The sequence below is a fragment of the Haliotis rubra genome, unplaced genomic scaffold (assembly GCF_003918875.1).
Source record: "Haliotis rubra isolate DU_JTF1 unplaced genomic scaffold, ASM391887v1 Scf208, whole genome shotgun sequence".
NCBI lineage: Eukaryota > Metazoa > Mollusca > Gastropoda > Lepetellida > Haliotidae > Haliotis > Haliotis rubra.
Genome location: NW_025766092.1, coordinates 158,235 through 302,413, shown reverse-complemented (window position 1 = coordinate 302,413; position 144,179 = coordinate 158,235). Strand labels below are relative to the sequence as shown.

The window sequence follows — 144,179 nt, the reverse complement described above, 5'->3', positions numbered from 1 at the left end:
CTTAGGTTGGACAAAGGCAGAATGTACGGTAATATAGTAAGTTAAGCGCAATGTTTTTATTCATTGCAGAAATTTACATTCTAAAGACGATGACACCTTCAACTGGGACCAACTAGATACTTTGTTGGGACAAAACAAATATACACCAACCATTCTATACTGGATATTCAGGAAAGCGGCATCCTTCTTGTACCTCTCAAACAACGACTGGTCAAGACCTAGGCTGGCAGCATGCGAACACTTTACAATGGGCCTCAGCTGGCGGTGGTCGCCTATCAGCACGACTTGTTGTGCCTTGGTTGCGATGATGGGGATCATGCTCTGGGGTTCTGTGCACATACCAGACTCGTCAATAATACATTGGTTGATGTTGGCTACTTCCGTCAGCTTCTTGCCGCCAGCTACTACGCATGTGCAAAGGATGACGTCACAATGAGCAAGCTCGTGCTTCTCGGCTCGCGCTATCAGTTTGTCGTACGCCTTCAAATCTTCCAAAGTAATGTTCTCCTGTAAACAGTTTATATGATTTTCAGCATGCATTTCCCATGGGAATTACATATCGAGAATGAAAGCAAGACCCATTTCCCACGTCATCAGGTTGTCATGGCACTAATAAATCGCGGTCACCCAAAGAATACGAGCCTATTTCAGTCATCTCATTCACCCGGACGTGAATCGGTTAATGACTTAATAACAAGCAATTAAACAAATCAAAACTACCACTGCTAAAATATTTCAATGAAATTAACTTTACCTTTTGGGGATCATCAAAGTAGGTTTGGAACCTTTCATCGTACGTCCTTATTTCTTCAGCATGTGGTCTCCCGTCTTGTCTGATGACGAAGTGAAGAGTAACTTTTCTGATTTCAGGATCAGATTTCAAATATTTGTTGTTTCTGTCAGCGATGACAATCTTCTTTGGAACAGGTTTATCATTCTCTTCAATGGTTTTGCCATACAGTCGTATGATCCTTGGACACATCTTCCCCAGTTTCTTTATCATGTAACCTGTAATGAAACAAGGTGAGTGAGTGAGTTTAGTTTTATGCAACCTTTAGCAATATTCCAGCAATATCACTAGATATGGGTTTCACACATGTGGGGAATCAAACTCGGGTCTTCCGCATGATGTGCGAACGCTTTAACCACTAAGCTATCCCACCGCCCCAATAAAACAAAGAAATGTGTATGTTTGTATGAATGCATAACGGTATAAGTTTTGTAGGTATTATTCTCTATCTGCCAAACTTCACTTTGTGATCACAGTGTTTAGCATGTCACACATGTTCTTATTTTGAATTGATGCAGGTACAAAATATCAGTGTGTCATCCAAATATGATTATGGTCAGAATATTTCCCACCGAGGTTCTAACTATGCCAGGATCACCCGGACCCTCTCGGCTGCTTATACCTCTTGCTGAATGATATTATTATGATGAACAGAATATTAAAAATCCTATCAACGAGCCACCCTTCGTAAAAAACATTCAAATAAATAGTTCCAAGCGTCCAGTCAACCGGAGACCCCTTAGATGTTATAAAGTATATGTTATATTTATCTAAAAGATTTCGGATTTCTCTAAGATTTACCAGCAACAAGATCCACTGATTTGTTGGAGGGCCCACAATAGAGAACTTGTCGTTTGCCTTCATCAGAGTTTGTTCTATTGATCTTGTTGAACAAATACACCAGTTTCACACCAATAGTGGTCTTCCCTGTTCCTGCAACAAGCAATATCCAGATGTATAAAGAAGCTGATATATGCTATATAGTAGGTTTTTAATAACAGAACCATATTGTTTTGAAATATGCTACTGATTCACTTCTTGCGACAGTTGTTAGGTTTGAAAACATATTTCGCACATTTAGGAATAATGGCCAAAATAGATTTGCACCTTACAAGTATGTTCTTATTACTATAAAGCCTAACGCCGCGTGAAGGCTGAAATATTGCCGACAGCCGTGTTTCAAAAACATTCACTCACTAACTCCGTTAAACTGTGAATACATAATGCCATTTAGAAGGTGGTCAAATGTAACATATGTTACAGTGTTATATTACACTTTCTGTAAGTTAATACTCAGTCACTACATGTGCTTGCTTAGCTAGATAAAGATTAAAGTATTGATGCTAGTATTTTATTACATTCAGTCCCATCGATTCGATCCCACACCCTCAGCGTCAGACACCTAATCGCAAAGACATAAAGACAGCCATCTAACCCACTCAGCCAGCGCAACTTTAAACTGCTAGGGTATTGATATCGCAAGAAGAATAACCTGATGAAAGACTTGTAGCAAATATTACACCTGGAAGCAGATACTATTGCTGTGATATTCAGGTTTTATTTTTGGTTTTGGTGTTAACGGCATTATTGCAATTCCGTGACGGTTAAACGTCAAGGCAGGACCAGACAAACAAGTGATTAACATCCCTCGCTATCCGTTAACCATGACAACCAAATGTGGTGTCCAGTTGCTCACATATAACCTACCCGGTGGCCCCTGTATCAGACTAAATGGCTGATCAAGAGCTCTCTGAATGGCTATTCCCTGATTGAAATTGTTGATGATCATTGTGGAGCAGAGTTTTCGCTCTTCGTCTGTTAAATCAGTAGAGCTCAGCTGCGCAGAACCTGTTTGAACAAAGGCCACACATACAACACATATTTTACTTTTCATTCAAAGATCATTTTCATGATGTCCATCACTGAACATACACTTCGGCATGTTCTGTGTCCATTGTTAAACATGGCATAACATGAAGCTGGTATGTTTATTACAGAGCGAATTTTATCCTGAAAATAATGCAGAACACACGCTATCATACCATCATCAGTTCAGGATACACCACTGTAAGTTAATACTCAGTAACTACATGTGCTTGCTTAGCTAGATAAAGATGGAGACTGGTTATGGTTTCTTAACACCACTTCTATTTAAACTTGACTAAACTATAAAATATAATTTAATATAATCATCAATCCCTTTGTAAAATATCGATACACTTCACTTGTCCAGAATTATGGATACCTTAGTGATGGAAAATTCAACTGGATTAAAATAACGTCCAAAAGGGTAAAGAATTTTCGTGTAGAAGCTGTTGATCGTATTTACAAAATCAGTATGGTTTCAGATTTGTATGTTATATAGTACCCTGGAACAAACAGTTGCCCCAGTGGGCAAACTGGCTAGAACTGCAAAGTTGCATCAAGAATTTGAAATATGCAGTGAAAATATAGTGTTGGTGTTCCTCCTAGTTGGTGGACTTTAATGATGGCAGAATTAAATCGGTGACAGCAAAACATACATAAACCGTGATCGCTCACTTTGACAGAGTTAATCTGCTTACGTAATCTTGTTGTCAGTAGGCTTCCGCCTTTTAATGCTATATTTCGGGCCAATTCAGATCCTTCTGTGTCCAGTATCTCCAACATCTGTTCTGTTCGCCTTTATAAATAAAACAAATGAGATAAACAGCAGCGTAGAAGGGGCATGCAGAACTATTTTAAGAAAATATACGTATTGATAAATTTGCTTATACCAGACGACAAACGTCTGCTTGCTTCTATTTTTAGTCTGTCATATATATATATATCCCATTACCTACCTGTCAATTTGCGATTTCAAAATGATCTCAGCCGCAGCCTGGAATTCTTGGTCTATCAAATTTGGTGGAGGTGGTATCGTATTCGGTCTCATTTCAAAGGCTATAACAACAGTTCCTGCATGAGGATCACTGCCTGCAATGCTGCCTTTTGGCTTTCTCAACTTCACTTTCTTGATTAGAGCATGACCTACCCAAACACTGGCTGAACTGAACATTGAACTTGGATCATAATCCCTTGGAGTATGCCTGAGACACAGATAGTCCAAGGATGCATCGTTGCAAGGCATTTTGAAAGGACTTTCACCTGCTTTCATTTTAGCCATTCTGTCTACCCCTTTGCCACCGATTTCAATCTGTCGAAAATCGCAAAACTTAGCGTCAAGTATCAATCGTCCAATAAGTCTTTGATTGCAGTTTCGTATCAACGTGTTCACGTTATCGATGACAATGGTATATTTGCTGCCAACGGAGTTTAAAGCACTTTCCATTCGAACAACAGGCAGCCATGTTTCCTGGTATTCCTCAATGATTCTGAAGTGGCGATTCCTGAAGGGCTGCATCACATACTCAGCAAACGTATGGACGGGATCCTCCAGATGAGTCAGACAGAGGTCATAATTAGCACAGACATGAAACAGTTGAACATATGGAGTAAGCATCCCCATCTCTGGTTCCGCATGCACCTGAACCTTGAGAACCTGGCCTGAGTAGAAAATCAGTCTGAAGCCATAGAAATGGCAAACTGACATGTCCCCATATTTCTCATCAGCCAGCATCTTTACTCCTCGCCTATGGGAAACAGACGTGTCTTTGATATTGGGCACAACTTCCTTTGTTCCTGATGCATTAAAAATCTCCTTCAATGCTTTGGCAAAGTCTGGAAGTGGCATCTCTTCAGTATGCATATTTTCATCAAGCAAAATGTTAAATTGTTCTGGTTTTTTAATTTGGTTCAAATTTGTTTGATCTCTTCTGTCCCTTTCTGGTCGTTCTTCATATCTGTAAAGACGCTTCCTCCAGAAACACAGAACTTGTTCCCGTCCTGACGGGGAAATTTCTACAACTGGTTTTCTACAACAGTCTAGCAGATTTAAGGGCAATTCTAATCGTCTGTACGATGTGCCTCTTAGAGAGGGAATAAATAATGCCACACTGCTGTCACTGACCCTTTCAACAACAGCATTGAAGGTCAGAGGTTTCTTGGAAAGCATTTCACTCTTTCTTATTGTTCGGCAAGTATTCTTGAGTTTGATTTCTCTTTGACATGCTTCCGTCATTTGTTCACATGCTTTTTCCATCTCTGCTTGGGTGTATGGGGCCTCTTGCCCATCTAACACAGCGTGGACGAGTCTATGAACAATCAGATCCACATATCTTCTCATCGGAGACGTGAAATGAGTGTACGGGAACATGTTCAATGAAAAGTGACCTGTGTATTTTTTCCCTTTTGAAGAGCATTTGTATGTTGCGGACTCCAACATATGCACCCAACGATGATTTGCAAGGCACTGTAATGGATGCAGTGCATCACAGCAGAGAAGATCCCTTGCTTTTGCAAAGTCATTCACTTCACCGGCTTCTTTCAGTTCCTCCCATACTCCTTTCTGTACTGAAATATGTTCATGTGTTTCTTCTCTGTTCTGGAAACAATGTTTTGCTACACAGCATTCTCTGTCATCGAGAACATGAAAACTCTGTAGTTTGACAAGGAGATCAATGATGTTTCCTTCCCTGTTAACCCAATGAACACGTGTATCTACAGGAGGAGCTGACTGACATCGTAAAGGGACACAGTGTTGCCAGGATTCCATCAGCCATTCTCCAATGAAACCATTAGTTCTAATCATGAATTCCTCTATGAGGTTGTGTGCATCAATAGCTCCTTGTTTGTTCTCAATTTTACAAATCTAGGATCTTCAAATCGTACTTCAAATCTTGAATTTCCAAGTCGCTCTTTTCGAAATTTCTTAGCTAATACATGTAGGACCCGTATGCTACTTTTCAGTGACTGTTTACATTTGAAGCTAACTGCCTGACCATCGATGATGTTTTGAACTTCCTTATATGAAAACTTTCTGTCAGATCTAATTATGCTTCGGGCCACTGATGGCTTTCCAATAATGTTTCCTCGTTTGTCAATCTTAAAGAGCACAGAAATTGCAAATCTATCACAGTTTGGCAGGAGACTCAGAAGGTCTTGACTAAGGTTTTCTGGAATCATATGATGACCTCTGTCATCTGTAGGAAAGAAGGTTGTGGCTCTTTGCTCAGCTGTCTTGTCAATGTCATCCCCTTTCTTCACAAAAGTGGTCACATCAGTGATGTGAACTCCAACCAAAAGGACGTCCTCTTGCTTTACCTTCCAGACACTGAGAGCATCATCCAAATCCTTAGAATTAGAATTATCAACTGTAAATACAGACAGATGTTGATACTTTTCTCGCTTTGTATCTTCAGCTTGGAGAATCCCTGATTCAATCTTTCCAGCAAGGGAAACAGTTGCCTGTACAGTGTTTCTTGGATAATATCTAGGAACTTTGAACTGTGGGATTAAAGCATTTAGACCACTTTCAAACGTTGTCCCACATTCCAGGACTTTAACAACTGCTCCCACAGGATAGGGAAATTGTTTACTCCACGACAAAAGAACAACAAGAAGAACATACTGTCCTTTCTTACTGTCTATTATTTCACGACAAGATTGAAACTTCAGTTGTTTACCCTTCTCATAAGTGTGCACATCTATAAAGTGTTTGTTATTTTGCGTTATCCCAGAATTGGAATTTGAGTTGTTGAAGTCCTGTATTCTTTGTGTAGAAAAATGAGACCAGATGCGAATTCTGGGTATACTATTACACATTGGAATGACTATACTCTTTTCCTTGCTGTTGACAGTACATGCCAAGACGGGGAATCTTGTCTCCCGAAATTTGCTTCGTAACACCCCTACCACTTTACCATACAGTTTATCATCAACACTAGCATTTTCTGTATCTTCATCCACGTTATTGTTCAAAATTTCAACTGCAACTTCATCATTATTGAATGTGTTCCCAATTTTTCCTCTTCCATGAATTTCTATTTCTTGAAAGTTGTTTCCATCGTCTTGGATTTTACACACAGCAAAATGAGGTCCTTTCAGGTTAATGATGCATCTCTTGTACGTTTGCGGTTCCTGTTGTAACTTTGTATGGAGTTCCTCGTTTACGCGAAGCTGGAGAATATCCTGATGTGGTTCCTTTGGGTAGTAAACTATATCAAGACTTTCTCCGACCACAATATCATCAGTGTCTTGTCCGTCAAATCTCCCCTGACTTTTTTCGAACCATGTTCTTGGTGACAAGTCTGATGTAGTAGAGGTATCGACTTCTGGTTCACTTGCTCCAGAATCTTCAGAAGTAGATGAAGTGTTGCCGATTCCGGATGAGATATCAGCTTCTGATTCACTCTCTTGTGAATTCTCAGAATCATCCGAATGTTCTCGTCCTTGATCATCAATTCCATAGTACACTGTGTTGCGACGCATCTTCTGAAACTAATGCTTTCAAATATTACATGTGTACAGAGCAGGTATCTTGTACGTCGAATTGCCAATGTGATACACCACAAAAAAATGATTTAGTTGATGCTTTTCAAGACAAGCCAATGAGCCTAACTTTTAATTTATCAATCTTCCAAACATTTATCGATGTTAACAAAGAAAGTGAGTTTAGTTTACGCCGCTTTTAGCAATATTCCAGCAATATCACGGCGGGACACCAGAAATGGGCTTCACACATTGTACCAAGCGCGGGTCTTCTGCGTGACGAGCGAACGCTATGACCACTACCTCACCTTCCCAATTTGTAAAAAAAATGTTATCACCCCGCCAACGCAATGGAAGTATGTATTACCCCGCTGGTGAAACCTAGTTCACCAGTAAAGGGAAGGCGTTATCAATCTGATAGGTCATCCTGATAAACGGGGGCGGTGGGGTAGCCTAGTGGTTAAAGCGTTGGCTCGTCACGCCGAAGACCCGGGTTCGATTCCCCACATGGGCACAATGTGTTAAGCCTATTTCTGGTGTCCCCCGCCGTGATATTGCTGGAATATTGCTAAAAAGCGGCGTAAAACTAAACTCAGTCAGTCAGTCAGTACTGATAAACGTATACTCTTGATGCAATATAATACGCTGTTGAAATCTCCTTGAAAGAAATTTTGTATCAGGAGATGCTAAGTTTACTTTCTCAAGAAACTATCGCCTAACGTTTCAAACAGGCACATGGCCCTTCTCCATGTGTATGTATGCGTATATGTATGTCTGAGAGTGTTTGTATGTGTGCATGTTGATGACCTGGTTGATGCGTGTCATTGTCTCCGAGTGGATCGATGCTCATGATGCCAATCACAGGATTGATTGGTCCAGGCTGGATTATTGACATGTCCATATCCATATAACTGCCAAATTTCTGAGTTGAACAACAAACAAAACTCACACGCAGTTACTACGGTAACTAGGAGCACGTGCTTCTTCAGCATCGGTTATTTGGAGTGAGATAGTGAGTATACTTTTACACCGCACTCAGCAATATCCTAGTGCCGGCCTGTATAATCGAGTATGGACTAGACAATCCAGTGATCAGCATGAGCATCGATCTACGCAACTGGGATACGATGACATGTATCAGTCCAGTCAGCTAACCTGGCCACCCGATCCCGTTAGTCGCCTCTTACGACATTCATGGGTTACTGAAGATCAATGCAAAATCGGATCTTACGAGTGGTTATTTGGAGATTTACAAGTACCCTAGTTTGTTTCCGCATAACGATAATGTCCTTATGCAGTGTGATTTTATGATGTGATTTAACTGTACGGTATTATTACCCTGGTTATTTTCATTGGACGTGGATCTACATAACTTCTTTGAGTGTCATTAAGAAGTTGGCGTGATGAAGAGCGAGGAGAATTCTATGGATATACAACTTCTTTAATATTATGTGAGCGACGTTTCAGTGTACCTATTAATACCGTTATCACTTGCTTGATAACCGTGTTAGAAGCTGCACCGAAACGTCGCCCATATTATATTAAAGAAGTTGTATATACATAGAACTCTCCTCGTTGTTCGTGGATGTACATGTATGGACGCAAGTTCAGACAAGAATGCGTAAAAATATTTCCAAAAACGGGTTTTAACATATTTCACAATAAAACAATACAATCCAAAGAGCTATTTTCCAGATTCAAGTAGTTTTCTTAAACATTATAACAGTTAAAAGTGAACTTACACTTAAATTTAGTGAATATGGTTGTATGTTTGAGGCTATTTTCCAGCAATATCGTGAGACACCAGAAATGGGCTGCACACATTGTACCCATGTAGGGAATCGAACCCGGGCCTTCGGCGTGACGAGCCATCGCTTTAACCACTAGGCTACCACCCCCACCCAACCACCCATGGGTACAATGTGTGAAGCCCATTTCTGGTGTCCCCTGCCGTAATATTGCTGGAATTTTGCAAAAAGGGGAGTAAAATTAAACTCACTCACTGTTAACGTCGCTGCAAGCAATATTCTACTCAGTTGCTACACATCGGCTGTCCGGAATAACTTGAGACCAGACCACACAATACTGTGACTGACATCATCAACATATATCTAACGCAAACGTTATGCATCAACCAAATAAGCCAGCCTGGCCACCCTACCCCGGCAGTCGCCTCTCACCACAACCATCGCGCGTTGTCTAATCCGGATATTAAACAGGGTGAGTGCACGAAAAGAATCACGCTTTTCCTATGTGAAACAAAATGGAAGACTTGAAACTATATCCTCATTTTTCTTACAATGGAAGTGTAACCTCAATATAAGTACCAAAATGTTATGCCTTAAAGTATGGCAATATATACCTTCTGAATCACTGTAACGATATTTACAGCAACGCTATTTATAGTGTCAATGCAGCCTGTCTACAATCTACAGACCTTGTCGTCAATGTGAAGTGGGTCATATCTGTAATCACTCACTTACATGTATGTTAAGGAGAACGCTCAACTGCAAAGCTGCGATAAGTGCGACAGAAGCATGTATACAGATCCTGGTCGCGTTGACAACAGAACAGGAAGTGAATTCCTGTTTCGTCATGACTACACTCCCTGCACTAGATTTCCTGAGCTGCAGCGATACACGTTAGCTCAATATTCACGTAATAATACAATGGCTTAATATATCAAAGCAAAACAACGTCACCCTGTTATTTGATAAGATCACAGTATCGAGATATCATGGGCGTGTATGTCAGGTTGGCTGTCTGTTGACATAGCTTGCATGTCCATTCATTACAATGGCAGGAGTTATGGAGTTACAAATGCCTAACACTGAAGTGGGAGCAATTAGCATGGGCTGTTGAGAGCATAGGAGTAATACTTACATTGCTTCCAGACTGCCTGTACCTGTATATGTGTCCAGACTGCAGGTGCTCCTGGCGTTGTACTTTGTGCTTTCAACGTGATCGGTTGACGTGTATGCTCGCTATATCGATATTATCAACCAGGATATCATTTTCAAACAACTGGGCCAAAGACGGCGTTAGGTCACAGACGCCCATGTGACTGCTCTAATGAATGTATTGCTTTGTGTGCGTTATTGGCTGAAGCGCAACATGCATGTAAGGGCTTGTCAGGGTATTGACGAGCATGTGAAAATTCAGGCTTTAGCAAATAGCAATTTGTCAGGGTATTGACGAGCATGTGAAAATTCAGGCTATAGCAAATAGCAATGCTCATGGTAAGTAGAGATCATAAACTTCTGGGTTCGAACACACAAAGATCGCTTCCTGGCTTCTACTGAGCATCTTGAGCCCTTAAGCCCACAGACAAATTGAGTGAGTGAGTGAGTGAGTGAATGATTGAGTTTAGTTTCACGCCGCTTTTAGCAATATTCCAGCCATATCACGGCGGGGGACACCATGCATGGGCTTCACACATTGTACCATGCTGGAATCGAAGGCTTTAACTACTGGGATACCCCACTGCCCCCCCTCTATTTACTATGACGAAAGCCACAACATTATTGTTGCGTTCTACGGTGTGAACCCTTGTTCTTAAACTAACATGTTCCTTATTGGACTGTCAGTGAATGTCCCATCGTATATTATAAGTCCGTGATTTGAGGGTGACCCAGTGGTAGAACTATGGTTTATGTCTATTGAGATTCCTTATGTTTTTGCTTGTCAGCTGGTCATTCCAGCAACATTTGTATGTCCGTGATTTGAGGGTGACCTAATGGTAGAACTATGGTTTATGTCTATTGAGATTCCTAATGTTTTTGCTTGTCAGCTGGTCATTCCAGCAACATTTGTCTGTTACGGTAGTCTGTAAATGACCGAGGCTGGACAAGACAATCCGGTGATAACATCATTTGACATATTGGCCTTCATTGACTGGCCTGTACTAAATTTGAAAGCATTACTCTTTTTTCAATAGTCCCGATATACTGCCGTCGAGGTCTTAATTTTTGTCTCACTCATTCATAAACATAACTTGAACATGTTCATGCTTGAGGATTCGGACTCGTTTTGTCTTTAATGTGTGTCTCAATAGAAGTGCACTTTTGAAGTGTTATGGGGCGGAAGTAAACTCTGGGAATTTCTACTGGCGCTAGGCATTAACGGGAATCCCGTTCAAAACCCATGCTTCTTTTGAGAGGCAACTAATTAACGGGATCGGGTGGCCAGCCTCGTTGACTTGTTGAACACATATCATTGTATATGCGCAGATCGATGCTCATGATGTTGATCACTGGATTGATTGGTCAGGACTCCAATATTTACAAACCGCCCCTATATTGATGGAATACTGCCGAGTGCGGCGTAAAGGAACAACCAATCAATCAACCTTCGGTCCAAGGTCTCTAGGTTATGGCGATGAACACATTTAAAATCGTGTAGCTGCATTTGCCCTGACGGAACTTATATCGTCGTACCATCGTGTATGTTTGTCCTGATAGTAGTCAAGCGGACTATGCATATCGTTGTATCCAAGTAACGTAGACCCGCTTGTCCAGACTTGATTATTTCCAGACCGCCGTCTTAAAGCTGGGGTATTACCGTACGTGGCATTAAACATCTAATATTTATTTGCTGGCATGGTAAAGTGATAGCAATTTAAGTGTCTACATAATGGGATTAGATTCAAAGCTTTCTCATAAGCCTTTCTCCTTAACAAATAAAGCAACATTCTGTAGAAACCTAACATAACGGCTCAACTATTATTCACAATAACCCTTCATTTTTACAGTTATAGTTTACACTGACACAGTTATCAATACACCGATTGCAAAACACACTTGAAATGTTCGCTTTGGTTTGTGAAGTACCCCATTTAACTGTATGAGAGCAAGTATAGTATGAGCCTACAGCTACCCACTGACAAAGACTATAGCAGGCAGACAAGCGGACCGTTACTCTTACTCTGTTACTATTACATCAGCTGTCCAACAACGTGAGGTATGACCCAATAGGTGGCTTGAAGGGACATTGATCCAGAGCAATTCCCCGGGACTGGTTGTTGCTTTTGTTATTGTAATTGGATGATATCCTAGAATTCTTGACTGGGTTGCGAGCTCTGCTGCGCCACCCGCAAGCGCAAAAGGTAGCATAAATATGATATGTATATCCTAATCAAAAACATGAAATCATTGATCAACAAATATGAAATCATATTTGCTCATTAATATGTCCATCTTGATTATTATGATAACAAATTAACACATTTTGAAGTTTGACTTCATCTGCCAGTGGTAAAAGGGGTTAGGACTGAAAATAACGAAGTCAATTTGCGCCTTTATATTTTTGTCCTATTATTCTAATTAATTATTTATCAAATGTTTATGCATTTCGGAAGTTCATAACAAGTACACGAGCTGGATCCGATTTTAGTGAATTTATAACAAGACTGTAATATCTAGACATGTTGCATACGTGAATCACATTTGACACACACGCCCTAAAGAGGAATGTATCTATCAATATCCACATAAAGGAACCCTATGCCATTCATCTGCAGCCGACAAAGAAACCTGTTTCGTGTCATATGTGTTTCAACAGTATAATATGCAAACAATGTATAAATCGTTGTAACTAGTGATGAACAGGAAAGCTTTTTTATAGATAGACAACTTCTAAATTTATTGCAATTGATACGACGATTGTATTGATTGCAATAAAGAAGTGTAGACACCTAGCATCTACACCGAAACGTCGCACCGATTGCAATAGCAAGATATTGCTGCAACTATTTCAAGCAGTGATTTGGTCTACGAATGTGATCTAATCCTCCTACACTGGCCTGAAAATAATAGATTTTGTTTGTTTGTTTGTTATTTAACACCGCAATATCCCAGTTATCCAGGAAACCCTGTCATATGTCAATGCAATACATTTTCATAACGTTTTGAAGACATTGTCGGAGAGAGCAGGTGGTGCACTAAGGGAAAGAACTCTGATTTCCACAACCGGTGAGCATCGTCCATTCAAAATGCATTGTCAAGCCAGATCAACCTGGCAGGTGTAATTCTGGGTGCCGTTGTACAAAACAACCTTAGCGCTAAGACAACCTTAAGTCTATGTTAAGATATGGGAGTTACGGTGACCATAACACTAAGATCGCTTTGTACAACGGCACCCTGGGTGCCGTTCCACTAACCGATCTTAGCCCTATGCCAATCGTAAACCCCAAAAACCCCAATCTTAGCGTGACGTTACGATCGGCATACCGTTCCACTAACCAATCTTACCTAAGTCAATCGTAAAGTTAAGATTCAAAGTCTAAGTTGCTCATGACCAACTTAGGATAGCTAAAATCAATCGTAGAGAAACCAAAATGGTGACTTTCCTATTCTTTGTGAAAAATAAGAGCGAGCATTTCACCGTAAGCGTCCCCTAAAGTCCCCCATGAAATGAATTTGTATATTTCTGTGATGTAAACAAACACTGCACTGAAGCCTTACAAATGTCAGGCCAGTCTGACCACTGTCGTCATGGGAACACAACCGAGCGAGTCGGTGTAACACATTTGTACAACAATATTGCAACGTCATGGTTAAGAATAGGGACAGCCGTAAAGTGAACAATGTTCTGAAGCAAAAAGATACAAATATGTTTGATTTCACTGCGCATATTTGGTGGGGGGATTCTAAAGGCAGGCCGCGTGTTATTCAAGACCACTGACAGATTCTACATACGTTATATATAGCCTCGTCACGCCTTGTTTATTCTGATTGACAAGGTTCAGGCACATATTAAAAGCTCTGACACAATGACATTTTTAAAGTCCAGACTTAAAACCTGTTCTCAGTATATTACTTATAATCTCGGCTGTAAATATTCTCGAGTAAATTATGTGTACACAGCGCTTTGAGCATGCCCAAGGATGTGGAATAGGCGCACTATAAATATGCATTTATTATTATTATATTATGCTTGATACCCAGCGTTCTCACGCACTTGCACCTGAAACCAAGGTGCTCACTACCCTAATATTTTGCTCTAGGTTTTTTCTCCACGTTTACACTTGGTTGGAAAAATACCCATGAAGGCCCGGGTGAGAATATTGAACTTCCATTACCCATGCCTGTCGTAAGAGGCCACTAACGGGATCGGGTGGTCAGACTCGCTGACTTGGTTGACACATGTCATCGGTTCCCAACTGCGCAGATCGATGCGCATACTGTTGATCACTGGATTGTCTGGTTGAGACTCGATTATTTATAGCTAAGATACATAGCGTTCACTAACATGAACGCTCATGCTAGTGAACGCTATGCATCTTAGCTAGATTATTTACAGACCGCCGCCATATAGCTGGACTATTGCTGAGGGCAGCGTAAATCTAAACTCACTCACTCACTCAGTTGGTTCGTAAACATCATTTGCTAGACTATGCAAAGGGAGATAACTCGTGCCTCGCATTCCTGTATCTCTCGCACGAAAGAGTCTCGATCTAAGCTTGGATCGGATCGTAAGATCGGGACCGGCTACGATCGGCCTAAGATCGGTTAGTGGAACGGGTGTAACTTTTAGCTAAGACGATTGTAAAATTGGCGTAACTTGCTAAGATTGATCTTAGTTAAGATCGGTTAGTGGAACGGCACCCTGGGCCTAGATTTTCGAAGCTCTCTTAGCGCTAAGATAGTCGTAAGTTAATGTTAATGTATGGCACTTACGACTATCTTAGCGCTAAGAGAGCTTCGAAAATCTAAGCCCTGGGTGCCGTTGTACAAAACAACCTTAGCGCTAAGGCTACCTTAAGTCTATGTTAAAGTATGGGAGTTACGGTCACCTTAGCGCTAAGATCACTTTGTACAACGGCACCCTGGTCTTTAGACCTGGTCTGAGCACTGGAATCGTATCGGCACGTTATGCGCGTACCCTCTCTTGCGTTTTTTAAAAAAAGAAATGTCTTTATATTTTGTTTTAAATGTGTTTTTGTGACTTGGATCGGAATTGATGTCAGTGCACTGCTGAGAACTATTCGTGCTATGTGTGCGCATGTGAACACTGAGAGAGTCAACGAGACCTGCGAAGGTCCGGGTTAGAATTTACCTTCAGCAACCCATGCTTGTCGTAAGAGGTGACTAACGGTATCGGGTGGTCAGGCTCGCTGACTTGGTTGACATATGTCATCGTATTTCAGTTGCGTAGATTGATGCTCTTGCTGTTGATCACTGGATTGTCTGGTCTAGACTCGATTATTTTCAGAGCGCCTCCATATAGCTGGAATATTGCCGAGTACGGCATAAAACTAAATCCCCTCACTCGATACAGGGTGAACGAAATCTGCTGAGTTGTCTGGATTACGTCTGAGGCGAAGATAGACAAAGGACTTTCGTCCTGTAATGACTTAGATTTAGGTCTGGAATGAAAACCCGACAAGAAGCGACTTTTTAAAACTCATTTATTTTCTATCAAGCAAAGAAATTAAGCACCAAACTTACATGTAGTGACACGTAGACGTCATCGCTAATTTTTGAACCCCTATTCAAGAACATCTGAATTATGCTAAAACAACAAATGGTTTGATACAACAATGGAGCAATAGTAACTAATATGTATAAGTAAAGCCGAGCAACATAAAGTTACAGTTCAACATGAGTTTTATAGCCATTGTTTGTTACAAGATGAGTCAGTAAACAGAGTCAATTGAACATCCTGCAACCTAAGATGGAACACTTTGAAACTTTCAAAGATCGCGTGACCTTTTCCCAACCATTGGGCTTCACGCAATGTAACCTTGTGGAAAAACCTGCTAAAACTTCAACAGCTAGGCCACCCCTGTAAATAACAGCATGAATTATGTTCAAAACCATATGGACGGCGATCTTGTAATCGTTTCTCACTCGTGACGAGTGTCAAGTTAGACTTGTACATATTGTTCACATCAAATGGGTGTCTATGTAAGTTATAGACCTTTGGTAACAGAAGAAAGCTACTTCATCGTCCCTAAAAGTAAAGGAACTAGGCTAATGTTCCCTTTTCTCTTGATCACAACTAACTATAGTTTCTACTTCATCTTAATTACACTCTACTACAAAACAAATGCATGACAAAAAATGCCAAACTATATTAAACAAGAGGAAGAAGTATTATATATTGGCAACTTCCTTATTGCAACGGATGCTAACTAAATGCTATTATAAAGCATCTATTGCAATAAGGAAATTGTCAATCGATAGGAGTTGTTCCTCTTCATTATAGTAGCACCTAAATACCACTAAAGGAGTTGTATCATAAAAATCATCGTATAACAAATAACGAACATGAGTATGTTTCATAGCAGTAAAATGAGTGAACGTCCTTGTTGGGATATCAGACTACCGGGGCGATGGGGTAGCATAGTGGTTAAAGCGTTCGCTTGTTTCGCCAAAGGCCCGGGTTCGATACCCCACATGGGCACAATGTTTGAAGCCCATTTCTGGTGTGCCCCGCCGTGATATTGCTGGAATATTGCTTAAAGCGGCGTAAAACCTAAACTCACTTTCTCAACACTATCAGACAACCAGAGTGCAGAGGAACCTATGTGATCTGATTCTGTTTCTCCAAACCCACGTAAAAAGGAATCTACTTAATCTGAATCAACCCATCTACATTTTAATCCATTTAATCAGTATGTTCAGTTCTTCCAAACAATCCATCTACAGTGGAACCTAATAATCAGGATTCCGTTACTTTAAGCAACACATCTACAATCTCTCCTGTGGAATTGCCATACATTTTGTTGTAGTTAATATTTAATTAACAATGAGCATGAATTGCCTCTTATGATATAAATATAAATTCCAAAATATAATTATAAACTTTAAAAGAAGTCAACGAAATAAAAATAGGCAAATGAAACTTAACAAAGTTAAAACTGATTGAATTATAATGAAAGCTAAAGGAAATTTTCAGGAGAAAGGGAAAAAAACACTAAAGTATTTTCTCTCACTTGAAAAACAAACATTTCTAAATACGGCTATAACCAGACTTTAAGCAATAATAAAAATAAATGACCGATTTCATAGAAGTTATTGATCACATTATATACACATCCAGACTCCTTAACCACATTATGGATTATACAGACAAACAGACAGACAGTTTATTCAGTAAGGAGGCCACTGGCCCATAATACATACAGATAATAGGGTTTTTTTAACTTTCACGTGCGCATGCTTTAAGAAGGTATACGTAGCACTCATTTGTTTCTAGAATTTACAATATTGTTAACAAAAACAAGCAGATTTTGTACATAACATCCTAACTTTCATTTTGAAACAGATTTATCATAGTGTGTACAGTGTAGGGTTCTTGTATATATCTAGCAATGTATTTGACTTTTAAATCTTTATAACAACCACACACAAATATGACATGCCATTCATTTTCAATATAATCCAGACCTTTTGATTTGCAGTACATAGAAAGTCTTTCTCTTAGTTCAATATTGCCATATCTTCCAGTTTCTTCTTCTATGTTAAAGTTGCTAGAACTAAATCTTGATAAAGACATCCTTAGATACACTGGAATGTCAGAACGCAAGTATTTTTCAACATTCAACAAAGACTTATATTGCTTATAATAAAAGCATTTTGAAGAATCCTGTATTGATGAATACCATGGCTGTTGTAGATTATCCTTTAGTCTTTGTTTAAAAAGAGAAATGAACATACCAACATTTCCAATTTCTTGATAAAACCAAGCATAACCAAAGCCATACCTGAGTAATATTTCTTTAACCTTTGAAACCCATGTGGTGTGTTCAGCTTCATCTAAAGATCTTAACATAATGTAACATTGACGAGGCAACCTATTTTCAGGTAGATGTATGAGACCACACCAGTATTTAATAACACGCAAGAGATAAACATATTGGAGAGGGAGTCTGCCACACTCGCCTTGCACCATACCATTAAACGTAGATTTGTTTACTCTTAAATACTGTTTACAGAACTTAAGTTGTACGGCCTCAACGGCCTCAATTCAGTGCCCCAAATTTCTGCGCCATAGCAGAGTATAGGTGCAATCATTGAGTCAAATATTCTAAATAAATCACAGCCATCTATGTTACCCATTTTTCTTTGAAAACTGAATAATGATAAAATTGCTTTGTTAGCCTGAGATGATAAACATAGCTGTGCTTTGTTCCACACAAGCTTGGGTGTGAAGACAATACCCAGATATCTATAAAAAAGAGACACATTCATTATGGATTATACAGAAGATATGAATATACATTGTACTTGAATATACCAGGTTTGCTTCTATTGATCTTTTTGGTTAAATTAACATTTAAGAAGAATGGTCATACCTAAAATCAGAAATCCCTTTTAGAAAGATGTTTATGAATCGAAAATCCAGTCACAACAAACAAACTGTATAAACCCTGTATATATTTGCAAACGCTAGTATCCAGATTTGACTTGAACCATGTACTTACTAGCATTACTTAAAAGCAAACATAAAATTCATCAATGATCTGTCAAAACTGATGGTACATTCTTTACATTCAGACCAAATGTTTTTTGGACAGGTAGGTTCTATCAACTCTAAAAAAACATATTAACAAATGATAAAGTTTATATTCCATAATGGAATAATAAACTTTATAATTTGATAGGAAAGTTGAAGAACCATTTATTCAATGTAAATTCCATGCAACTTTATACAGAGAGGAAAACGGATACAGACTAATCAATGCCACTTTATCAAACGAATATGATTTACAAGAAAACGAACAGAGTCAATTAAACTAGGAAATGACAATAATACAGAAATATCGGAAGGTATTTGGAAGACTTTGCTATTTTCCATTTAAAACAACAAAAAACACAAATCTCAGATGGTTCCAATACCGTATTATGCATAGAAGCCTGACAAAAATCAGACTTATTCAAGTACTAAATTGTAACTTCTTCATCATGGTCTTTTTGTTATGCTGAAAAAAACCAACTGATACGACAGTAAGTGCAGATAAGAATCACTTTTACTTATTTTTGATTTGTAGGAAAACGTAATAGCATTTTGAATTTTATTTACATTGCAGTAAAACATTACATCTATACAAACAATGCTCAAATTCCCCCACGAGTACTACCGAAGTAAAAACAAAAATACCTCATTTAATCACATCACTAATAAAAATATGTCTCAAAATGTGAATCCCACAAAGTTGTGACCTTCTTCACTGTTATGCTGTATTTACCACGTATCACAATAAATCAACTTCAAATATCAATATTGTCCAGTAAAATGTAATATATAATATATGGCTGCAATAACATGTCCCTAAGCAAAAATGACGTGATAATGTATACATAATATGTAAATAGATTTAGCTGAATGTAAGAAAACAAAATCCTGAAAAAGGCAGGATATTTGTTCAGTGTTTGTGCAATCTCAAAGTGAATGCCCCTGAGTATAGAAACACGTGCTGATCAGCTACAAAAGAATGCCAGGCACAATACTGGTTGAAACAGGCCGCACAAAAGGCCAGGCAGTAGTTAAAATCATGGCTCCGATATCAAGTGTTGACAAATGTGATTCAGAAGGTCAAACTAAAAAAACAAACAAGAGTCATTGATATGCATGAATGCTGACATGGAAAATGCATAGTTATTATATATATTATAATATATATAACATAAAGGAAATGTGAACTCAACATTCCATTCTACAGTACAAACACTTTTCAAAATCAATATTTGTACAATTTTACATTTGTATAACAACAGATTGAAAGACACCTACATTCACTAAAGTATGGTGGCTGATTAGGGCCATCGCTTTCTCGCCTTAAAATTCGGAAGCGAGGCATCTGTACTCAAAATACATTATTCTGGATGGCGTTAACACATTTTACTCAAATGATGATATACCTCTAATCAAGCCATTGTGTTATGATGAGAAAAGCCCCTTTCTCTAAGTCGGGGCTTCGAAACCTTGTTTGGGTAAACACATAAAGTCCTGTCTGTTGATTACACAAATATCACAGTACCCATTAATTCTAAAATGGACTTGAATAGCTGATTGAATAGCACTTGCACGTTGTAGACAATAGTGTCTGTTCATTCCTCATCAAAATAGGCACGTGGCCTGTCAGTTTTTGTAAATAAGGACTTCATCTTTCAAGAGTAAACGTAAAATAGTTTAGGAGATGTTCTTCACATTTACTTATCGAAAGTGGAAGATTTAAAAATCACGAAAATAGAAATTGCAAACTTTGTGATCTTAACCAAATAGTAGATTCAAATAATTTTCTTTTTATTTGCCCTTCTTATAATTCCCTGAGAAGGTTGTATATGAAGAAATATTATTTTGTCCATCCAAACCTTTAACAACTCTCAGCATTGTTAAATAACAGAATATATCTCAGAGCACAATATAAGCTACCCTTGATTACTTTCTCTTCTTCATGTATATTACATGTGCGTGTAAATATTGCTTTGCGTGTGCGTGTAAATGTATTTCACTACAGGCCTGTGACCTTTCAGTATCGGAAATAAAGAGAGAATAAAAACTTGACCACTCGATTTTAGGGGAACAAATCTCCATAAGGTCAATCTTTGTATTAGGGTGATCGAAGATCATTCACTTGTCTTTGTAATAGGGTGAACAGATAACCCTCAATTGAATCAATGTATTAGGGTGATCAAATCATCTTCACTTCATTTTTTGTGATACGGTAAACTAATCACTAATAATGGTCAACTGTATTAAGATGATGAAATCGCCCCTCCACCTCAGTTTTTGTACAAGGGTGAGCTGATCACCATAAATCAATTCTTTTTAGGGTGAACAACTAAACTTAACCTCAGTCATTTTATAATGGTGAACTGATCACCTTAACTTCGATCTTTGTACAAGGGTGAACTGATCACCTTAACTTCAATCTTTGTACAAGGGTGAACTGATCACCTTAACTTCGATCTTTGTACAAGGGAGAACTGATCACCTTAACCTCGATCTTTGTACAAGGGTGAACTGATCGCCTTAAACTCGATCTTTGTACAAGGGTGAACTGATAATCTAAACCTCAGTCTTCGTACAAGGCTGAACTAATCGCCTAAACCTCAGTCTTTGTACAAGGGTGAACTGATGACCTAAACCTCAGTCTTCGTACAAGGGTGAACTGATCACCTAAACCCCAGTCTTTGTACAAGGGTGAACTGATGACCTAAACCTCAGTCTTCGTACAAGGGTGAACTAATCGCCTAAACCTCAGTCTTCGTACAAGGGTGAACTGATCACCTAAACCCCAGTCTTTGTACAAGGGTGAACTGATGACCTAAACCTCAGTCTTTGTACAAGGGTGAACTGATCGCCTTAAACTCGATCTTTGTACAAGGGTGAACTGATAATCTAAACCTCAGTCTTCGTACAAGGCTGAACTAATCGCCTAAACCTCAGTCTTTGTACAAGGGTGAACTGATCACCTAAACCCCAGTCTTTGTACAAGGGTGAACTGATGACCTAAACCTCAGTCTTCGTACAAGGGTGAACTAATCGCCTAAACCTCAGTCTTCGTACAAGGGTGAACTGATCACCTAAACCCCAGTCTTTGTACAAGGGTGAATTGATGACCTAAACCTCAGTCTTCGTACAAGGGTGAACTAATCGCCTAAACCTCAGTCTTCGTACAAGGGTGAACTGATGACCTAAACCTCAGTCTTCGTACAAGGGTGAACTGATGACCTAAACTTCAGTCTTCGTACAAGGGTGAACTGATGACCTAAACCTCAGTCTTCGTACAAGGGTGAACTGAGCATCTTAATCTCGATCTTTGTATTAGGGTCCAGTCTTTGTATAAGGGTGAACTTATCACCATCGATCCAGTCTTTGTATATTGGTGAACTGATCACCATGGATCCGATCTTTGTATAATGGTGAACTGATCACCCTTGATCCAGTCTTTGCATAAGGGTGAATTGATCACCATCGATCCAGTCTTTGTATATTGGTGAACTGATCACCATCGATCCAGTCTTTGTATATTGGTGAACTGATCACCATCGATCCAGTCTTTGTATAAGGATGAACTGATCACCATCGATCCAGTCTTTGTATAAGGATGAACTGATCACCATCGATCCAGTCTTTGTATAAGGATGAACTGATCACCATCGATCCAGTCTTTGTATAAGGATGAACTGATCACCATCGATCCAGTCTTTTGTTTTAGGGTGAACTTATCACCTTAAGTTTGAACTAAGATGGCCTTATTGCCTGTATCTTCAATTCTGTGTTAGCTTGATTTGTTTGGCCAAAATGTTGATGTTACAAAACATCCTTCTTTGCGATACATAGCTATCAGTTGTTTCAAGACTTTGTCACACTGAAGAAGATTTGAATTTCCTGAAATGATCAAGTTGGCAATTATTAGTGCAGTTGTATGTTATTGTCAGATTTTAATTCTTTAATTAAGTTTCTTACTCTAAATTACAATGATCCCAATGATCTTCCACTCCTTACACAACATACAATAAGACAGACAACAATCCAGAGCTGCTGAGGGTGGCCAACATACAAAACGGTTAAACAGACAGTATCACATTTATCAAATATGTCCACTACAGGCCAGGTAATCAATATGTTATGGCGTACTGCAAATCGGGAAATATGTTTGTATGCACCTGATAAAGTTCTATGATACCTGTTGATTACCAAAGATCGTCAAAAGCACTTTGGCAGGTGATATTTCTTGAGAACCAGAAGCAGTATGATCACAATGAGGCTGTGTATGTGTCTATTACATGGAAGGTTGGAGCAGTGTATCTGTTAAACACTAAGTTTATAAGTCAGTGACTTAGTGTGGTTTTGCGCCGCTTTTGGCAATATCCCTTCAAAGTGATGGACGCCATAAATGGGCTTTTCACATTGTAACCTTGTGAGGTTTGTTTTGTGTTAAACACCGCACTCAACATTATTCCAGCTATATGGTCTGTATATTTATTCGCGTCTGGGCCAGACAGCATGAGCATCAATCTACGCAATTGGGATACGATGACATGTGTCAACCAGGTCAGCGAGCCTGACCACCCGATGCCGTTAGTCGCCTCTTACAGACAAGCATGGGTTGGTAAAGACCAATTCTAACCGGGATCTTCACGGGTCCCCATGTGAGGAGTTCGCCCCATGTCTTTGGCGCGCTGAGCAAACGTGTCTGGATGATGAGCATACTCTGACAAGTGGAAATCGACCATGCTGCCATGGTCAAAAGCTATGAACACACAATGCATTTTAAGAAGTGGTCAAATGTAACATTAGCTAGTTTCTTGCTCACAAAACTTTCAAGATTCACAGTGTCCAGGTGAGAATCATAAGATTTTGACTTCATCTCAGTGATCTCACCAATAATGATTAATCCTTTTCTAGCCCGAGTGATCGCCACGTTGATCTGGTTAGCATCTGTGATGAAGCCAAGGTTGTGTTTGCACCAGCCAAACGTTGGGTTACTCTCTATCTTGTAGTGGGGCAGGGACCGCACAGTGCTGAATATCACGTAGTCCCACTCGCTTCCTGACAATCCAATAAAATCATCGCTGATTACCACAAAACAAGTTGCTTTCAGAAACTTTATAATGGAAAGCTCCAAACAAACTTGGTAAGTTGCAAAAAGCAATAAACTATCCAATACTCACTTCTGCAGACGATTAACGCTTTAATTAAGGACAAATTTTCATTCATATTATTCCACCCATATATTGGAATTACAGTCAAAATACTATGCTCTCATTGACGCCAGAAGGTACTCGTGCGGAAAACGACAAGTAAAGGCGTCTGTCTTATTGGGACCAACCTTCTAAGTACAATCAAACACGGTTGTATCGAAGTCAAAGAGACCTACGTAATACTATGCTTATGCTTGGTTTGACACAACTGCGAAATGATGACTAAACGCAGGGATAGAGCTGTCCCAGTTAACAATTTCACGTTGTCATGTCATTTTTACGTCGCCACAAGGTAAAGTTATTTGATGCTAACGTATTTTGCCTTGTCTTAATGTTCTACTTAACGTTAATAGTTTAATAGTTTTCCCAGTAGTGAACAGACTCACCACAGGGAGACAAGCATGGGGCATTTGGGATCTACTCTACTCCAGACTGACCACAGGGAGACAAGCACGGGCCATTGGGGATCTACTCTACTCCAGACTCGCCGCAGGGAGACAAGCATGGGGCATTGGGGATCTACTCTACTCCAGACTCACCACAGGGAGACAAGCATGTGGCATTGGGGATCTACTCTACTCCAGACTCACCACAGGGAGACAAGCATGTGGCATTGGGGATCTACTCCAGACTCACCACAGGGAGACAAGCATGGGGCATTGGGGATCTACACTACTCCAGACTCACCACAGGGAGACAAGCATGGGGCATTGGGGATCTACACTACTCCAGACTCACCACAGGGAGACAAGCATGGGGCATTGGGGATCTACTCTACTCCAGACTCACCACAGGGAGACAAGCATAGGGCATTGGGGATCTACACTACTCCAGACTCACCACAGGGAGACAAGCATGGGGCATTGGGGATCTACACTACTCCAGACTCACCACAGGGAGACAAGCATGGGGCATTGGGGATCTTCTCTACTCCAGACTCACCACAGGGAGACAAGCATGTGCCATTGGGGATCTACTCTACTCCAGACTCACCACAGGGAGACAAGCATGTGGCATTGGGGATCTACTCCAGACTCACCACAGGGAGACAAGCATGGGGCATTGGGGATCTACTCTACTCCAGACTACTCCAGACTCACAGGACCACAGGGAGACAAGCATGGGATATTGGGGATCTACTCTACTCCAGACTCACCACAGGGAGACAAGCACGGGCCATTGGGGATCTACTCCAGACTCACCACAGGGAGACAAGCATGGGGCATTGGGGATCTACTCTACTCCAGACTCACCACAGGGAGACAAGCATGGGGCATTGGGGATCTACTCCAGACTCACCACAGGGAGACAAGCATGTGGCATTGGGGATCTACTCCAGACTCACCACAGGGAGACAAGCATGGGGCATTGGGGATCTACTCTACTCCAGACTCACCACAGGGAGACAAGCATGGGATATTGGGGATCTACACTACTCCAGACTCACCACAGGGAGACAAACATGGGGCATTGGGGATCTACTCTACTCCAGACTCACCACAGGGAGACAAGCATGGGGCATTGGGGATCTACTCCAGACTCACCACAGGGAGACAAGCATGGGGCATTGGGGATCTACTCTACTCCAGACTCACCACAGGGAGACAAGCATGAGGCATTGGGGATCTACTCTACTCCAGACTCACCACAGGGAGACAAGCATGGGGCATTGGGGATCTACTCTACTCCAGACTCACCACAGGGAGACAAGCATGGGATATTGGGGATCTACACTACTCCAGACTCACCACAGGGAGACAAGCATGGGGCATTGGGGATCTACTCTACTCCAGACTCACCACAGGGAGACAAGCATGGGGCATTGGGGATCAACTCTACTCCAGACTCGCCACAGGGAGACAAGCATGGGGCATTGGGGATCTACTCTACTCCAGACTCACCACAGGGAGACAAGCATGTGGCATTGGGGATCTACTCTACTCCAGACTCGCCACAGGGAGACAAGCATGGGGCATTGGGGATCTACTCTACTCCAGACTCACCACAGGGAGACAAGCATGGGGCATTGGGGATCTACTCTACTCCAGACTCACCACAGGGAGACAAGCATGTGGCATTGGGGATCTACTCCAGACTCACCACAGGGAGACAAGCATGTGGCATTGGGGATCTACTCCAGACTCACCACAGGGAGACAAGCATGGGGCATTGGGGATCTACTCTTCTCCAGACTCGCCACAGGGAGACAAGCATGGGATATTGGGGATCTACACTACTCCAGACTCACCACAGGGAGACAAGCATGGGGCATTGGGGATCTACTCTACTCCAGACTCACCACAGGGAGACAAGCATGTGGCATTGGGGATCTACTCTACTCCAGACTCACCACAGGGAGACAAGCATGGGATATTGGGGATCTACTCTACTCCAGACTCACCACAGGGAGACAAGCATGGGGCATTGGGGATCTACTCTACTCCAGACTCACCACAGGGAGACAAGCATGGGATATTGGGGATCTACACTACTCCAGACTCACCACAGGGAGACAAGCATGGGGCATTGGGGATCTACTCCAGACTCACCACAGGGAGACAAGCTTGGGGCACTAGGGACATATTCTATTCCAGAACCAAGAGAAGGAGACGTGTTCTACTCAGTAAGACGGTTAGTGGTGTTAGCGATAGCATTAACACCCATGCACTCCTTATGTCTACCTTGACTAGCTACAACAGTTTGAACAGTCAGGTCCTCCAGCTGTGTGGAAAGATGAGGATCTTTAGCTAATTTGTCCTCCAGTTTTCCTTTAATGAGACTCCTCTGTGCATTGTACTGAGACATCAAGTTGATGTCCTTCACAGGGATCTGTTTCACCTGAACAAGGTACATGAACACCTCAGCCTGAAAATAGCAATATATATTCACATATCTTTAAGGTCAACACAGATTTATATTTTTATGAACGTGAAAACAACATTTTCTTATCATGTCAGACTTTTCTTGACTCTCTAAGCAAAAAGAAATACTACCTGAATGTGTTCCGAATGTCAGATTTCGGTCGTCTCGAAGGCCCCGGAAGTTATTATTACTCACCTGAGATGCCACAATTTACCGTAAACAGATGCGTCCAGTGGGTACGTTACAAACCAGTATTTTGAATTCCAGTCTTTCCCCAATATGTTTCTGGTTTTGTCAGGATCATGCCCTTTCTTCAAAGTAGTAACCATCTGATACCGATATATCTGTAGAGGGTAATGTCCGAGTAACTCTCCATTCCTTAAAAAAATTAAGGAATGGAGTGTTACGAGGATATTACCCTACTTAAATTACATTTGAAGTATTGGGAATATTTCTGTTATCAAAATTAAATGTCAAAATGACAAAATGAAGGTTTTATTTTGAAACTGGTACACATCGCTCCATTCCTGAAAAGTAATGGAGCGAACAGACAATGGAATGACGTCACAAATGTAATTTAATCAGGGTTTCTCCCATATGAACATGTCGTGCCAGGATATAACGCAAACACTGTTCAAAGTGACATTAAACCCAAATGATCCCTCTGGTAGTCACACACGACTTCCGTGATAATGAATAGCCTCATCTAGCACATATATAATAACCAAGGTTAATTACTAGATAAACCTACTCTGTTTTCGATTTGTCGTGGTTGCTATGTTGGCCAAATTGAACTGAAACCGAACGTGCAGATATATGTTTCTGCCCAAACTTAGAAGAATGAAAACTTACACCACCCTCAACCTACTGATACAATGTTGAATGAGGGAAGAAGGAAGAAATAAACAACCCCAAACCTATCATTACCATGTCGAAGGAGAGAAGACAAAATGATTAATCGCCCCACCCTACCGATACGATGTTGAAGGATTAAGAACTAGATCCAAGATAAGATCTTGAAGAAGAGGAGAAAAAATAAATGCACCAGCCTCTATATTCCATTTTCTAATCGTATAAGTCTGCAAAATCATGGCTTTCTTAAAACATACATGTAGTTTGCTTTCTGTAAGGCCATGGCTCAAATGTTTCATTTGTTGTACATGGAATATGCTAAAGGTGGTTGATTAATATGAATCTCAAACTGAATACGGCATGGGGACAATGAAGAATTCCTTTTAAAACAATCACGAACTATCTTTGCAAATGTTCTCCGTGAAAATATGTCAAAACTTTGAAATAAATATTCATTAACCTTTTTGAATGACGCGTTCAGTCTATCCATGATGTTAAACACTACAACATATTGCCTCAATCTCAATTACTATGAATCACTGACCAGTTTATCGGCTTCTTTCACGTTGGACTTTGACATTTCATTGCCGTCCTGTGTAGTGACAGTAAAAGTCTCCTCCTCCCCTTCTATATGGCAGAACACCTTGGGGTTGGTGCTCACTGGCCAGATGGACAGCTCCTTCCCTGGGGCGATGTACCAGTCGGCCTCCTCTGGATTGGACGGGCCGGTCTCCAGTTTACCAAGATAAAACTGGTTCTTTGGAAATTTGCAGATTTCCGGATGCTAGAGATTTAAATGTTTATATCACCTTAACTGTCACAATTCAACTGAGAAGAGTTAACCTTACAAAAGTTCCTAATGTGTTTTAGGCTGATGTGTGATATATAAATTGCAAAATATAAACAGGGACCGTCTAGATAATTCCATCCTGTTATCTGGGTTCTGCCAGTGAGTGAGTGAGTTTAAGATCTTTGAACAGTCTTTATGTTGCATCGTCACATATCAGTTGAATGTGACGACATGATGTCAACAGTTTATGTCATAAGAAACTAAGGTCTCTTTGATGGATAATGAAAGTGATGATCTTACAATCTGGTATTGTCACCAGGTGATACCCTTTGGACCAGACCATCCAGTTATCAACAGCATGAGCATCAATCTAAACAGTTAGGATACGATGGCATGTGTCAACTAAGTCAGCGAGCCTGACCACTCGATCATCAGTAACCCATGCTTGTCGTAAGAGGCGACTAACGGGACCGGGTGGTCAGGCTCGCTGAGTTAGTTGACATATGCCATCGGTTCCCAATTGGGCAGATCGATGCTCATGCTGTTGATCACTGGATTGTCTGGTCTAGACTTCATTATTTACAGACCGCCCCCATATAGCTGGAATATTGCGGAGTGCGGCGTCAAACTAAACTTACTCACTCACCCGCCCACTCACTGGAACTAATCACTACTCTGTACAGAACAGTACTGGAACTACCCACCACCCTGTGCTGAACACCATGTGCATCACTAGAACTACTCAACATCTTGTACTGAACTGTGCTTTGACTACTCACCATCCTGTACTGCATATTTAGAAAAGCAATATTGGCCCTGTATCTCTCAAACAGGGACTGGTCAAGGCCAAGTTCGGCTGCTGCTTGGCATTGTATGATTGGCCGCAACTGCCTATGGTCGCCTATCAGAACAACCTGTTCTGGATGATTGGCGATGATGGGGATCATGCTCTGGGGCTCTGTGCACATGCCACTCTCGTCGATGATGACCTGGTGAACAGTTACTGTCTTGCGGATACTCCAGCGTCCAGCCACAATGCACGTACACAGAATAACATCATACTTCTCCAGTTCCTCTTTCTCAGCATCATTTATCAGTTTATCATAAGCTTTCACATCTTCCAAGGTAATGTTTTCCTGCAAACAAATATTTTGTATATGACATCTAAAATAATTGTTTTTTTCAGTTTTGGGACATCTGCAGTAGGTAAAAATATATGGTGGGTATTGAGAAATATAAATGTAATATTGGACCTGTTTAAAATGAGCAATGGTTGATTAGTTGATAAAACGCCATGTCATTATTTGCTATAACTGTTAGTACGGCCCAAATGCTTGCAATGCTAAGGCCAGAAATACAAAAACCTATTTCCATGTTGGAATAGGTTTTGGAAAATTCGGATATGATTATTGTTGTGCTTGTTTGTTTGTTGTATACTCTTAAAAACGTAGGGGAACTTCATTTAGGGGATAACTGTACTGTGTTTGACGAATTGGGGACGTATACCGGTGGTTATATAGCCGCAAATTTAGTTATATCGGCGACGCGTAAGCGGAGCCGATATAACGTTAAATTTGCGGCTATATAACCACCGGTATACGTCCCCAATTCGTCAAACACAGTACAGTTATCCCCATTCTAATTCAACTCGTTTTACGCTGTTTTTTCGTGAAAGAAATTCATTATTTAAACCAGGTCAAAGTTCCTCTAGGTCAAAGGTTAATCATATCACTCCTTCAACTTACACCATCGCCAGAGAAAGTAGTTCCCTGTTCAAACTACACACGTTTATTATGTGCGAACAGACTAAATTTGACAATGATGAATAGATCATAGTATTATAGATAAAATGGACTGTATTATGATGAAACCGCCCTCTAGTTACAGAAATGAGCGGCCCGCTGATTCCTCAACTACGGGCCATTATCAGTTCTGTTGTCAAATGACGTCATAGCAGGTGACGTCACGCTCCATAATGACGTCATAAACTTTGTTTCATGATCTAACAGTGTTGGGTCAACAGCCCGTTGCGAGTAAGTTGTTTGAACTTAAAATTAAATTTATGATACTGTTTTGTCTTTTTTAACACAAATTCCACCCATTTTAGCTGGATAGGGAAGTTAATTGACCAATGGCTTCTGCAAATGACAATGTCCTGCGAAACAGCGTTACCCCAATAGTGTAGGGATACATTCAAAGGTTTCGGTGAATCGGTTTTCAAATTGCGACCGTATATGCTGATTATACGGTCGGAAATTTATGGCATTGACCAATCAGAACTCGTGTTACATACTAAGTTGAATTAGAATTCTAATTAACGATTGAAAACAGTGGGAGATATATCGGAGTCAGTCAATGTTGATATGATGGTAAAAATGAATGTTTTGCGAGTGCATCACCACTCCTTATGACCATAGTTGTTTGTAAAGTAATCGCTCTTAAGAAATGATTGATGTATGACGTGAAATCTTGCATGTGTACGATTTTAATTTTCAAACAACCCCCCCAAAAAAACCCGGCAAGCAACAAACACTAACAACAGTGTGACGCAGATGATTGTTAAACATATATGGTCTACATTGATTTATCGACCTTCTTAAAAAACCTAAAAATGAAGAATGACACCCCATGCACGTGTATTGGGCTACTGCGTTGTGCACGTGCATCCCATGCGTTGTGTTTAGGGTTGGTGATAAAGAGAAATGGTGATGCGTTCAGAAGATGTCTGTCTTTGAAAAGTTTCTTAACGCTTATACATTTTGTACTTCCTATCCAAATTGACACTTCCGGTTCCCCTACTTTTTTAAAGAGTATATAACGCCATACGAAACAATGATACAGCTTAACCATGGCAACCTCTAAATATCAGTAATAGAGTGTGGAAGATTATACACTGATTGGCATTGGGAACAACTATTTATGTCGTCAGAGTGAGATGACACGCCATCTACCCATTCACAGATTCTGACCACCAATCCTTTTCATGGCACCCGTGAAGGTCCGGGTTAGAACGAACCTTCAGTAACCCATGCTTGTCGTAAGAGGCGACTAACGGGATCGGGTGGTCAGGCTCGCTGGCTTGGCTGACACATGTCATCGGTTTCCAGTTGCGCAGATCGATGCTCATGCTGTTGATCACTGGATTGTCTGGTCCAGACTCGATTATTTACAGACCGCCACCATATAGCTGGAATATTGCTGAGTGCGGCGTAAAAGTAAACTCACTCACTCCCTTTTCATGGCCTGTAAGGTTGCTTGGGTGAAACTAATCAATTAGTTTGTTCCTTATTTATTCGTCATATGTTAGTTGTTAATGGCAAACAACAATGGAGTACATGACAGTGTTGGAATACTCTGAAAGCTGTGTGAAATCAAAGACATTCAGGCATATTCGGGATTGCCTGATTTCAGTAAGACCAGTTACAACAAAAGGCAACAATCTCCACCTTGCAACCTACCCGCTTAGTCGTACTGGAATTGAGGTACCTGCGGAACCTTTCATCATAGTCCCTGATTTTTGGAGCATGGGGTTTATCAGTTTGTCTGATGACATGGTGTAGTGTAACTTCTTTGAGTTCTGGATCTGACTTTTGGATTTTTCTCCTCTTATTAGAAGCATAAATCCTTACAGGAACTGGGAAATCTGCTTGTTCAACACTCTTTCCATAAACACGGAGAAATTTTGGACATATGTCCTTTCCCAGTTTCTTCAAAAGGGAGCCTGTCAAAAAAGGAAATATGAACTATATGTACTGTAATTATGAAGCCATACAATCTCCCATGAACGGTTAGTTAGAAAACATTATGTAGAGAAGAAACTGTAGAGAATATTTTGCTTGAGGTAAAACCACAGGAACCACCATCAGAGTCTGGCAAATGAAGTAAGCGGTTTGTATGTCAAAAACTTTCGGAAGAAATCAAGTCACGAAACACCTCGGACATACAAGGGGGTGGTAACCAAGGTTTAAATTAGTTTCAGAGATTGTGAGCAGATGCAAATAGTCTTCCTAGGTCCAAAGGCACAAAGAAACTTTAATGCACATTTTAATCATAACAAAAGTAACAGTATTAAACATGGGACCTTTGTAACATGTTGAACATTTATGTGCCGGAGGTATGTTGCAATATTCTCAACCGTTGCTAAAGTGTTGCTAGTTTCTATACGTGCCATCCACATACTGTGGGCCCGATACCATCAACCACACAGCGCTGATGATCGACAATACTCTTTCGATGCCCCCAAAACACTAGCCAAGGATTAGTCAGAACAATGGCAGTGGGAAATTGATTGCTAACTGTTCTCAGATCAGGTACTGAGTGCAACAGTACATGCAGATACAGAGTGCAGTCATCTGCACAGTTGGCAGTTGTGTGCATGAAGTTCTTTCATCATCCTTCAATTAAATACAGGTGATTTAAATTAGAGGCAGGTGTGGAAAACGTCAACAGTGGGGTAATCGACTTTGGACTAATGTTATGTTTTAGGACAATACGAGGGTCAGTCTTGACCTCCATGACTGAAGGAATCGAGTTTGGAGACGTCCCACTGAGCAATCTATGACTGACTGACTGAGTTTGGTTTTACGCCGCTTTTAGCAATATTCCAGCAACATCACGGCAGGGGACATCAGAAATGGGCTGAGCATTCTATGAACGTTAACGTCCCACTGCATAATTATTTTGGAGATGGATCATATGCGTGGTCTCACAATGACTGGCCAAACTGCGCTCCATGTCCAAACTGGGGTGGATCATATGGTTGTTCTCACAATGACTGGCCAAACTGGGGTGGATCATATGGTTGGTCTCACAATGACTGACCAAACTGGGGTGGATCATATGGTTGGTCTCACAATGACTGGCCAAACAGGGGTGGATCATATGGTTGGTCTCACAATGACTGGCCAAACTGGGGTGGATCATATGGTTGGTCTCACAATGACTGGCCAAACTGGGTGGGATCATATAGTTGGCCTCACAATGACTGGCCAAACTGGGGTGAATCATATGGTTGGTCTCACAATGACTGGCCAAACTGGGGTGGATCATATGGTTGGTCTCAAAATGACTGGCCAAACAGGGGTGGATCATATGGTTGTTCTCACAATGACTGGCCAAACTGGGGTGGATCATATGGTTGGTCTCACAATGACTGGCCAAACTGGGGTGGATCATATAGTTGGCCTCACAATGACTGGCCAAACTGGGGTGGATCATATGGTTGTCTCTCACAATGACTGGCCAAACTGGGGTGGATCATATGGTTGGTCTCACAATGACTGGCCAAACTGGGGTGGATCATATGGTTGTTCTCACAATGACTGGCCAAACTGGGGTGGATCATATGGTTGGTCTCACAATGACTGGCCAAACTGGGGTGGATCATTTAGTTGGTCTCACAATGACTGGCCAAACAGGGGTGGATCATATGGTTGGTCTCACAATGACTGGCCAAACTGGGGTGGATCATATGGTTGTTCTCACAATGACTGGCCAAACTGGGGTGGATCATATGGTTGTTCTCACAATGAATGGCCAAACTGGGGTGGATCATATAGTTGGCCTCACAATGACTGGCCAAACTGGGGTGGATCATATGGTTGGTCTCACAATGACTGGCCAAACTGGGGTGGATCATATGGTTGGTCTCACAATGACTGGCCAAACAGGGGTGGATCATATGGTTGGTCTCACAATGACTGGCCAAACTGGGGTGGATCATATAGTTGGCCTCACAATGACTGGCCAAACAGGGTCGGATCATATGGTTGGTCTCACAATGACTGGCCAAACAGGGGTGGATCATATAGTTGGCCTCACAATGACTGGCCAAACTGGGGTGAATCATATGGTTGGTCTCACAATGACTGGCCAAACTGGGGTTGATCATATGGTTGGTCTCACAATGACTGGCCAAACTGGTTCGATCATATGGTTGGTCTCACAATGACTGGCCAAACTGGGGTGGTTCATATGGTTGGTCTCACAATGACTGGCCAAACTGCACTCCATATCGTCAGTGGCAGAGTCACAGGTCATCGGAATATCATTGCGACATTATAGCCTACATAATCCCATCAGATGGACGGACAGACAAATGAACAGGTGGATGGGCTGATGGATTCAACCGATGGATCCACTGATGAATGGGCAGACGGCGGCAAAGGCTGATAATACACATGAATGCAAGACACTGATGGACTGATTGAGGCAACAAATGTATATACTGATGAATGATTGATGGATAGATGGATGGATAGGCTGATGCATCTGATGAACATATTAATGGACTGATGGATGTAACAGTTGATTGAGTGATGAATGGAAGATATGGATTGATTAATGGACAACAGGATGAATGCATATTCAGAATGATGACTGATTGACTGATGCACATGATGGAACACAGGACATATCTGGATGGGTAAAGATTGTTTGACTGTTCACTTCCTTCATTTGGTATGAGATATAAAAGTTTAAACGTGATGAGAATTGTAAATGAACATAAGAAGTTTTCGTTTCCTTACGTGCAACCAGATCCACAGACTTGTTGGATGGTCCACAAAAAAGGACCTGCTTCCGTTTTTGGTCATGGCCCTCTGAAAACATCTGCTTGTTAATTCTGTCAAAGAGAAACACCAACTTCACTCCAATGGTGGTCTTTCCAGTGCCTGTGTAAACAAAAAACACACAATAACTATGCAGTATCCTAGGAGACCATTTGCAGAACATGTTTTGCAGTATCCCATGTAAAGAATACCTTAGCAAGATGCTGGCAACAATAAAAACATGACATTGTGGATCTGTTTTCCCTATCATTACGTAATCCTGCCATGGTAAATCAATGTTACTAGATTGTTAGTGTTTACAAAATGAAAAACCCAATCATATACAAAACAGCTACTTATACTGTACGAGACTATACATCAAGCGTAAGGCCAATGGGGATGTATAAACTTGTCAAATTGCTTTATCAAATTGTTTTATCGCTCAGGGAAGCACACAGCCAAAGCTCCCATTCATTTTTTATTCCGGTTGTCATATCAGAGTACCCGTTAACTGCTGGGTCAACAAAAGTATTTGCAGGAGACTTTATCTATGACCTGTATACAAGCACAGGAATCCCTCGGGGTCGAGGAACTACAGAGCATTACCGATCTGTATCAACCCCTGTAATGCTATACTTCGCTTGTCGGACTCGTGAAGATCCGGGTTCGAATTGATCTACTAACGGGATCGGGTTGTCAGGATCGCCGACACAAGTCATCCTATCCCAGTTGCGTAGATCGATATTCATGCTGTTGATCACTGGATTGTCTGGTCCAGACTCGATTATTTCCAGAACGCCGCCATATAGCCGGAATATTGCTGAGTGCGGCGTAACACCTAACTCACCAACTCCCTCATACTGTGTATCAGTGGGTGAGTTGACAGTCTCACTGCTTTAGTTACCAGGAGGTCCCTGTATCAAGCTGAAAGGATACTCCAAAGCTCTCCTTATTGCCTTCGTCTGACTTTCATTGTTGATTGTCGTAGTTGAACAGCGTCTCTCTTCATCTGTCAGGTCTGTTGGGCTTTTCATGCACAAGGCAAGCCGCTGACACCCTACACCAGATCAACAATAGTATGACATTAGTTCATTTAGCATTAGAAGACCACAAAGTATGTATGATGAAAATTAAATAATTGTTCAAATACCATTAGCATGGTTAGGTGTTGCTCCGTCACTTGAAAACCATGTCACGGTACAGTTGAAAGGCTGGTAAATATTATATGTGATCATGAATATTATCTTAACTTCATTTGAGGTGAGGGGAGGTGAAATTGGGTTTAACGTCGTGCTGGAGAATATTTGCTCATATGACGTCGTGCATGCGTGTGTGTGTGTAGGTGCAGCTGCTTGTACTAGCCCAGACTGAAGCTGGTTTTAAAGTGCAAGCCCACTGAGATACCATGCCGCAGTGAAGCATGAATACCCCACTCAGACTCATTATACTGACTCCGAGCCGACCAGTCCTTTACCCATTAATGCTGAGCGCCAGGCAGGGACCAACAAGTACCATATTTTAACGTCTTTTGGTATGACGCGGTCGGAGATCGAACCCGCGACCTTCCGCTCTCCGGGCGGACGCTCTAACCACTACACCACGGAGGCGGTCCTTACCATCATGTAAAATACTTTAATTTCATTTGTCAATGAGGCTTTAACAAGTTTCCGTGTCACCCCTCCCAGGAGGGTGACAACTAGAAAAAATATTACCCGCTGCCACGGTAACCGCCCAACTCTCCGCCGAGAAGCTGTATCGCTAACAATCGTATGACGTCATAATATGATGCATGCAGTACACAAAGTTCGAAAACCGATCGATAAGCTGTTTTTGAGTTCACTTTGTAGTCATTTATTTTACCGACTTTCACTGCTTAATATAAACTATTTATACTTTGCATCGTTTGCATACTCAACTTAAACATAATTAACCATTTTTATAGCAGTTTTAAGCTTGTCAGAATATGTTTCACTGATATTAAAAATACAGTCGAGAGCCAGGCGCCATTTTGTTTACACGTCAAAGAGTCGGTAGCGAGCTTATCGATCTTCAAAATAAAATAAAATGACATTTTATACATTTAACATAGCGGTAAGATGAATATGTTGTAAACGTCTCCCTCGTGTAATACGGTCTGATGTACGCATCTTTGTATCAGTGACATGCCTCGCCTACCGGCTCGGGTAACGCTGCTACAAAAATGCGTACATCAGACCGTATTGCCCTCGAGAGAAGCGTACAACTTATACTATCAATGAGACTAGGTTTGGATTGGAAAAGGTGAAAGAACCAACACATGCTATGCTATATTTCTGTGACTACTATTATCCAATAATGACTCAGTCAATAATTCATTCATAATGGTTATACTCACATTCCCGTGTGTTCAGCAGGTCAAAACGACTGAGGGCTATGTTTTTGGCCAAGTAGTCACCCTGTGGCTCGAGAGCAACTATCATTTGCTCGGTTCTCCTGTAAACAATATAACATAAAAGATCCACATCACAGTAATGATAAAAATATACCAACATTATTTATATTTTCACATGTCACTCAATGCTCAATCTATTTTGACATCAGTCTAATGGCAATGGCCTCTGGGAGAAGAATCATGGAACCAATGCTGGTATTAAGGAGTGAGTACATGGGGACTTAGATGCTTGGGTTTCCTCATGTCCTGTCAACGTGGATGGGTGTCGTCAGTGTTGGCCCCTGAACAATTCACTAATTAATGGCGGGGTGGGGGTGCTTCTCATCAGGTTTGAGCAGACTTGGGGTTAAGAGCTCAGTAAAAGTAGTCGCAGAATTACAACTTCTCCCATATTTTTCAGAGCATTAGTATTATATGCAGATATCACCTCTATTACAATGACCAATAAATCTGGACAAGATAACCAATGACTAAAATCATTAGTAACAATCAATCAAGGTAGTCACAACACCTGAGCAAACAATCCATTTCAGTCGACTCTGATGACGAGAGGTTCCACCACCAAATGTACGATAGTTATGGTATCTGTCAGCATGTTCATCTTTCATCAAGACGGACGAAATATACATGAATTTACAATTTAGCAAGATGAAAATGACATATTTACATAATAAATGCTGATTAAATGCTCATATATATCTTTATCATAACAAAAGATATCTTTCCGTATGAATGGTCGGCAATCATACTTCCATGATGGTCTAGCCTGTAAAGTTTAGTTTTCATTCTTTACTTGTTCTAATATGGAATTTGAAAATCAATGGTTGCGGGTTGCATTTTTACGGCGTACCAAACTTTAAAAATTAGAATACAGTATTCAGAACATTTAATCAATGTCATCGATGAATCAATCTGTAACCCTGCATTACTCAACATACACGGGGCGGTGGGGTAGCCTAGTGGTTAAAGCGTTCGCTTGTCACGCCGAAGACCCGGGTTCGATTCCCCACATGGGTACAATGTGTGAAGCCCATTTCTGGTGTCCCCCGCCGTGATATTGCTGGAATATTGCTAAAAAGCGGCGTAAAACCATACTCACTCACTAACTAAACATACACAAAATATATCTCTGGCTAGAACTTTAATTTGACCATCATTCACTCACATCCACTCGCTATCTTCACTCATTTGACTCCCCTGGGTTTCTGAAAAGACCACAAGTATCGTTTTGACATGCTCACTGGCTTGCATGCCATTGTATTCCAATTGCTTAGCTCGATACTAGGATGTTAGTCACTAGACTGCCTGGTCCAGACTTACTGCCGTCATATAGCTGGGATTTACACAAGCAAAATGTTACTGGATGGATGTTTAAAACATTGATCATGTAAGGAAGTGGGTACGTCATCTAAACATTTGTGAAATACGTGAAATTTTACCTGTCAGCTTGGGATTTTGGGATGATTTCTACCGTGGCCCCAAACGGTTTACCCATCAACATGCTTGGTGGTTGTGGTGAATTCCGTCTCAGTTCAAAGGTAACGATCACTGTTCCAGCATCAGGGTCAATGTCCACATAGCGACCTACAGGTTTCTTCAGCTTAACCTTCCTGACAATGGCATGACCTACCCAGACACTTGAGTCCTTGTCTACCGCGTGCCGTATACACAGATAGTCAAGAGAGGCATAGTTCAAATTACTGAAGCTGCTTTCTCCCAGCTTCATTTTTTCTAGCATCTCTACACTTTTCCCACCAATCTCAATCTGGCGACTATCACAAAATTTTGGATCCAGACCTATGGTACCGACATATATTATATTTCCTTTGAGATTTTTCTTAACAATTGTAACTTCAGCATCATCAATGACAATTGTTTGTTCACTACCAACTGAACTTGTTGCACTCTCCATCTCAAGAACAGGCAGCCATCCATTTTGGTATTCCTCAATGCAGCGAAATTTCCTATCTTTCACTGGCACAGACACATACTTCGCAAATATAGCCACTGGATCGTCCATGTGGGTGAGACACAGATCAAAGTTGTCACAAATATGAAACAGCTGCACATATGGAGCTGGTAGACCTCTGTCTGGTGCGGCATGGATTTGAACCCGGACTACTTGGCCAGGTGAGAATGAGAGACTGAATTCGATGTAGTGCCAAGCCAAGCCGCTTCCACTAGAAACCAGTCTTCGTGTCCCTTCCTCGGAGTGTTTTGCAGATGGGACTAAGGACCTTAATCCAGGAACCAGTCTTTGTAGGCCTTCAGTGGAGGATATTGCTGTATCTTCTTCTTCCTCGGAGTGTTTTGCAGATGGGATTAATCCAGGAACCAGTTTTTGTAGGCCTTCAGTGGAGGATATTGCTGTATATTCTTCTTCTTCTGACATTTTGAACACTCCTTTGAGGAACTGAGCAAACTGGAATGAAGGTATGTCCGTTGTGTGCAAGTTTGAGTCTATGAGACTTCGTCGAGATTCCGATGCTTCTGCATCAAATCTCTCTCCAGATTTGTCATCTGCATGTTTTTCGCGGAAATCAGTCCTTCTATAAACCATATCCTGCTCCTGTCCAGCATGCTCCTCTTCAGCAAGTTCAAATGTTTCCCGCTGCATGTCTTCTGTCGCCCGTTGTTTGCTCCTCGCATGTGTAGAAACGCTTGTTCCAGAAACAAAGAACCTCTTTCTTGCCTTCAGGTAGTGTTCTTAATTTGGGATTCCTGGAACAGTCTAATAGGTTGAATGGCAATTCCAATCGCCCAAATGATATGCCTCTAAGAGATGGAATAAACAATGTTACCTGCCAGGTATTTACATTGTCAACAATGGCATTAAATGTACGTGGAGATTTGGCGAACTTCTTGCACTCTCTTGTAACTCTGTAAGAACGGTCAAATTCCTTTTTTCTCTGGTGCTTTTCTGTCATCCGGGCACATATGTTTGAAACTTCTCCTTGTGTGTATGGAGCTTCCTTCTCATCTAACACGGCACTAACGAGTCTGTGCGCAATTAGGTCTGTGTATCTTCTCAGCGGAGATGTGAAGTGAGTATATGGGAACATGTTGAGTGAAAAGTGTGTTGTGTTTTCTTTCCTTCTGATGAGCACCTGTACGCTGCCGTTTCCTCTATATTCATCAAGTGTTCAATGGCCAGACCCTGGAGTGGATGCAGTACGTCACAGCACATCCCATATCTCACTTTCTTGAGATCTTGTAAAGCTACAGCTTTCAGTATTTCATCCCATACAACCTTCTGTACTGAAATATACTTTGTCTCTGTATTATCATTTTTCTCCACCTGATTGTCAATGCTACAAGTGCTACCAAGGATAGGTCTATCTTGTAGTTTTACAAGAAAGTCCTTAACATATCCTTCTCTTCTAACCCAAAGTTGAAGCTTGTCTTCAGGTGGATCTGCTTGACACCTCAGAGGCACACAGTGTCTGAAAGCATCCATCAAATATGATGCTATGAATGTATTTGTTTTTATCATAAATTCCCCAACAAGACGACGAGCATCAGTATCCCTATTTTCGTTTTCAATACCAATACATTTCGTATCTTCAAGAGAAGCTTCAAATCTTGAGTTCTTCAATCGTTGTTTCCGTAAGTGCCGTGCCAGTATGTGAAGGGTTAGAACACTACTTTTTAGTGTCAGTGTCTCTGTTTCGTGAACCCGCAGGGTCGTCAATAATTGCCTGAACTTCTTGATATGAGAACATTCGACATGATCTGATGAACCTCCTTTTTACATCAGGATTTCCAAGTTGCTTCCCCTCCTTGTCAAACAGAAAGAAAACAGAGATAACAAATCTACCCGAGTTCGGGAGCAGGCTCAAAATGTTTTGGCTCAGAGGTTCTGGCATCATATGGTTGCCTCTCCTTTCTGAAGCCAAGTAACTTGTGGCTCTTTTCTCCGCCTCTTTGTCAACTGCACTTCCTTTCGTCACCACTGATGTGACGTCTGTTATATGGACGCCAACCAGCAAGACGTCAACTCCTTCCCTTTCCGTCTTCCAGACACTCAGAGCATCATCCAATACCCTTGAATCGGCACTATCAATTGTAAAGACCGTCATGTGGCGTATATCTTCTTCATCGGTTGGTGTCCGAATAGCAGGACTTCCTGTCAACTCAGAGACATGTGACACCGTTTTCTTTCCATAGTAACGAGGCACTTGGAAATGCGTGTTCAGAACATCAAGGCAACCTTGAAAGTTTTTTTTACAGTCAAGCACTTGAACAACAGCACCCTGAGGGTAAGTGCATTCAGGACGCCATAACAAATACACAACAAGAAAAAGGTAACGTCTTCGTTTCTCAGGGACAATTTCAAAATGGTTACTAAAAAAAAGTCGTCCATCATCTCCTACTTTGTACACATCAATATTATACTTCTTCTCCTTTTCCCTGGAAAAATGCCGCCAGACACTAATTTTAGGTACACTGTTGCATATTGGATTCATTAAATGTACTTCCTTGCTGTTGGAAGTGCAAGCCATTACAGTGAAGTCAGTTTCTTTAAACTTGCTATACAAAATACCTGCAACTCGGCCGTACATTTTATCATTGTCTACCTCTTTATCATCTTTCCCATTTGATCCCCTTTGTAAAATTTCAACCACAACTTCATCTCCATTGAATGTCCTCCCACATTTTCCTCTGCCGTGAATCTCAATTTCCTCATGAGTATGTCTCTCTTCGAGGACTTTACAAATAGCCAAGTGTGGTCCTTCAAGCTTTATCTGGCATCTCTTGTACTTGCCAGGTTGGTTCTTTAACAGTTCCTGAAGCTCTTCTATACTACTTTCCTCCTTTACAGAACTCACTGACTCGTTCGGTCTGTATATGATATCAAGGCTTTCTCCAACAATGATATCAGTTATGTCCTCATTATTCTCATATCTCTCCTTACTTGCATCAAACCAGGAAACAGGTGAAGTATCGTTCTCTTCTTCCATATCAGATGGGTCTGATCCATCACCTGCGCTATCAACCTCTGTATCCTCAACGCCATATGTATCCCAAAATGATGGATGTTCTTCAGCATCTTTTGTCTTCGCTTTAGGATGTCTCTCAAGATTTTCATATAACCTACCCCAAAAAGAATTGTCCAGATCAAATGCTGGTTTAAATTTGATCTTCTTTGATTTTTTCTTTTTCCTCTTTAGGTTTGTCGTCTTATGTTCTTCTGGTACCGATTCATCAGCTATGTGTAAAAAGTGGAAAAACGTAATAAGAAATTTGACATGCCAATCTAATGTTTGAAATTGCTTAACAGTATATAGAAAACAGATTCACCAAACCAATCAATAATGAATCTGGAAAAGTAAAAGTAATTGACTTTTGCAAAGTAATTGACTGACTGGCTGCCCCACAATTTTACACGTGTCACCAAGTGCAGCATGCCACATTCAAGATATTTGTACTGAAGGTTTCAAATATTGGTAAAATAGTTCATTTCAAGTTAATGCATTCAGTTAATGACTGGTTACTTTCATTATCCAACCAAAGATTGAACAATCATGTAATTAATGACTGATCATTTCCTTCATGGCATCCTCCGTCAACTTTGACCATCTGGACTACGTGCATTATCGCTTATAGCTTCAAAGCGGGAGTAAACGACGTGAAAGGTACTGTATTCATCTGGTGTGTGTGTCAAGTGTTGGAAAAACAATAATAACTGACAGGTAGATAAAAGATGAAAGTAAATTGAGTTTAATGTTGCTTTTAATGGTATTCCTGTTGTAATGATGATGAAATTATCTCAGATTTTACCACTAAGGTGAAACCTACAAAACCATCATAGGACAAACTAGAATTGTAACCCCAGGCTTCCGGCAGGTCAAAGGGATGCAGCTCTGCTTAATCAATGAGACACGAATGCCCATTGATACATAGGGACAGGTTATGCAGAACAACCCACGTCAAGGTTTTCCAGTGAAATCACTCCAGATTTTGAAACTTTCCCACATGTTGAGGTCAAAATATATTCCAGATCTCTGGCAGAATGTCAATCAACATGTCATGTTCTTTTTTACCTTGTTTGAGAGTAGGGTCATAAAATCTATATTGTTAATTTTATCATGAAAATGTTTAAAACACTGCACATGATTCCATGTCTTTGGATTGGCTAATCAAACATTTTCCTTTGCATCCATGTCTCTATAAACTGGAAATAAACTATCAGGTCCCATGTTTCCCAATTGGGCCTATGCTGATACACCTGGGTCTGGCTTTGCAAAAGACAAAGAGTGAGTAAGTATCGTTGGACACCACTTTTAGCAATATGGTAACAGCGGGGGACACCAGAAAGAGGCTTCACACAGTGTACCCATGTGGGGAATGGAACCCGGGCCTTTAGTGTGAAGAGCCAAAGCTTAAACCTCTAAGTTACCCCTTCGCTCCTTGCTGTATGCTAGGAGATCGGAAAATATCCATACGATGAACATACATTCATACAGCTAATGATTCTCCTGGAATAGTCTCTAGTTATATTACTGTTCTCTCGTTTTAACGTGGACACATAGTATTCTCGTTGCCATTACCTATTGCTGAAGCTTGCCCTGGTTCCTCCGACTCTTCTGTAGAACAGTTTCTGCTGCTTGTACCTACGGCTCGCTCCATCCTGCTAGCCACTCTCTCATACCCTACAGAACAAATACATAAAGGAGTCACACTATAAACTAGACTGATTTGGCAAGTGTAGATTGGCTCAGCTCAAGCCTGAAATAAAAACATTGCTCATTGCTCCTTTTGGAGTTTATGGTATGTTAAATGAGAAAAGTATATTCCCGGGACTAGATGTCAGCCTATCATCGTGTCAGCCTATCATCTTTCTTCAGAATCTGTCTGGAAAACCAAATTCCAAATAATGACAATAATGACAGCGGTACAAGAAACTGTCTCTAAAACGTTGCACTTCATTACTTCCCAACTCTTTAAAAGGCCACTCAAATTCCAAATGGCTCTCTCTTTCCTGATGTCATAGACCGCCTTCGTGGTGTAGTGGCTAGAGCGTCCGACCGGAGAGCGAAAGGTTCGGGTTCAATCCCCGGCCGCGCCATACCAAATAAAACGTTAAAATATGGTACTTGTTGGTCCCTTCCTGGCGCTCGGTACAAGGAGTGGTCGGCTCGGAGTCAGTATAATGTGTCTGAGTGGGGTATTCATGCTTAGGGATCGCCAGGCAGGGACCAACAAGTACCATATTTTAATGTCTTTGGTGTGACGCGGCCGGGGATCGACCATCGCGACCATCGGCTCTCCAGGCCACTACACCACGGAGTCGGACCTTTATCTCTTAGGTTATCTATGAGGATGGAAAATGAAACCGGAAACAACTGCAACTACAAACTTTAACCAACATCAAAGGTAGAATGAAACTGACATTAGAATGAACATTATTGGTTACATGTTAGCACAAGAAAGCAAAAACAGCTTTTAGGTCTGTTAAGACACGACGCAATAAAGTCAGATAAATAGTTTTAGAAATATATGTGTTGTCTATTGATGGCAATTTTGCTTTGAAACCCTTCATCTACAGGGTTATAGATTTTTTGGGTCAGCTTCATTTGCTTTTTCATATTATGATACCTTAATACCTAGCCTCCATTCATGGGATTATATGCAAGGTGATAATATTTGATTAAACAATGATCTTAAATAAGATGAAAACAGTCAGTGACTTTACCAAGTGATAACATTAAATTGTTCAAAATATTTTGCTATGAGGTTCAGCGTAGTAGACTCAAACTAAATGACATCGATATGAAACATCGTCATCTGAATCTATACAATTATTGGAATCGATGGATAGGTTTAACACGGGGTGGTACGGGGTGATGTGAGCTGCTCCTTTGAGGTTGATTAAAGCCGTTGTGATATAAAAATATATTTATTAAGATAATTTGATAAAATGATTGTGATAAATGTCTTTGTGTTGTGATATAGAGTTGACTGTATAATAATAAAGTATGGTTGATATACGCAATGTTAGTAAAAATCAATAGATATAATGGTCATTACTCATTAGTGTGAAGACGTTTCGGAAACTCCATAGGCTTAACATACGGGGTAATGTGAGGTGCTATGCTACTAACGCATCCCAAATGTATGGATCAATGCTCATGATGTTGATCACTGGATTATCTGGTCCCGACTTTTTTATTTACAGAACACCGCCATATATATGAAATATTGCTATGTGTGCGTTAAAGAAACAAACACACACACACACACGCACGCACGCACGCGCGCGCGCACACACAGACAAACACACGCGCGCGCGTCACGCTTGTAGTATCACCACACTGGAGACTTATGTCATGTCTGTGTATGTGTGGTAACAGATATGCCACAGTGACGCATCTTATCAGGGAACGTATAACTTCATAATGACAATGTGTTGCACGGTATGGGTTGAGCGTCTCAATAAATATACATGTTCTTGGCTAGATATTGGAAGTGAAGGACTCCTTCAAGGTGAGTAGTTGCAAAACACCACTATGAAGCATAAATGTGATATCCTACCTGATGACCAAGTTCTGATCCACAAGCGTTCGTAACGTTACATAGGTTTACGAATGTCCTAGAGCTACGAACGTTGCAATCAGGATGTGAGAGGATGAAAATCAACTGAACATTGTACAGAGGATTATTGATCATCATTGATGGACCATTTCGAAACCCATTGTTGCATGCCTATTAGTATAGCACATTTTGATCCCCGCCTATATCATGCCTAAGCATGCTCAAAGCGAACAGCTACTATCTGATTATTATTACCACGGAAAAGCTGCCTATGAGGAGCTAGAAGATTAATAGTCACCACCGGGTACCCATTTTCTGCTGGTCGAACAGAGGCAATTTTGAACAAATTCACTTGTCTACGGTGAGACCATATATATCACATGTGCTTCGTTGTGGGGAAGGTCTGAAGTTCTTGAGTTAAGGATCAAGCTGTGAAACACGGACCACCACCCAAGGACTCTCCACGTCCAACGTTAACTTCACCTGATGAGTGGCCTGGGCTCTATGCATAGGACCACACACAACCACGCTGTTAACTCTCTCCATTCCAAGGACTAGATATTACGTCCGAAGAGTCACAAACTTCAATACGAGTCTATATTTAGCAACGTGATACGAGGGACGTGATGTCACGTCTCCATGGTTCCAACGGAGAAAAAATTAGGTCGTCTTTAGCACAAAAACATTTGAAATACAGTTTAATTTCTAAAAGGAGAAACATAACTGAACTAACACAGCATTGTGATAATTTCATTCAATCCAGTGACCTACACCGCGGTGGAAGAACAACCACCATTTAGTAGATTTTAATAGAGTCAAAACATCCAGAGCAGATATTTGTGTTCGTCAAATTCATATCATCAATGTCATTTGAACCAAATAATCCCATACAAAATAGGTCAGAGTCCAAATGTCAAATCTGACTGGAGTTATCTCAGTGTACCTGTGTGCATGGTTCTGTGTTGTGTCAAGAAAATAGAGGTCATAAAGGCATTGGCATCGTTTCAGCCATGTAGCGTCTACAGATCATTACTGGAGTTATGTCAGCGTACCTGTGTGCATGGTTCTGTGTTGTGTCAAGAAAATAGAGGTCATAAAGGCATTGGCATCGTTTCAGCCATGTAGCGTCTACAGATCATTACTGGAGTTATGTCAGCGTACCTGTGTGCATGGTTCTGTGTTGTGTCAAGAAAATAGAGGTCATAAAGGCATTGGCATCGTTTCAGCCATGTAGCGTCTACAGATCATTACTGGAGTTGTCAGTGTACCTGTGTGCATGGTTCTGTGTTGTGTCAAGAAAATAGAGATCATAAAGGCATTGGCATCGTTTCAGCCATGTAGCGTCTACAGATCATTACTGGAGTTATGTCAGTGTACCTGTGTGCATGGTTCTGTGTTGTGTCAAGAAAATAGAGATCATAAAGGCATTGGCATCGTTTCAGCCATGTAGCGTCTACAGATCATTACAAGTGTTTTGGGTGACTGGAAATGTAGCGAAATAGCACCTCCTGGCCATTCCTTGACACTTCAAATCTAAGGGTATACACGGCTATGATTACAACCACTTTGGGGGACAAAGATTACATTCAAAAGTGCATTTTACATTTTGCAATGAAGTTGTTTGTGTTCATAGAATTTATATGTGCATTTCATGACAGTAACTCATCACTGTTCACAGTAACTGATAATGGCAGGCAGTATGGTGGGAAGATTAGGAAAAGTCTCTCACATATCTGACATTGGCGGTAGAATTATATTGCGATTTGTACCTATGGTTCTGACAGCTAAATACTGTACACAATATACCGGTAGTGAATTAACGAACCCTGGGGCGAAATTGAAAGTCTTTAGTAATTTCTTTAAACAACATATACTGGTATCTTGCAGCAGTCGATTCTCAATAAATGATTTAAAAAAATGTTATTACTAAATTAAATACTTAAAAACTCAAAGACAGTCACTTAAACAAGAGCCTGCCAAACTTAGAGCAGGCGGCAAAGCTGTATTTCCAAATATTTCTGTTTTTAAAAAGTGTAATAGGACTTTAAAGAAAGGAAAACTGACACTAAGATGACGAAATGTGTTGTATGTTTATAGTTTTTGTAAATCTCAACGTGTGACCATTTTAGATATATTTTTTGTGCTCATTCAAACAAAAAGAAGTATTTTACTTTAGGTACTTGCAGAATTCAGCAAGTACAGTTGACAACTAATAACATTCAGACCTGGGCACAATAATTTCGTCGGACAAAGGTATAGGGGAAATAATCACATTGCAACTACAGACACATCTCTCTTTCAGTGTGATTCAAGAAACTCTGAAAAATTACTTTTTGTGAGGGAGGGAGGGAGCAAAATGTTTCGCTTTTGGTAAGTTTGACATTTTGCATTATCTTTCGTAAGGGTGACAATGCGACAATGTCCTGTCTAGACTTCCGTAGGAAACCGCCTCGACAAATCTGTCACTCAACTGCATGCATGATTTATAAAGCATTCAGTACACCGATCGCCCACGATAACCTCTACCTTCCAATGACTATACACAAAGAAACAAACATGCAGAAGCACATACAACACAAGCCACCACATAGTCAGCTCACAGTGGACATGTTTTACTACGCGTATCTGTGAGCCACATCAAACATTCTCAAACATTCTGGCGTTTCTATACAGGGAAGCATTTCACAAAGTGATCGTAGTGGGATTGCCTAAAGGCCACATATACGACAGTGATAGTATATAGTAATGGATTATTATGACTTGTGGCTAGGTGTGTATGTGTGCTTGTGTGTGTGCGTGCGTGCGTGCGTGCGTGTGTGTGTGTGCGTGTGCGTGTGTGTGTGTGTGTTCTACATATATATGTAGATGTAGATATATGTGTAGATTATATGGCTATCAGTGAACGAGTGTTGGACCAAGGACGTATCATTTTCAGCAATACAAGCCCCTGCTGGCAAAGACATGTATATGTAGATGGCTATCTGTGAATGTGTATTCGACGAAGGACGTATGGGTTTCAGCAATACAAGCCCCTGTGTTTTCTCAAGGTGATATGTTTTTTTTCACGGGATCTGAACCGGAAGATTAATTGCGTACTGTGTAACGAGGATACCTATCGTCGTGGTGATTTGTCGTTGGCAGGCCAGGAAAGGGTAACACAATCACGACCCGTCTCAAATAACACTAGAATGAGCTTGTTAAAACAACCCATTGCATACAGAAGCATTTCATCTATAAAAAGCAACCAAAATCTTTACATCTGCCATATTCTTTTAGAAATAAGCTCTTTGTGGGACCACGTGGTTAAGTCAGTTCCGGATCACCATAATATAGGGAGTAGACATTACTTCGTTTCTTTGATAACATGACAGATATATGGGGAAAAACTCACATACATAAACAGTTCAAACAACTCTTAATTAGCATGTATTAGTATTATTTAGAGTTAACAATGAGGTTTAATGTTGCTTTGATTAGTTTCGTTAGCTAACAAGATATGTGTATCCACTTCACTTTCAGTGACTGATGGTGTGAAGAGTTTTACATGTTTCATAATGACTGAATAAAGGGGTTAAGTTTCCGAAAAAATGTTTTTTTTTGTCTTGATAAATGTAATTTACAGGTTAAAGTCGCATCTCGATGACTCGTGAATATATCAAAATAGTACATTCGATTCACAAACAGCACGACCCTGTAGTAAGATTCAACTTCTGAATATGATTGAATTTCGATACTAAAGCGGTCAGCACCTTAAAGCACGTATGTATAAACCCCAAGAAAATGATACCTGGAATCCTGATAATGGAATATGTATGTGTTGTATTGAGCACCAAGAGTTAAAACTATCTACCACCTAGAAGACGCTGATATCAACTGCAATGTTCGTTATTCGTAATAGACACATCATAAAACAATATTTTTTACGCATCTGTTCAATTAAACACGTGTTACTGTAAGACACGCCCCTTGTTGTCCAAACCGTACATTAATTACCAAACACTGCCTCGTTTTGTCACGTGATCCGGAACAAATTATTCGCATCAGCCCTAATGGCGAGTGTTTCTTTTGCCAGTTTTCTATAACAAATCAAAATCCTATCGATTTCATATTCTGGTGTGAGTAACATAAAACATTGCTAAGACAGAAATTGTCCTTCGGCGTTTGAGACATCTTTTCGCGTCTACGCAGATGCTTGCAGTCGTTGTTTCGTTAGTGATCCGGAACTGCCTTATGCATAGCCTAATGACAGCCTCGTGATCAGCTAGCTCACCACCCACCTAAACACCAGATTTGGGGCGTGTTCTATTTTCGTTTTTAAAACACTCGACAACAATATATTTCGTACATATTACTGGGGTTAGTAACGTCTTCAATCATTGGCGGCTTACCTCGAATTTTAATCCTTTAGCTGCATGTCCGGTTATTATAAAACATGGGGCATGTCGCTCGGCGACAAGCTGCAAACTGCGCTACGCAACCCGCTCTCTCACATGTACATGCATGCAAGGTTGACGCATGACTAACAAGCCACGGTGGTTTCTATTGCGGAAGTTCATATCTAATCGCATACTGTCATGCACTACAGGGATATCCTTTTCGCGCCCAACACAAAAGATATTTATGAGGCCCGTTTTATGTCTCTTCTGATATCTATAATTTATCATCTGGGCATGTTTATTCACAACTAATTCGATTTTTATAAATACACATGGGAATTAATTACGCAACACCGAGGGGTTTTTTTTCTCAGACTGAACAACTTTAATGAAATGATGCATTAAATGTGTTAAAGAGTTCCATTCCATATCAATTTTGTAGTGAAAAGAAAGAGTTGAGGAGTAACAGCCAGGGATTACCATGAAATAATTTGGTTATTTGTAGATTCTATAATTTTGGAAAAAGACGTCCTTTCATGTCTGTTAAAACATTACGAATTTATCGTAATTTATGAAGGTATTGAAAATCAAAATGAAATTGTAGCTATGGTCAGGTAGATATGGTTTCGTCTTGAAAAAGTTGGGGCTAAGCTACCCCTGTTCCTACGCCCCTGCATACAGACGATAGATGACTTCCTGGCACACTTTATCACAAGAGTTTGTGAGTTCAGATTTACGCCGCACTAAGCAATATTCCAGATATATGGCGACGGTCTGTAAATATTCGTGTGTGGACCAGACAATCCAGTGGTCAACAGCGTGAGCATCGACCTGTGTAACTGGGAACCGATGACATGTGTCAACCAAGCCAGCCGGACCACCCGATCCCGTTAGTCACAAGAAGCGAAGTAACCTGACAGGGAGAAAATGCTGCGTCATGGTGCGTCATGGGGGTCATTCGCGCTCACCCAGCCCTATGTTACTTAATCCTATCTATTAGAGACTAGGATTAGCTTGGCCAGCCAAGGTGTAGAGGTAGTAAGTAAGACAAATTAAAACAGTTAACTATGAATATACTGTTTGTAAGAATTCATACTTAAGTATCTATATGAAAGCCTGTAAAACTGTAGCAGGTGAGATTATTGATAACAGTACAATTAATGAACAGCAATTAGTTTTGATAGGTGAACACTTAATCATCTTTGTGTGACTGCTTTCTTATATTGAGTATCAGTTCACGTAAATCATAAATCACTTTGTTTATTTAACAACAAATGAGAAAGAAACAGTATATAGATAATATCAAAAGAAGTACATGTCACTTAATCATGGCGAATGTTCAGATTGCAAACAGAACTCGTTTCATTCCAAATAGAAGAGGAGGACAATATTTGATTCACATGGGATACAGGTTTAGTATGATGCGTGACATGTGTGCTTCTAGTGTTTCTTGTTATGATTGGTCCTCAGGCTGTTTACCATTTTGTCAGTTGTAAAACATAATAACTTACGATATTAACATTACATGTCTATTTTCCAAATAAGAATTTGCCTTTAGCAGAATGTCCTTATATTGTATTCCTGAAAAATGTAGTCTTCAACAACTATTCCAAACACACGCCATTTAGGCATTCGTCACCACTCGTCCCGTTCTGTTACCTCCAAGAAGACCCGTCCCTTCTCGATGCTTGTTATGCGCGAAAATACGACAAACCAATCAGAACGCGCGTAATGGTTGCGGTGCTTTGATAAAAATAATTCTGAGTACTTAAATCGTTTATGGCATGTGATTGTTTTATCATGAAAAATATATCGTCATATTGAAAGAACAAAGAATATAGCTAACAGAATTTTGTTGCCAAATGTGAAGTTTTTAATACTATAATGCCATGGACGGTGAGAGATTGAAATACACGCACGTACGTTTGTTTAGATAACGGCTCTCTCATGGGTCGAATTGAGTGTATTTCTGACGATCTATCGGGCTTGTTTTGGAGATTTTACGTGCGCTTACAAACATTTTTAAGAAATATGATTAAAAATCGCTACGAGTTTCAAAACAATAATATATATTTCACATCTCTGGGGATCTTTTATTTTGTCTTTTTAGGGATCATTAATAGTGAATGTCTTCAACACACGAATTTAAAATATATTCTCTCGAGCACGGTGACAAAATCCTCAGGAGGGTTAGGTAAAGTGTTAAGAAAAGAACTAACTTAGAAAGAGCCAATGTCTTAACAACAGTAAGAGTTCATTAATAGTGAATATCTTCAATGTTTTCATTGGATAAAGCCGATGATATTGTCATAACACACACTAAAGAAATATTACAGACACTGACAATTCAACACTATTCAACACATAAACTCTTTTTAGATACGTTTTGAGAGTCGTGTTTCATATGTCAAAAGGTCGAATAAAGTGATCTGCTGAAAGTTAATAATATTATTTTTTACAATTGTATATATAATTTCATTCCTTCGTATTAATTACTTTTAGTTTTGGGGAAAATGTTTCTTGATTTTGATTGGTCTCATTGCAATACATTTCACTTAAAAGAATCCACACCTGTGACAAATATATGCACATATTCAATATATATTATAACTACAATATGACATTTAATTATGTAATAAACTTAGAAAACCGTTAACACATAAAATTTAGTAAAATTTAGTACCAAATGGATTTGTATGAGAATGCGATGCTTTGTACGCGTGGTTCACTGTATTCTTTGCAGATAACAGTAGTGACAGGTAATATACTTACTTTCAATCGACCAATCAATACCGTTAATAACGTCATGCTTTTCAGATTTTTTTCTTGCCATGTCCTTTTAGTATTGGTTACATCAGAGTTTTAACTGTCTCTCAAAAACATTTAATATCCCTTCTATTTTACTTAATGAAATAGTCGATATGCAAAATACTGGATGCAATTAGGTTCGGCCCACCATTACGTGGTTTTTCTTTTGTATCATAATATGTGTTGTTTCCTTATATCACTATCGACCCGTGAAGAACCGGATTAGAATGAACCTTCAGTAACCCAATCTTGTCGCTGGCTTGGTTGACACATGTCATCGGTTCCCAATTGCATAGATCGATGCTCAAGCTGTTGTCTGGTCCAGACTCGATTATTTACAGACCGCCGCCATATAGCTGGAATATTGCTGAGTGCGGGGTAAACCATTCTCTTCCCACAGAGGTTACTCCTGTCATATCTTCCTACGTAACCTCTGTTCTAGTCTGTCTCACAGTCCCTGAACCACATTATTTTCCATACTGCCAAGCCCTCTCTGCAGTGCTAAAGCCCTAAATAAAGCAAGTCTAGATTTCCTCAGGTTCAGGGTCTGTTAACATCTGCAAGAAAACTAACTCACTTTGGGGGTCGGGTTACAAAGTAAACATATCTAACTGCCATGGCTGGCCGGACCAACATCCTCACCAGTGGTCTGGAATCTTGCCTCACATTTTCATCTGTCAACTCTTAATTAACAAGCACATTGGGTGACATGAAGCTATAGTGGAGGCCTTGTGTACAGTTTCTGGTCTTAAAGAGACAAATCAAGCAAAATCTTGGGGAAAGGTTCCTCCTGAATGTTATGCTGTAAAAAGTATTGTTTCATTGTCTGACTTGGGTCCACACATAGCAGCCCAATTGTAAATGCGGTTAAGGTTTTAATTGTAATTAAAACAAGGGTTATTTTTCTTATTCCTGATATAAGATTATTGAGTGAAACACTGGTGTGTTTAGAGTATCTCTTTTTATTTAATTGCTTAACAGTAAAACATATGGCAGGGACCTAGCATTCATGAAGAGTGAGTGAGTGAGTGAGTTTGGGTTTACACCGCATTCAGTAATATTCCATATAGGGCGGCGGTCTGTAAATAAGTCGAATCTGGCCAGACAATCCAGTGGTCAACCGCATGAGCATCGAAGAATCAAATTCAAAAGGCACAGTGCAATTGGGATACGATGACATGTGTCAGCCAAGTCAGCAAGCCTGACCACCCGACCCCGTTAGTCGCCTTCTCACGAAGAATCAAATTCAAAAGGCACAGCATCTCGGAATTAAATCTGTGTACCTTCGTGATGTGATTGAGGCATGTAAGGTGAAATCTAGTGGGGATGATCTAGTATTTAGAAATACCCAGAACATCTTCAAGCGTAAGACAGACGCTGGCCTTTTCACTTCCATTGAACAGTTTGTTTAAAAAACCACCGTGTCTTGTTAAAAGAAACTCACCACTCACTCCACTTACCCATGTACATACTGTACAATGGGGAGCAGTATGTGAGACCAAAGAACAGTGAATATAGTTTAGCTTTTAAAGATGTCATAATGTCATAGTGTCTAGAATCTCTCTCTCTCTCTCTACAGAAATACAAAGTGGTTCCGGACATTCTAAAATTGCCACTGAGGTCTCTCTCATATTCCATATAATGGCATATGAGAGAAATCCTAAGAAATTCATACACATGCCTGTGTATCCTCATGTGTATCCTCATGCGAGTGAGTGAGTTTACGCCGCTTTTAGCAATATTCATAAAATCATATCATAATATCACTCTCCTCTCTCTCCCCCTCTTTCTCTCTCTCCCCTCCCTCTATCTCTCCCCTCTCCCTCTCTCTCTCTCCCTTCTCTCTCTCTCTCATGTTCCATTAATATGGAACGTGACAAGCGATTTGCACCCTGGTAGATCCGGATTAAATTGGTCTTTACCCGACCACGCAATCCCGTTAGTCTCCTCGAACGACAGGCATGAATATCATAATACATAAAACAAGCTATCATATGAGACCCTGTACTTCTTCTTTCTCGGCCTCATAACACCATTTACATTCAACTGAATAATTCTTGCCTCTACATAGGCCTGTTCTCTCTGCAAAATAGACAACTGACTGAGTTTGGTTTTACGCCGCTTCTAGCAATATTCCAGCAACATCACGGCGGGGGACACCAGAAATGGGCTTCACACACTGTACCCATGTGGGGATTCGAACCCGGGTCTTCGGCGTGACGTGCCAACGCTTTAACCACTAGGCTTCCCCACCGCCCCGCAAAATAGACAAAAGTTTGTACAAATTAGGGTTGGGATGGCCAACAATCTTATTCAACCTACTGTGCCACCCTTCAACGTGGTTTGTGGTGCGTGGACCCACAGTCTCGTAATGGTTCCACGCCTCTCTCGACAACTGACCCTCCACCCACTGCTCAGTTACATAGTCAGCAAATCTTCTGACAGAGTCTATATGTGTTGGTGCGTCGTTCTGGGATTCAAACCAAACGTCTTCAACTAAATCGGTCGGAACAAGCGGCAGAGCTACAGTTATCTTGACGAACCTGTGGACATCGGCGTTATTCTGGTAAGTCGTCTGTAAGGAATGAGTGAATATCTGGAGTCTGGCAGTCTGACTGGTGGCTATGTGCACCTGCAAACTTGACGGGGATGTCCTTCTTGGTGTTCAAATTGGCAGGCCGGCCGCTTGTATGTTCTTTACGTCTCCAGTATATCGTCTCCTTGTAACTGTTCTTCTTGGTGTACTCATAACCAGCATGGAGTAATATACGTCCACCTTTAGGATGAGGTACACACTTGACAAGGGTGCCGTTGTACAAAACAACCTCAGCGCTAAGGCTACCTTAAGTCTATGTTAAAGTATGAGTTACGGTCACCTTAGCTCTAAGATCGCTTTGTACAACGGCACCCTGAACGTTAGCATTAGCCATGGTGAATGATGTCCCAAACACTTAATACTGACCTTTATATCTACATAAAAAAACAGAGAACACAATTCATCAAATCACACAGTTAAAACAAGAGTTAAAAACATTTCAGAACTTAGTGAACAAAATTCGTATTTACCTGGTGAACACAGTTCAGTTATTTGAGTTATAATCACCCAGCCCTAATCCCTTTGAATTTCAGTTTTGAGCTAGCTGGGAACACCCGACACGTGTCATCGTATTCCGCAGATCGATTCTCAAAATCTTGATCACTGGATTGTCTGGTTCAAACTCGATTATTTACAGACTGCCACCATATAGCAGGAATATTGCTGAGTGCGGCGTTAAACTAAGAACAAACACACATACACACGAGAGGCTTATAGTATCATCACACTGGAGATTCATCTCACGTCTATGTATGTGTGGTATAAACAAACATGCCACATCGATGCATCTTTGTCGATCTTTATTATTCCTGGCATTTTATTCGTTATATTCTCCCTATAGTACTTACACATATATCCATAGTTTTGTCAAATGTAATCATTTCAAACTTGTACACATGAAAACATACATCCTTGTCATTTATCTATATGACATGTCACGACACGTGTTTACCAATACGATTGGCAGTGTTGATAAAATACAAGTATAATCGATCATTTCAACTGAAGAATTTATGATACTTTTATTGTACATATCATATTACACACACTACACTATATTTTGACACTTGCCGTAACGCACGTGTACATGCAGTGAGTTAAACACGAGTAACAGTACTTTAGTTGCATTCGTCGGTCGTGGAACGAATGACCCTTTGAAGTGATGCAGACTTTATTCGAATAAAGTGATATAAACATATTTTATTCATGAAATATAAACATGACATGAATATGGATTGGCACAACAAGCCAACGGCTTATGTGGAGTGCCGCTCCATAAAATATATTAATGAGCTACAATCAATAATTAATTTCAAACAGAGTACAGAAGCAATTATTTCCACAAACGCATGAAATGCATAATAACAGGAAAAAGTCTACAAAATTCCATTAAATGAATCGCTAGTGACAATTTAGAATAATTTGAATCTATTTGAAAGTAGCATGTATTTGTGAACAGAGTTAAGAATGAGCTGATTTATTATGTTGCTTGAAGTTTGACTACCATGGAGAAATGAATTTAAGTCAAAACCATTAGTGTAGAAATATTTATCTGATCTTATTAAGTCATAACAAGGTCAAGAAAAGACGTAATAGAGAGAATCTTCCCATGGATACCCACATGCACAATTCGGATTATTTGAAATATGTCTATCAAAACAATGAGCGTTCAAGTCACTACAACCCAACATGAGGCGAGCATGGATTATTTGACAAAATCTAGAGCCAAAGTTTTTATCAAAGAGATTATTTCTTTGTTTGGCTTGTAATCGTGTTTTGAACGAATTAACTGATTGTGAGTTATTTCTTTCGGTTGGTAAATTGTTCCATAAACGTATGGTGTCTGGTGAAAAGGAGCGTGCATACGACTCTGTATGGCAACGAATTGTGCGAATGCTATCAGTATTTCTCAGATTGTAAGAACTTAAAACTGAAACGTGTTCTGGAATTAAATCAGATAAGTAGTTTGGAGTAAGGTTATTATTTATTTTGTAGAATAAAGTAAGTTTGTTCATTTCTCTACGCTTAACTAATGGTTTGAAATGACTTGTTCCTTTGACGGCTCCACAAATCGTTCTTCGAGCGTCTAATTGTAAATTTTCAAGAGTCATAGACTGTTCTTTCGTACAGTTGTCCCACAAGTCACAACAATAATCGATATGTGGAAGTATATAATAGGTATACATACATTCTAATGTATGTCTAGTTAATCTATATTTAAAGCTTTTTAAACAGTTTACCATAGGACTTACAACCTTTACTATTTCTTCAATTTGTTTTTTCCAGTAACAATGTTTTTGAAGATATACACCTAAATGTTTATGGAAATGTACTTCATTACTTGAGTTCCTTTCATGTCTATGGGTGAACATACAGAGGGGTTTACTTTGCGGGAGAATAAAATCGTTTCAGTTTTGTTGGGTTAAAATATACTTGCCACATATCGGCACAATCAGAAATACGATTTAAGTCATTATTCAAAATTCTTGCAGCTTTGTCTGGGTCGTCTACATCTACTAGTATATACACTGATGTGTCATCAGCAAAAAGACGAATATTGCTGTTGATGCCATTGACAATATTCGAATAAAGTTTAGCTGATCCAGCCACACCGGTTGCAAACACATTCAAAAACAGGGCAATTATTCCCTTTAATAAGCCACAGAAGCATTATGGAACAAAGACATGCAGTGATGACAATTCTCTCATTTGCTAAATATAAAAGACATCTTGTCCACCAAATACAAGCACTTGTACCATTATCCGGTTCCACCTCCAAAGTGTGATATATGTAATATAATATATTTGGAAATATGTTTTGGCTTAGAGCATTATAGTTACTCAGAGAACATGTTGACATATCGACACCAATACATTATATCTTTGCGGAAATATGTTAAATCTCCGTGGCATATAATTTAAAACAATTGCAAATTACTTGAATATTTAACATTCTTTACGAGAAATGGGTGTGGTTTAAAAAATATACAGTATAGACACATATAGCTGTCAACCCAAATCATGAAACTTTGTCCAAAAAGTGAGAGGCATTGAAGCCGAGAAAACCTCGTCTTTCTCTGTTTCTATGGTATTTTTGATTGTATTTTGGAAGCTTAATTCTGCTGGCGAGTTTATGCAAATTGCTTGTATCCGGGCTTAGGTGTTAGCTCCAAGAAATCGGACACGTTCGTTATTCGAGGTGAAAACATCATATAGCGATATTTAGAAAGCGCTTTTACGAAAAAATGCGAGATGTAGTATACTTGCCGTGGGAACGTGATTTTCATTAAAAGAACGCGATACTCACGGCAAAAACGTGACAGTTTACAGGTTTGGAGACATGCTACCTGTCTGATTTCTCCAAATGTCTAAATAAGTGTTACATGAGGCGTACTGGAAACCCATTTATAATTTTCCGCCTTAAATTCTTAGCAGCAAACACACGCCACATGAATAATTAATGAGAAACACATAACCGAGATATATAATAATATAAATATCGTAGAATAGAAGGTGCTATACCCTTGTGTATAATATGCATGGTTTTGGGGAATTCCTTCTAAAGAGAGCACGTGATATATAATTAATAGTACATATACAAACGACAAGTATATATGAATGATAGTGATGGACTATAGGATAGTGATGCACTGACCAAATAATTGTAGTTACCGTGACTCTCGATATGTTTTTCGTGGTATTATGCAAAGCATCGATAGAGTTATGTCCCTTAGACCCGGTTTTGCCAGAGGCGTTTGTGAGTACACACAGTCGCATTTACCGATATAGTCCCTTTCAGCCTACGTCTAATCGTGTTTTTTTCTCGATACAAAGTATACGGTGAGTACTCACATAACCTGTCATTAGTATTTCACATTCTGTAACGTAAATTTTCTGAATGACTAAGTCCAGAGATACAGTGTAAATCTAAAAGTAAATCGTGCCTAATCCTGATTTAAGAAACCTGTTGTTACGGTTACTTTCATTATGTTTATATTACGGGTCTCTTTCATACGCTACGTGCCTCCATCATCAGCCCTATAGATGCTTGGTTTTTCAATGCTGAATACGATGATCGTCAAAAGAGACGAATTAATACCTTTTCCCCTCTTTTAACCAGTGTTATGTATATGACCCTCATCTTCAACCCTCACTTTTTATTAGAATAAAATTAAAAATATGTAACCACAGGTAACACAAACAAATACACTTTACGATTGTGAATTCAGTGAGAATTTTTCTGGATACCCATTACCATTTACTAGCATTTTAGGCGAAGCATAAGTGTTCAAAGCACTCTGAGTAGATCGTAAATGTTGCTTTTTTGACACATTATGAAATAGATTCATGACGTTATTTGGTGTATGTTTTTAAATGTAAAAATGCCTGATAGTTACTCAGAAGATTGAATTTCTAAAAATAGTGATTATATATTTGTGATCAGTGATATCTGTTTTGCAATAAATCACTAATGGTAATTCTAAAACATGGCCAATAAACCCAGTATCGGTTGGGATGTTTTGGAAACTATACATACATGGAAGTAAGCTTTCTGCCATACTGGTTAGGGTTGAAAAAATCATGTGTCATCAAAGTTTAGTCCTGAGATGTTTTATACCTCACAAATATTTCACACTCAAGTGCAACAAGTACATCACTGAATTCCTCATACATTTTAGAATAGAGTAACAAATGTTTGGTTGCACTGATAAACGCAGAAACAAATAACAACACACAGATAGTCAGATTGTTTCTGATTACTAATATCACATATTAATGTACAACGATTCTTGAATAAGGGAACATCCCTTGCAAACTCCTGCATACAGAGGTTAGCGATTTTCTACATTTAGCCTTGTCATGGACATATGCATGGACATATGCAATATGTTTTTTATCCTTTGAAAGTTTGATGAAAAATATTGCTAAAAATTAACACAATAAGTACACCATGTATCTAACCTGTGTTAGAATACACAAGTGTTTGAAGATGAAACGTGATTTTAACTGCAGCATGTATCTGTGTCCAATTAAGATACATGGTAAAAATATCTAATTGTATATATATTCAAGATATTATTTATGAGATAAAAGCAGTCATTTTATGTTCTGTCGAATCAGTGTGAAATTCTGGCATGCAAACTAAGATTATTTTTGTTTTATGAACGGAAAAAAATAAGGATATTTATCAAACAACATAACAGTGACATCTTTCTCCTAAATCACAATGACGTCAAATGTAATCATGTCATTTTTAGTAATTTCATCACCTTTGAAGTTTTACTCTATTAATAACTGAGTCAAAATACTCCTATCCAAGCAATATAGTATGAGAATCTAAGAACAATTCTACATATTTTATAGGGCCATCTATTTCTGTATTATTTTTTTCTCATGTAGTTCAATTTCACCACTTCTTATAATTTGAGATTCTACCGAAACATATCCTTTTACAATGTGCATCAAGAGAAAAAAATATGGCATCTAGAGGGTTAAATACTGATTTAAATCTTAATTATCATTTACATTATTACAAAAGTCAACAACTTGAAGGGCCAGTATATCATCTGTCTGCATGGCAGCAAACAATAGCCCATCACCCAGAGCCTGCTGAGCTCTGCACACTAATAGATTTCTGTTCCTAAGACCACACTGCAGCTGTAGATGTATCATGTTTTCAAAATTTCTCAAAGACACCTATTCAAAAGGAAGAAACAGCTGGCCTAGAACAAGCCTTTTGGTGTGCTCCGCTGACTGTAAAATCATTATATAGATATGCCACTGAAACTGTGGCTGTGATTTAACACCAAGCTTTCCACATTACTGTAAGGCTCACAATGTGATTGTTTCAGTGATGGCACAAGGTGGATAAATATGCAAAATGAAATATTTGTTCATGTCTCAGGACAGGTTCTCAATGAAAGTAAAACATTTCATGACATGTGTATCTAAATGGATAGACTTGTAAAACATGCAAAATGTGTGCAATATTGTGAATTAACCGTGAACATGATGTAAGATGTGATGATGTGTCAGAAGTACTAGGATGGCCCCAAGGAAATCTGGATAATGATCGCCATCATCCAAATGAGGCATATATATTGTAATCTATGCTTTGAGAAACACTGGCTTCTCATCCAATCAATCTGCAGTTTGTCAGTGTCTGCTCTAGCTTAGATTTACCAGGGCCACTTGGACCCCTTTGCCATAACATCAGGCATCCATCCAAGAACTGAGGGCTTTGTTTAATAGCACTATAATGTAACAAAGATAATGTAAAACAATGGGTGTGAAAATGAGAAACAAAAACAAACTGGTAAAGTTCGAAAGTGTTTGAGAAAGGTTAACGAGAGACATATATCCTTCTTTCATGACAAACGTGGATGACATTTTCCTAAACTAACTGGAAATGTGATAACATCATTCTTCCGATAACAGTGTCAACACAGTGTCAGTTGTTAAGACACTTTCATGAGACTGTATGTGTTCCAAGTAATGTTTGTGCATCTAAAATGCAAACAATGGGCCAACACTGCTCAGTACTTTGTAACTCACCTGTATATGCTGTAAGAAAAGCATTCCAACTTCATCTTCAAATTGCCTCTGTTAAAAACTGGGCTTGGGGGTAGCCTAGACTAAGGCTTAGTCTCTGAATATATATATAATTTTGATAGTAACAAACAAGCCCATTTATATTGAAAAGGAGCCCTAGGGAGACCAGAGATTCAGAACCTGAACCTGAGGAAATCTAGACTTGCTTTATTTAGGGCTTTAGCACTGCATAGAAGGCTTGGCAGTAGGGAAAATAATGTGGTTCAGGGACTGTGAGACAGACTAGGGTAGCCTTGTGTAAAGTGTTCGCTCATCATGCTGAAAAACCAGGTTCGATTCCCCACATGGTACAATGTGTGAAGCCTATTTCGGGTGTCCCCCGCTGTGATATTGCTGAAATATTGCTAAAAGTGGTGTAAAACTAAACTCACTCACTCACTCACTGTTATTAAATTACATTTGTGACGTCATTCTATTGTCTGCTCGCTCTATTACTTTTCAGGAATGGAGCGATGTGTACCAGTTTCAAATTAAAGCCTTCATTTTGTCATTTTGACATTTAATTTTGATAACAGAAATATTCCCAATACTTTGAATGTAATATCCTCGTAACTCTCCATTCCTTAAAAATAATGTGACGCGGCTCCATTATTTTCAAGGAATGGAGAGTTACTTGGACATTACTCTCTAGAAAACTTGACTGAAACCCAGTTAGTTGGACTGGGTTTGTATTGTTATCCCCCGCAACGCGTTTTGCGGGGGGTATTAAAATGGACTCCGTCCGTCCATGTACATTTGTCTTTTCCGGAGCAGAACTCTAAAACCGTTCACTATTTCTTCACCAAACTTGGCACATAGATAGATCTGGTGGTGTACTGGTGCCTTTTGGTAGTTTTGGAATTCTGAATAAAATATTTTTGGCATTTTCATGGCAACAAGTTTATATTAATGCCACTCCATAATACATGTGAAGGTTCACATTTGTGCATAATACATATTTATAGTGGTTATAACAAGTTATCTCTGAATAATAACAATCATTAATATCAACAATTTATCTTGGTTTTGTTTCGTGGCAAGTTGATACAAATAAAAATAAGAGAAGCTACAAAACTTTATGAATCAAAACGTTTTGATGTAATAATGAATTGATGGACTGACCGTAGAATATCCATATTCGTCTGATGAGATACTGAGTTATTGCCATTTAGCACATCCCGCAGGGTGAAACCTTTCACATAGAAATACGATTCGTATCGAATGGTATTATATTTAGGACACATGAAAAAATAGTGGAATACATCCACATAATCTTGTGAGCAGGAACAAGAAGCATTATCAGAAATGAAACGATTATACTTATCACTGTTTAAGTCACTGCCTCCCAGTCTAAGGCGGCAGTGTATTATTTAACAAAATCGACTACCAAAATTTAGATCGAACATTGTGTTGGTATTAACTTGTGGTGCGATTGAATTCTTAAACTGTCCAACAGAGGAAGCGTTTGTAGCATTTGTAGGTAGGTCATTCCACAGTTTAATTGTATCGGGCAAAACGATTTGGCATAATTAGTAGATTTGCAACTTTTAGTCTGATAATTTTCATTATTCCTAAGATTGTAGTTACTGTTATCAGAAACCTTCTCTGGAGCAAGATCACAAAGATAGTCAGGAACCATATGGTTTACCATTTTGTCAAATAATGTTAATTTAGAAGCTTCTCTCCGTTTCAATAAGGAAGTCAGGTTTGTCTCATGATATAGTTTCGCATGGCTTGTACCTCTAACTGCACCGCATATTGTGCGTAAGGCATCTAAGTGAAGGTTTTCTAGTGACAAGGACTGTTCGTTTGTACAATTGTCCCAGAGATGACAGCAATAGTCAAATAAAGGTATGATAAAGGATTTATACATTATTTCGAGAGTTTTGCGTGATAGTCTATATTTAAAACTACGAAGGCAATTTCATTAATGTGGGAATGCCAGAGGAGGTTTTCCTGAAAAATAATGCCTAGGTGTTTATGAATCTGCACTTCATTTATAGGTGTACCATTCATCGAGAGGGGAGGTTTCGTAGAAGGTTTCGTTTTGTGTGAAAACTGGATAGTTTCAGTTTTGTTTGGATTAAATATTACTTGCCAGGTTTCCGCCCATTTAGATATTCTGTCTAAATCTGAGTTAAGAATAAATGCACTCGTATGGGGATCGTCGATTATTACGTAGAGTGATGTGTCATCTGCGAAAAGGCGTATATTACTTTCGATTCCATCAACTATGTCGTTTATGTATATTAAGAATAAAAGAGGTCCAAGGACTGATCCTTGGGGCACTCCGGCTATTATCGGTTTTAATTCTGATTTGTAACCTTGGATAACTACTCTTTGCATTCTATTTTGCAAATAACTTCCAAACCATTTCAGTAACTTCCCATCTACATGGGAACATGATTTTAGTTTATGGATAATCCCTTTGTGCCAAACTTTATCAAATGCCTTGTTTATATCGCAGAATACTGCTCTTACTTCTTTTCCGTTGTCTATAGCTTTAGCAATAAAGTTATACAAATGCGTGAGTTGGTAAGCTGTTGAATGTCCTTGCATGAATCCAGATTGAAAATTTGAGAGGCAATTGTTATCTCTCATGAAGTTAAAGACATATTTTAATATACATTTTTCAAAGACCTTGGATAAACAAGATGTTAAGGCAACAGGTCTATAGTTCGAACAGTCGTTAATATTACCTTTCTTGTGGATTGGTATAACTGATGATTCTTTCCATATGTCTGGGAAAACTGATGTTTGAAGTGACTTGTTAAAGAGGTTAGTTAATGCTAGTGACAAGGAGGGGGATACCAAACGTATGAAGTGGTTTCCATTACCATCTGGTCCACTCGCTTTCAACATCCTGCTTTGTAAGATATAAATTCCTCATATATTTACTATTATTGTTTAAGGTCATATTTGGAAGATCCTTATTAGGGTCTGCGATTGTTGCCTGGTCAATAAAGTATTTAAAATGTTTGCTAATGATCCTGGTTCTTGATAGACTTCGTTATTGTGGGTAATAGGAGGAAAGGAGGTACTTTCAGATTTTCTGTTCATATACTTTTTAACTAAACTTTTTTTCGCTATTTTATGTTGTCGATTTCGTTTTCGCATGAGTTTGCGAATGTTATTATTCATCCAGGGAGTATCTTTACATCTTATTGTAACAATTTTGTTTGGTATATTGGAATCGCAGATGTGAGATAAGGTTTTCACAAATGCACCTGTGCTCACATTTATGTCAGGTGATGACAGTACGTTTTCCCAATCAGTATTATCAACGTGGATTCAGATATCGTCTTTGTTTACCAATGTGTAATCGTAAACTTTTCTCAGATATATTTTCATTGACTTCATACATTCTTTTATTGTTACGGATACTGGACAATGATCGCTACAAAAAGGTTCTAAAACATTTGACTCTTTCACCATATCGAGACGAGAAACAAATATCAAATCAATAAGGGTTCTACTGTTTTGGGTGACTCTGGTTGGTGAGTTTATAAGTTAATGCAAACCGTAAGCCACCATAAGATTGTTTATTTTAGCGTCTAATTTGTTGTAAATATCAATGTTAAAATCTCCAACAATGATTGTATCTAAATCCATATCCATTGCATCCCAAATCGATTGATCTAACAAGTTCCAATACTGCTCACTTTTGTCTGCTCTATAGAATAAACCCACTAGATACTTCCTGCTTTTGTAGCGGAGCTCTATCCATAGTGCTTCCAGACCAATCTTATCTAAGGTTTCTACTCGTTTGGCGATGAATGTGTTCTTAATGTAGACAGCGACCCCACCACCCTGTGTAAGTCTATCTTTTCTAAAGGGACACTGAAAGCTTGGAATAAAAATATTACTATCTAAAATACCTTCATGGAGCCAGGTTTCTGTCAAACAGATAACGTCATATTCGTTCAGTTCTAGACCTATGAGTTCAATTTTATCTTTAACACTACAGGCATTTAAATGGATAATTTTAAGATCAGTATAACACCTTGGACCTGGGTTGGAATGGATATCACCACAGAGTAATAGCAATAAGGTTAGGAGTAGAGATATTCTAGCATCGTAAAGGCACGTCATCATTACTACAAACTTTCGAAAGTTTAATAAATGTGTTTTTTCAGAAGAGATTTTTAGAGAGAACAAACCCACTGATTGCCTGTATTGAGAAATGTTAACTGGCATTATCGGTCGTTATGAGATCAAATGAATGGCGACAATGTTGGGGATACAAACTAGAACTGGTATAAACTGACCACGAAACATGAATTAAGTCACGTCTGCAGTAATTGTTGTAAAGAAAGGTAAAAAGTTACATTAAAGAAGGCAGATTATAACCATGATCTGCCGGTTAGAGAGGGGAAAAGGACATTCATGGAGTTTACAAGAAAACGACTCTTAAATTTAGAAACACCAACTGTGAAAAGAAATTGTAAACCCATTACGAGATGTAAACCTGCATACTAAAACACATGCAATAAAAAAAAAGACATATATATTTGTCGTATAATGTTGATTACCTTCAATAACATGAAAGTGAAGGGGAAAAACACACACAAGAGACCAACAGAAAGTCCCCAATACAATCAAGCTAACATAATGAAAAAGAAACTTACAGTACACGTGGAATCACGTTGCGCCATGTCAATATCGCATGCTTTTCTTGTGCATATCTGTTTTCATGCCATTTCATATCATGTCGAGCATGATTAAAGTGTGCATCAAGCAGGATTAACTGTTTCTACAAGTTTATAAGCGTTATGGCTGATTTCCCGTAATACCGAGATGCATTGCATAATATTGTGATGTAACTCGGTTTGCACAGTTTAAACACATTAGGAATATATCTACAACGGGATATTAAGAAATATGATAGGATTGCAACATTGAATGAAGTAAATTTAACCACAGTATCATCAATGCACTCTTCTCCCAGGCGGTATGCCGTTTTCATGCTAGTTCAAACCGTGACATACATGATTAAGTGGGGAAACAAGATTTACTCATTTGCAAAACATCACTGAGATGACTCGTAAATACAGAAACACATAATGTTTGTATTCTCCGTTATGTAATAACATTATTAAGGTAATAAGTCATTCAGAGTGAGTGCATACTAAAACACATGCAATCAAAGAAGACATATATATTTGTCGTATAATGTTGGTTAACTTCAATAACATTAGCATGTTGTAAGTGCTCTAAGCACGTGAATAAACTGACTCAGTACTTCCTTTTGAAACTTGGACGATACAATTTAATACATTTAAGTCAGAGAATGAGTTGAATTTTTGTAAATAAACATGATAAACATGTAAACGAAAGTAAAGATACAATAGTAGGATAGAAACTTTGATCTTTTCAGATATATCATGTTGCTTGGTATACCAAAATTTCAAAATTACAACATATGTACTTTTGATGGTAAAATGTTTTCAGTAACACTTAAAACTGTTCTTGGATCAATAAAAAAAATGTAAGCCAAGCTGTTGAAAAATGTAAGCTAAATTTGATTTATTTATTTCGTCATGGAGACATCTAAACAGACATGACAATACGAACAATATCGTGTCAGTCTTGATGGGATAAACCATTGAGATGGGGAAGGTTCGTGGTTAATTATGGATGTTGGCACCTGGGTTGGGAATTAACTAGTTATTCAGTGTACATAACGCTTTTCAGTAGTGACCAACGACAGAGAAACAGGCAGGACAGCTCTTGCAACATTCCTGGACTTGTTCCTCAGTTGTCCACCTTCAGTTGCAAACTTTTCTCATTTGGTGAGTTTTACATTCTCCACATTCAGTTGCAGGTGTTTCTAAACCTTCAACATCAAACATTTCTCATTTGCTGTGTTTACAAGTTTGGGTGTGAGTAAGTTGAAAATGCCTTTGGTCACAGTTAACATGGATGTCTATCAATTTGTTGATATAACATATCATGGAAAATATTTGCTTGTATACAGGAAATACTGGAATGTTCAATAAGCATTTATGGAATCTACTGAATTAGGAGATAAACCTACTGTGTGGGAAAATCAGAGGTATATAACAAAATTATAATAGCTCTAAATTTGATTTGAAACCGAACACTTATTTACTGAAGTCATGGTAGAATGTGATATTTGTAAGGTGATGGGTCCAAGCTCTTCAGACAATGATTAAAACTATCATTTGATTTGCTATTTTTAGCAATTGCTATAAGAGTGTTCATCAATCAGTGTGTTTGTTTGAACAATGTCGAATATTTTGTACTCAGAATTTGGAATGTTAATCACATTAAATAAAATTCTAACCCACATATTTATGCCCCCCGCCATATATGGCAGGGGGCATATAGGGTTACCCTCCATGTCCGTACGTCCGTACGAAACAGGGAATGTACTCTATCCACTTCTCCACAAAAAACGCTCTGTGGAATTCAATGAACTTATACATGGGCTTTCTTGGGACTCTAATGGTATGCATCTCATATTTTGTTTTTGTATTTTATTGTTTTTCTGTAAGTTTAGAGACATTTGAACTTAGGTACATTTTGCTGAATTTCTCTATGATGATAGTGTAATAGGGGATGAAGTCTATCCACTTCTCCACAAAAACTGCTCAACAGAATTGAATGATCTTCCACATGTCTTTCGTAGGGACTCTAAAGGTGTGCATTTTATAATTTTTGGTGCAATTTCTTAATTTTGTCACTTTTACAGATGTTTGAACTTCGTTGAATTTTGTTCTATTCAGCCTGTTCGTTCCATCTAACAGGGGGGTGTACGTTATCCACTTCTCCTCAAAAACTGCTTTATGGAATTCATTTAGATTACACATGTGCTTTATAGGGACTCTAAAGGCGTGCATCTCATATTTTGATTTTGTATTTTATGTATTTTTCCAATTTTAATGCCGTTTGAACTTACATAAATTTTGTTGAATTTCTAGCTGAATATAGTGTTATAGGGGATGAAGTCTATCCACTTCTCCACAAAGCTGCTCAACAGAATTGATTGAGCTTCTACGTGTGTTTCATTGGGACTCTAAAGGTGTGCATCTCATACCTTGTTCATCCAATTTCTTAATTTTGGCACTTCTACAGATGTTTGAACTTAGTTGAATTTGGTTCTATTCATCCTGTTCGTCCCATACGACAGGGGGTGTACTTTATTCACTTCTCCTCAAAAAACACTGCACAAAACTCATTTAGCTTACATATGTCTTTTATAGAGACTCTAAAGGTGTGCATATCATATTTTGTTTTGTATTTTATAGTTTTTTGTATGTTAAGAGACATTTGAACTTAGATAAATTTTGTTGATGATAGTGAAATAGGGGGATTAAGTCTGTCCACTTCTCCACAAAAACTGCTCAACAGAATTGATTAAGCTTATACATGTATTCCATTGGGACTCGAAAGGTGTGCATCTCATAGTTGCGTAGATGTTTATTGAACTTGTTCGTGAATTTTGTTTAATTATTGATCTTTATATGTCTTATGAATGTCAGCGGGGGCATCCGTGTCGCTGGACACAATTTTTCTTGTTTAATAGCTTGTTTTCCCAGAATTATGTCTTCACTTGCTGGGTATTTTTGAGGAATTGCAATTTGTAATGACTATAAAATCGGTTTTCATGTGTTTACAAATAACTTCTATAAACACAAGATGAGTAGATGTATTGTTAAACCACACTGCCACCAGGATAATATATTCTTCTTGTTGGTCAATGGGACCAAAGAATAAAAATAACATAATCAATATGATATTATCATTTTATTGGAATAATATACAAATTCAATGATTATATAAATTCTAATAAATACTGATTATTTAAATAAATTTATAATTTTATTTACAAGACTCTATTTGCAATAAGCTCCCAGTTTATTAGTAATTATTGTGTAACTAACATGTCTGAATTTTCGGAGTGTTCTCATTTTGCCTGCAAGTATTGTTTAGGGATTGAAAAAGTGGAGACGCGGTACTAATCCATGTAACATCAAGAACAATGGGGATTAGTGGACTACAGTCAACTTTAACCATTAATATAAATGTAAGTTTGCCAGCAAATAAGGAGAAGCTGTACAGTTTATCACATTTTGTTTATTGCATATGAACTGTGTTCAGAGTTGTCAGTGAGTGAACTTGGTGGTTAGTGAATTCGGTCTCCACTTACTCGAACAGACTATAAGTGTGCAAGATGTGGACTGTTAATCCTAACCCGCTTATAGCCAATCAAAGTGCAGGCAGAAAGAGAATACACCAACTTTCCATGTGTATATTACAGATATTTGCAGGAAAAAGCTGCACCCAAAGGCAGTGTTGGAAACTATTTTACAGCTCATTGGACTTTATGACCAGTAACTTTCAAATCAGCTGGTCCGAACAAGAATCAGTGGCCCTGTCAATATTCATCATGTCGTAACAATGAAGAAGTTATCAGTATACAGTTGATTAGTGGTGGTCTGATTAATTGAAATAATTGAAGATTGGTCACAATGACTAAACAACCAAGCAATCGATCATGTTTTCTCATAATCAAGCACAAATGATTTTGGAACAATTGTTTTCATTGACAATATTTTTCACAAGGTTGGTTTTCTCTGTTACATTTAATTAGCACTACAACTACAAGCTTGTTCCAAGTCATGATTGAAATTATCTTTAAGACTACAGGACATTTATGTTCCTGACAAACTAGTCATCCTTTAAAGATGTGAAATTTGCAAATGCATTTTGTGCGAATTGCAAAAAAACCCGAAAGAACTACATGATTTTTCTGTATTTTTTTGTGCATTAACAAACATAACCAGGAATATTTGATAAATGATGCTAACCAATTATTTTCGATGATTGATCGGTTGTAATGAACCAATCATTGATTAAGATTTTTTAACCAATTCCCAAAACTACAGTTGACATAATCTGATAATCAACACAAACATTGCATTATTATAATGAAGAAGCTGTTTTCTGTACATACTGTGAATAATGTGGACCAAAGTTATAATTATTGGTAACTGCCAGTTGTCTGTGTTTGCCGCGATTAGGACCCCTTCGCGGGGGATCGACTTATGCACGAAACATACCATTTTGACACTGATTTTAAGGGTCAAGTTTGGGGTTGTCTTATCCATGGGGTCGTCTTATAGACGGTAATATACGGTAATTGTGTTCAGTTCAATGATCGGAGAGTGTGTATAGTTTTCTGTAATGCACAATTTGTATTTTTGTCAAGTTTTAGTTTTTAATTAACCTCGCAAGTTGTCATCTGACATAAACCTGATTTCTGTTTATATGTGACAATGACCTTGTATCATTTTCTTAATTCAAATTCACAGGCCTCCGAGTGGAATGGCGGCAATTTCAAACTCTGCACAAAGGGTATATAGTTGCCTTGTAACTATTATTGAAAAAGGTTTAGTTTCATTTTATAACATTTAATTCATTGTGTATGGTTCTTACAGGCTTACCCCTTGATAGCTAAGATATATTTGAAGACATCTGGTGCTAAAATGGGCATCAAATCAGTCCTTAAACATGTTTAAGGATGGTGCTATGAATGAGCTGTCACATTACATTGACTCACTCTGAGCATCATGCTGGAGGGAATGACCCCATCATCCATCTCTCTGTAGTTCCCAGGGTAAATCAGACATGCTGTCGCCCTGATGTACTGTGGTATAATTCTCAATCAACAATCACAACCAGATCGCTCAGCATGCTCAGTGTTGCAAGACTTGTTGCCCTAGTCCTGGTTATAAGTCAACATTAACATTCTTTCTTTGTCATGGATCTATGAACACAATGTTCTTATAGTCATCCTGATGGTTGTAAGCCCATGTTAAAGTATAGGAGCTTTGATCACCTCAGGGCAACGATTGCTCTGATTTCAGGCAATAGTTTAAGGACCTGGCCCCGATTTCTTGAAACAAACAAACAAACGAAAGTCTGAATTTTGACTTAAGTTACAGTTTTTACTCAAATTTGAGAAAACGCAGGAAATGGCAATCCCATAATATACTGAAATCGATGTTTAACTCAAACTTAGTAGACAATTTGGGTTTGGTAGATAGGTTACATGAGTTGTTTTGTCTTTTAGGTTTTAGAAATGCGACTGAATTAGAAACTCATCTGTTTCAAATTGTCAAACTCAGTTTTAAATTTGAGTAAAAACTTAAGTTTATTTCAAGAAATCAGGGCCAGATGTCCGTTGTTCCAAAATAGGGATTTTTTCGAACCTATTACAAAGCAGATTTATCTTGACATTAACAATAATGGGAAAAAAGCACTAAATGTCCTTTTCTTTATATAAGGGAAAAACAGTTCTCATCATCAAACCTTTAATATTATCATGATTATGAATAATCATGACCTTGTGGGTATTTGCTAATTCCAACTTCAGAATCTTTAGCAGTATTTGATGTAACCATGATGTTGAATGAGTAGGACAATTACCTTATGAAATAACCAGTAAATTCACCTTTATCTGGCATTGGGATTGCTCACCACTGTAGACTGCCTATTGAACAAGTAAGAATCATTTAGTCAGAACTGTTAAATCTTTCTCTGCCTGTCTGGAAATATTAACAACGCCCTTGAAAACCTTATGCTATCTGCCAAGACATCATGTACAGGATAAGAAGTTTTACGACCATGAGCTATTGGACCACATGTCTCTGTGTAGAGTTGTCTCCCTTAGGTGTAAGGGGTGCAACTGTAATTTGAATCTGAGAATAACCGAATTATGATTCTTGATTTGTCAGGAACGTGCTAATGGATTCCACTAAGGAACACCATCATTGCTCCAACACTGGCAGAAAGTCATGTACCTGAAATGCTTTTCAGGCCCACTAAACCCAACCAGCCCACTGACTACAACAACAAAAGTGTATGCAGTGTGTTGATTGATTCCTTCCTGTCCAGACAGCCAGACCTGTTACAGGTCATATTGTTGAACTGGCACAGACTTTCACTCATCACCTTCATCACGCGGACACTGGCTGGATGCAGCATAGCTCTCAAAACAAAAATATTAACAATATGGGTGGGATTACACATAAATATAGCTATTATTGATACGCAATAATTAACTTTCAGCCCTTCAAGAACTGCAGTCATAGTCTATTGACACCAACAATGAATCGTATCGATAGAGGAGACAAGGATCTATACTGCTGTCACTGAGAGTTACAAGTTGAGGCTGTCTTCAAGAATCACGTGACTTCAGATCCAGCATGATGGACAACTGGGTGCCTAACCCCAGGGCCAAGCCCTATGTCCCTCGTGGTCGCCCCCAGAGGGGCAATGTGTATGGTCAGCATATTCGCAGTTACAGCAGCAGACGATGCATATCCAAAGTATTGCAGGTAAGATTATTGTGCTTGATGGTTTCAGGGTTGAGGATTTCTTTACTCAGAGCTTATATTTTGTTGTACATACAGCTTACACAAATATTTCAAATCCCTGGCTAACTTTCAGTGTGTTTTATATATAAAACAAAACATTGAATACTGATCATGATATTACTAAAATGATATTTTCCAGCGGTGTAATTTGTTTGTTTGAATGTGTTTTTTTTTCAGATACTGTTTATTGAATGGTCTGGTACAGAATGATTTCATTGTAACATGTTTTGAAATGGTTAATTTCTTGATGGCTGTTTCACAGTATTGAAACATTGTCACACAAAGGTTCATACTGTGATGGACTGGTCGAGATCTTTGATTATGATGTTGCCTAATGGTGTTTTTTTTGGTATAGTAGCAAACAGAGGGGATGTTTTATAGGTAGGTTGACTTAAGAATTTACTCTAAGTTTGTTCGTACTAAATTGTAGAACAGAATCAGTTTTGTCAATAGAATGTTATTGTAATGTCATACCGTGGCTTGTTGAAGAGGTGCTGCATTAGGAAGTTGACTGTAATGTTACACAATGGTTGGTTTCATGGTATACTAGTTTAGAGATGTAATGTTACACAATGGTTGGTTTCATGGTATACTAGTTTAGAGATGTAATGTTACACAATGGTTGGTTTCAGGGTGTACTGGTTTAGAGATGTAATGTTACACAGTGGTTGGTTTCAGGGTGTACTGGTTTAGAGATGTAATGTTACACAGTGGTTGGTTTCAGGGTGTACTGGTTTAGAGATGTAATGTTACACTGGTTGGTTTCATGGTGTACTGGTTTAGAGATGTAATGTTACACAGTGGTTGGTTTCAGGGTGTACTGGTTTAGAGATGTAATGTTACACAGTGGTTGGTTTCAGGGTGTACTGGTTTAGAGATGTAATGTTACACAGTGGTTGGTTTCAGGGTGTACTGGTTTATAGATGTAATGTTACACAGTGGACTGGTTTCATGGTGTACTGGTTTAGAAGATGTAATGTTACACAGTGGTTGGTTTCATGGTGTACTGGTTTAGAGATGTAATGTTACACAGTGGTTGGTTTCATGGTGTACTGGTTTAGGGATGTAATGTTACACAGTGGTTGGTTTCATGGTGTACTGGTTAGAGATGTAATGTTACACAGTGGTTGGTTTCATGGTGGACTGGTTTAGAGATGTAATGTTACACAGTGGTTGGTTTCATGGTGGACTGGTTTAGAGATGTAATGTTACACAGTGGTTGGTTTCATGGTGGACTGGTTTAGAGATGTAATGTTACACAGTGGTTGGTTTCATGGTGTACTGGTTTAGAGAGGTGCTGTTATAGGAAGTTGACTGTAATGTTACCCAATGGCTGTTTTCAGGGTGGACTGGTTTAGAGTTTAGAGAGGTGCTGTTATAGGAAGTTGACTGTAATGTTACCCAATGGTTGGTTTCAGGGTGGACTGGTTTAGTTTAGAGAGGTGCTGTTTAGGAAGTTGACTATAGTCATGTTACCCAATGGTTGTTTTCTGGGTGGACTGGTTTAGAGAGGTGCTGCTGTTAGGAAGTTGACTATATTGTTACACAATGGTTGTTTTCAGGGTGGACTGGTTTAGAGAGGTGCTGTTTTAGGAAGTTGACTGTAATGTTACACAATGGTTGTTTTCAGGGTGGACTGGTTTTAGAGAGGTGCTGTTTTAGGAAGTTGACTATATTGTTACACAATGGTTGTTTTGCAGGGTGGACTGGTTTAGAGAGGGCTGTTTTAGGAAGTTGACTATATTGTTACACAATGGTTGTTTTCAGGGTGGACTGGTTTAGAGAGGTGCTGTTTTAGGAAGTTGACTGTAATGTTACACAATGGTTGTTTTCAGGGTGGACTGGTTTTTCAGGGTTACACAATGTTTTCAGGGTGGACTGGTTTAGAGAGGGGCTGTTTTAGGAAGTTGACTATAATGTTACACAATGGTTGTTTTCAGGGTGGACTGGGGTAGCCTAATGGTTAAAGCTTTAGGAAGTTGACTAATCCCCACATGGGCACAATGTGTGAAGCCCATTTCTGGTGTCCCCACTGGTTTAGAGTTGCTGAATTTTAGGAAGTTGACTGCGTAAATGTCAGTCAGTCAGTCAGTTTTCAGGGGGGACCGGTTTAGAGAGGTGCTGTTTTAGGAAGTTGACTGTAATGTTACCCAATGGTTGTTTTCATAGTGGACTGGTTTAGGGTTTAGAGAGGTGCTGTTATTAGAAGTTGACTATAATGTTACACAATGGTTGGTTGCAGGGTGGACTGGTGCTGGTTTTGTTGGTGACAGTGTTCATCAATATCACCTTTATTCTGGACACAAGCAAGAAACTGCGACACAAACCAAGTTCAGGTGAGAGATACAAGCACATCCTAATCCAGATTTATTAAGCTTGCCACAAGTATTATAAGCCTTGTTGGTCTATGAGATATGTTTTTAATCCTTTCATTTAAACATGATAAACCTGAAAGTGAGAATTAGACTTGGTTCATTTGAATAGTGTCAAGTCTGGTGCTTGTGAGTGAGTGAGTGAGTGAGTTTTATGCTCTATTATAGTATTCCAGTAATATCACTGCAAGGGACACCAGAAAAGGGCTACATACATTGTACCCATGTAGGGAATCGAACCCAAGTCTTCAGTGTGACGAGAGTACTAGTAGTGTTCGCTCGACACAAGAAGGCCTGGTTTAATTCCCTGCTGTGACATTTCTGAATTATGTATTAAAGTGACATAAAACCACATTCACTGACACAAGGCATGCATGTGGTATGTGGTATGTGGTATGTGGTATTTCATATTGCATAACCTGGACACGGTCAAAGCAGCTGTTTACAGGTATAGGTATCGGCCATTAAAAATATAATCAATATTCATCAACTTAATGAGATAAGTGAATATTTCATTTAATAAGTGACAATATATATATGAAGTTCAGAATGCCATGTTTGAGGCTTTTGAGTTTTAGTCCTTTCACATACTCATCAACCCTTCTTGCATGGTTTGTTAAGCCATGTTGACAGTGGTAAGTCAGCTATGTGAATACAAGGCCTACTGTTTCAAGATGAAACTGGAGTGGGGGAGTGTCCTAGTGGTTAAAGCGTTTGCTCATCACGCTGAAGATCCGGGTTCGATTCCCAACATGGGAACAATGCATAAAGCCCATTTCTGGCGTCCTCCACTGCTAAAATCAGCGTAATTATACTCATTCACTCACTCAAAATGAAACTTTATATGTCAGCGAAATCCAGATGTTGCAAACTTGTGTAACTTTTAAGATCATGGCATTTATGTTTTGCATCTGGAAAATGCAGCCTATGTGTTATTTGGACTTAGACTGATAGCACTAAAACTGGTTATTGTTGTGTGTTAATGGAGGATTACTGTTTCTCCGGGTCACCCAGGTTTGGGATGCATATTAGAAGCATCCACATTGAAGATAATCATTATTTTCGTATTATAAGGCTGTCTCAAAAGATCGATAATCGGAAATATCGTCGATGGGAAGAATTATTGATGATTATCAATATGAAAATTGTGTCATCGATATTATCCGTACATAAACTGTTGCAATGAAATATAGCACTAATTTACCGACACAATACACCAAGCTACACCCTTATTTCTGGACTGCTTCTAAATTATGTTCAGAACACTGTTTTGTTCGCAAATCCATACATAAGCATGTCACTACTCACCAGTGATGTGATTTTGTCTAGACGTTTTAGCCATTTTTGTCCAAAGTTAATTTTACGATAATTATCGATAATCGATTGATATTTAGTTAATGATTATCGAAGTCTTTGATCTATATCGATAGCAGGCCCTACATTCTTACATCATGTACTTGTTCTTTCATATTTTCACCTGAGGCAATCAGTGACATAAATATTTTTTACACCAATAGCGTCATGAATTCTTCATGAGAAATGGATAGAGAAGGATTATATATCATTGTTCAGGTGCTAATGGATTGTTTCAGCTTTGGAAATCAATAGTAATCTATTCTTTGTGATCAATCGTGCATATGGAACGATTGTCCCATTGACAGGTATTGTTTGGGGGAAATTCTCTGATGTCCACGGGTGAAACTCAGAAATTATGGGTAGAAAATGTGATTCTGCATTCTGCTGTGAATTCTATTTCCTATATTATATTGACTTTATATCCTAATTTGATACAGGTACATCAAATTGTAACTAATTATGAAAGTGAAGGTGTCATTGTTAGGCTGTGTTTTGACCACACAATTCTGCTAAAGTTATCTCAATAAAGGCACGATGTCACACATTTTCGACAATATTTTGGCCTATATTATACATATTAGGGCATATGCACTCACTTTAGCTTCCTATTGATGCAATACTATACTTATTGTCCCTTACGACTTCCCTGAACTTCGAGGCGGACAGCTTCCAAACAGGGAACACTTGCCATATATGGAACTTAAACAATTGCTTCATACATCGAAAACTGTCACACACGGTGTTGTCAGTGTTTGCCAAACTGGTTTCAATCACAAGTTGTGTGTAGGATATTCGTAAAGAGCGCTCTATAACTCTATAACTCTTGAAATAGTGTTCGGCTGGTAGTGGGGTGAGATTCAATTTAATGCAACATTGAATTAATTCATTTGAACTTTATAATTCAGTATTGTCATCTACATAGGTAATTCTGGGGAGAATAAATCATATGGAAGCGTCCCTGTGGGCTGAACGTTAGTATTATTGAGAGAAATGCATTATTATCATTTTAGAGAAGTGTGGTGTCACCTTGTGCCTTAAAGGACAATTGATCTTGCTTGTGAGTTTCATTCAATAAGCCAGCAACATTTCACTGGACTTTCCTCTGTACTCACTCACTCACTCACACTTAAACAAAACTTTACTAATGTTAAAAGTGGTGCTAAATTCATATCACTTTATTTAGCATTTTATATTCAAATCAAAGTCAAAACAAACCACGACAGCAAATGAAACCAAGGTAGTTTTCTTCTTGAATCATTGCTGTGGCTGTATCTATAAATATTTCTTAGTAGTTGCATATGGAAGATGGGGATAACAAACAGCCATTGTAGTGGAAAGATTGAAGCAGGTTCTTTTTCTTTTTTACATTACAAACAGGGATGAAAGAATTGTAGGAACCATGGGATAGTGTTAGACTGATTCGAGTACTACTTTTGTGTTAAGTCCCATCCGGGATTCAAGCCCACACTCTCTGAGATAAGAACCTACTTGCCAGCACACAAAGTCAGTGATCTAACCCTCTCTGCTATCGCACATAAAACTGGAAGTGTGACAACTTGTAATCTAATCATGTACTTTTTGTAGCCCTCTGACAAGGGTTATTGGTAATTAAGAGTGTGGCTTCAAATTCCAGATGGATTCAACTAAAAAAGTTCTAAAATCCGTACTTTACTGAGAAAGTGTAATCCAAAATATGCGCTAGGTTACAGAAAGACAGGTTTTAACTTCAGATTTGATTCATTAACTTGTGTTTAGCTCATTGTCAGACACTGGGATAGATGTACCCATACAAGATTACATCACACGATGTGAAACACATTGAACTTTCATTCTCTGGGACTTGGCAGAGACTCTTACAAGACTGTACATCAGTATCGATTGTTGTCCTTAATCATTTCGATTCATGGTTAATTAATGTCATAATTGTATTCATTGAGTCATGCATTGAAATGCAACAGTTACGCTGTACATTATCATGATAATTGCTTTAAACATGTTAAAGATATCGATGTTATCAATACTAGTCAAATAATCATGATAATTGCTTCTCTCCCTGTTCAGGTTTGTTTTGTCTCCTAGAATCAATGTGTCTACTGAAAGAGATGCAGATTTCTATATGGTGTTACTGTACGGAGGCTTTGATTGATTTTATCATTGTTCTTTCATCCTAAGGGAAAAGGCTTTTTGTACATGCTTTATCTTACTAATGAAGTATACAGTGTCATGACAAGACATGTGCAGATATCTTTGGTTGTGTTTTGTATGCTTGCCCTTGTCACCACTCCAGGTGTCTTCAGTGCTATTCAGTAGTTTGTTCAGATGGATGTCATTCCAGTGCAGTCTCCATTTGTAGATAATTACAGTGTGACCAGAAATTATTCAGCATTTTAGGAATATGTTTAATTGGATTTCTAGTGTAAACAACCATGACCAGCTATCAAGTGCTTGGTTTCATTCAAGAGAGACAACTCCGTTAAGCCTTTTTCATTAGTTTGTGAAGAGTTATCCCCCCTTTGTTTATTTGCTAGCAGACGACATTTTAAGTGATCCTCAGTATGGATGATTTAGAGAAGAGGAAGTTGATTTTAGAGTATTATAACAAGGACATCAGATCAGCTAAAGTGATTTCAAGTAGAACAGGCATCCCTTTGTCCACTGTTTATCGTGTTTTGAAAAATATTGCAAATGGATATGGCATTGAGCACCAGGGAGGCGCAGGTAGGCCCAGAAAATTGACTGTCGGTGACAGGAGGCGGCTTGGTATTCTTGTTTCTAAAAACAAACGGAGTTTAGAAAACTTAAGGTTGGATATGATTGATAGAGGAACTGTGTCTGTCTGTAAGGAGACAATTAGAACTGAGCTGCATGCAATGGGTTGGCAGAAAAGTCGAGGAATTCCATCACCAATCATGAAACCTGAACAAAACGAGCGAAGGTTGAACTGGTGCTTACAGCATAGAAATTTTAACTGGGACAATGTGATTTTCTAGGATGAAAGTTCTGTGTAGGTGTTTCCTAATACACTGAAATTCTGGACCAAACAAACTGAAAAACATTTGTATCAGCACCCAAAGTACAGTCCGAAATTTAACATGTGGGGTGGCATATCTGTGTTAGGGGCAACGCCCCTCTGTGTATTTGAAGGGAATATGAACAGTGAGCGGTACACAGATATTCTCGAGGGACATTGACTTCCATCTGCTCACGTGTTCTATGGAATTTTTTTGATTTTCCAGCAGGACAACGACCCAAAACATCGTTCAAAGCATTCACAGGCCTGGTTTCGGACCCAAAATATGTCATTATTAGATTGGCCAAGCTATAGCCCTGACCTAAATCCAATAGAAAATGTTTGGGGACTTATGAAGGAAAGTGTCAATAAGAAAAATATGACAACTATTGCTGAAATGAAAGAAGAGGTGGTCCGATATTGGGACAGCATGGACCACGAGTTTCTAACTTCTTTGATCAGTAGTATGCCCCGCCGCATTGAATCCTGCATTGCTGCCCATGGTTACTTGACAAAAAACTATCTGTTCACGTGTCTTTGAATCTGGAGTTATGTTCTGCTAATATTCACATTTAATACGTGAGTAATGAGTGAAAAAATATAAAAATTTACAATATTTTTAAAGATAACAACTTTCCAAGTGTGGTGAGAAATTCACACTTTTTGTCATCCTTTAGACATACAAAGGCAGAACAGATTCCCATGCTCCCTGACTTGGTTGACACATGTCATCGTATCCCAATTGCATAGATCGATGCTCATGCTGTTGATCACTGGATTGTCTGTCCAGATTTGACTATTTACAGACATAAATACACATACATACTAACATTTGTATAGCGCCGATATCCAGCTCAGCTCAGCTGCTCAAAGGCGCTTTGTTTTTCCCTCGTTCACTGGATGTCAATCTCAACGGCACACGTATTGTCAATCTCAACTCCCTGGGGAGCATACAACTCTTGCAGCCACTAGGCGCGACGAGTTATTGTGTCATTCCCATCCTTATGAGGTACCCATTCACAGCTGGGTGGACTGGGACACTTGTGACCACGCCATATAGCAGAAACATTGCTGAATGCTGCAAACAACAAACCAACCAACCAATTCCATAGCATATTTCCTGGTCATAAGAATTGGTTAGGTTTAATTGGATGGTCCAGCTATGGACATGGCTTACTGTGTCCGAAGGTCATGGATCACTGGGATCAGTGTTATGTATTCAGTCACTGTTTGGCAGGATCCAGATTTGAATATACAGGATAAAGAAGAAATATATGTGTCAGATAACAATCAGCTATCTTTATACTAATGAATCCTCTTGATGGAGGACTGACTGAGTAAGGTTTTATTATTCATGTAGCGATATTCCAGCAAAATCATGGAGGGGTCACTAGAAATGGGATTCACGCAATGTACCCAGGGGGCGGGAGTCAAACCCGCATCTTCAGAGTGATGAGCGATTGCTTTAACCATTAGGCTAGCCCTCCCCTGACATAGGGACCACTGATGCACCAAGGTAGAGAACATTGTTCATAATGATGGGTATCAATTCCCGGAAGGATGGTTTGTAATTTTAATGTGGTTTACAACTATTTAAACATTAATCTATTCAATACATTCAGCCCATTTAGTTTGTACACAATCCAAGGTTTTGCTTGAAATATTGTGAAAGTGGTATAAAATCCAACTCACTCTGAACTGAGGTTGTTCTATAAGTGAGTGGTCAGCTTGTGTATGTTGGTAGATATCTATATCTCACAAGCATCGATTTGCTTTGGACTGATTCCACAACAAGCTGGCATGACAGTTCATTAAAGTTTCTTTAAAGCTAACTCAATATTCTTGTGTACACTATTGATTGTCAACAGTATGGACATGGCTCCTTTTGACAACCCATCACAACCTGAAACAAGAATGTTGTAGCACAAATAGGGTTGTGCATCAAAGAGAAAATGACCAGTCTTCCCATATGCGAGCAAAGCGAGGAATGGTTGGCAACTTGCTTCCCTTGCTTCGGTTCGAAAAATATTTTTAATATCAAAACATAATATCGCCATCATCAAAGGTAGACACCCATGTCCTCACAGGGTTGTGCTCTCAGATTTCCAACCTCATATTTAATAATTACTCACGTGCAATATATTTAATTCAACATTTTAAGCGCCACTCGTGGCTTAACTAAGATAGTTGCTCAACCACTGTGGGCAGTGAGGTAGCCTAGTGGTTAAAGTGTTCGCTCGTCATGCGGAAGACCAGGGTTGGATTTCAGACATGGGTACGCTTATATCTGGTGTTCCCCACTGTGATATTGGTGGAATATTGCTAACAGCGGAGTAAAACCATACTCACTCACTCACTCTCAACCTCTGTTTGTTTGACTGAAGACTTGAGAGACATCACTCTTAGTTAGTAAAGAATGGCATTTGTATAATAGAATACATGACATAATTATCTGTATGGTTATCAAGATCATCGTCTGACATAATACCTAAGACGCTGTTGTTGAAAGGTCAGGTGAAGAGCTGATAAAGTGTGAAGAGTGACAGACATTCCAGTATCAGCAACACATGTGATACATATTGAGCTGAGAAGGCTATTATTAACCTTCTCAGTCTGTATTCTCTTCAAGGTAGCCTGATATTCTGAACATCTGTTGCATGTTCATTTCACAGCTGTTGACAACAGAAGTAGACTTTAGCCTACAGTCAGAGCTGACCAGCGATGTGGTGGCAGAGAACATTATCAGTCTTGAACCTCCCAGTTTTGTGAATATTCATGCAAGAAACAGCAGGGGAAAAGGTTTCAGTTTGACAAGGCAAATGTTTCAAAGCCCTTAGACCAGATGGATTAATACTGAATTCTTACCTAAGAGGATCAAGAAGAAGGATTATGGACTGGTCAAATAATCTCCATTGCTCATGAATGGACATGTATTGCAACATGTAGACTGATAAACAGACGTTAGCTAAATATTTGGTGACATGACTCTTGGATTGACAGAGTATTTGTTTGCAATTTTGGATGTTCTGAAGAGTGAAATATATGGTTGGATAGAAGTGTCACAGCATCAACATCATCATCAACCTTGAAACTTGGACTTTCTTGTTGTTTCGACTCTGTGCAACATATTACAGACTTACAGTTGCATAGGATGTGATCTGCAGGTGTTTGGCAGAAGTTTTGGATACTTGGATCCTCAACAGAAGGGTTACTCTGACTGCTGGTTCTTGTTGACAAGGCATATGAAATTTTTAAATCTTGACGTCCATGCACCTTTGATGAACTTTGAGTGAATGTTCGTTCCTGAGTCACTTCAGGTTTCAGAGCATGTCTTTACAAGATGTACGCAACTGAAACATCAAACAATGGTTACTTTTACCCACTATTTTAGAGATATGACATGGATGTCTCAAATAGGACACTGGTCAGTTGTGGTTGCTATGGTGATAGGTCTCATAACTGTGACCTTCAAATTAAAGGGAAGCAACTCTTGTACTGAGGGCAACTCCTGGCTTGGAGAACTTCAAACGGAATGTATGACTTTTACACCTTGCTTTTACTTTCTCCATTCTTTTAATAACCCTCATCCAGTCCATCCAGTGAGTTGTCAGTGAAAGATGTGAATGATGGATAAAGGGAACTTTAATGACAGGCTTCATATGCACCATATTGAAGTCCCAATTGTATTTAATTGATTTTTGATATTACTTTTCTAGCTGTAATGAATAATGCCGTATGGATGCCATGCAACATCTGACTCATGGCCAATAGATCTACACCACAGCAATTCCATAAATACTTGCAGTCATTCTCTGCCAGGCCTCTATTGTCATGAATATTGCAGGTAATTAAAGAACAGTGGGGATTTGGCTTAGAATTGATATGATTGATGATGTGACTTCATAGATCAGTGGCCAGACATTATGACTTTGTTGATTGCAGGTTGTTATACACCAAAGACTTAAATCTTTACCTGTAATATCAATCTTGGTTTGTCATTCCAGGTTTGACTGTTTTCACCTGTACTATGCCTGGAATATTGTTGATGGTGGTGTTTAGCAACAAGGAAACAAAATAATGGTGTTAGGTGTTATGAGAAATCTCCGTCAATAAAGCATGGTATTTCAGTGAACAAGCACTATAAAAAAGCCAGCAAAAGTGGCCATGCACACTCACCATGCTCGCATGCATACATTCATTTCTTCCATAGCTCCTTGCAAGAATATTTGGGTCATTTTCAAAATTGGTAGGATTTTCTGTCCGTTCCAAATAAAAAAAAAATCTGTTAACTTAAAAGGATTTTTTTGTGCTAGAAAACATATTTAGAAGTTTACTAGTCAGTAAATGTGGTATATCATTAGTCTTGTCATTTTGAAATTTATATTTGGCCACATTTTAGGATCAAAATTGGCAGATTTGCTCTGTCCGGATGTGACGGTCCTAATATCAATGTTCACAAATAATGTAAATATAAATGCAAATAAACAAACTAATTCATATTATGCCAGTTAGGATTGAACAGGCATACTCAAACTGCATTTAATTTTTTTTTTAACTTAAAAAGTTTTTTCCTACAAATTGTAACATGCTTGTCCTGTCATTTTGTGTCCTGACCGTTACCAGTGTATGAAATTCCTGCAATAATTTCCCCCTGGAGCTGGATTGTAATTCTACTTCCTGTGTCTGCTTGAGCTAGCCCCTGTGGATGTGACAGCAAATGAAATAATGAAATTCAACACATTTTGCAGAAAATTGACACCATCAAATAAGTATAAATGTTATGTGTCAACCTTAATTGTCCAGACCGTTACCAATGTATTTTGTGTCAAATATATCTCTTTGTTTTTTTACATTTCAATGGATATGTTGCCCAGAAATGGAAGAGGTGGAAGGCATGTCCTTTGAAATCTTTTAGGGATCATTCATTTTTTTATTTTAGATTTACTTACAAATTGTCTTGACCGTTACTGTCCAAACCGTTACCATTCTGCAAAGTAGCGGTTTGGACAGTCCTATAACAGTCTGGACAAAATGATTTGTATTTCAAAAAGTTGTTCATTACTATTTGAAATATAACAAATTTATAATTACTTTAAAGGTTAAGATAAGTTTAAGCATGGAATTTTACTGTTCAAAGGAGTTTTGATGTAGTATCATAAAAAACACAATCTCTAGTAACGGTTTGGACAAATAATAGTAACGGTCTGGACATATCTTTAATAAATTTCAATTTTAAAGAATATGTTCCATGGTGTGATAATAACTTTGTATTTACTTATCTATCTGCTTTAAATAATAAAAACCAAAACGAATTTATCACGTTAAGTTTCTATTTTCTATAAGATCTATAGTCTTTATAAATTAAAGGTAACGGTTAGGACATCTATGGTAACAGTATTCCAACCTTTAAAGATGTTTTGGATGTAAACTGTTTTAACTTTAACTGTGAGATATGTAAGGTTACCATTTACTTTGAATATTTGCTAGGTGCTAATATGTTGGCCAAACCTTTGTATTTGATGAATGTGTTACCATCTCACGATTAACAACAAGTAAAGGTATCTGAGTGAATGAAAGAAGTATATTTCGTGGAGACTAATATTGCACCATAATATCAACAGCAAAATGACATCTATTCAGTGGCCTGTGTAGCATGACCATGTGTACAGTATCATAGTGGTTGCAGTACCTTTCAGAATTTAATCTTTTGCAACTTTTTAGAGGGATAACATTTGTTTGTTACACTGATGTCCTGACCGTTACCAATAATGTCACAACCGTTACTATTCATTCAATTTTCGTTCCCCAATTGCACTCTTCTTTAGATTATCAGTGATTTTCAACCTAGACAGGTGTGTTTTTCTATTCTTTAGAAGCTACAGTTTGTTTTTATTCAAAAGCCTAAATTCATCCACAAGTTTCATATTGATATAACAAATGTCCAAACCGTTACCACAGCATGGAAGAAAACATGTCACATTTGTTACAAGTTAAAATTTCTAATACACATTTCACTGTCTGTCCAAAATAGGGTTAGCAGTTGAAGTAAATATATAATTTTTTCCTTTCATGTCACCTGTTTTATGTTGGATTAAATTGTTTAAGGTTTGTGTCCAGCCCGTTACCATTCCTTTCCAAACCGTTACCACTATTGTCCTAACCGTTACTGGTGTTAATTGACTGCTCTAATTAATTCATGATAATACATGAAACACTCCTCTTTATGCTGGTGTCATCTAAAGATGTCCTGGGCTTAGTAGCTGATGTGAATTTTAGACAATATCACCTGCGGAAAGCTATATGCATAATAATGTTTTAGAAAAATGCAACTATTTTGTGGTAAATAAATGAAAGATACAAAATAACACTTTCAAAAATAATGATAATAGTTTTTACCTTCAAGTTTGATTAAGTTGGTGTAAAAGCTGTGTATGCCATCTTTAAAAGATTTTTATGAATTATATTTTAAAATCCTTATTCTGATTAAGAAGTGGTAACGGTCAGGACTTTCCCTCACCCTATTAATTACTTATGTATCAATTAAAAGGCCAATTAGTAAATTTGAGCCTGCATGTTTGTATTATTGAATAATTAAGTATTTGAGATTTCATTTGAATAAAACCTAAATCAATTTTCATGAGTTTGATTTTACTGTAATAAAGAATTGAAAATCCTACCAATTTTGAAAATGACCCATTTACAAAACATCTCGGTTTGTAGAATCCAATTTACCACCTTGCATCCACTTTGCTATATAATGAAATATTTTGGAATTAATTTACATTACTAAAATCATCTGAAGTAAATGGATGTTTACATGAGCTGACCAAGCCAAACCCAGTGTTCCTAAATAATGGTAGAGAGTCATTTTAGTTTAGGGGTGATTCAGGCACAAGATTAAAGTCATTCCAAAATGTTGTGTCGGTCTAACATTTATCAATTATTCCTAATTACAGAGAGACAACTTTGATGAAAATGTCCCCAGGGATTGTCCTCCACGGCCATGGACAAATATTAGATCTGGCACAAACATGTCTTTGAACATGTCAACAATGTTCATTCTTACATTATCAATTATCCCTAATTACAGAGAGACAGCTTGGATGACAATGTCCCCAGGGATTGTCCTCCACGGCCATGGACAAATATTAGATCTGGCACAAACATGTCTTTGAACATGTCAACAATGTTCATTCTTACATTATCAATTATTCCTAATTACAGAGAGACAGCTTTGATGAAAATGTCCCCAGGGATTGTCCTTCACGGCCATGGACAAATATTAGATCTGGCACAAACATGTCTTTGAACATGTCAACAATGTTCATTCTTACATTATCAATTATCCCTAATTACAGAGAGACAGCTTGGATGACAATGTCCCCAGGGATTGTCCTCCACGGCCATGGACAAATATTAGATCTGGCACAAACATGTCTTTGAACATGTCAACAATGTTCATTCTTACATTATCAATTATTCCTAATTACAGAGAGACAGCTTTGATGAAAATGTCCCCAGGGATTGTCCTCCACGGCCATGGACAAATATTAGATCTGGCACAAACATGTCTTTGAACATGTCAACAATATTCATTCTTACATTATCAATTATTCCTAATTACAGAGAGACAGCTTTGATGAAAATGTCCCCAGGGATTGTCCTCCACGGCCATGGACAAATATTAGATCTGGCACAAACATGTCTTTGAACATGTCAACAATGTTCATTCTTACATTATCAATTATTCCTAATTACAGAGAGACAGCTTTGATGAAAATGTCCCCAGGGATTGTCCTCCACGGCCATGGACAAATATTAGATCTGGCACAAACATGTCTTTGAACATGTCAACAATGTTCATTCTTACATTATCAATTATTCCTAATTACAGAGAGACAGCTTTGATGAAAATGTCCCCAGGGATTGTCCTCCACGGCCATGGACAAATATTAGATCTGGCACAAACATGTCTTTGAACATGTCAACAATGTTCATTCTTACATTGTCAATTATCCTTAATTACAGAGAGACAATGTGCTAGTTTTACAAACAATGAAAACGATGAAAACGTCCCTCTGTCAGTGTGTCGAATGGGATAAAACTCTTCTGTCCAGGACCAGATCTGGTTCTGGCTCTGTGAATGGAAATAAGAGTGCGTCATTGTGTATATTAGGTAAACAATATCTGCTTTGTTTGATATGCACACATTAAAAAGTGTTGGCAGTCCATCAAAATGGATTTCAACATGTTTGATTATAACCTAACTCTGACACTAATAAATTCTTTATGTGTTTCAACCATGTCTCCCATTCAGTGTGTGGCTTCTATGCTGTCGTCTTTATTGCTTATATTGATAGGTTTACTTGTTATCTACAGAGCCCCTGATGTGTTCATGACTAGGTCAGTTTAACTCACACTCTCTTTAAACCGCCTCCGTGGTGTAGTGGTTAGAGCGTCCGCCCGGAGAGTGGAAGGTCGCGGGTTCGAACCCCGGACGCGTCATACCAAAAGACGTTAAAATATGGTACTTGTTGGTCCCTGCCTGGCGCTCGGCATTAATGGGTACAACAAGGACTGGTCGGCTCGGAGTCAGAATGTGTCTGAGTGGGCTATTCATGCTTCACTGCGGCATGGTATCTCAGTGGGCTAGCATTATAAAACCAGCTTAAGTCTGGGCTAGTACAAGCAGCCGCACATACACATACACACGCATGCACGTCGTCATATGAGCGAAATATTCTCAAGCACGACGTTGAACCCAATTTCACCTCACCTCACCTCACACTCTCTTTAAATATACGTCTGTTCCATAGCATTAGTAGCCTGTTTACCATGGTTAATGAAGTCGATAGCCTAAACAGACATACCGTCTACCTGATGACATGTTACACTACCCATGGTATGTTATGTCTGTATGGTCAGGTAATCAGGCTGAATTGATTAGCAGAGGCTGATGGGGAAATTGTTGATTGTATTATTGATGGTAATGATTTGAGCAGGGGGTGCGGCTGGTACTAGTTGACATACATATAAATAGATACCACAGTGTATGTGTGTGTGTGTGTACACTAGCATTTAGTCTCTGAATATATATAATTTTGATAGAAGCAAACAATTTCTTTTTAATTTGAAAAGGAGCCCCACTGAGATGGAAGATTCAGACTAATGCTTAGTCTTTGAATAAATATAATTTTGACAGAAGTAAACAATTTCTTTTTAATTTGAAAAGGAGCCCCAGTGAGATGGAGATCCTGAACCCGAGGAAATCTAGACTTGCTTCATTTAGGCTTTAGTATTGCAGATAGGGCTAGGCAGTAGGGTAAATAATGTGGCTGAGTTACTGTGAGACAGACAAGTGTACATGCACTCCTTTACAGGGGTGGAAATAACTTTAAAATTGCTGGTGTACTCCGGTACAGTGGCAGATGTAAAATCACTTGCCCTGATACTTTTTCCACTATACCGTCCGTTTTCTTGTTGATTTTTTAAATAAACAACATAATTAACATTGGAAAGTCAAATGGACACCAGTACAATGTGATATACAAATTTGCTTGCCCGACAGAAAAAACACTGGACTCTGATGTCGGGCAATGGGTTATTTCCACCCCTGCTTTACCTGTCCAGATCCTACTAAATGATAAAATATGCTACTTGTTGTTGCCCTTCCTGGCCCTAACATTAAGGTTGGTCACCTCGTAGTAGGATGTGCTTGTTAAACCATCATCACCTCTCAGTGACAGGAATAAGCAGCCATACAGACATGTTAATGGTCTCTGCCATGTTCGTGCAATAATCTTGACCACAAAGTTGTATTATTTTTAGGTTACTTTTCCATGCATACATCCCCCAGATGTTGCCAGATATAAAGTTAAACTGAAATTACTGAAACAGTCATGTGCAAACATTGCCACATAGTTAAACTCTTTATCAATGTGTTATGTTAATGTAACAGCAGCAAGTTTCGTTTCTGTAATTTGAGTATATTATTACTGTCATCAGTCTGAAAAAATGATCACCCATAGAGCTACCATGTACTGTCTACTGACTATGGGAACTGCAATGAAATCTCATTGAAATATTAAAGAAACTTTATGGATAACAACTTCTTTTATTTCGTGAGTGCGACATTTTGACATGCTTGAAATCTGTATCGAAACGTTGCACTCTCAAAATGCCACACAAAGACGTTATATAACTTGTCCTTCCAAATGTTATTAATCTCAGACTAATAGATTGACCTAGCTTATTTCAAAACCCTGTAATAAGCTTCTAACCATTTGTGTACTGATAATAAGCAACAACATATCTACTTGATCTAAGTTTTCATCGGCCAAATTACTACTAAGAGAAACACCCTATTCCTCCATGTTATACTTATGTATGCAGCATATATTTCTTCTGTCCTTGCATAAAAGATAACCTCTTTTGAGCGGCATTAATATTTAAAATCAAGAGTCAGTATTCATGATTAGATTTCTGAGAGGTAATTCATTTTATGATAAGACATTTATGATTGAAAACAAATTTGTACTTGCAATTTTGAGTTCATCATAACAAATTTAAAGTTTATGACATATATTATCAAGCAAACTGAAACTTCTGTGTTGGAAGATTTATGATCAAACTTTTGAAAAGGGCTGTGTTATGTTTAGCAGTGATCTAAAATAGTAAATCAATATGACATGCAGATGTGCAGTATGCGCAGGTACACATGACTGTACCTGTAATATTGACTGTACTCTCTGTAGCCCCAAACTGTCTGACATCGAGTTTTCAATAAGCGTTTGATTACATTGCCTATTGATTGTGCCCTGCTTGGTGTTTATTGTGTCTATTTAGCAATAATCACATGCTTAATGGAATTACTGTAATATGTATACCGTATTTACTGTATTACTCAGCCTACCCCTATATGCTCCTTCCGACTAACTTCTCGACCTTTAGATTGTAAAAAATGTTGTCATAGACTGTGTTTTATAAAATATTGTTATGTTAAAATGTATATAAAAAAATTGATTTTACACGTGACTGTGATTTAATAGACTTGTGTAGATGTGTGAAGATGTCTTGTTGCAATTAAGCTTGCAAAGTTAAACTTTGACCTCTTGCTGAAGAACTTAATAAGCACCTTTACTAAGAACAGATATTTACATAACAGTCCATATATTCTTCTTTATATTACAAATGTTTAGAATAAAAAGCAGAGCAGCACATGAGGGATATATATCATTGCCTTAACTATTATTAGAAACAGGGGATTTAGTTTCATTAGAGTGAGTGAGTGAGTATGGTTTTACGCCGCTTTTAGCAATATTCCAGCAATATCAAGGCGGGGGACACCAGAAATGGGCTTCACACATTGTACCCAAGTTTCATTAGAACTAACTTTCTTAGTATGGGGCGGTGGGGTAGCCTAGTGGTTAATATCAAGACCGGGTTCGATTCCCCACATGGGCACAATGTGTTAAGCCCATTTCTGGTGTCCCCCTGTGATATTGCTGGAATAGCGCGTAAAACTAAACTCTGTCAGTCAGTCTTAACGTGTATGGTTTTAATATGCACACCCTTCAATGTTGTAAATCATCATGGCAATGAATACTGAATGTACAGATAAATACTACAGTCAGTAGTTGAGTTGCTACTTCAATAAACTACTCAGGAAGGTGTATGTGTGATCTGTAGCAGCTGGGCATAATGACGCCATTGATCGGACAGTTGAGCGATGAAGCGTCAACACTTCTGCATGTTGTTCATGTTGATAAGTAATGCCATTGAATTCCATTGTCTTCAACTTTGAATACCTGTTTCTGTAACACAAAGCTAACACTTCATATATTTATAAATGTTTTAACCTGTGTAAAATGTAATGTCCAATTTGTAGTTCCAAGTGTTAAAGGGGGAGTGGGGTAGCCTAGTGGTTAAAACGTTTGCTCGTTACGCTGAAGGCCCGGGTTCGATTCCCCACATGGGTACAATGTGTGAAGCCCATTCCTGGTGTCCCCAGCTGTGATACTGCGGGAATATTGCTAAGGATTCACAAGGATTACTGAACTTTTTGGATTAATTTTGAGTTCTGATAATTTGAACTCAAAATTAATCCAAAAAGTTCAGTAATCCTTGTGGTATGAAGAATATGCTCCTAGAATCATATGTTATGTGACAAATGCTTCTGTTTATGTGTCTTAGTTTATTAAACATTTACATACAGAACCCCATGTGGTAGGTCTGATTTCTGGTGGCACGGTCAGATAATAAGAAGGTTGAGTCAGATGTGTCCAATTTCAACTTTCTCAGGTCCCTATCAGAGGAGGGTCTGATTGCATTCTTAATGTCAGAAAAAACCATCTTATAACTGATGTGTATATTAGTAATGGTTAGCATGGTCAGTTTCTGGTATGGGGAACCTGATATTCAGTGAGTGAAAGAGTTTGTAATTCTAAGCATTAAGGTTATAACAAGGACCCCCTGAATTTAATGCTGTTTTAAGCGTCGTAAGTGTGTAAATAGTAGTGTTGGGAATTGGTTGAAATCTCACAGTTGATGATTGGTTCATTACCAATGGGCAGTCATCGGAAAAAAATTGTTAGCGTCATTTTTCAGATTTTCCTATTCAGGTTGTTAATGCAGATAAGTATAGCTTGTTTCTCTGTTGTTTTTAGTTTTATTAAGAAACTGCCCAAACTGCATTGGCAAATTTCACATCTAATTTAAAATGATGCTACTCGCTACTTCAAAATGATGACTAATATATCAAGATATATTCAGTCGATCATGACTTTTCAGTTAGCGAAGTGAGTTTTCTAAGAATTAAACATGTTTTCAGGCCCTGACAGCTTCTTAGATATGTTTCATTGTGAAGTGTTTCAAACACTAAAACAGTAGTTCCAAAATCGTTTGTGTTCGATTATGAGAAAAGGCGATCGATTGCTTGGTTGTTTGGTCACTGTGACCAATCTTCCATTATTTCAATTAATTGGAACACCACTAGTAAATAGGTACCACAATTTGTTTGCAGTACATTACCAGATTAGCAAAACAGTTTTGAACATGATAAAGGAGGACATATTTTGACAGTATTAAGGATATCCTTTAGCATGTTTTATGACATGTATTTCCTATATCCAATAGTGGTGGTCCGATTAATTGAAATAATCGAAGATTATTCGCCGTGGCCAAACGATCAAGCAATCGATCACATTTTCTCATAATCGAACACAAACGATTTTGGAACCGCTGTAATAGAGTTTGAAATACTTGATGATGGAACATACCTAGGACGTTGTCAGGGCCTGAAAACGTGTTTATTTCTAAGAAAACTCACTTCACTTTCTGAAAAGTCATGACTGAATATTTCTTGAAGAATCTGGGAAGTTAATGTTACACTGGAACTGAATAATTTTACACTGGATGTGAAATCTGCAAATGTAATTTGTGCAGTTTCTAAAAAAAACCCAAAGAACCAAATGTTTTTTCTTTATACTAATCTGCAACTACAACCTGAAAAGGAAAATCTAAAAAATGACGCTAACCAATTTTCTTTCGATGATTGGCCGTTGGTATTGAAGCAATCATCAATTGTGAGATTTCAACCAATTCCCAACACTAATATCCAACCAGCACTTGCCACAAATGTGCTGGGGCACACATTGTTGATCGGACATACCCAACCTGTCAACAGCACTTGCTTGTTCATAATATATTAGATTAGATTTGTTGAAGAAATAACAATTCCCTTTTTATTGTCATGCGTCAAGATTGCACTAACCAGTTCCAATGGAGTTATGTCTTTGTCTAACCCCTGTGTGATGTTCCCTGTTGTACATGTTGTAGATGACACTGTTGGTGGTGATGTCAAGGGTAATGTGGTGGAGATGGAGCAGTCAAGGTCCATCTCAGTAGAGGTTGTGTCCAGCAAGGAACTTGTATTCGTCTCGGTGGATGGAACTACCGTGAGTACAGGTTATGAAGTAGAAGGCCAAACTGCAAGTATAAGCAAAGGATAGTAAACTTTACAAGAACAAAACATATTGTATTGCATTCTTCAAATAAGAACTTCTATGCACAAGACCTCAGTTGCCAAAGTGGTAGCAATGACTGACAAATATGTTCTGTTTTCAGGTGCTGCAAGAAAATGTCTTCGAGCTCAGTCGAGGCATGCATGTTGTGGTCCTCAATCAAGCAACAGTAGGTTCATTGTACCACGTATATTTGTGCTGTCACTGTGCTGTCACTGTACTATCACTGTGCTCTCACTGTGTCTGTGCTGTCACTGTACTATCACTGTGCCTGTGCTGTCACTGTACTATCACTGTGCTGTCACTGTGTCTGTGCTGTCACTGTACTATCACTGTGCTGTCACTGTGTCTGTGCTGTCACTGTACTATCACTGTGCTGTCACTGTGCCTGTGCTGTCACTGTGCTATCACTGTGCCTGTGCTGTCACTGTGCCTGTGCTGTCACTGTGCTGTCACTGTGCCTGTGCTGTCACTGTGCTGTCACTGTGCCTGTGCTGTCACTCTGCTGTCACTGTGCTATCAAGGTCAGTCAGACCTGTCATATTCTGTTCATTTTAGTCGGTGATCATGAAAACATTCTTGTCTTCACACCTGCATGATTGAAGCTGAAACTTGGTGTGTTGTTTTGCTTTACAAAATTAAACTTCTGAATCCATGGCTTTGATAAAGTGAAATATAACATATCAAGTAAAAGTAACATTCCTCCAAAATTTTATGGCTCTACAAATTGGATGGAAAACTAGACAACTGATTTATGGTGTCTCATCTGTTAACTTTAAAATATAATTATATAAGGGCATTGTAAATAATATTATAAAATAAAAACTACTACATTGTTCACTTTTGACTTTTCTGATATTTATATTCCCACTAAACCAGCTGATCTAAACAATTACTGGAAGGCCTAGCAAATAACAGTTTATTATGTACCGCATGTTTCAAACCAATATGAGACCCATGAAGATCCGGGTTAGAATTGATCTTCAGTAACCCATGCTTGTCGCAAGAGGCGACCAACAGGATCGGGTGGTCAGGCTCGCTGACTTGTTTGACGCATGTCATCGGTTCCCAATTGCGCATATCGATGCTCATGCTGTTTATCACTGGATTGTCTGGTCCAGACTCAATTATATACAGACCGCTGCCATATAGCTTGAATATTGCTGAGTGCGGCGTAAAACTAAACTCACTCACTAACTCAAACATATATGTGTGGAGTTTGTTACCCAAACCTGTAAGTCTGCTGGACTACTGTAAACAGAATGTTGTCAATCACACTTATGGTCATAAGCTAACAGTAACTGGTATACATTCAGTTGATTTCTGCTGAAAAAATTAAAGAAACGATTTGTGCTTTGTGCGAGTGAGTCACAGACTGTACATATCTGTTAAACATAGAAAGTTAGTGATCAGGAATATTTAGGGGTATATTTTATTGACCTTGTGTTCTCAGTCTCCCATTCAAAAAGCAATCACCAAAAATATTTGTCATCCATCATGTATATAATGTATATGTATATGTTTATGTTCAGCAATGTTCCATCATTCTAAGATGAAATGTTATATTACATCACTATCGGTCCTTTTCCCTTAGAACCCGTGAAGATCCGGGTTAGAATTGATCTTCAGCAACCCATGCTTGTCATAAGCGGCAACTAACGGGATTGTGTGATCAGGCTCGATGACATGATTAACACATGTCATTGTTTCCAGTTGCACAGACTGATGCTCATGATCACTGGATTGTCTGGTCCAGACTGCCGCCAAATAGCTGGATTATTGCATTAAACAACAAACCTTTTCATCAGCTGATGATGACGCAGTGTTTTCATCATCAGTATATTGTTTGTGTTTCCCCAGGGCAGCGTGATGGCGAAGCGGGTGTTTGACACGTACAGTCAGCATGAAGACGAAGCCATGGTGTTGTTCCTCAACATGGTGTCTGATGGCAGGATTGTTATCTTTACCATCAAGGTAACGTACTTTATCTCAAGTCAAATTCAATATGTAAGCAACTTATGAATATATATATGTGTAAACTGGGCCCCGTTTCACAAAGCTATCATAGCGCTACGACTGCTGCACCTCCTATACTGTAACATAGACCTACGACAGTAGTAGCGCTATGATAGCTTTGTGAAACGGGGCCCTGGTGTCAAGACTCATAGTGTCAAGGCTGGTGGTGAAAAGTGGTTGTTAGGGTTTTTTGTTAATTGAAGCCAATTTTTATAGAGATATATGTCAACAATTCCAGCTTGACAGACTGCTTGTTTAACTATTACCACCAATAAATGGTAGACAATTTCAGACAGTAGATTCAAAATCACTGACAACGTTTAGGTCAGTACATCACAAGCCCTGACCATTCTTTTATATATACAGTGAAGCCCCGTTAGTCCGGACTCCGATAATCCGGATGTCTCGCCTCCCGGGGCGATTTCAGCTTGTTACCAATCTATGCCTATATAATTTGCCTCGATAATCCGGAAATTCGGTTTCCGGAACCGGACGGTAAGTAGCTGTCACCAATCAGTAAAATAAACAGTAAATTGCTTCACAGTCCGGACGCTGTAAGTCGTGTTCACGAACCGTAACAACACCTCCCGGCGATGTTTACTTAATTAACTGGCCAACTGGGTTGTTGTTTTAATTAGACATTAAAAGCTCCCGACTGAAGATACTGTACATTTACACTTTGATTGACACCACAATACAAAGGCGTGGATGACAAGTGAGCTGTTTTGTGATTGGTTAATGTACTTTGACAGACAGATGCGGTCACGTGGACTTAAAGTGATTTTGCTTTACGACAATGCTGCAAGTCACAAGTGTGCTTCGCTAACTTTGAGAAATGTGACCAAATACCACGTCTCATATTCAACCGATGGATGCAGGAATAACTCGGACATTCAAGGCATACTACAATAGATCGCTTGTTAGACATTACCTCACCTGTGCTGAGGAAGGACGTGATCAGACACGTCGGATCAACATGCGGATGTCACTCGGTAAAATTATTGATGTGATGAATTAAAAGCTTTACATTAAATGCTTATTTGTTTTATCCAGATTCGTGTCGTTTTTGTAATAGTTAGGGAAGCAACTTGGGTCTTGATTCAGTAGTCCGGACTATTCGCAATCCGGACGAATTTACTGAGAAACGCAACCGTCCGGATTAACGAGGCTTCACTGTATACCAATCGATAAACAGTAGTTTGTAACATTCTGTGGGCAAATTGTGTGCTTAATACCAAACAATTACTTGGTTATCAAATGCCACAGATTCACTTCCAGTATATTGATAATGAATATATTGTGTCTGATGCAGATTTTTATCACCCTGGTTTTTGAAACAGGATATAGCGTGTCTGTCTGTCGTCAGTGAAAATGATAGAAGTGCTTATATTTAGAGCAGAACTCAAAACCATAAAATATTTCTTAATCATGGTAATTGCTGTGCAGATTAATCTAGTGGTGAACTGGTGCCTTTTGATGATTTAACTTCAGTACTGTTAAAAGCAGCATGGAACAAAACTGACTCACAGTACAAGCTGACAAGTGTGTTACACAAGGTACCCTGTAAGATGAATGTGTGGAAAAGATGCTTTAGGACATACCTTAAGCAATATGTCTTCGCTGTCCCGCCGGCTGGTGAGAGACTAACGCTGCTGGATCAGATCGGGTCTCCCTCGACTGCTGCACATGCAGGGGTGCTCGGGTGTTTCTGCCACGTTCCGAACACCGCCAAGTTAAACACACAATAATCAGTTCAATCACTTTCCTCCCATATCATTTCAGGATGAGGCTACATTCCACTTAAAGTCTGTGGCACGCACGTTCTTACGGAACCTTGGCAGTGAGAAAGCTGAAGCTCTCAACTGGCGGGATATGTGGTGTTTTGCTGCTTTCAAGGGAGGTAAGTGTTGTGATGTCACACTCAGCAATGTTCCAGCTATGTGGCGTCCATCTGTAAATAATCAAGTCGGGCCCTGATGGTATTGGTAATAACTTCCTTAGGCATACTGCATAAGTGCTGTCTTACCCCCTCAGTTTAATATTAAATAAGTCTTTAGACTTAACAAATTTTGCCAGAGCATGGAAACGTGCTTCCGTAATACCCATTCATAAGAAAGAATGTGTTAATGAATGTAGCAATTATAGACCAGTGTCTCTCACATGTTGTTTATCTAAAGTCTTTGAAAAATGTGTTCTCAAATACGTCTTTAATTTTTTAAAGACAATGGTATTATAAATAAATTACAGTCTGGTTTTATTCCTGGTGATTCAGCAACTTATCAAGTATGAGATTTGTATAACTTCATTTCAAGTGCCATGGATAAAGGTAAAGAAGTAAGAGCTGTCTTTTGTGATATAAGCCAGGCCTTTGATAAAGTGTGGCATAAGGGACTTCTATACAAATTACAATTATATGGAATATGTGGTAAATTACTTGATTGGTTTGATAGTTATCTTCATGAAAGAGTTGAGAAAGTTGTTATAAACGGTTACAGTTCTGAGTATAGATCTGTAATAGCTGGTGTCGCCCAAGGATCTGTGCTTGGGCCATTATTATTCTTGTCTAAATAAATGATCTTGTTGAAAATATAGATTGCCATATAAGACTCTTTTCTGATGACACTTCACTTTATGTTATAATAGAAGATCCTACCGAAGATGCTATGCACCTCAATAAAGATTTAGAAATGATTTCTCCATGGGCAGTACGGTGGCAAGTTCTAAGACTGAAACTATACAGTTTAGTAAAAGACGTTCCATAGAGACTAGTCCGAGATTATTTATGCAAAATATTCCTATAAATAAAGTTTCCGAGCACAAACATTTAGGCCTCTGGTTTCAAAAAGATGCCAGTTGGACTGCACAGATAAATTCTCTATTTAATAAAGTTCACCAACATTAACTTGTTTAAGGAGTTACAAATATCAATTATCAAGAAAAACACTATTTGTTATGTATAAATCCTGTATTCTGCCATTATTTGATTAGTGTAGTTGTATATGGGATAATTGTACAGTTAGCCAGGCATCAATGCTTGAAAAATTGCAGCTTGATGCACTAAGAACAATATGTGGGGCTACAAGGGGAAAAAGGCATAATAAACTATATTCAGAAACTGATCTTTTACCTCTAGTAGTTTTGAAATTCTGAATAAAATATTTTTGGCGTTTCCATGGCAACAAGTTTGACTTAGCCTGAAATCGGTGGTTATGCTCTTTTCCGGAGCTGAACTCTAAAACCGTTCACTATTTCTTCACCAAACTTGGCACATAGATAGATCTGGTGGTGTACTGGTGCCTTTTGGTAGTTTTGGATTTCTGAATAAAATATATTTGGCATTTCTGTGGCAACAAGTTTGACTTAGACTGAAATTGCTGTTTGTGCTTTTTTCCCGAGCTGAACTTAAAAAAAGCTATTTCTTCACCAAACTTGGCACATAGATAGATCTGGTGGTGTACTGGTGCCTTTTGGTAGTTTTGGAATTCTGAATACAATATTTTTGGCGTTTCCATGGCAACAAGTTTGACTTAGCCTGAAATTGGTGGTAGTGCTCTTTTCCAGAGCTGAACTCTAAAACCGTTCACTATTTTTTTACCAAACCTGGCACATAGATTGGTCTGGTGGTGTACTGGTGCCTTTTGGTAGTTTTGGAATTCTGAATAAAATATTTTTGGCATTTCCATGGCAACAAGTTTGACATAGACTGAATCTGGTGATAGTTCTCCTTTCTGAAGCAGAACTTTAAAAACCTTTAAATACTCTCCTTCCACTTTTCTATATACACACCTAAATATTTGACATAATCATAGCTCGTAGACATAATCATGAAGAGTATTTTGCCATTGCGGGGGATATTGATGACTTTGTCTTCTTGTTAATCCTCTTGGCACGGTTGATAATCGGGAAGTAGTGATTGCGCGGTGAATCAAATGCTCTAAGCCGGCATGGGTCTGAGCAGTCTAATCAGGGTCCCTTATATTATAGAGATAAAGAGACTGACGAGTGTAAATGGCAGCCATGTTAGAAAATGATCGTAAAACTAAACCGGCATTTTATTTTGGCCCCTCGGGGTGCCGGTTTAGACAGATTTATTATGGTTTACTATGTACCTGTAAATATCAGGGTTATACAGGTCTAGTTTCCCATGTTGTTTTCCCATAAAGAATCCGTAATTAAACTGTCATATACTTTAATGTGCATGAAGGACTATGAACATCAGGTTGTATTCAGATTGTATTTACCTGATAATATCATGTTTTATGTGGTGACTCTATTTTGATATGTATGTATACATATATATCGTTGTAGGAAAGAAGTTAGGAGAGGCACATGGTAAATCCCCCAATCTGTCATCTTGGGGTGAACGAGCAGTCTTCAAGGTGGACATCCCTCTGTCGAGGATAGCAGGTGGGTACTTTTTTGTCCCCGCAACACGTTTTGCAGGGGGTATTAAAATGGACTCCGTTCGTGCGTCTGTCCGTGGGTCCGTGCACATTTGTCTTTTCCGAGCATAACTCTAAAACTGTTCAATATTTCTTCACCAAACTTGGCACATAGATAGATCTGGTGGTGTACTGGTGCCTTTTGGTAGTTTTGGATTTCCGAATCAAATATTTTTTGCTATTCCATGGCAACAAGTTTGACTTAGACTGAAATTGGTGGTAGTGCTCTTTTCCGGAGCAGAACTCTAAAACCGTTCCATATTTCTTCACCAAACTTGGCACATAGATAGATCTGGTGGTGAACTGGTGCCTTTTGGTAGTTTTGGAATTCTGAATAAAATATATTTTGCCTTTCCATGGCAACAAGTTTGACTTAGACTGAAATTGGTGGTAGTGCTCTTTTCCAGAGCAGAACTCTAAAACCGTTCACTATTTCTTCACCAAACTTGGCACATAGATAGATCTGGTGGTGTACTGGTGCCTTTTGGTAGTTTTGGAATTCTGAATAAAATATTTTTGGCGTTTCCATGGCAACAAGTTTGACTTAGACTGAAATTGGTGGTAGTGCTCTTTTCCAGAGCAGAACTCTAAAACCGTTCACTATTTCTTCACCAAACTTGGCACATAGATAGATCTGGTGGTGTACTGGTGCCTTTTGGTAGTTTTGGAATTCTGAATAAAATATTTTTGGCGTTTCCATGGCAACAAGTTTGACTTAGCCTGAAATTGGTGGTAGTGCTCTTTTCCAGAGCAGAACTCTAAAACCGTTCAATATTTCTTCACCAAACTTGGCACATAGATAGATCTGGTGGTGTACTGGTGCCTTTTGGTAGTTTTGGAATTCTGAATAAAACAATTTTGGCGTTTCCATGGCAACAAGTTTGACTTAGACTGAAATTGGTGGTAGTGCTCTTTTCCAGAGCAGAACTCTAAAACCGTTCACTATTTCTTCACCAAACTTGGCACATAGATAGATCTGGTGGTGTACTGGTGCCTTTTGGTAGTTTTGGAATTCTGAATAAAACAATTTTTTTGGCGTTTCCATGGCAACAAGTTTGACTTAGCCTGAAATTGGTGGTAGTGCTCTTTTCCAGAGCAGAACTCTAAAACCGTTCACTATTTCTTCACCAAACTTGACACATAGATAGATCTGGTGGTGTACTGGTGCCTTTTGGTAGTTTTGGAATTCTGAATAAAATTTTGGCGTTTCCATGGCAACAAGTTTGACTTAGACCTGAAATTGGTGGTAGTGCTCTTTTCCAGAGCAGAACTCTAAAACCGTTCACTATTTCTTCACCAAACTTGGCACATAGATAGATCTGGTGGTGTACTGGTGCCTTTTGGTAGTTTTGGAATTCTGAATAAAATATTTTGGCATTTCCATGGCAACAAGTTTGACTTAGACTGAAATTGGTGGTAGTGCTCTTTTCCAGAGCAGAACTCTAAAACCGTTCACTATTTCTTCACCAAACTTGACACATAGATAGATCTGGTGGTGTACTGGTGCCTTTTGGTAGTTTTGGAATTCTGAATAAAATATTTTTGGCATTTCCATGGCAACAAGTTTGACTTAGCCTGAAATTGGTGGTAGTGCTCTTTTCCAGAGCAGAACTCTAAAACCGTTCACTATTTCTTCACCAAACTTGGCACATAGATAGATCTGGTGGTGTACTGGTGCCTTTTGGTAGTTTTGGAATTCTGAATAAAACATATTTTGGCGTTTCCGTGGCAACAAGTTTGACTTAGCCTGAAATTGGTGGTAGTGCTCTTTTCCAGAGCAGAACTCTAAAACCGTTCACTATTTCTTCACCAAACTTGACACATAGATAGATCTGGTGGTGTACTGGTGCCTTTTGGTAGTTTTGGAATTCTGAATAAAATATATTTTGGCGTTTCCATGGCAACAAGTTTGACTTAGACTGAAATTGGTGGTAGTGCTCTTTCCCAGAGCAGAACTCTAAAACCGTTCACTATTTCTTCACCAAACTTGGCACATAGATAGATCTGGTGGTGTACTGGTGCCTTTTGGTAGTTTTGGAATTCTGAATAAAATATATTTTGGCGTTTCCATGGCAACAAGTTTGACTTAGACTGAAATTGGTGGTAGTGCTCTTTTCCAGAGCAGAACTCTAAAACCGTTCACTATTTCTTCACCAAACTTGGCACATAGATAGATCTGGTGGTGTACTGGTGCCTTTTGGTAGTTTTGGAATTCTGAATAAAAATATTTTGGCATTTCCATGGCAACAAGTTTGACTTAGCCTGAAATTGGTGGTAGTGCTCTTTTCCAGAGCAGAACTCTAAAACCGTTCACTATTTCTTCACCAAACTTGACACATAGATAGATCTGGTGGTGTACTGGTGCCTTTTGGTAGTTTTGGAATTCTGAATAAAATATTTTGGCGTTTCCATGGCAACAAGTTTGACTTAGCCTGAAATTGGTGGTAGTGCTCTTTCCAGAGCAGAACTCTAAAACCGTTCACTATTTCTTCACCAAACTTGGCACATAGATAGATCTGGTGGTGTACTGGTGCCTTTTGGTAGTTTTGGAATTCTGAATAAAATATTTTGGCGTTTCCATGGCAACAAGTTTGACTTAGACTGAAATTGGTGGTAGTGCTCTTTTCCAGAGCAGAACTCTAAAACCGTTCACTATTTCTTCACCAAACTTGGCACATAGATAGATCTGGTGGTGTACTGGTGCCTTTTGGTAGTTTTGGAATTCTGAATAAAACAATTTTTGGCTTTTCCATGGCAACAAGTTTGACTTAGACTGAAATTGGTGGTAGTGCTCTTTTCCAGAGCAGAACTCTAAAACCGTTCACTATTTCTTCACCAAACTTGGCACATAGATAGATCTGGTGGTGTACTGGTGCCTTTTGGTAGTTTTGGAATTCTGAATAAAAATATTTTTGGCGTTTCCATGGCAACAAGTTTGACTTAGACTGAAATTGGTGGTAGTGCTCTTTTCCAGAGCAGAACTCTAAAACCGTTCACTATTTCTTCACCAAACTTGGCACATAGATAGATCTGGTGGTGTACTGGTGCCTTTTGGTAGTTTTGGAATTCTGAATAAAATATATTTTGGCGTTTCCATGGCAACAAGTTTGACTTAGACTGAAATTGGTGGTAGTGCTCTTTTCCAGAGCAGAACTCTAAAACCGTTCACTATTTCTTCACCAAACTTGGCACATAGATAGATCTGGTGGTGTACTGGTGCCTTTTGGTAGTTTTGGAATTCTGAATAAAATATTTTTGGCGTTTCCATGGCAACAAGTTTGACTTAGACTGAAATTGGTGGTAGTGCTCTTTTCCAGAGCAGAACTCTAAAACCGTTCACTATTTCTTCACCAAACTTGGCACATAGATAGATCTGGTGGTGTACTGGTGCCTTTTGGTAGTTTTGGAATTCTGAATAAAATATTTTTGGCGTTTCCATGGCAACAAGTTTGACTTAGACTGAAATTGGTGGTAGTGCTCTTTTCCAGAGCTGAACTCTAAAACCGTTCACTATTTCTTCACCAAACTTGGCACATAGATAGATCTGGTGGTGTACTGGTGCCTTTTGGTAGTTTTGGAATTCTGAATAAAATATTTTTGGCGTTTCCATGGCAACAAGTTTGACTTAGACTGAAATTGGTGGTAGTGCTCTTTTCCAGAGCAGAACTCTAAAACCGTTCAATGTTTCTTCACCAAACTTGGCACATAGATAGATCTGGTGGTGTACTGGTGCCTTTTGGTAGTTTTGGAATTCTGAATAAAATATGTTTTGCATTTCCATGGCAACAAGTTTGACTTAGACTGAAATTGGTGGTAGTGCTCTTTTCCAGAGCAGAACTTTAAAACTGTTCACTATTTCATCACGAAATTTCATACATAGGTAGGTCTAGTGGTGAACTGGTGCCTTTTGCTAGTGTTGGATTTCTGAATAAAATGGGTTTTTTTTGCATTTCCATGGCAACAATTTTGGCTTTAACTGAATTTGGTGGTAGTGCTCCTTTCTGGAGCAGAACTCTAAAACCCTTCAGTACTCTCCTTCCACTTAGCTATATACACACCAAAATATTTGACATAATCATAACTCGTAGACATATTCATGAAGAGTATTTTGCCATTGTGGGGGATATTGATGACTTTGTCTTCTTGTTTCATATACATTGTAGCTACACATATCTTCCTCTCTATCCCGTGTAGCAGTTTGACACAGAGTTTTGTCCTTCGGTGTAGCAGGATCCTGTGACCATTAGTTTAAGTCCTAGATTCACCCTCATTATACTTCTTGTAACCATACCGGCGTCCCTGAGGTGCAACAAATGGGGAAATGTGTAACACGCACATCATGGGATAGGCGTCGTATAGTAGGACATCAGAATACAAATCGTATTGCAGCCTTGATGTATCATTACACCTCTACATATCAGTACTACTATTGACAGTATCATTCAAACACACTCACTCAAAATTTCGACTCAGTTTAGATTCAGTGCAGGATAAATCAAACATTTGTCTTCCATTTTATGGACCGCCTCCGTGGTGTAGTGGTAAGAGCGTCCGCCCGGAGAGTGGAAGGTCGTGGGTTTGATCCCCGACCGCGTCATACCAAAAGACGTTAAAATATGGTACTTGTTGGTTCCTGTCTGGCACTCAGCATTAATGGATACAACAAGGACTGGTCGGCTCGGAGTCAGTATAATGTGTCTGAGTGGGGTATTCATGCTTCACTGCGGCATGGTATCTCAGTGGGCTAGCACTATAAAACCAGCTTAAATCTGGGCTAGTACAAGCAGCCACACATACACATACACACGCATGCACATCGTCATATGAGTGAAATATTCTCAAGCACAACGTAAAACCCAATTTCACCTCACCTCATTCAAACACACTCACTCAAATTTTTGACTCAGTTCAGATTCAGTGCAAGATAAATCAAACATTTGTCTTCCTTTTTGTGAGCAGTTGAAGGTGAGCTACATGTTGTGTTTCTTGTAGATGCTGAGTGTGAGTGGCCAGACGATGATGTCGGGAGGAGGAGGAAGGCCTTCTGTAGTAAGGTGGAGGGGTACGGCAGTGTGTGTAGCTGCTCTGACCCAGCTCCCATCATCTTCAAGCCAGAACCGGTAGGTGGTCGCCAGAGACATTACAGCTAGTTAGGGACTGTTCATAATTTATGGCAAGGTGGTGTGATGATGATTATAAGGGGGTCACTCATTTTGTTCTGGGGTGGTAGGGGGGTACATAACATCATTAAAACATTATGCTTAATGATTATGGGAATGGGGGAGGGGTAAGTGATTTTGTACATGACATGCAGGGGGGTCACTTACTTTGTACATAAACTTTAGGGGGGTCATTCGCATTGTACATGCTTCTCCATAAAAATCATCAAAAACACACCCACCCCACCCCACCCCAGCCATAAATTATGACAATATTTTCAAAGCAAACCATGTTATGTGCAATCTAATGTAATTAAACCTGACCAACATTAAAGAGGTTTATGAGCCTTTATTAATTACCAGCCAGATATTTGATTATAATTGTCTGTATTACAAGATGCCAAACTTAACATTCAGTGTGTGAAAATCAAAATTACACTGTTTATGTTTACAAATTCCTTGTGTAGGGATTAAGCAGCTCAGATTTAGCCTAGTGGGGAAATGAATTAAGATACAGGGCCCAGTTCAAAGAGATCTTAGTGCCTAGGTGTCAGTAACTGTCATACTTTAACACAGGCTGACGATCGTCATAGCATTGACATTGTGATATTGTGCAGTGGAGCCCGGAAGTTAGGTAAAGATGAAGGTGTTGTGGTGCAACATACAAGGGAAAGTTCGTGTATATTTTATCTCTAATATTGTGTCAGTGCATTTCATTTGCAATTTATTTTTCAGCTGCAAAACAGGAACATAGACTCTATTCCAGTGGCCGTTATAGCCAGTGACCGGCCACATTACTTATATAGGTGGGTGAATTACTCCATGCTGTTGATAATGCTCGGCCTATTATTATGCTTTTCAGATACTAGTCCCGTTGATATAGCCATCAAGAATGGCAAATGTCCACTAGTCCTTATCTGGAGATTGATGCACCAGTTAAGCCACTAGTCCTTATGATACAGCCATTAAAATGTCCACTAGTCCTTATCTGGAGATTGATGCACCAGTTAAGCCACTAGTCCTTATGATACAGCCATTAAAATGTCCACTAGTCCTTATCTGGAGATTGATGCACCAGTTAAGCCACTAGTCATTATGATACAGTCATTAAAATGTCCACTAGATCTTATCTGGAGATTGATGCACCATTTTATCCACTAGTCCTTATGATACAGCCATTAAAATATCCACTAGTCCTTATCTTGAGATTGATGCACCAGTTAAGCCACTATTCCTACAGTCATTAAAATGAGATTTATGATACAGCCATTAAAATGTCCACTAGTCCTTATCTTGAGATTGATGCACCAGTTAAGCCACTAGTCCTTATGATACAGTCATTAAAATGTCCACTAGTCCTTATCTGGAGATTGATGCACCAGTTAAGCCACTAGTCCTTATGATACAGCCATTAAAATGTCCACTAGTCCTTATCTGAGATTGATGCACCAGTTAAGCCACTAGTCCTTATGATACAGCCATTAAAATGTCCACTAGTCCTTATCTGGAGATTGATGCACCAGTTAAGCCACTAGTCCTTATGATACAGCCATTAAAATGTCCACTAGTCCTTATCTGGAGATTGATGCACCAGTTAAGCCACTAGTCCTTATGATACAGCCACAATTAAAATGTCCACTAGTCCTTATTGGAGTCCTTATTGATGCACCTTAGTTGAGCACCATTGATGCACAGTTAAGTCCCACTAGTCCTTATGATACTAAGCCATTAAAATGTCCACTAGTCTTGAGATTGATGCACCAGTTGGAGATTGATGCACCAGATCATTAAGCCACTAGTCCTTAAGTGATACAGCCATTAAAATGCACCTTATCTGGAGATTGATGCACCAGTTAAGCCCAGTCCTTATGATACAGCCATTAAAATGTCCACTAGTCCTTATCTGATACAGCCATTAAAATGTCCACTAGTCCTTATCTGGAGATTGATGCACCAGTTAAGCCACTAGTCCTTATGATACTGCTTTTAAAATGTCCACTAGTCCTTATCTGAGATTGAGATTGATGCACCAGTTAAGCCACTAGTCCTTATGATACAGCCATTAAAATGTCCACTAGTCCTTATCTGGAGATTGATGCACCAGTTAAGCCACTAGTCCTTATGATACTGCATATGATACTGCTTTAAAATGTCCACTAGTCCTTATCTGGAGATTGATGCACCAGTTAAGCCCCTAGTCCTTATGATACAGCCATTAAAATGTCCACTAGTCCTTATCTTGAGATTGATGCACCAGTTAAGCCACTAGTCCTTATGATACAGTCATTAACATGTCCACTAGTCCTTATCTTGAGATTGATGCACCAGTTAAGCCCCCCAGTCCTTATGATACAGCCATTAAAATGTCCACTAGTCCTTATCTGGAGATTGATGCACCAGTTAAGCCACTAGTCCTTATGATACAGCCATTAAAATGTCCACTAGTCCTTATCTGGAGATTGATGCACCAGTTAAGCCACTAGTCCTTATGATACAGTCATTAAAATGTCCACTAGTCCTTATCTGGAGATTGATGCACCAGTTAAGCCACTAGTCCTTATGATACAGTCATTAAAATGTCCACTAGTCCTTATCTTGAGATTGATGCACCAGTTAAGCCACTAGTCCTTATGATACTGCTTATAAAATGTCCACTAGTCCTTATCTGGAGATTGATGCACCAGTTAAGCCACTAGTCCTTATGATACAGCCATTAAAATGTCCACTAGTCCTTATCTGGAGATTGATGCACCAGTTAAGCCACTAGTCCTTATGATACTGCTTTAAAATGTCCACTAGTCCTTATCTTGAGATTGATGCACCAGTTAAGCCACTAGTCCTTATGATACAGCCATTAAAATGTCCACTAGTCCTTATCTTGAGATTGATGCACCAGTTAAGCCACTAGTCCTTATGATACAGCCATTAAAATGTCCACTAGTCCTTATCTTGAGATTGATGCACCAGTTAAGCCACTAGTCCTTATGATACTGCTTTTTAAAATGGCAAATTGCCATTAGTCCTTATGATACCTTGACCACTTGTCAGTTTGGCAAGGACTATAGTATAAGTGCCAGTTGGAGTCAGTTATCCATTGTATGTACTTATTCACCCTGGCTTTGTATGCTGTAAGCCTTTCTTTCAGAATTCTATTGTCTTGGTTGAGGCCTAAATCAAATATATTTATTTAACTCTGTTTTCACACTTGTCAGAATGTTGCGGACCCTGTTGTCGGTGCAGGGATCGAACCCCAAGATGGTCACTGTCTTCATAGATGGCTACTTTGAGGTATGTTTGAGAGTTAATATTGGATGTTTAACATGTAACTGTGTCAGAACATGTTTTGAGTAATATTATAGTTTGCCAGTTTCCAAAACTGACAGTATTCACCATTGCCTGTTTGTTTATATTATTGTATTTGGACTCCCGGGCCAGTGGTAACCTGTAATTTCATCAAGTTTTAAAAGTCAGAAGTTTAATTCTTCTAAACCTCAGTGACATAAACATTCACAAGATACTAGTGAGTGAGTGAGTATGATTTTATGCCGCTTTTTAGCAATATTCCAGCAATATCACAGCGGGGGACACCCGAAATGGGCTTCACACATTGTACCCATGTGGGGAATCGAACCCAGGTCTTCGGTGTGACGAGCTAACGCTTTAACCACTAGGCTACCCCACTGCCCCCATAAGATACTATATGCATGCTGTTTATGTTGAGTAGATGTGAGCATAATTACATGACCTTATTGACATGTTGTTTAATTGATTGATGAAGTGCAATTGTTATTGACTGCATCATCTTTCTGAGACAACTAGAAACAATCAAATTCTTTGTTTTCATGTTTTAGTTGCTTTAACTGGTGAAGTTAACTAACCACTTATTTGACTTTAACCTGCATTATTATGTCTTTTGTGACTTTATCATTCAGGAACCACTGGAAGTGACCAAGCTGTTTGGTTTGAGAGGAATCCAGCACACTCCTCTTGGAGTCAAGAATGCACGTATTTCCCAGCACTACAAGGCTAGCATGACAGCCACGTTTAACCTCTATCCTGTAAGTTGGTGTCGAGCTTGTTGAATGTTTTTACCTTTATTCAGTAAGTTAGCCTTGAGCTTATTCAAATTTGCACCAAAACAAACAGTTACCAGTACTAAAGAAATTTTCATTGTGAATTTTCACTATTTATCATAAAGTTGGATTTTAATATGTTGTCACTTTAATGCTTTTGAAATGCATGTGTTGAGAGGCATTGCCCTCAACCATGCAAATTAGCAATGTTTTAAGTGTATACATGAGTTCACATGCTACTGAAGTGAATGTTAGCCTGATGATTCACTTGTTACATTTGCAGAAAGCAGAGTATGCTATTGTCATCGAGGAAGATTTAGATGTATCCCCAGACTTCTTCAAGTAAGTTCATGGGAGATCTTATATTGATCAACCAGACAACCAACAGTAATAAGACAGATATTTTACGTGGGCTTCAAATTGTTTAACGTCAACTTTGTGGCCTCCATGGTAATAATAAAATCCATGAAATTACCTGTAATTGTTAGGATAAGGCCTTTATGTTTGATTTTAACGATGAAGACAGTCAAACCTGTGAGTTAAAATCACATAAATCCAACATATCTATGATAGTATTTTGTTATTTTTATAAAGTTGAGTTGGAGTGATGTTATTGATATATATTTTACTCATATGAGAAGGCATGGCTGGATCACTGACATGTCTGGGTTCAAAATATTTGGGCGGTGGGGTAGCGTAGTGTTTAAAACGTTCGCTTGTTACATTAGCACAATGTATGAAGCCCATTTCTGGTGTCCATCACCATTATATTGCTGGAATATTGCTAAACGTGGCGTAAAACTCAACTCACTCACTCACTTGTAGAGACTTGTATCCTAGATTCCTGGGATGAAGGGAGTGAAGACTATTTGTGTGCGGCAGGAGAGTGTAGTGTACTGTTTGTTGCAGCTACTTCAGTCAGACACAGCACCTGCTGGAAGAAGATAAAAGCCTGTACTGTGTGTCCGCCTGGAATGATCAGGTGAGTTGTTCACTCCTCTTGGAGTTGCATTGGGGTCTAAAAGATATGAGGCATCCTTGATGGGTCTCAAAATACTCACTTGATGTCCTCCCAAACAATAACACCCTTTGTGATACCGGGGTTTCAGTAATTTGTGGCTCCCATTAAAAAATGTTCCCCAGCAATCACAAATCTTCACGTCATCTGAAATAGCATATCAACAAATCTGCTGTTGTGCTCAGATTTATCATGTTGTAAACTATCAAAGTTCAGTGCAGATGGTTTCTAAAAGTGTTCATTGTACATACATACATACATACTAACATTTGTATAGCGCGCCGATATCCAGCTCAGCTCAGCTGCTCAAAGGCGCTTTGTTTTTCCCTCGTTCACTGGATGTCAATCTCAACGGCACATCGTATTGTCAATCTCAACTCCCTGGGGAGCATACAACTCTTGCAGCCACTAGGCGCACCGAGTTATTGTGGCATTCCCATCATTCCGTACATATCCTCATATTATAGGTTTTCAGATGCTTAAAAAACATTCAAGTTTTCTTGATTAATCATACTAACTTATAATAGACAACTTTATCATAAAGATCTGCCATCAGCTCAGCGAGTTTGCTGTGATGCAACACACCTAGTTTTCTTGAACATATTGAAAGTAGTTGAGTGCAGTCTTACTTTGGGGAGTTGTTGTCAAGGCAGGGTTGTGAAATGAAGAAACTGGGAATGTGTCCTTGAGGATGATGTACCAATATGACCAGTGAAAACATACCATCTGCAGAGATGCCAACCACTCCTATTTTGTTGGAGTTACTCTGATTTTCAAATACAAAATCTGCTCTCCGATTTCTCTTTAAAAAACTCAGATTTTTTAGAAAAAATTCTGAATTTATTTTTAAGGTATACAATTTTGTAAGTCACCAGTGATTTATTTGAGTGAATACTGGTAAAAGCATTCAGAAGCTTAGCATGTGATCCTTTGGGTGTTGATCGTGTATATTGCGTGTTATTGACGATAAAGTTTTTCCATAGTCCGTATGAAAGTGAAACAAAATGGCAGAGCTGACCACACACTCACCCCCAACTTGCACCTTTGGTGCTCAGGCCTGGCTTTCAGCCAGTCATGACTCCGTTTTCCTTAGATTCAGGGTTGGCATCTCTGCATCTGTTGGTGTTTGTCCTCAAAATGGCTAGGGATCTCAGGGGTGGAAATAACTTTAAAATTGCTAGTGTACTCCGGTACAATGGCACATGTAAAATCACTTGCCCTGATAATTTTTCCGCCATACCAGCCGATTTCCTTGGTGATTTTTTAAATAAACAACATAATTAACATTGGAATGTCAACTGGACACCGGTACAGCGTGATATACAAATGTGCTTGCCCGACAGAAAAGAACACTGGACTCGGACGTCGGGCAATGGGTTATTTCCACCCCTGGATCTTGTTGTTTTCACAGAGAAGAAAATAAGTGTTTAGGATTGTTTCGGTCAGCATTCAAGTTTTAAAGGATGAGAATTTGTGGATGTTAATTTTTGTGTATGTGGTCCTTTTATTACAGAAGTTGACATCAGTAAAATTTTCCACCATTCTATGTATCACTTCTAAATGCCATTAAAACATTTGATACAACTTTTACCCCATGAACATTTAAACGATTCAGTAGTTCACCAGTTGTAATACCACTGTGTGACCCTCAGGGGCAGTGCAACCCAATGGCTATGATAAAACCTATCTGCACATTCACTGTGTGTGCATGTCCCAATGTCACACAGTATGGTAGAATCAAGACACGGCTGTGTACGCACTGTGTTACTGTACAGGGCTACGAGCACTCCTGTAAAGACCCAGCTCTGCTGTACCGCGTGGAGACGATGCCGGGACTGGGCTGGCTGCTGAAGAAGAAGCTGTACAAGGAGGAGTTGGAGCCGCAGTGGCCAACGCCAGAGAAGGTGAGTTGAGCATTATCAATAGAAATGATTGTTATATGTTACAGCAATGTCCACATGTTAGCAGTGACTATATTACATGTTACAGCAATGTCCACATGTTAGCAATGACTATGCTACATGTTACAACAATGACTATGCTACATGTTACAACAATGACAACATGAACGCAGTGACAGTGTTACTTGTTACAGCAATGATTACATGTTAGCAATGACTATGCTACATGTTACAACAATGACTATTCTACATGTTTCAACAATGACCACATGTTAGCAATGACTATGCTACATGTTACAGCAATGATTACATGAAAGCGGTGACAGTGTTTCTTCTTACAGCAATGATTACATGTTAGTATTGACAATGTTATATGTAACAACAATGTCCACATGTTAGCAGTGACAGTGTTACATGTTATATCATGTTACAGCAATGATTACGTGTTAGTAGTAACAATGTTACATGTTGCAGCAGTGTCCACATGTTAGCAGTGACAATGTTACATGTTACAGCAATGATTACATGTTAGTATTGACAATGTTATATGTAACAACAATGTCCACATGTTAGCAGTGACAGTGTTACATGTTATATCATGTTACAGCAATGATTACGTGTTAGTAGTAACAATGTTACATGTTGCAGCAATGTCCACATGTTAGCAGTAACAATGTTACATGTTACAGCAATGATTACATGTCAGCAGTGACAATGTTACATGTCAGCAGTGACTGTTACATGTTAGCAGTCACTATGTTACATGTCAGCAGTGACTGTGTTACATGTTAGCAGTGACAATGTTACGTGTTACAGCAATGGGACTGGGACATGTGGATGAGATCCAGCTTTATCCGGAAGGACCGTGAGTGTGTCATACCGGACATATCACGCACATATCACTTTGGCTCAAAAGGTCTGAACATGAACCCCTACTTCCAGGAGATCTACTTCAAGAAACATTCACTAGTCACATTCTCCAATGTCAAATTGAAAGATGTTGACAGGTAAGGAATGCACAGATGTTTTATTTAGTTTGAGAATGATTGAAGATTGAGGTAACTACAACGTAAGATATTTATCATCCCTAATGTCTTCTACTACAACTACATCGTAAGATATTTATCATCCCTAATGTCTTCTACTACAACTACATCGTAAGATATTTATCATCCCTAATGTCTTCTACTACAACTACATCGTAAGATATTTATCATCCCTAATGTCTTCTACTACAACTACATCGTAAGATATTTATCATCCCTGATGTCTTCTACTACAACTACATCGTAAGATATTTATCATCCCTAATGTCTTCTACTACAACTACATCGTAAGATATTTATCATCCCTGATGTCTTCTACTACAACTACATCGTAAGATATTTATCATCCCTGATGTCTTCTACTACAACTACATCGTAAGATATTTATCATCCCTGATGTCTTCTACTACAACTACATCAGAAGATATTTATCATCCTAATGTCTTCTACTACAACTACAACGCGTAAGATATTTATCATCCCTAATGTCTTCTACTACAACTACATCGTGAAGATATTTATCATCCCTAATGTCTTCTACTACAACTACATCGTAAGATATTTATCATCCCTAATGTCTTCTACTACAACTACATCGTGAAGATATTTATCATCCCTAATGTCTTCTACTACAACTACATCGTAAGATATTTATCATCCCTGATGTCTTCTACTACAACTACATCGTAAGATATTTATCATCCCTAATGTCTTCTACTACAACTACATCGTAAGATATTTATCATCCCTAATGTCTTCTACTACAACTACATCGTAAGATATTTATCATCCCTAATGTCTTCTACTACAACTACATCGTAAGATATTTATCATCCCTGATGTCTTCTACTACAACTACATCGTAAGATATTTATCATCCCTAATGTCTTCTACTACAACTACATCGTGAAGATATTTATCATCCCTAATGTCTTCTACTACAACTACATCGTAAGATATTTATCATCCCTGATGTCTTCTACTACAACTACATCGTAAGATATTTATCATCCCTGATGTCTTCTACTACAACTACATCGTAAGATATTTATCATCCCTGATGTCTTCTACTACAACTACATCGTAAGATATTTATCATCCCTGATGTCTTCTACTACAACTACATCGTAAGATATTTATCATCCCTGATGTCTTCTACTACAACTACATCGTAAGATATTTATCATCCCTGATGTCTTCTACTACAACTACATCGTAAGATATTTATCATCCCTAATGTCTTCTACTACAACTACATCGTAAGATATTTATCATCCCTGATGTCTTCCGACAGAAACTGATATTGCTTGTGTTATATTGCATTATAATCCCTTGCAGAGCATTGTGATGTCATTGTTTAATATGATGTCACACTGTAATAACATCACTAATCTCTTCGCAGCTGCAGCTGGTTGTCTTAAGATAATAAATTCACTATATGTTACTGTTTACATATTAAAAAAGTTTGAAGAATAATTTTGGATATAAATAGAACCTCACCCTCTTTGATATTAGATCTTTCAACACGTCCATAAAGAAAGCTCCGAGTTTTGAACAATAATTGTTTAAATAATAATCCAGATATTTTAAATATTTTGCTGTGTAAGTTGTGTAATCGTTATGAAGGCTTAACTTACTGCTAAACAAGCTTGAAAAAATCACTTCCTGCAATTGAAGCCATATCCATGCCATTGAATACATCAGCAGAGGTGGAAGGGTCCCAAATTTTGTTTGACATTCCAATTTCTTCCTAGGATGATCTCTGTGTCTCAATAAAATGTGTGATTGATACCTACGAAATCTAAGACAGCTTATCCTTTAAATTCAGTAATGTGAACAGCTACTGTACATGTGTCATGTTGACATGATGCCTTGACATACACACCACTTTCTGAAAATATGTTCATGCGGATGTTTCTTCAGTTTGTTAATTTGTGAAGTATCTGTTGTTGTGTTGATATGGTGATTCATCTTCTTGTTCCAGCATTCAGAAAGAGAACTATGAGGAAGTAGTTAAAAGTCTCATCAAGTCGGCCGAGGTGTTGAATCATAAGAAGTCTCCGTGTAGTGAAGACTTTATTCCAGACACGCAGGTATGTGTGTCGACAAGCAGTCATTAGAAGCAGGATACCATAGTTGTGCTTTTTCTGGAGCCAAAGGGCAGTGGGATATTTTAATCTCTTTGCGAACTTTTCATCCATATAATTACCAAATTTGAAAATGGTTTTCAGGACATTTCAGATGACAGTCAGTCAGCATCCTAGAAAAAGACTGTTTTAAAATCTAAGTATGACAAGTGTTTATAGGGTTAGAAATTGCTGATCATATTCTCATGCTATGTTAGTATCATGTTGTTTTGAGCAGTTCTTCTTATATCAAGATACCCGTGAAGGTCTGGGTTAGAATATTGATCTTCAGTAACCCATGCTTGGGGTCGAAGAAGCTGGGAGCAGCGACTCCTTCTTGTACATGGGATCGGGTGATCAGGCTCGTTGACTTGGTTGACCACATGTCGTCGTATCCCAATTGCATAGATTGATGCTCATGCTGTTGATCACAGGATTGTCTGGTCATCACTTAATTATTTACAGACCGCCGCCATATAGCTTGAATATTGCTGAGTGCAGCGTTGAACAACAAACCAAAACATGGGTATAGTGCTTAGACTCCAGGATCATTTTCAGGGCAAGACAGGGATCTGAACATCCAGCAGATCCTGTTGCAGCCAAGAAACTCAACTCAGCACAGCTAATGTGGTGTGGTAGATGACCTCAAGGATCAACTGTTGGTGATGGTCAGCATGTTCAAGGGATCCTTGTTGTAATCTTTGAACTGCAGGATGACCTTGTGTATGTGTATGTTATTGTTATAACTGTCTCATCTCTTGTATTTCAGGATAAAACATACGTGATGTACATTCAGATGAATTCACCAACAGATTATGTTACATGGAAACAAATAGCAAAGGTAAGTTTGACAAGGATGTTCCCCATCAGCAGTAAAAAATGTAGCGGTACAAATGGTAATAAGAAGACATTTTCGGTATCTTTTAGAATACGTAATTTAGTTTTAATCTAGACCCGTGAAGATTTGGGTTGCGATTGATCTTGAGTAACCCATGCATGTCGTAAGAGGCAATTAATGGGATCGGGTGGTCAGGCTTGCTGACTTGGTTGACACATGTCATCGTATCCCAATTGCGTAGTTTGTTGGTCATGCTGTTGATCACTGGATTGTCTGGCCCAGACTCGATTATTTACACACCTCCGTCATATAGCTGGAATATTGCTGAGTGCGGCGTTAACCAACAAACCATCCAACCAATTTAATCCTCTGTTTTGTTGTTATTTCAGTGCTACCATTTATGGGATTTAGATGTCCGAGGATTTCATAAAGTGAGTAATGACTCTGTGCAACTATGTTGTTTTCTCAGACATATTTTCTTCAGATTTATCTTCATCAAAATCAGGTATATTAGGACTGAAGAAAGATCAATTGAACCATAAATGTTGTATTGGATGATTCTGGTGATTAATACCCTGTGGGCTAATGTTTTGAGTCGGATTGGAATGGTAGGGCTCCAAGTTGATCTGTCCAATCAAGTATCTGTTGTTAGTTACTGATAGGTGAGGTGATGAAGGTGATGAAGTCGCCCCTTTCCATTTGGTGAATGTATATTAAGGGTTATTCATCATGGTAGAATGCAGCTATACTGGATAATACAGGATGACCGTCAGTAGGTTCTTGTACATGGGTATAGGACACATGAAGATCCGGGTTAGAATTGGTCTTCAGTAACCTATGCTTGTCGTAAGAAGTGACTAACGGGATCGGCTGGACACGTCATCGTATCCCAATTGCATAGATTGATGCTTATGCTGTTGATCACTGGATTGTCTGGTCCAGCTGTAATACACTAGGTGATATAGGGTCAATGTAAGTAGGTTTGTTGCTATATTACTGTATGTGATAATTATTGTCATTAAGCATGTGTGGAAGTACTAATTAAGTGCCAGTCTAACGCTTAGTCTCTGAATATATATGATTTTGATAGAAACAAACATATTTTTATATGATCTTTGATTCATTGGTACTGTTAATTGTTCTTCTATATTATGCTGCTATCACTTGTGTTGTTCATTCCAGAGCATGTGGAGGCTGTTCTTTAAAGGGAATCACCTCATCATGGTGGGGTCACCAGCATCACCGTATGCGTAAGTGTCCTACTTGTGAATAATGACACAATCACAATATATGCACTATAAACAGAAGAAATATTCCAGTGTTTAGGAATCACGTGTTAGATTATGTACGAGATATATAGGTTTCATGCAATGTTATGAAATTTAAAGTTTTTATTTTTGGTTTTGAGTTTTGTGTAGTTTAGTATGTAGTGCAGTGCAGTAGTGCAGTGGTAAGGTGTCTGCCTATTACGCTGAAGGCCTGGGTTCGATCCTCGGTGGGCACATTTGCATAGTATCCTTGGACAAGATACTTAGATCCACATTGTCTCAGTTCACCCAGCTGTAAAATGGGTACACGTGAGGATGTGCTGGCAATGTGAGTGTTTAGTTCATAGAGCCTAACAGGCAGCATGGCTGTATGATCCCCAGGGAGTTGAAAAAGTATCGGAAAGGACGACAGTGTCCTATGACCAGGGATAGTAATGTACGTAGCGCCGTGAGCTGGCAATGTGCCAGGATATGAGCGCCACATAAGCGGACTGTTACTGTTACTATTTCACTGCAACCATACAGTTAGATAGTGGTTTAACATAACAGTGGACATGCACTGTTGATGACAAGAAATAGATCTTAAAAATATCTGTTTTGCGACATGCCACAAATCAGTTTCTCCTTTGAATAATTGAACATACCTGTTTCTCTGCCTTGCTATATAAGCAAACCATTGATTGGTTGACACCCAGTATTGTTATGGCAACAAATCTTGCCTCTGATGCATTTGTCATCATCGTTAACCCCTCCTCCCCGGTTGTATGTACATTGTCTAGTTTAATTAATTCAGTTTCGAATGAATAGTAAAAAAGCTAAAAGAAAAGTCCATGACCCTGAATTTTTCAAAGGGAATTGAAGTCATTTCCACATATATGTTTTCATAGTTAACCTTTGAGATACATGGATATCTAGAAAGTAGGATTTATTTACAGGAATGAAAAATATATATGAATGTCAAAAGTTATTGTACTCGGTAGTACTTGTGTGAAAAGTAATATTTATGTTTCAAGCAAAATGTTTTCTTTCTTTTTCAGTGAATTCAAACCAAAAGATGTGGTACCATTATTCCTTAATTCAACATAAGCAGGGGGAATGTAACATTTGCCAGCGCCACAAATCAACATCCATTTCTACATCAACCAAACAGAATCAACAAGAGATTCAGCCAATCAGCTGTCAAGATCTACCATTCAAATCAGACAGTAGAATTTGTAGAAATATATCTTGTGATAGAAGAATATGCTTTCAGGGCTTGTATGATATTATGAATCCATATAGATTTATATGTAGAGTACATAGCATTTATTACCCATGAAGATCCGGGTTAGAATTGGTCGTCAGTAACCCATGCTTGTCGTAAGAGGCAACTAACGGGATTGGGTGGTCAGACTCACTGACTTGGTTGACACATGTCATCATATCCCATTTGCGTAGATCGATGCTCATGTTGTTGCTCACTGGATTGACTGGTCCAGACTCGATAATTTACAGACCGCCGCCATATAGCTGGAATATTGCTGAGTGTGGCGTAAAACAACAAACCAAACCAAAATATAGCATTTATGAGGACATGCATTTCTGTATATTCCTGATTTAAAGGTGCAAGGTCAGGCGTCTGCATTTTTAATACAATTCATATTTTGGTTTTGTCTGGTATGGAATTCAGCTATCAATGTATATTTTAACCACCTGAAATTCAAAGATATTCACAGTTACTAAAGGTGAGATCCCAACATGGCTATTTGATAAAAATAGATTCAAAATATATTGTGGAAAGATGATGGAAAGCAAGAACAACCAGCAAACAACTTGGCCCCACTTTAAATATCTTGGTTAATCACCAGAAGCAAGACTAGAGATTATTGTTCATAGATTCCTTTGATTGCACGAAGAAAATAGCCATACATGCTTTAATACTTTCAAAACTGGAGTATTCTTGCTCTGTGGGTGTAGATAAAAGGGTTCTGCATAAGAATAGACCCAGAGGGTATAGCGAACATGCAGTTATGATTTTGCACCTTTAATACACAAGGATTCCTTACATGCAACATATCATTCTTCATCTAGACAGAAATGACACAGAGACATATTTGTGATGTACAGAACATGATTACATGATGCTGGTGGGTGAAATATACAGCAAGATTTTCACCGCATCTTTTGATAGGTCAGGAATGTAACACTACCAAATGTAAGCATGTTACACATGGTATACACCCTGTGGCTGGTGTATACATTGGATGTCCCTGCCAGAACTCTCCCGCTCATGTGATACACATATCAATGCTGAGGATTTATCCATGGTGCCAAAATATTGATGCATTAATGACATACCTTTGAAGTCATTCTTGAATGTATTTTCATATTATGATTTTTGTGTGAAACTAGTTGATATATGTTATTTTTCCATGAAATCCGCAACTCAAAAGTAGTAAATAAAAACCTGAATCATATAACTTTAGTACATCGGACAGATTAATGAAGTAGTTTGACAGGGTGTTCTTTGACTCCTTTGGTAGTAATATAAGTAGAGAATGCCTGTCCTTACCTGGGTACAGTTAGGAAAACAAAGGGAAAGGTGATGCCTGGTGCTATTGTTCTCACAACCATTTGTTTTTATCCAGATATATTATACCTAACTTGTTCTCTATCTGTCTAAGATCACAGCCAAATTCTTGAGTGCACAGTTCAAGCAAAAAGAACTTTTTTTCATTGAGACACATTCACCAGGTCATTTATTTATTGTGTGAAACCCATTTCCTGTGTCCCCCGCCATGATGTTGCTGGAATATTGCTAAAAGTGGAGTAAAACTAAACTCACTCACTCATTTATTTATCAGTTGCTTAAGTTGAGGTAGCCATTTACTTACGAGATCACAGATGGTTGGAGTCTATACCTAGACTAGCAAACAGACAGGGTACAGTGTTTTGCTCACTTACTTGTTTTGTTTTTATATTTTTGTTTTTTACCAACACAAAATTAGAATTCCATTTTGACATATTTTGACCATGTATCACAGTAGATCTTCCAGCCCACTGGTATGACTCCATGTTATCTCTATTGAGCCAAGGATTAGCTTAATCCGAACTATTTTATAGGGATTTGTATTTTCTGCATTAGCCAGGTCTCAACATACACAATGTTAAGTTATATCATTTCCAAATATAGGTTTGTCTTTGGAGATAATACATACTACTGTATGATGCAGCTGAAGTTCATACCATCATGTGATGCAGCTGAAGTTCATACCATCATGTGATGCAGCTGAAGTTCATACCATCATGTGATTCGGCTGAAGTTCATACCATCATGTGATGCAGCTGAAGTTCATACCATCATGTGATGCAGCTGAAGTTCATACCATCATGTGATGCAGCTGAAGTTTATACCATTGTATGATACAGCTCACATTTATGCAATTGTGGGTTACAGCTTAAGTTCACTCCACTATATGATGCAGCTGAAGTTCAGACCATCACATGGTACAGCTCAAGTTCATGCCATAGTATACAGAGTTGAAATTCATACCAGTGTGTGATACATTTTTAACCTTATATGATAATGCTGAAATATTCCTGATTAAGCTCCACCCATGGTCCTACTGTTTTAGCTCCAATCATTATCATGCTGTCTAGTTACTACATACATATAGATGACAAAGGTGTAAAAACCAACTTAACACTAACTCATTCCTTTGTTTCTAACATTGTTGATGCTCTGCACTGGCTGAAAGTGACAGGTCCTTTGGTCCTGTGACACAAGCGATAATGTTGTTATAATGTTTTGAGAAATGTGCTGTAAGATAAGCTTTCTCTCGACATCCATGCAGTCACCTGTACATAACCAGTCAATCATTGTTTATATCATTGTCCAGAGTATGAAGCACTGCACTTCTGTGATACATTGTTGTGATGTTCTCCATGTCCGTGTCATTTTCGTAACTGCTCCAAGTCATCCAGGGTTCCACAAGTGATGTCAAAGAAAATGATTACACAGAGGCCAATCTTTTACACTGAGACACTGTGGTGTTTGACTGTATTTTGGATTACACTTTCCTTGTACAGTAAAAAACTTAGAACTTTTGGGAGTTAAGTCCTATCAGGGATCCAAACCCACGGTCTCAGAGTGAGGCATCAAATCTCCTGCACACAAAGACAGTGTACCCAAGTATACAGTTAATTATCTTCCTCTATTCTATTGTAGTGCCCTAAGTGGGTATTAGTACCTGGATGTAGCTACACAAATACCCACATTATTATTAGTAGTAATTACATCTGACAACTTCCTAAAATGTATTAGCTGCCGTATAGCTGGAATATTTCTGAGTGCGGCGTAAAACTAAACTCACTCACTCACTAAAAGGTACTGTGTATTGGCGCCATAATTGACCAGAAAATGACCGTAACTCCTTAAATGCTGTCCTGAGTGTCTCCATAGTGATAACTGATGTGCAATACTTCTTCTTAAGTAAAGTGATGGAACTGAATACCTGTTAATACAGCACAGAACCCATCTCTTATCCTGCATGCTATATGGCAGCTGGATGGATCACATGTGCAACACAGTAAGCAGTTTAAGAGACCTGCCGAAGTCTGTGATGTATATCTCGACTCGTCCACTACTATACAGTTTGCAGTAGATCTCATGAGAGCCTCTGTAATGGGATGATATACAGACATGGATTTTAATGTTCAGTTGTGATTTGTATTGTATTAATATGTTCTGGAGTAACGAAGATCTGATGAATGAATGTAAAATGACATTGTTGGTTTGTTATTTATTGTTAGAGCCTCAATAGATGAATGAATGAAAGTTTCAACCATATGTCATCTTCATTAAAACTAGTATTTCACATAAATTATCAAAGTAGGAAGTTGTTTTAAATGTTATTGACTGACTTTCATGTTTGGCATAGGGTAAAAACATAACACTTGAGAGATTAGTTTGAATTTGAAATATGGTTTTTCATTTGTTCAGCTTTGTAGATAACTCTGGACAGATAAATTACAGTACAAGTAGAAGATTTCAATATGACAAATACGTTTTTGTCTGTTTTGTTTTCTAGTATTGTATAGTACCTTGTGTACCTCAGTGGTATTATGTTACTTTTAGTGAAGAACGTATATTGTTGCTATCATATCAAATGTAAGAATTCCTACTGATGGCTGTTAGTGTACATAGCTTGTGACAACCCACCAACCAGGAAAACATGTTCTACAACTCCCCTCACAACTATTTAACACCATCTGACATCTTCCATCCATCATACCTGAAAATAGATTAATGTGGCTCATTACTTGACAATGCAATTAACACATCAATTTTTCACAGCAAGCTACAAGTCTGGTGACCCGTGGAGAATTGGCCCATCCTTAACTTAAAAGGTGCTAAATGGGATCACATGGTCAGGCTCACTTGGTTGATGCATGTTATCGTATCCTGATAGATGTTCATGATTTTAGTCACTGGATTGGTTGGTTCAGACTAGATTTACAGACAATATAGCTAGTATATGGAATAACTAGAATTTAGTGTTAATAAACAAACAAACAAAAAGGATGGGGAAGCAGCTCACCTCCTGGTATTAGAAGAACTTTGTTCTGCTCGACCAGATTGTAATACCCAGTTTATTAAGACATTCAGGAGTTGAGTTGACAAACAATTGGGCGATGGAATTAGATGCATGCCTATGAAATGACACTTGTACTCTGTCTCCTGAAATCAAATGTATAATCCTTGTTTCTTGTTCCATCCAGAATCAGTATGACAAAGGGATGCATGTTTAATATATTGGTTTAGAAGTTGGTGAGTAATAAGAAAGTAAGACACTTTATATGTAACAACTTCTTTATTATATATGATGCGACATTTCGGTATAGATTCTTGTACCGTTGTCAAGCAAGAGAGACAATGGTATAAGAATAGTTGCTTGGCAATGGTATAAGAATCTATACCGAAACATCGCATCATATAAAATAAAGAAGTTGTTATTATAAAGTATCTTACTTTCTTAGCATATTATTGAGTTACATTGCATTGTGTTATTGAAAGGAGTGGACATTGATATCAGTATACTGACTGAGTGTATTCAGTGGAGAACTTTTAATTTTTGTCATTAGTAAGAGCTTATAATTTTTGTATTATTATTTAAAGTTTTTGACTTTATTGTAAGGACTTAAGTATTTCATGGTGGCATTTGTGTGTAAATGTTTTGCATCACTTGTATAAATAGCTGCAAAAATAGCTGATTTCAAATGAAGAAATGTTCACCATTGTTCAAATATTCAAAATATTTTGTTGTACAGTGTAATAGAGAGCTTTCTCAAAACATCTGCTTCCAGGAAGAATATATTCACTCTGGTATTAATATGTTCAAAACAGCATGTACAATCTACTCAATTCAAAACTTTCTCAAACTATTGGCAATATAAGATAGATTATATTCACTATTTTATTGAAATATTTAAAACCGTATCATGTATACAACAATCTATACAAGAATATATCCTGCTTGGGAGTACTCAGCGAGTCCCCTGATCTGGTTGTGGAATATATAACAGTATTTTATGTCTTTTGATATAAACAGTAGGATTGATGTCAGTGACGTATTGGCATGATTAGCATGTGACTGGGAGGACCTTGCTAGATATCTGGCAATGCTCATTTTGAATAAAACTGCTAAATATTGATCTTACTAGTTGCTAAGTCAGTTAGTTTACAAAATTTATTTTTCTGATTTGTGATAAAACTCACATTGCCTCACATTTGTAGAACTGAATTATATATCATGGGGTAGTAATTTATTTAAAAAATCATTGTTAATTATTACCACTACAAGCGATATATTAGGAAAATATGAATATAGAATATTAGTTTCACCATGATCAGTAATAGCTTAGAGAGAGACTCTTATCAAAAGAAATAAACCTAATCTCACAGATATACTATTCAAAAAGGTATAACTTATGACTACATAGTTTAAAAGATAGTTAAGATATCAATAAGATTAGTGGCAGTTCAATTAGGATTAGCAGGATTAAGTACTCCCCTCTGTCTTGTCATTTCATAGGGTATTGTAGGGCACACCCCATTTTGTATTTTCTAATTGTTTGATCAGCCTTCTAGAAGTTGGTGAGTCAAAATGAAGCATACAACATCATGGATGACATCTTGTTTATTGCATAGAGTGACGTTTCGATGTAGATTCTTACAACGGTCTCACGTTTATCTTGATACCGATGTAAAAATATGAAACAAGAAGTGATCATCCATAAAGTCGTATGCTTCATTTTCAACTGGAATGTTTTTATTGTTTCAATTTTAAGTAAATAGGAAATCAAATGTTAGGCTGTAGGGTTTAGACTCTTTAGACACAGGTCAGTTCTAGCCCTCAGCCCAGAGGTTGTACCAACATTCTTGTAAATAAAATTGTAATTAATTTCTTGTGACTTTGTTCTCTTTGCTGAGCTTAACTCCCCACAACAACAGACATGCCATTTAGAAGGGGTTTCCCCGGAGACCTCATTGAGAACAGGTGACATAATAGTCCGTGTTTACTGTTTACACTGACCACACAGCATTAACATTGCCCAAAGCCATCAAGGATGACACAGGTAGTTTAGGTCGATTGTCTTTAGAACTATCTGCCTATACTTTTGACATTGTTCATTACAGTGGCAAAGCCGGTGCGCTCTCACGCAGGGAATATGAGCAAAATATTAACTGTCATAATCAAACAGAAGAAGATAACTTCACTTGGGCAAAGAAGCTTAGCAAGCAATACCAAAATCTTGGCAAGCCCACATTTATCCTCACGGGTCACTAAGTCCACTCAGACTGAGGATGGCTTCAGATCTCGTATTAATCGTTTAGATTCAAAGTAACACACAAGTCATTGGTCTGTCACTTTTGAACAGAAGGAGGATTATCAAACAGTACCAGCAAAAGTGAAGATCTCACACAAACCACAATGGTTGAGGTAAATATTAATGCACACTGACGTCACCTGCCAAGGATTTGTCCAGATTTTACAGATTTTTGGCTATAAAGAAGATATTCTTCCAGAAGATGTGAAGGATCGTCAGAAGATCCTATTTGAAGCTGGTACCTTTGAAATTGATGAAGGAAGCGTATACAAATTCGTCCCACAGAGATAGAAGTGCCTTATTGACAGGTTCATTAAACAGCTGGCAGTTCCAAGAACTCTCAGGAATCACGTCCTGAGATCCTACCATGACTCCGAGACTGGCGGATGTCACCAGGGAAAGGAAAGTAAGCACAACACCACGAGACCAAAATAGTACTGGCCCAGGATGTACAGCGATACTGCAACATATGTCCAGAACAGAACAAGAGGCACTACCTGTGGAAATGGCCTTTACCCGATAGCATGTTGACATCCTTGGTCCTTTGCCAACAACACCAGACAAGTACAAACACATTTAGGTCATCTCCGACCAAAAATGCAGCATCTAGATAGTGTGAAGCTTTGTCCCCCAAGCCAAAAAGCCACAGAGCCACCAGATGTTCTCGTGAGAGAAATATTATGTCGGTATGGCGCTCCAAGGTCCTTAATTTCAGACTGAGGTCTTGTCTAAACTAATCAAGACAATATGTGGCAATTACATTCAATTATACCAGCCCATGCCATCCCCAAACAAATTGCTGTGGAGAAAATCTCTATTCCTACATCAATCAATCACTAAATGCCTATTGTAACAAAACGAGAGCTCAGCAAGATGTTTCATTAATTCCAAAAGATGATTTAGGACACAGCAACAAAAGCTATCTTTCAAATTTCCTTGAGGGGCTAGAAATTACAAGAACAATTGCAGCTGAAAACACAGCTCGAGCAAAGGACATGTATTCTGAACAATATAATCGTACAACTAAAGAGAGAGATGTTTCCCCAGGCCAATGAATTTGGCAATATTGTCAAAAAGTTGAAGCAGGTCTTTGCTACAAATCAACTAAAAAACTATAACATCCTACATTTTGGTCCAAACTTCACATACAAACTACTCCGAAGTTCTGACGACAAATTACACAAACCATTGGTACCCTCTGAAACCATAATTCGATCCAGCTGATCGTCCACAGTATCCACCTGAACCGTACCTAAGCAACACCAGCAAAATCGATTCAGGAGTCATCGATGTCAATGGGGAACCAGTCAACGACACACAACTGGACAACAGCAATGCCCAGTCAACACGTTCGACAAATGATCAATCATCTCCACAGCAGAAAGGTAAGAAAGTCAAATTTTGAAACCAAAATGAAGAAAGGCATTCAAATTTCAACGGAAAACTCAGCTGGGCCCAGTACAACAGATACTGAGGAATAGAAGGGCACCCCAGGTCCATGTGCTCCCACCAAGGAGAAAGGAAATGTAAACAAGGGGGAAAGAGGAATAAACAGGAAGCATCACCAGCCAAAATCCAGGCCTCAATCAGAATCAAGTCAGGTCAAACAACCAATCCCACAATCAACGTCAAGCATTGACACCAAGGTTGTCAATCATGATTTCCATACAGTTTATTTTGAATCTGTCCCTCCTCACTTCATACAGGACTTCCACAATGACAACTGTAACGATCTATGTGGGTCGCCCACAACTGACACCCCTGAAGATTATTATCATTCTGATAAACTACCAATTTCAAAATCCAAACGGATTAATTGTCCATACAGCAACACCCCATATCTCTACCGGTTTGTAACCACATATTACAGAGCGAGTATAGCATTACCATGACAGGTGCCCGACATGCACCTCTGGTTACCAGATAACCATATTCCTGCAAAAAGCACAGGATCTTCTTGATATAGCTCTGGGGTAAGTATATTTGTGTCCAGTCATTTCACTTTGTGGTACCTGATCAGCCTGAGTTATTTGCGTCACAACAAATTTAGGGCATTGATCTGATCAACCAATCTCAAAAGCAAAGCGGACTTACATGAAGGGAACAAACGCAAAACGGAAGCGAAATCCACCGCACCGAAGTGTAACGAGCAAAACGTTCCGTACAACATAACGAGATAGACTTGAAAGGAACCGTACCGGCCGAGCATAATGAGCCGAATCAAAATGAACCGTACCAAATCGAAACAAGTGAAAAACAACAAAGCAAATACTAATCAAAATGAACCAAAATTGGCTGATGAAAACTCAACCTAAAGAATGAAATTAAACCAAAGCTAATAAAACAATATGAATTAAAAAAATAAAATAAAATTTTAATGCAAAAAATGATAATACTACTATTAATAGTGAGAAAGACAAACAAACAGCCCAGAACAAATTAAATGTTAACAAAGTAACTAACAAATGGTTGTTAAAACAATATATGTATGGGTTCAATGTGGCTGAGTTGGTTAGGGCAATCACCAAATTAGAAACAGGTCACACAAAATTAAATTCCCATCTACATGAAATCACAAATAAACACCAAACAGACAAATGCACCCACTCCAACGAAACAGAAACGCCCGTCCTTCTACACTGCATACACTACCAACAACAGAGATTGGTGCTCCAGAGTTCACTGGTCACGAACACTCACCTAACATTACAAACACTCCCTAGCCCACTAAATAACGCCCCAAACCTTCAGGTATATAAGCCTTAGGTATATTCGAATAATTAGCTGAAGAGATGATACGAAATACGCATTATCTTGGAAAGAGCACGTAATATCTCCAAATCATCATCATGAAATGTTAGGCAGTAAGGTTTAGTCACTCCAACGCAGGTTAGCTCTAGCCCTCAGCCCAGAGGGTGGTACCGACTCTCTGTGACCACCGATGGCCAGGGTCCCGTTCCTCAAAGCGATCGTAGCGCTACGACTGTCGTAAGTCTATACTAAATTATGGGAGTTACGATCACCTAAGCGCTACGATCGCTTTGTGGAACGGGGTCCAGGCTCGCTGACTTGGTTGGCCCATGTCATCGTATCCCATGCCATGCGTCCATCTGTGTCCATGATGCCAGTCACCAGATTGGATTATCCAGACTTGATTATTTTACCACCATCGTATAGCCGGAATATTGACGAGTGGGCTGCTAAACAGCATTCACTGATTTGCCTGCTCATTTTACAGTCGAAGAACTTTATGACGGGTAACAATTGAAGCACTCATAAAATACAGTTAATGGTTTTAAGAAGCGAAGATAACTCTACCATGAATATCGACGATCAGTGGGGTTTGAACGCGCAAAAACGTACATTCTTGAGGTCCCATTTTCACAACTTGAAAAAATACGAAATCACTAAATTTCAGGAAAACAGGATTTCATGGCAGCATGAAAACATTTAACTACAGTTCCAAAAGACATTAATGATAATTGTACTAAGTGAGTGAGTGAGTGAGTGAGTGAGTGAGTTGGGTTTTACGCCGCTTTTTGCAATATTCCAGCAATATCACGGCGGGGGACACCATAAATGGGCTTCACACATTGTGCCCATGTGTGGATTCGAACCCGGGTCGTCAGCGTGACGAGCCAACGCTTTAACCATTAGGCTACCCCACTGCCCCCAATTGTACTAAGTATAATGTTTATTGTATAACGGAATTCGGAAAAATACGTTTATACAAAATCGCTGTTGAATATGTGATAGGTCACGTACTTCAAGATACATGGTGACATCGTAAACATATCACTTGTCAGTAGGTTCAACGCTAACATACTTGTCCATGTGCAAAAATACGAAATGTCTTTCAGATATGAAGGCTGACAAAATCCTGATTCAGACCTGTAACGATTTGATTGCAATCCCAATAAGTTATAAAGCCACAGATGTTGTTTGCGTCCAGTTGCATGGTCCAGATCACCTTTGTCCAAGGGTAGCGTCCTCGGTCAACAATCAGTGGACAGGACACGACGTGACAGTGCAACAGCCTCGCCAGCACCTTTGTCTATGGTTTCCACACTGAAGGACAACATTTGGCAGCTACAGCCAGAAATATGTTTTACTCTCACCGTAATTGTACATGTATGATGTATTGATTTTTCAGAGATGCGTATTTCTTATTGTTAGGGTCGTTAAGAACTTTCGTTGGGGATAGTCATAAATAATGACATAGCACGGCCGAGCTGGACCTAAGTATTGTAATTAACTGAACTGCAACAATGGGTCAGGAAACATGGACATACACCATTGTTATGGAACTATAGGCTCTGTCGTCAAGAAGCATGCTCGCATGTCGTAGAGCGGCTTCTATAACATTAGTCCTATATTCAGAACTGGGCATTCCGTGTTCCTTTGTTGTCTGGAATAGGGATGGACAAAGAGGAATCAATTCATTTGTAGAATAGCAACTGGTATGTACAAGAGGGAAACCTTCTGGAGAGAAGCACATGAGATTGTGATGCCTCATGCATCACAAAAAAAACGCAATCATTTCCCAGTGTTGCCTGACAATGCATTAACAATATTCCCAAAATTGAAATCGTGAGACCAGCATCTCTTCAGCCAACAGAGCCAAGGTGCTGTGCGTTAATCTGCATTGTATGTTACATTCCAGGTTGGTCAAATCACGCTCGTGCCACATATACACTCGTAGCATACTCGCAACTGGTCATCCATTGTACAGATTTATCATCGATTCTCGGTCAAACTTAACCATATAATCCTAATTATATGTTCACAGTAACAAGTTTATCCTCACGTCAATCAGTAAATCCTAGTATCTGTGATAGCTGGAATAGGTATATAATACGGACGACAGACAGTCACAAACCTTACTGTGGCTGTCTAATTAACTAATAAACTCACGTTTATTCACTCAGGTAATACTTTACTTTTTCTAATTTATTAAAATCGTTATGCTTTATGTCTTCAGTTTAATCTATCGTATCTCTCAGATATTCTGTATTACAGTTAGTGATAGTTTATTTCAATACGACGCTATTTTGTGACTATTATAGAATGTAGATTGAATGAACGCCGAATGTGGTGATGTGTTAGGGTATGCTCTATTAAATGATAAGTAGACTGATCTATGTGCACCTTGATATTTATCGTTACTAATGTAGTATCTAGTATATGTAGTAATATCTAGTGGTTTAATATGACGCCAGGGTTTGGGAATTCCCGGTACGGAAACAGAAACATTGTACGTAATTCCTGGAAACCTATAACATATGCTTCATATGACTAGCTGACTTGATTCTAAGATAATTAGGGTCAACTACGCTATTTTGCAAATTTTGCATCTTTAAGTGGCATTTAGCAGTAGGTATGATGAAAAGGAACACTTTTTATGGATAAACAACTTCTTTGTTGCAATATATGCGACGTTTCGGTGTAGATCCTAACACCATCATTTGCTTGATAACGGTGTTAGGATCTACTCAACAACGTCGCATCTATTGCTATACAGAGGTTGTCTATCCATAACAAAGTGTTCCTCTACGCTTTTTGAAGTATTGTGATAATCGGCGTGGGCGGAAGAATTAAGTGTATCCTTGGTGGATCCTATGACAATGAATAGGCTGCAAAGGATGATAGAAACCTTGGGTTCGAACCCACAAATCAGATGTTCATGTTTCCCAGATGTATATGTAACATCTAGCTTGCCCTGTGCCCGTGGGTATTGTGGTGCTCAATGCTCGTCAGTGATTATCGAGCTCGGTATTTTGACTTTGTGTTTGTCGCTGTCCATTGTCATCATTACAGGAAGCAGCTGGTGGTATGGTTTGGATTATTTATGACTGCTGCTTTAAACAACATTCTCTCATTGAGTCAAGGAATGTTTCCTCCCTTTCAGAAGCTTAAGATATGAGCAGGATTTTGGCAACAATCAGGCCACGCACTCCTCAACAAATTGCTAAACATAGATTTCGTGCACTCATAAATTGTCAGTTGAGTTTTTGTTATGCTATTAAGTACGACGGATGGATATGTGTCTTCACTTGACAGGAACATGTTTAAATTGTTATGCATGAAGAGACATACTGATTCATGTAGTTTTGTTTAAACTGAATGTAAGAAACGTTTTCTCATTTACACCTGTAAAACAGATCACCTGTCAAAAGAGGACAGGTGTGTCACACATCGGTCGACAAAACTCAGTTTTCACGTGACCGTGAATAACAATGTCATAAAAGAAACACTGTACAAAATTAATTCCCACTTGTCACCTTAATCACAATCCAACCTTACAGGACTAACACAACCCACTATGAATATTTTATACCCTTTGGAAATCAAGATAATTAACCCGTGCCCTAACAGCCCTCAAATTAAAGCCACCAGTTTGTTGAGAATACTAGCACTAGCTGACACGTCCTACAACAAACATTATAGGAATAACGTCGATGAATATATATCGATCCTGTCCCAATTCTGCACATTCTGATTGATTGAGTTCCGAGGAGGCATGGTGTCAAGGGGCACCTGTCAACGTGTCTAATTGTTAGCTTTATACAAACATAGCAGCCATGGTGTCACACATGGCGCTGACTGACAGGATCCTTTTTTCATAATTTAATCACGTGTCATTTCGGAGAATATATTTTAAAATATGTTTCGTTACTTACAGTCACCGACAGACAGGCGCTTAACGCCTTCTGTGACAAAGCAAGTCCTGCTGTTTAACACTTGATGACAGCAAGTGTTGAGTGTCACTTATTGTTATTCTTAAATGTGAGTGGGTGAGTTTAGTTTTACGCTGCTTGTTGCAACATCCCAGCAATATCACGGCAGGGGACACCAGAAATGAGCTTCACGCATTATACCCATGTAGGGAATCGAACCCGGGTCTTCGGCGTGATGTGTGAACGCTTTAACCACTAAGCTACCCCACCGCCGCTTTTCTTAACTCAACATATATAAACACTTTATGTCACAGGAGTAAGGTCTACATCCAGAGGTTTTTATAGAGTACGGTCCCAATGAACGATGAGACAAGAGCATTTCCCGGGTCTTCAGTAAACTATGCTTGTCGGAAGAGGCGACTTACGGGATCGGGTGGTCAGGCTCGCTGACTTGGTTGACACATGTCATCGTATCCCAATTGCATAGATCTATGCTCATGCTGCTGATCACTGGATTGTCTGGTCCGGGCTCGATTATTTACAGACCGCCGCCATACGGCTGACTGCGACAGCAGCCAGTAATTTAAATGCTGACTTAGAACGGATATATGGCAAGTAACATTAAATCCCTAAAAAATAATGAAACCAAATGAAAAATATTCTAGAACAATAACCCCAAGTGAAAAAACAGTTAATTAAGGGTACCATGGTAACAGCGGTCTCAAAACACCTTGGCAAGATTATCATCAATCAAATGATATCGATAAGGGAACGTTCATAATATATGACTTGGGGTGTGTGTGTTTGGGGGTGGTGGTGGTGGTGGGGTGATGATGATTTTTATGGAAAAACATGTACAATGTGAATGACCCCCCCTAAAAGTACGTGACCCCCGCTGCATGTCATGTACAAAATCAATTACCCCCAAGCCCCCTTCCCATAATTTCTAAGTACATTTTAAAAATATCTATATGTACAATATTGATGACCCCCCGAGTTCATGTATACAAACTTGATGATCCCCAACCTCCTCAGAACACAATTGGTGCCCCCTCATCCACCCCCACCCCCCTTAAAATCATCATCACTCCCGAACCATAAATTATGAAAGGTCCCTAAGTAAGTCCAATGATTGACTTCTTATACCTTTTACATACCGACTGTCCAGAAAGAGCGTTTGAGTAATTGTATTTATCGTTTATTAAGTCGGCAATATTATGCAATATAAACATTATGAAAAATGGCATGCAATTCGGCCCCTGAATATCTATGTAACCTTGTTCCCGCTAATAGGAATGGTGTGAACGATACATTACCACGTTTACATATCTTTCCAATTAATGTTTTGGCATCAGTTGGAATACGTTTTCTGTCCGTATCATTGTCTTTACATGAAGGCATCGATGTGAGAACAATTATCATTGCCTTCGTTCAAACTATATTGGTAATAATCACGCCCGTGAAACATCTTTAGAATTTTGACAAGGAACACTCTGTGGTTCTGTCCTAAAACAATTCACGTGGCACGTGTCAATGACGTGGGGCAATTATTTCAGACAAAACCCGCCATTATTGTAAACGAGGTAGTCAACAGCGACATGGTGTACTCAGTTGTTTAACTCTGAGGGACGTGTAGTGGACCAGGAACATATGTCGTGCCACGAATAACTAAACAGTGTCATGACGGAGACTGTAGGGACTTTAGACTGTGACGCATCCCAAACCGTGCCCTGTATGTCGCTGAAACAAGCAAGATGGACGGCCATGACAGTGAAACAAGACAGCAACTGTGTCGTCTGTTTGATTTATAGGGAATGTTGCGATTGCGCACATCCGGGAACCTGGGTAATTTTAGCACCGAGTTACACGAGGAAGATCAGATCAGGATGGTCCTGTTTTAAGAAATTTATTAACGACTTTCTTACTCAATATCTTTTTATGCTACGAAATGTCACTGAAACTGCGTGTTTCTATTCCTGGCTTACCTTACAGCTACAGGTATAGACGTCTGTGTGTGACAGGATGAAAGATTAATAAACCATTGTGAAATGTGTAATGATACATTACGAAATTATTACAATTTTAAAAGTTTACGATGGTTATTATGTTCTACCAGTTGCCCATTACCAGTTGCCCCTTACTTCGCGTTCCTGAATTAAAATCACCACCCGCGTGGTCAACAGGCCAGAGCGTCATCCCGGAGAGCGGAAAGGTGGTGGTTCGACTCCCGGTCACGTCATACAAAAGAAGGGACCTAGTGGTTAAAGCGTTCGCTCGTCACGCCGAAGACCCGGGTTCGATTCCCCACATGGGTTCAATGCGTGAAGCCCATTTCTGGTTTCTCCTGCCGTGATTTTGCTGGTATATTGCTAAAAGCGGCGAAAAAGCATCCGCACGCACGTATGTTAAAAATGATATTTGTTGTTTCCCTGCCTTCAGTTCGGCGTTGAGTGGATGAAACAAAGAATGGCCGGTTCTGAAACAGTATGGTGTGTATGAGGGCTATGTTAAACTGTTGCACAGCCTCCTAGTGGATTAGCACCATCTAACCGGCATTCAGATCCCATTTCATCTCACCTGGAAATTAGGAGGTGGCCTCCGTCAAAGTCCTGGAGGAGGGGGTATATACACATGTTAATTTCATAATCATCACCATGATAGACAACTGTGGGCAGTCGTAACTTGCTCACAAAGTATTCCCATTAATATCACAGCAGGGGATCCCAGAAACAGTTTCTGCAAGTAAAATCCAAATAAGTCTTCGGAGGGGCGGTGGGGTAGCCTAGTGGTTAAGGCGCCGAAGACCAGGGTTCGATTACCCACATGGGCGGAATGTGTGTAGCATATTTTTGGTGTCCCCCGCCGTGATATTGCTGGAATATTGCTAAGAGCGGCGTAAAACTAAACTCACTCACTCACTCACCAAGTCTTCGGAAGCAGCGCCATGAATGTAACTGTTTGGCATTCTAGAAGGTGAACGGTATAGAAGGTATAAAGAGGGTTCTATGGTATAATTTTTATATCATATTCTAGCATGTGTTATCGTCAACAGAATCAAACGTATTTCAACTTCGATGCCCACGTTTTGAAAATGTTTTGCAAGGACAATTTGCTGGGTGGTAATTCATTTAAGATGTTAAACTTCCATTGATTTCCATGTATACAACACCCGACGCTATAATAAATTGTTTTTCTTCTTCCTCACTTCTACCCCATCTCTCTTCCTCCCCTTCCCCTTTCACTTCCTCATTCTTCTTCCCTCTCACCCCTTCTCCTCCTCCTCGTTCTCCACGTTCTTCTGGACTACATATATACCCCTTCCATTTCTTCTCCCCTGCCTCCACTTCTTCCTACCTTGCTCCCGTCCTTCTATCTTCTTATCCATCTCTCCCTCCTCCAAATCATTTCTTTCATTTTTCCTCCTCTTTCTTCTTCTCATTCATTTGTTCTTCTTCCTCGCAATGTTTTTTGGAATGCCTTTCCCTTCCCCGCCTACTCTTCTACTTTTCCACTTTTCCTCTCCTGCCACGCCCTCTTCTCTTCCTTTTCCTCACCCTTCTCTCCTTCTTCTCTCACTCATTATCCACTTTTTCTTCTCGGTCTTTTAATTTCTCATCCTCTTCCTCTCCCCCTTTTTTCTTCTTCTTCCTCTTAATCTTCCAACCCGACACTTTTATGAGGGTATTGTAAGTACGCCCATGTATAATGGCGAACATCACCACTTCCTCATAATACATAGTCAGCTCTATTCCGTTCACTTAACAAACAACAAAACATGCATTTTACGAAATACTGCTTTACTTAAAAAATCTTTTAACCCTGACCAAAGACGTATACATATATACGTCTTTACCCTGACATACGTTGAACAGACAGTCTCAATGTCAGGTCATCAGGCTGAGCAATGTTCCCATTCTCACCGCCTGGAACACACACAACTGGCCTAGACTGGCATTGCCATTCAGAACCAGCTGTTAAATGGGTTGAATCTGGCGAAGGAAAGTGCCAATCACAGTGTGACAAAATACCGGTAAGATCCTCCAGTTGTCGCAGTTCAATGTCACTACTGAGGCATGACATCACCTGCTGGGTATATAGGTATCATTATGCTGGTATCCCACCCGTACTTACCTACATTCATAAATAAGCCTAAATAGTAGGTTTGTAATGCTAATGTGTGCCCTCCTTACATCCAACTATGACGCTGTAGTGGAGGTACACTTACATAGCAAGGGTGGTGTGTCATGGGAACAGATGCATGACCACCCCTGTGAAATAAATAATATTAATGGGCGTTACTTTTGTTGCGGGAAGTTGCTAGACGTCGCTTTCAGCAATAATCCATACATCTTACATATATATGTTCGTTCTGTAAATAAACGAGTCTGGACCGGACAATCCAGTGACTTACACCATGAACATCAATCTACGCTTAAACCAAGTCAGCTACCCTGACCACCCGATCCCCTTAGTCGCTTTTTACAAAACAGCATGGATTGCGGATGACCTAGACGATGGGAAATCCTGGTTGCCAATGAAGGTACTAACCCGTTAATATTTACAGGAAGAAATACAGGATCGATCCAAGCCAAACCTATGTTTGACATGAAAATCAACGGAACAACGAAAACTGTTGTCACAAAATCTTATTCATCAATGCTTGATGATGTGCATTTTATACATTTTGTAAACATGATTAAATTCAACAGAAGTTTGGATTATTATAGACGATAGCTCATTCCAGGTGTTTAGACCTCAAATGGGTTTCAATAGAAAGCTCCAAATGTGAGTTCTGAAGGGGATGAAAATCATTCCTAATCATTTTTAGATCTAAACATGTCACTCATTCACACAGCCTGTTTGATACAATCGCATGAGGCTAATAGACTGTTATTATTTCATCATCATGGTTCATCCATGTACATTTAGGATTACATACACTGTACAGACTTCGAAACATTTGTTGAAGGCCCAGTCAGAGTACTCCGATACAATCACCGACAACAGTATCTTGAACGAAATACGATCGTCAATTAACGCTGTTGATTGTAAAACTATCTCTGACAGCCGACCTTCTTGACCCAAGGGGCGACCCCAGTTAAACAATGTAAGATGATGTCTCACCTGTGGCTTTGATCAACACCGCTTCCCACCTGTCGCCTGATCATTAAGACAGTGCTCCAGAAACACAGCAACGCTGAACAAATACACTCGAGGTTCAATGGCCTACAGAATAAACCCTGTATGTGCGGAGTGCTTTAGTGAGAATAAAGAATTCTTATCCTACTTTCAAATACAGGCTTTGAAGTGAAGCTGGGTCAGATTATGCAAATAGAGTGAATATGAATGATGCTGGTGCAGCATATGAGCGACGTATACTGTTGTGTTACACTGATGTTACGCAAACGCGTATCGCGAACACGTCACCGATTCAAGTGGTTCACTGACATCATTTTCAGCCCAGCGTAGCCTTTCTGCCCGATTGAATCTGTTTCGACTGATAGCCGAGCCGCAAAGCCCCTTCGCTCAAAACGGCGTAAAACAATACTCACTCAATCACTGATAACCATGCCAATCTGAAGTCCGTTTCATGGTCCATCTGCTTTAATTTATATGAAGATCACGCTCGGAACTCACTTTAGATGCAAACGTTTTATATTAACGCCATACTGAATGTCTGATATGCTGGGGAAAATAAGTATGTAAAACAGTTGTGTATTCTTTAGAAACCGGGGCATAAAACAGTAGGAAGACTATATCTGGCTTCTCATGTACAGACCACCTCCGTGGTGTAGTGGTTAAAGCGTCCGACGGATAGCGGAAGGTCGCGGGTTCGATCCCCGACCGCGTCACACCAAAAGACGTTAAAATATGGTACTTATTGGTCCATGCCTGGCGCTCGGCATTAATGGGTACAACAAGGACTGGTCGGCTCGGAGTCAGTATAATGTGTCTGAGTGGGGTATTCATGCTTCACTGCGGCATGGTATCTCAGTGGGCTAGCACTATAAAACCAGCTTAAGTCTGGGCATTTACAAGCAGCCGCACACACACATACACACGCATGCACGTCGTCATATGAGCGAAATATTCTCAAGCACGACGTTAAACCCAATCTCCCCTCACCTCATACCATGTACAAATGTTCAAACAAAGTGAAATTCAAACATGGGATGTCCGTCTTTAGCGTCTGTGACGCCGCCGCCGTGATTCATGTTTTGCTAACGTTGGCGTTGGTCTCGTCAACTGGAAAGGTCATCAGAGATGATATTACGAAACAACATGTGTTTTGTTACAACTAATAGTTGGAAAGATCAAGCACGTGTTTTACTGATGAAAATTCAATCACGTGGTTTGCAGGAATGTCATGTGATGTGTTGATTGATTTACAGGGTAAGGCCAATCATCTGTTTTGCTCTGCAAATGTCAAACAAGTGTTTTGTTGAGAACTAGTCGTAAAGATTACTCATATGTTTAGATGTTGAAATACTGCAAAAATGTCAATAATGATTTTCCTTTTCTGTCAGTATACTTTAGTCAACTTTCCTTTCATGTCGAGCAATATTCCAACAGCTCCAACCTTTGGTGTTTACATTTCACAGCTTTTGGGGTACAGTCGAGCATGCTCTTTTACCAAGATTTCAAAAAGCGTCATGTCACTCTTGCTCGGAAGTTGTTTGATCAAGGTTACAACATTCAAGGCCTCAGTAAAGCTTTCAAAACGTTTTATGGTAGACATGCGAAAGACATTTCCAACATTGATGCATCAGTGACAAAAATGATGTCCGATGCAATTCTCCTATTCTGACATACCATACCAGAATGATTTAGGTGAGCCAGTGACTAGACTTTGCATACGTTTATGACCGGTGCCACCGGTGGGGTAGGATAGGTTCACCTTTTCGCGAACACCTGGTATCACCGCTATTTCATAGTGATTCATAAACACAAGCTCTGTCATCGTATCGCATGATGACAATCACTGGATTGTCTGGTCCAGACTCGATTTGTTTACAAACAACATCATACAGCTGTAATATTGCTGAAATAAATATCTGTTATGATATAGTCACAATTGTACAATCAACTCTGCCTTTAGCAGGGATTTCTTCTGAATGTGGAAAGGGGTTTGTCGCTTCTATTTAGTAGAATGCCCAATGTTTAATCACTGACGGAAAGGCAAAGAGTGTCAGAACTATGTTTTACAGGTAGTCAGAGTAAGTGAGAATTACATTTATTGTCACACGCGGATTATATTCCAAACAAACTTATACTTTGCCCTTGCATCAAAGTCCTAAAAATGCTAGGGTACGCACAAGACATACTTTAAACTGCGAAGGAAGTATGTTAAAGATTTACCAGCTGATTTGCAACTTATAATGTCTTTTCATACCACACTATGAACCAGAGCCATATATCCGGTACAAAGGACAATAAGATGCCATCACCCCATAGTAAACATTATAGCGATGTGTTTGAATGCTTTAAAAGCTTTATAGGAACATTTTTCACTTACTCGCACATTCGTGTCATATTATTTAGGTGAGCCTGGGATATTGTTATGTTTAGAGACTGTCTATTGAGGTGTCACGCCCGGCAGGTTGGCCACGACTCAGTATACCCGTACAAAAGATAAACAGGGTCTACCAGCACTGCATGTCAGTCACATAGCGTAGGTGTTTAGATCACGTTGTATTTGAATAGCAATCGTGCGTAAGTGTAAATGTAAGGCCACTGCTTCTGTGTAACACAGATATTAATCTGCATGGATGGTTATTTCTACAGTGACAAATCATGACTAGGTGGCAGTGAATAGCATTTCAGTTATATCACGGCTAATCTGTACACGGCGTGACGGGAGCAAGATGTACACGTCTCCCAATTTTGTGACGTCCACGAGAACATGTAAAGTGCTGCAAACAAAGAAAATTAACAAGAGAGAATTAGAAACCACGATCAGCAGATCCTGTTTCACTAAGAGACACAACTCTGTTTAATATTGCGCTTATATACTCAGCAACTCGTATCTCCCAGACATTATACCAACTGCCCTCTATATATACTTGGTAGATGGCGTTGTATTACATATATATGGTCGTTAAATACCATCCCTATAGTTTATTTTCCTCTTTGACGAACAAAACTCGAAAAACATCACCAAAGCAGTTACCCATCCACCCAACACTCCAATGTCACTGCCCTTTTTGTCACCAGAGGGCGTAGTGTCCTTTATGACGTCACAATCCCTAAATACACACTGATCAAGACATCTGATTCACTGTTCGTGTTTGTAGTACAATGGCCCGGACGTGACGACGTCTCATGGCCTTCAGGTGTGGGGAGCTGCACAACTCGAGCTGAATCAGAGCTGAAGGTATACCTGAATCAGCAGTGTTGCTGGGGCGAGGGGGCGAAGACTGTGGGCGAGTTTTATGGACGATGAATACTTCCTGTGTACTGTCCTCATAAGATCCCATTGAAAGGAATCTGTACTGTCTGTGAGGCTGGATGAATGTCTCATACCTCTAGCTGTCATGCAGTCGTTATGCTGAAGGTCTGCTTGTTTGTATCCTTCAGTTTTGCATCTGTTCGAACGGTTTGAACACTTCTTCATTTGCAGGGTTGGCGTTTGGGGCTAGTTTACTTTTGATATATTTATACTCAGTTTATCATTATAATCAGTTTACGGAAAGCACAAAACCCAGTACTGTTATAATCTGTGCAGGGCCATGTTGACATCACCGTGTCCAAAATGCTTCAAAGAATGATCATGAAATCAGTCACTGGATTGTCTGGTCCCGAATCGATTATTTCAGGACTACATTCACGCAACTGGAATATTTCTATGTTCGGCGTCATACTACACACAAACCAACACACGTTCACATGCATTTGACATGCAGGAATAATACTGAACTACTTTCTAGTGGTGTCTTATTTTATCACATGCAGAGTTGCTAGGATAATGAAACACAGCCCCGTCCGTTAAGCATTGCAATGCCTCGATACAATAAACGTATACACACAGCTGAAACCCGGGCTACAGGGTCATGATGAATGCATCCATTATGTTTTAAAACCTTCCAAGCCCGTCGTTTGCTAAGTCATATACCAGATAGAAGAGATTGTGAAGACATCCTCACTTAGCTACGGTGTCATGAGATAAAAGGCAGCATTTACCTATAATGTACCTTTAGATATATGCATTGAAGCTGTTTCAGGCATACCGACTTAGCTGTGCACTCCAAGCAACTTGCATTGTTTAAATGAACCTGTGTGAACAAATAGAAAAGAAGATACACGCCGATCTCCGAGCAACCATAGCTGCATGTACACATGGAATGTTTAAGTCAATACTGCTGCAAGTATATTTATCGTGACTTTCACCAGTGTCTTTGTTAGGATGAAGGTGTCAAGATAAGCCATTGTTTTGACAAACATCATTCTACATTTGTGCGAGAAGTATCCAAAACAAGGATTACACAATTGTACAATATCTAACGAAAGATGCCCCGTGGGTTAAGGACTGATATGTTTGTTCTGAGTTGGGATGGTATCTTGGTGTCAATATAAGCTGATTTATTAATGCACTTTGCATTAGGTGTTTCGAGAATTTCATTTGTGTTGCATTATATATTTTCCGATACAATGTACTGGTTATCTGCAACAAATAATTCTCACTTCACTCAACTGTGTGCAAGCATCTGTTGACATTAAGAACATATACGTATTGAAACCAGGATAAGATGGATTCGTTAGATAGGAAAAAAAGGCATCCGACTCAGTTCAATGAAATTATCATTTGGTGCCAATCCAAATAGGGCTTTCTGCAATCCGTTTGTGCTAGAGTATATTTCTTATTGCTATATTGTCTTTTTAAGTAATGTTCTACTGAACAGCTGATTTCAGAGTTCAAATTTCTCCCATCATACCTTTGTGTTGCTCAAGTGGATCAAGTGGATGCTTTGGATCACGATCTATCGCAGTCCAAGTGAACTTTGGGAACTTTTGAGGATCGAACCACGGACGTAGTTCCGCTCGGGGGACGCTCAATCCACTTAACCACGGAGGCCGCCCACACAGCGGAGATATTGGATCTATTTTAGCCATACCCAGGGCTATCTCATTGCTATGTATCATATTATAAGACATGCCTAAGCGTACTGTGAGGACAATATGTTACTTGAGGCAAGCAATGTCCAGTTTGACCTCTTTGCTGACCGATCTTGTCCAATGTCCCCATGTAAATGCCACAACTCAAACTGTCACGACATTTCTAATTGTAACCTGCATAAACCAACATTGTAACGACCAGAATAAACATCACAAATAAAAGAACAAACTCGGTTCTTTCCATCCACCCTGACCTCCAGGTGAACTGTGTGTTCATGATTCTGTGCACAATACATGTGATTAACGTCATGTAACACCTCACTTCTGAGGTGTCGCGATTGCAATAAAACTCTCTATGTCAGGCGGTTACTGCTGCAAACATCAAAAGTGAACAAACATGGACATTCTTTGATCTGTGATTGGTTTGATAATACGTCCCGAACATCGGTGCACTGACAGTGCTACAATTGAAGGTATATATACTTACAGAAACTACCTGTATCAATACGTATAACTAACAGTATCAATACTGAACAAAGAAATACCAGTATCAATGAGTAAAACTAGCAGTATCAATAGTTTATACAACACAATCGCTAAGTGTAACTAGAAATATCAATGCTTAAAGTAAGCACTATCAATGAATACAACTAGCAGTATCAATGGAAATACTAGATCTATCAATGAATATAGCAACGGTATACATGTTTATAATTAGTACTGCAAAAATTAAGGAATATACCTAGCAGTATCACTGGTTAGAACCAGCTCTATCAATGGGTTTCTTAATAACTAGTTCTATCAATGAATATAACAATCGGTATCAATGGATATAACAATCAATATCAATGTTTATAACACGCTTTATCAATGAATATAACAAGCACTATCAATATTTATAACTAGCTCTATCTAGCGGTATTAATGTTTATAACAAACACTTTCAATTAATATAACTACATGTAGTGGTAAAGTGGTGGTTATAACCAGCTCAATGAACTTACAAGAAGTATCAATGCATAAAACAAGCACTATCGAGGTGTTTAACTGATAGCATCAGTAATATGCTGTACTGACGACAACATGCAGCATCAAACCTTCAAGCTCTAATGTTTTTAACTAGCAGTATGTTAATACCAAACATTATTCGATACTTAAGGCTACCGTTATCGATCTACGGTAGCTTGAAGTATCGATAATGATCCCTGATTGTGACTTATATTTAGTGCAGGTAAATTAGATGCCAGGTTTTATAATATACCTTTGCGTCACCGTCGGAACCCA

General features: G+C 39.0%; 3 protein-coding genes across 4 annotated transcripts in view; 1 reads left to right on the top strand and 2 right to left on the bottom strand.

Annotated features, from left to right (window-relative positions):
* Window positions 1–10,184, bottom strand: part of LOC124276343 (helicase with zinc finger domain 2-like) — a 14,784-nt gene extending 4,600 nt beyond the window's left edge. Inside the window, 8 exon segments of the mRNA XM_046711973.1 lie at window positions 151–507; window positions 755–1,008; window positions 1,592–1,723; window positions 2,498–2,638; window positions 3,355–3,452; window positions 3,613–5,510; window positions 5,513–7,147; window positions 10,022–10,184. Coding sequence (XP_046567929.1) covers window positions 151–507; window positions 755–1,008; window positions 1,592–1,723; window positions 2,498–2,638; window positions 3,355–3,452; window positions 3,613–5,510; window positions 5,513–7,138 — 4,506 coding nt within the window. The 5' untranslated portion in view covers window positions 7,139–7,147; window positions 10,022–10,184.
* An 8,215-nt stretch (window positions 10,185–18,399) lies between these two features.
* Window positions 18,400–50,322, bottom strand: LOC124276342 (helicase with zinc finger domain 2-like). The gene is given in 15 exon segments (XM_046711972.1): window positions 18,400–22,480; window positions 23,477–23,644; window positions 26,478–26,661; window positions 28,055–28,294; window positions 29,080–29,436; window positions 31,759–32,021; window positions 34,828–34,971; window positions 35,753–35,905; window positions 37,223–37,320; window positions 38,719–39,890; window positions 39,892–40,371; window positions 40,374–40,925; window positions 40,927–42,488; window positions 43,831–43,932; window positions 50,203–50,322. Coding segments are annotated over 14 exon segments (5,562 nt in total). The 5' UTR covers window positions 43,910–43,932; window positions 50,203–50,322; the 3' UTR covers window positions 18,400–22,370.
* A 9,007-nt stretch (window positions 50,323–59,329) lies between these two features.
* LOC124276341 (protein O-linked-mannose beta-1,2-N-acetylglucosaminyltransferase 1-like) lies at window positions 59,330–119,617 on the top strand. Of its 2 annotated transcripts, XM_046711971.1 has the most exons (22): window positions 59,330–59,434; window positions 67,880–67,977; window positions 73,283–73,551; window positions 75,833–75,926; window positions 94,165–94,283; window positions 94,453–94,518; window positions 96,210–96,323; window positions 98,148–98,265; window positions 100,674–100,772; window positions 105,800–105,927; window positions 106,702–106,772; window positions 109,179–109,254; window positions 109,899–110,024; window positions 110,323–110,381; window positions 110,949–111,021; window positions 112,833–112,961; window positions 113,775–113,965; window positions 115,989–116,097; window positions 116,900–116,971; window positions 117,358–117,399; window positions 118,151–118,218; window positions 119,274–119,617. In XM_046711971.1, the coding sequence occupies exons 3-22, from the start codon at window positions 73,420–73,422 to the stop codon at window positions 119,320–119,322; spliced, it is 1,935 nt and encodes a 644-aa protein (XP_046567927.1). In that variant the 5' UTR covers window positions 59,330–59,434; window positions 67,880–67,977; window positions 73,283–73,419; the 3' UTR covers window positions 119,323–119,617. The 2 variants fall into 2 exon arrangements, with proteins under 2 accessions (XP_046567927.1, XP_046567926.1); XM_046711970.1 differs by lacking the exon at window positions 67,880–67,977.
* Window positions 119,618–144,179: the final 24,562 nt, after the last annotated feature.

Excerpts from the sequence above, each read along its gene's own strand:
- LOC124276341 (XM_046711970.1), top strand. The coding sequence starts at position 73,420 with ATGATGGACAACTGGGTGCCTAACCCCAGGGCCAAGCCCTATGTCCCT. Across the intron at positions 109,255-109,898 it reads TCATAGATGGCTACTTTGAG|GAACCACTGGAAGTGACCAA; the intron begins GTATGTTTGAGA and ends TTTATCATTCAG. Across the intron at positions 112,962-113,774 it reads AGTGGCCAACGCCAGAGAAG|CAATGGGACTGGGACATGTG; the intron begins GTGAGTTGAGCA and ends TACGTGTTACAG.